The following is a 144,179-nucleotide window of genomic DNA, read 5'->3' as shown; positions in this document are numbered from 1 at the left end:
TGCGTTTACATAATCTATCCCAGGGACTGTTTATTAGTATTGTGAACTGTGTGCATATAACCTTAAAATAACCCCTTCCTCTGGTATCCCATTTGCAGAGGAAGATATTACACCCCTTAACTAGATCCATTACTCTTCCAATGCTTCCCTAAAATAACTGTTTTGATTTGGGAATTTAAATGAAAGGAAGCATACGTATGTAGGCCAGAACATATTTAAAGCATCACTTCTGTTCACTGAGCTGGTCTAATTCTGTTTCCTTCTTCGTTCCTGATCATGGTCTCTAAAGCACTTTGCATCCGATCCATGAGCTTGCGCTTTTGCCTGGATATTACCTCACATCTAAAACAATAGAAAGATGGTCATGAACAGGCAAATCCTGCACCAGTATGGCCCATGGGCTCTCAGTGCAGGAGGACGGTGCTTCAGATGATCCTGGAAAAGATGAGAGCTCTTCTCTCCGTTGCACCAAGATGAACAGAGCCTCCTTGTACATCTTAATGTGTACCTTGCTAAAGACTAATACAAACCCGAATGAATACACTTTGTGGGAGCATCTGTTCTCAACTGATCTTCAAAATGATTAATTTTCTGCTGCCAGTGTACAACCGTTCTCTGAAAGTGAGGCAGAAGGAACTATCTGCCTCATCCTCTGTGGCAAAATGAGAGATGGTGTGGTCAGCAAAACCACGAAGATGCACCTGCAGAGCAGGCTGCCCTACGTTAACTATTCTTACTATCAAGATGCAACTGGTGCTTACACACAGTGGATAAAAACAAGTCCATTTGCCAAATCAAACTGGTGAAAACATATGTGGCTTTAATTTTCACTTATAGTAAAAACAGTCTAATTACCATAGCATCTCTACAAACCCTGAAAGACAGCACAGCTAGAAAGAAAGGATGCTTCTGTTGCACTGAGCAGAACTTCTTTAGTGATACGAACTGCAGAAAAGCAGGATCCAGGAATATATGTAAAGTCATTTCTTAAGACTGATCCTGAGACTAAATTCTATTTCTTTTACATACCTATTTTAAAACATATTTTCTTCACTCAAATAAAAATGTTATTGTATTTGAAGTCTTAATCACATCATTAGTAACAACAAATTAAAATGTATTAATCCCATTCTGATTTATTTTGCTTGCGGTTTTAAATAAGAAGTACCTAAAATACAATTAAGTCATTTTAAGTCCTCTCTTTAAATCTTAATCATGAATTGCTATATCTAGATAAAACCAAACCAAAACAAAGCTTTTTATTTGGTGTGAGCTGAGAGAGGTGTAAAGCACACAGTCTCCACTGACTCCAAGGTAAATACTTTCACTGCTTCTTAGGATTTCTGGTTAGGAACTCGCTTAGCAATATCGGGACTGTGCACAGATGATTATACAGGTTCTGCTATTTGGAATAATGAGTGCAAGGAAACTATAACTACAATGTACAATATACAGAAAGATATTAGCCTAAGGGTAAGGAAGGTCTGACACTTGTTAAAAAAAAAGACAGAAATGCTTTGTTTACCTGTGCTGACATTTCCCTCTTGTTTGGTACCGACGCTTCTGCAGGGCACCTCACGCCAAGGCAGCCTGCTTTGTTCATTGTTAAGCACCCACACAGAACCCAGCCTTACTTCTCTAGCTAAGGCACTGCATGTGCCCAGGTAGCAATTAGACACTTGGCTCACAGACCCCATTCGAGGAGGATCTCAAAACCCTCACTCAGGAGACACCAGCAAAAGACAAGTATGAGTCCTGCTGTGTGCAGAGCAGTAGCAGTGCAGCAGGGCCGCGTTTGGGGTTCAGTGTTTCTGGTGTTGAGTATAGCACTGCAGTGAGGGGTGCCTACTGGGGAAGAGTTGGAGCTTGGCTCTGTAGTGGAGGGCACCGCAGCTGTGTGGGAAGGACAGGGCTGCAGTGCGAGCGGCCATGCAGGACAGGTATGCGCTTCCCCCCTGAAATGGTCACACCTGAGCTGCAGGTGATGTGACAGCACCAGACGGCTGAGCCTTGCCATGGTTCTTCCCATCACATACCATATCACGTGCATGCGACAACTAGAGGTCAGAGGGTTATTAATCCTTGTGAGGTCTTCCAAATTAGCCCACCTCTACACACACAGAGGACGCTGTAGCTACCTGCCCACTGATGTACACAAGTCCCACCTATGCCTGTTGCCATGGGGTAAGTCCTGGCCTAGAAGTCATAAACCTGCCACAAAGCAGAAAAGATATGTAGCATGAAGCAGAGGATTTGTTGGATGGTCCAGCTGCTGTCCCACCACCTTGATGCGGTTCATGGGTCTCTCCTCTCATCTCACTTTTCTCTAAGTGGTGCGCAGACTTCTCCCCCTGCATAGATAGACAAGCCTCTCACCCTGAGCAAGCACACACGAGCCCGCACTGCAGGGCTGCTCCTGGAGCTTGCAGCTGCATGCAGTGCACATGAGAAAAAGTCCAAGAAAGGAGATCTGCCACATAGCTGCTGATCTTCAGCCAGCCTGATACCTGAGCACCAGAGAGCAAATGTTGCTCCACTGCAATGCACCAGAGGTGCAGCTAACATTAACCTCAAGTTCTTCAGGTGACCAGCAACAGCATAAATGAAGAAATATTTCAGGGAGAGCTCTTAACCATACACAGGGCAGCAGGCAGTGAGGAAGGTACCTTGTCTGTCGGTTTGGCAAGCATATTGGTGAACTCTCTGTCCACTCAAGAAGTGTTGTCATAGACCAGACCAGTCGCCATCTTACTGCAGGGGTAAGTCCTAGCTAGTGCCTCTGCCTGTTCCAGAAGACTTATTTGTTATTTTTTTTTATTTATTTATTTATTTATTATCTTTTTTTTTATTTATTTATATGGTATCTTATTTATTTGTTTATTTGCTATTTTATTTCTTTGTTTATTTCCAGAAGACTTATTTTCATACAGGCACTGCACATTTGATCATTTCAAATACCTGCTGCACCAATCATTGTTCCAAACGTACTTTCATTATTCATTCATTATCAGAAGAAGTCCTTCATTACAACAACACCTTCGTTGGTCTGTAGATGTAATAGCTGTCTGGTCAGACTCCATTCTTCTTGTATATATCATCTAGTCATACGTATCATAGCTGACTAGTACATTCATAGCTTCTAGCACTGAATAGAATCCATATGTCCTCCTCTTGTCCCTCCGCAGAGATTTAGCTGTCTGAGATACTTGCTATGGGATCCTGCATATCCCGTTTAACACCAACATTCAGACATAAAGCAGTATCATATGTCCTGGCCTATGCCTCCATGAGAACTTGGGGCATGATCAACCACCAGTATGAAAATCCCCCCAGAACACTAGCATGATAGACAAGATGAAATGCAGCAAAGACAGGATGAATCTAATTTCCATTTCTGAACTCTCTATGATTTTGTCTTACAAGAAAACACAGGTTCCCAAAATAACAGTGCAAAGTAGATGTGGAAGCATAGCGAAAATCACTGCAGAGTATTAAACAGTAAAACAAGACAGAGAGTGGCCATGTCTCCCGCTCTGCTTACAGCCGTGTAGGAGGCAAAACCAAACAGACCTTGACGACAGCACAGCTACTGCTGTGGCAGGCACCAGGCAGGCAGGCTTTCAGGGAGTCATCTTTCCACTTGCCAAAATCATGAACTCCAGCCCGACGGGGCTCCACATACTGGGAGCCTTTCAGTGGTTAGAAGCAGGGCAATATGAAGTCTGCACTTCTGTGGCCCTCTGGCATGGCGTGCTAGCATGGGCCCATTGGATCCTTCATTCTGTAACCCTGCCTCTCGATGCCATCAGCGGCTGGCTGCTGACGATCTAAATATATGGGTATTTATAACACAGCAGTCAAATAGCGTCAGTATTATAGTCTGTATAAGCCTGATGGCAAGTCAGTGCTCCATTGAATTCTAAGTTTTCTTTCACCCCATTAGACCCTCTCTCCCTGAGAGTTAGATAAATAATTTTTCTCCTGCTCAAGCACCAACATTCAGATGGTACTAAGGAACAGCAAAGCATTAGACGGTGAAGTGCTGCTTTATGTAGAGCTTTTTCCAGGTAACCAGCCAGAGCTGACTCCTTGAATGTTTGTTTGCACAGATTAAAACAAAGAGTTGCCTTTAAAATCTCCAGTGATTCCCTCTGTCACTCTCTTCTCCTTCTTGTAATCCCAAGCAGAAGCAAAGAACAGAAGATTATCATTAGATCACCCGTAAAAAAATTCATCTTCTGTCAGATTGCTGTCGTGGAGTACAAAGAGTATTGAGAGTATCATAGAGAGAGTCCGGTGGCTCTTAGGCCCCGCAAAGGGGACAAGCAGTTTTGTGTAGAGCAGTGAGGTGAACAAGACTACTCCTATATGTGCAACCAGGAAATTTTAGGTCCTGTTTAATGCGCTGCTTAAGTAATCGCTTCTGTTACTTTTTTCTTTTTTTTTAACGTATGTTCAGTGAAACACTTCCTTGCTGCCCTTTAAAAGCAAAGACACAATAGCCAATGGTGCTACTGACCACAGTAGGAATAGAACTGGATCCAGATCCCCAACAGTTTTAGCCAAGATACCACAGCACAGTGCTTCTTCCTAAAGCCACAATGTGCTCACAGATCAAAGATGCATTTTAAATCCTGACCAGTGTGCTTTCATGTGTGAACAGATTAGATAATCCCAGAAAACTGCTCAGAAAAAGCAGGTGACCAAAAGGAGTTGTGTTAAACTTCTATGACGTAAACTTATGTGGCATATATCCCTACCTTGTCCCCTGCCCAGAAGTACTGGACTGCTTTCAAGCACTAAACTCAATAATAGTAGATGTCTGGGCAGAAACACACGCTGTCTAGGCCCTTCATTCTCCTATAGAGCAACATCACTCTGGCACCAAGTAAAATTTCCCCGCTTAGTTCTGTGGGTGTCAGTCAAGAGTTAATGTAGCCGTATCAGTGTAAAAATTATAAACACAAAGAGGAATAAGGTCCCTTATTTCTACTTAAAACGCTACACCTAACACCTGCAGCCTCTGCGCTTTCAAAAGAAATGTATTTTATTTCAGAGAATTACAGTAGCACTTTGTACACACCAGTCACGAAATTGTAAATCTTGATTCCCTACTTGCAGACACATGCAAACATTTTGGCAATTGTAACCTGTGGGTAGCAAACTGGGATCTTGTTTCTGGAGGTTCGCTGTGGTTTTCAGATCTGGCGTGAATGAATCACCTTTTTTCATGAGCTCCCTTCCCAACTTGTCCACTTACTAAACAAAACATCTCTACCTGGGTAGTCCCAAATGTGCTCGGTTTTTAACAGACGTTTTATTTCATGCTGAACATTGTATCAACATGCAAAGTCATAAATTAGCTGGGGAAGGCTTTACATCTTGATACAGAGTGAATCTGCCCTTTAATTCACGTCGCAAAGAACAGTCCTTCGTACCAGTACACCAAAGGAAAGTCCCACCACTGAGTGTGCAATGAGGTGCTCATTGTAACATGCTCTGAGAAGTGTCACTACCTTAATCATACAGCAACCAAAGTCATCCAAATCTCTGTGTTACAGCCAAAATTTTCAACAGTGACTGGTGGTTAGGGAGACAGAAGTATTAAAGTGTCAGAGGTAGTACAGCTCCTTGATTCCTGATTTTCACCAAGCTAAGCACTACTTGAGGAGAAGTCCCCTGACCATGTCTGCAGCTGAGCTCTGAAAACCTGAAATCCAGCCACTTAGAAATCCCTGAATAAATTTCAAGCAAAACCAAGCACATTTCAAAGGCTGTGGTGTGCTCAGTGCATGGTATCTGCGTGAGAAGACAGGACTGAGGACTGCATTAGGCACCCTCGTACCAAAGCATGGCCTTGGACATTGGAAAGAGGCAGGATTTGATCCCAAGGTAGCGAATATAATTTTTCTCTGAAAAGCATTTGCTCTGCTGTGGGGGAGGGGAATTTTCATTCGTCAAAAGAGCTAACTTCCTATGCCTGCCCCAGGCTGAGTTGTGCTTGGCATTCAGAGGCATAACTCAAATGAAGGAGAGGGTCCTGTGGAAGGCAAAGGCAGCTGCGCACTCTGCAACTCAGCTCCTGCAAGGAGAGCCGCTGGCCTGCGGTGCTGACCCCGCCTGCTCTCTGTCGTTTGCGTTTGCCCCCAGATCCTGTGCCAGCTCCAGCCCCATCTCTCCGGGGGTTATCACCCGCGAGGCGAATTCTCTGCCGTGGCCGCAGCGGCGGCTGTGGCAGCCGCCCGCCGAGCCGCCCCCGGGGCCGCGGCGGGTCCCGGCGCGGCCGGGTCGGACGGAGGCCCGGTCCCAAGGCCCGCGGCGGCCCTGACCGGCGGAGCCCCCGGGCAGCCCCGCCCCGCCCGGCACCGCTCGCCGGTTGCTCTGCCTCCGGCGGTCGTTGAGCCTCGCCTCAGCCGTCCCCTCTCCACGTGTCTTTCTCCGCCGCCTCCGTCCTTCCAGCGCCGCTTCCCCGGCGGCAGCCGCGGCCACCGCGGCCGGAGCGGGGCTGGCCTCTGCCGCTCGTCCCGCCCGAGCTCACGGGGCGGGCAGCGGCGCGGGCTCCTGGGGTGGGGGGACGAGGGACCGGGGGCGAGTGCGGGGCTGGGGACAGTACGAGACGCGGGGGGGCAGTGCGGGGCCGTACGAGAGCCGGGGGGGGGGGGGTCTGGCAGTGCGGTTCGGCTCCCGGGGCCAGGCGGACTGCAGGGCGCGGAGGATGCGCGCAGCACCGCGGGCAGGCTGACCGCGCCCCAACGGGGCGGGACTCCGGCCCCACAAGAAGCGCCACACCACGAAACGGGCTCCTCGGGGGGTGCCGAGAGGGTTTAGGGTTTCCACAACACCTGCTCGGGGCCCCGGCACAGGCCGCCCTGCCGGGCCTCGCTGCGTCCTGCGGGGCGAGCTGCGGAGAGCCGCCGGTGGCACCCCTACCCCGGCCGTCGGCGGGCCTGGCCCCGGTGGAGCGGGGATCGGAGCAGCTGGGCAGCCTGCGGGGGGGCAGAGATCGCTCCCCCGGGGGAGCCCTTCTCCTGCCGCAGCCCCTCGGATGCTTCGCAAAAGCCCGTCCAGGGCGGGGGCTCCTGCGGTACGGCCCCCCCGCAGCCCGCAGCGGTCGCGGGGAAGAACGGGTCCCTGGTCTCCGCCCCGGCGGCCGAAGGAGCTGAAAATCTTCCGAGCTACTGCGGCTCCGGCGGGCCCCCTCCTCCCCCCAGCACACGCGTTTCCATTCGACGGCCCAGGTCTCCTGCCAGAGTAGTGTTTATTCATCGCATAAACAGAAGTGAAAGGAATTAAGCGGGCAGATATGATAGCTCCGGGGAACCTTTCAGGCCCTTCAGCATGGAGTTACCATGCTCACAGAAAACAGGACATCCTTACAACTGAAAACATGCAGCGAGCTTTGTAGCTATGTATTTATAAACAACCGACGTTGGTTTCCATTTTGGTTTTGCCCTCCAGTACGTTAAGGACAAAATGCTCTTTTACATAATTTGATCGCTGCTTTAATTTCCTCTGTCCCCAGCACTTTCCCTTAGTGAATGACAGCGTGACACAATTAGCACAGATGCTTAAAAAGTCAACTTCTAGATAAAGCGTTCACCGTGATTTTGGGAACGCGTAGATGCAACAGTTAATTCGAACACGGACAGGTTTCATCTAGATAGTGCGGGGACCAAGAGGTGAAATAAGTAGATCTGAGTAAGTGAAAATAAATTATTGCAGTTACACACCAGGGTGCCAAAATGAGTCCCTGCCCTTCCTCCTGCAGCGCAAGGGCCAGTGCTCTAAAAAGATGCAGGGCTGCATTCCACTTCTTGCCCTCTGCCTCCCCACCCCTCCAGCCCCCAGTTTTTTTCCTGTAGGGGGAAAAAAGAAAAAAAAGGCAAATTGCATCACGTTCTGGGTGTTAGTGAGGGAACCACTGGCTCAGGAACCCAATTAGGAAATAGAAACTTTTCCCTTTAACTGATCTGGTCATTCACAATTAAGCAACGCAGAGCTCCACGCTGGAACAGCCATGAACAAAAGCCACATGTGTGCAGCTTTGGAAGATCCTGGACCCACAAAGCAGAGCCAGACAGCCTGGCCCAAGAAAAGTGCATTGCACTGATTCGGAAAACAAGTCACTGGTAAGAGACTGGGTTCGTTTACTTCTCGTTAAAGCAGCCCAGAACCAAGAATTCAGGGCTAGTCCAAACCCTACAGCTTTTACCAGAGTCTGGAGCCAGTGGGGATGCAAATTCACAAAGAGCAAGCCCGAGAGGGCTGGCTTGATTTCCTTGCCTGTCTCCCACAGCCCACAGAGGCCCCCGCAGCCCAGGACACTGTGGTCTACAGATGGAAAACCTCTGGATACTGGCAGGTGTGCAAATACCAAAGTACATGTAAGAAGATGGCTGAGACAAGAGAGGGGAACTTGCATGGAAGTGAACTTTGTCCTGCAATAGCTGTCAGGCTTTCCTCTCCGATCTCTCTCCTGCCAGACATCTGCTGGCGAAGGAGGTGACCACATGGCCCCGCGGTTACACAAGGAGCAAGCTGCCGAGAGCGGGAGCAGCCTGCCCGCGGGCCTCCTCCCCGCCTCGCCCAAGCCTCCCTCGGGAGCACGGAGGGACCCGGAGGCCCCTAAGCGAACGGGGAGGTGAGATTGCGGCATCAGGGCACGCATCCGCTAAGGGGGACACCGACACGCACCTCCACCCAAGCGGGGCCCGCGCCCCGCCGAGCAGAGAGCGGGAAGGGAAGGCGGGGCGGGCGGCGGGGCCCCCCGGGGTGAGCCCGGCTGCCGGCCCCACGCATCCCCGCTGCCCGCCGGCAGCCGTGCGGAGCACCGCGGCGAAGCGCTCGTCCCGCCGTGTCCCGCCGAGAGTGGGGCGTTAGCAGAGCGGCGGCCGGCGCGGAGGGGGCTCGCCGGTCGCCGTCGTCCTCGGGCTCCTGGGGAAGCCGCTGGTGCCGGGCGCAGGGATGCGGCGACCGGGCGGCGACCGCGGCCGTGCCCGACGGGACCAGCTGGGGGTGGGCGGCCCGGCTCACCGCGGCCCTCGTCTCAGTGCCCGTTTTTCGTAAGCTGACCACGATGCCATTTCCAATTTCTCAGCAGACCATGTTTTAACGGGAGAACGAGTTTCGCTAGAGCAGCCTACAGGGAGAAACGTCCAGCCGCACGCACTTGCGCTACGGTGCAGCCTTTGATTTAGAAGTCCGTATGCCGACACCCTCTTGTTAAAACAACCCTAATTCTCCGCGTTCGGTGTTTTCTTCGTGCTGTGCCTTACCGTCAAATATATGAGAGATCTCTCCTGTGTGCAACCGACTAGCCCTCCCACCCACACACATCCTTGCATTACTTGTGAGAGGGAGGAATCAGAACCAGACGCAGTCCCTCCGTCGGAGGGTCCCGCGGGAGTCTCCCGCTCCGCTCTCAGCCTCGAGAGCACCAGTCCGGGGTCACCCTGCCCGGCCCGGCCGCGGCGGACTGCGGGCCTCCGGCAGGTTCCCCTTCCCTCCGCCTCTCCCTGCTGAGAGCCCGCCGACCAAACCCCTGCCGCGGGGCCCGGCGCCCCAAGCGCGGAGCGAGGAGCGGCGGGATTCAAGTAGCCTCCGCGCCGTGCATCCCCGCGCTGTGCGCGGAGGCAGCCGCGGGGAGACGGGGGCGCGCAGGAATCGGAAATCCCCTAAAGCCTGCGTGTCTGCCTGTTTTCATCTCCTCACATAACGATGCTGGGATTATTCACTAAAATATCGAGGGCGTGTAATTGAAACGATGAAATTTAGACTGGACTTCGGAGTGAGAGGTGATAACAGCGCACAGGCGAAGCACGGGTGGAGCCCGGATAACCGAGCCCGCGCGCTTTCCACGTCCACCCTGCATATATATATCTATCTATATAAAACTATAGCGTTTCTGACCTCTTTTCGGCAATAACGCCTCCCCAATAAGCTCGGCAAGAACTCTCACCTCTTGCGAAGCAGCCCCGGCCATAGCCATAACCAGGCTCTGCTACCTGACTGTCTCCGCGCCGCTTCTCGGGGCGCCCTGTCCTCCCGCCCCGCCGCCCCTCCCGCGCCCCCGGGGCCGCCGGCCCAGCCCACGGCTCCGCGCAGCCCTCGGGGAGGCCCCGGACAAGCCCCGCCAAGCTCCGTACCCCCGCTTCCCCGGAGCCGGCGGCTGCGCCGCGGCCGCAGAGCCTCCGCCGCGGGGGGCGGGGGGGCGGCGAGAGACCCCGAGGCGACCCCGGTGCCGCGGTCCGAGCTGCGGCAGGGCGCGGAGGGGACGGCGGGCGGGGAGGGCGGTCGCGGGGCGCCAGCGACGTGGGGCGCTGGGCGGCCGGGGGGGGCCGCCTCTCCCCGTCCGCCAGTGCACCCGCGGCTGTCCGCTGCGCCCGCTCGTCGCCGGGCGGAGCCGGGCTCCGAAAATAATAAGAAACACGGAGCAATCTCGCGTACGCTGTTTTTCCCTCCAACGCCCGCGTTATGAATTACTGCTGCACGTTCACAATCGCCGTGGGGAGCAACGCGCGGATTGACTTTGTTGGCTCCTACTGCTATATTTTTCAGAGAGAAAAGGCGTATGTATACAAAAAGGGAGTTATTTTATAGAAGTCAAACGCGCAGCCCTCCGTGAAGCGCGCACGAACACCCTGAACAAACTCGTTGACAGCGCAGGAAAAGGACCGACGAGCCACGAACTCGACGCTGCTCCCGGCCGTTGCAACGGTCTCGTCGCACCCCGGGCTTACCACGGGCTCTCCTCCCGGCGGCTCTGGCCCCCGTTTCCTCCACGGCACATCTCTTCGGAGGCCGCCCTTCAGGTGCTCGGTTTCTGTCGTGCCGCCTGGGACAGACGATAGCTCTAATGTCGTACCTCTGACGGTCACGGGCGGGGAGATCCGCGCAGAGCGCAGGAGAGGGGGTCTCGGCGGGCTCCGCGCTGGATGCGGCTCCGGGCCGAGCTTTCCGCGGGACGCGGGTGCGCGCTCCTCCCCGCCGGAGCCCACGGGGCCGCGCCGACACATGGCCCCGGGCACTCGCCGCTGGAGCGCTCGGCCGGTGGCGGCCCGGTCCACCCCGCTGCGGGCGGGGAGCAGAGACCGAGGGGAAGCCCCGGTGCGTGGTGCCCGGGCCGGGAGCGGGGGTCCCGGTGCGCGGCGGCGAGGGGCGGTTACCCCGGGGTGCCGGGAGCGCAGCACCGCGCCCTGCGGGGCAGCAGCCCGTTGCCCCCCGGGCCGGGCGGCCCCGCAGCCAGCGCGCAGACGGGCCCGGGCGCTGCGGGACCTCGCCCCGCGGGCCCGCCTCGGCCGCGCTGCGACGGCCGGGCCGTCGAGGGAGAGGGGCCGGGCCGGGGGCGGCGCGGGCAGCCCCAGGCCCGCCGGGGAGACGCCCGAAAGCTGCCTGCAGGCCAGCGGGGGGGCGGGCCGGGGCGTCCAGGGGCCGGGGGCTCCCGGGCTCCGGCCCGCCGCCCCCGCTCTGCCCGCCGCGGCTGGGCTGGGCTGGCTGTCGGTCGCGCTGCCCTGAGCCTCGTCGCGGCCAGAAAAAATACCCAAACCGCTGCTTGCCTCGCTGTGGCAGCGGCTGTTAGGGACATTAGGGTTAAATCTAAGCGAGGGTCTGTCAAGGGTTAGATCGGGTTTAGCGCTGGACAAACGAATGACCGACTGGGGACGTCCCGGATTTACCGGGGGTCGGCACCGCCACTCGTTCAGTTACAGTCTTGCAGAATCGGGTGCTGGCATTGGAAACAACGATCATAGTTTTTAGGGGGAAAAGAACACGGGGCTTCTCCTTTCATACAGTTTCTCAAAAGCAGAATTCCCTTTTATCAAACTTCTCATATTTCTAAGCGTACGGGCAATTCTCTCAGTTTGCTTTACTGAGGCTCTGCAACATGTCTTGCATCCATCGTCAGGCGGAGCTGAAACAAAGAGAAGGGGGAAAAGATGGAAACATAACGACGAGTTTAATTAAAAACACCTGGCTAGTTAAATACGTGCAGAGAAGCAGACACCCCGGTTATTTACCTCACCTGCGATGGACAAGCTGTCGCCTTATTCTCCTGAAATGTCCCGAGAACACGAGCAGTATTTGGTTTGAGGGAACTCTGCGGGCAAGGTTTGTAATCGTGGAAAAAGCGTGCCAGTAACCTACGGCCCCCCTCCGCTGAAAGAAATGTGCTGGTTTTCCGGGGAGCTGTGGACAGCCAGCTCCTAGCACCCTCTGTCCACGGCGCGACCGAAGACGCTGCTGTTAATTAGCAACACCCGGGAGTCTTTCAGGCTTGGGTTCAGAACCGGAGGGACGCTACGGCCTTTGGGCAGCTCAGATGCTCCTTTTTTAGCTTAATGAGAAAGGTTTTATCACGGGATCTTGGAGACGCGAGCAAGAGTAGCAGCAGTAAGGCAGATTTAGGAGTTGTGAGTCTGGGCTACAGGAATACGCTCGGGCTTTGGGTTTCAGCAGTATGGAAAAACCTTTCCCGTTCACACGTACTCTGGCTTTCCGTCGTGTTTGCCTTCTTTGCTAATACAGAGATGTAACTGGAATCTTTGTTTAGACTGGGGTGGCGGGGGGAAGCTGTGGCAAACGACGAAGACAAACGGGGGGGAGATCCTCTGCTTTTTTTCGTTGCTGATTTTTTCTGTTGTTGTTGCTGTTGTTGGGTTCCCCCCTTACCTCCCCCCCCGCCCCCCGCACAAAACCCGGCGCGGGCTCGCTGGCGGAGATAAGGATCCCGCCATGCTCGGAAGGCGGGTTTTGCGCAGGAGGTGAGGCCAGCGAGGCAGGTCCCCGCGCGGCGGGGTCCACCCACTTGAAAACAAAACTTTTTTACTGCAGGCGCTGAGAGCAGAGACCTGGCGCGGGGTCCCCGGAGCCGCCTCGCCGCGCCCCCGGCCGCGGAGCTGGTATGCGGTAGGGCAGTGCCATGTATTGGAAGAGCGACCCGATGTTCGTCTGCAGGCTGGAGGACAAGGACCTTCCCGCCCTCGGCGGCCCCTCGGAGAAGGTGTGCGGGGCGGCGAGCGAGCGCACCGGGAGCGGGCGGGGGACGGCGCGGGGCGAGCGCGGTGCCCGGTGCGGGGCGGCGGCCGCTCCTGTCGCTCGGCCGTTCCGCCGCTCCCCGCTCGAGTCCGGCGGCCTCTCCGCTTGGCCCCGTGGAGCACCGCCGGCTCCCGCCGCGACCCTCCCCGGCGGGGCCCCGCAGGTGCCGGCAGACCGCCGGGCCGGGCCGGCGCGGAGCTCCCCGCCTCCCCCGGGCGAGGCCGGCGGGGCCGGGCGCTGACCGCGGTCTCCCGTGCGCTCCCCCGCAGGCCAGCCCCGCAGCGGCCGACGAGGACTCCTGCTCTTCCTCCGCCGCCCTGTCGCCCTCCTCCTCGCCGCGGTCCATGGCCTCGGGCTCCGGCTGCGCCCCCGGCAAGTGCGTGTGCAGCAGCTGCGGCCTGGAGATCGTGGACAAGTACCTGCTGAAGGTAAGCGCGCCCAGCCCGGCGGGCCGCCCGGCCTCGGACGGTCTCCCCACCGACGTGGCACGGCGGCCCGGGCTGCTGCGGGGCGGTGTCGGCCGCGGGACCGGCTCCTGCCGCGTCGAGGCCGCGGGGCCCGGCCCGCTCGCACGGCGCTGTCCGCCCCAGCGCCGCCCGGCCCGGTGCCGCGGCTGGCGCCCGGGGGGGGCCCGCTGGGACGGCTGGGGCCGTCGGGGGCGCCTGGCGAGCCGCACGGAGCCGGGCTCAGCGGGCCCGAGGAAGCTTGCCCCTTCTCCCGGCGCGCCGCTCCGAACCGCCTTCCCGCCCCGCCGTTGCGGGAGCTGTCGGCATCTGTGCCATCGTCGCGGCTTGCTCCCCTCTCCGCCCGCAACGGCGTGCCCTTGGGCTTGCGAGCGGAGCTACTGCAGAAACCGGGAGTGTGCGAGAGCATGACGCTAGTTGCGTGCTTGTCTGCAAGGTTCGGGCCTTACAGAAAAAACGAATTGCTGCTTATGTTTTGGGTAACGCTTTTCTGTGCTGGGATCGTACTTTCTCGATGTGCTGTAGGAGAGAGCGGGGAAGAAAACTAATGGTTCAGAACATAGGTAACTTCCTTGCTGCGCTTAATGTTTCTGGCTAAGCGGTGGTGCCGTGACCCATTTGTTATTAGCTAACATAAGTCTTCTGGTGTGATGTCGTGAATCTCAAAGCAAAAAAGTGCCTCTTGAGAAATGTGGAAATAAGTTATTCTTGTAAAAGATGGTCTAGCAATATCTGTGAAGGAAACAAGCTGTGTGCTTGCAGAGTAGTTTTGCTAGCCTTAGCATTCAGGACTGTGTAAAATCATTTAAAAACAAACAAAACCATGTGACTTTAAACATAAAGTGTCAATGTGGTTGGGGGGGGCTATTTTCCTTCTGTATTATAGCCATTAAAATTATCCTGGATCAGACTTTTGCCCCCTCTCCTTTCAAAAGTGAGATTAGACAATTGTGCTAGAAGTCATTTGATTCCATTAGATGCAGCCTTAAATAAAGCCATTGTATATCCTGCAAAGTGAAAGTCAGTAACACCACTGAAAACATCCCAATGTTGTTATTAGATCATTTGCTTAGATCTCAGTTGGGGTGAGAAGGTCAAAGGAAGGTGTATGCTGGGTTGGTGTTCATTTAAAATAGGGTAGGTGCAGGTGTGGGGGAGCTGCTATGTACCTTTTGTTCTACTAAACCCCAGCCACCTTTGCAACGGGCTGGGCTTGCGCATGAACAGTGCGGTAGGACTGGGAGCAGAGCTAACTTGAACTTGGTTCCAGTGACATTTTGGTAGCTCATTTACTGGTCATTGCTGTCTCCTGTCTGAAGAACTGGGGTAATGTGGCTTGGAGCAAAAGACCCCTAATTGATTTAGATTTAAGTTTAAATTAGCTATTACTGCTTCCTGCACAGGCAGAGAGAGAAAGGAATCTGTGCTGGTAAACTGGTATCTTGCTGATCATCAGCAGTGTGTCTTCTAACTTCAGCCCTGTAAGTTAATAAGAAGGTAGACAGGTAACATCAAATGGGACAACTATCAAAGTTATCGATGTCCTATTTTGTGGAGGAGCATTACCCTCCGAAGAACAGGCAGCGAGATGAGCTTTGCGTGGCTGGGATGTCAGCTCACGCTTTGCAGGGCCGCGCGCCAGCAGCTTGGCTGCGTGCGGGCTCCTCTCGCCTGCGGTGGGGCTCCTGGCAGGGGTCCCCGCGGGGGTCGCCTGGGCAGCCTTCGCGCGGGGGGACCACGGAGCAGGCTTGGTCTGGCCCAAGCGCTGCTGCCCTGTGTCTGCCTGCAGTGCAGCCGTTTTAAGAAATACTTGGGAGGATCAATTTGGTGACAGCTGTTATCAACAGCTTCACATTATATTGCAGTGTAAATTTGTCAGTGTATGGGAAGATGGCTGCCAACAAGGATAATAGTCGGGAGAGCGTTGGACAACTGCAAACTCTAATGTTACAACCTGAAGAATGACTGAAACGGGTGATTCCAGCATGAGTGTTGGAGTCAATACCTCACTTTCTCTGTGGTTTGTCTGGCAGGGTTCTGATGAAACGCACATCCTGCGTTATCTCAAATCTGCTGCTTTGCCATAGGCAATATATGGGCTGTTTGGTATAAGATGAGAAATTGGCTCAGAAAATTAAAAAAAAAAAAAAATCTAAACTTAGTCATTGTTTGTTTTACAGAATTCCTCCTATGCAGCATGGGATTATCCAGAGGGTTATTACTTAATTTTTATGGTCACTGGGAGTCTTGGGTTTTCAAATTATTTAAGTTATTTAGCTGATGTGTGACGCACAATGTCTGCACTACAAAGAGTTCTCTTTATAGGAAAGAAGAAATGAAAATAATTGCACTCAATTTATTTGCCCAAAAATCATATGCGAGTTTTCAAAACTGCTTATTTCTACTGCTTCCCATGACTATGTCTAGTTTCACTATGGATATTACATGTTAAAGAATTGTTGAATTTGTTATTAAAACAACTGCTGATATTTTGAAACTCATACTCTGTTCACTAAGTTTGCTTTAACAGAAACCTGGCAAATGAAGATGTGGTTCATGGTGTGTTTCTATTTGACAGAGTTTTGGGGTTTTTTTTTCCCCTTCAGTACTTGCATTTTAAAATTTCAAATCGCTTTGCAAAGTTTGTTCTGTTAGGCAGGACTTTTTACAGACTGGGAAATAAAAGTATGTAAGCTAGCTGCCTTCCCAAGGTCATGTGAGGCCAAAACTTGCTCTGTTACTCTAATGCTATGAGAACAGAACTGGGCACAAAATATCTACATGGAACTTGAATCTTTTGCTTCCTCTTCTGGTGCTTTTAACTACAAAACCATGAAAGCTTATTCTGAAGACTATATCAAATTAATTAACTCTTAATATGGATGCAGTTCTATAGGAAAAATGTTCTGCCTTGAAGATAAAATTTCTGTCAATCACGGTACATGTAATTTTTGGCCTTGTCGGTATGGATGGAAAAAATAATTTTTGTAAATATGAAATACAATATTGGTAGCATAAACGTTGAGGAGTATTTTTCTTTTGTGTTTTTGCAGGTAAACGACCTCTGCTGGCATGTGCGCTGTCTCTCATGCAGTGTTTGCAGAACATCTCTAGGAAGGCATACCAGCTGTTACATCAAAGATAAAGATATCTTCTGCAAACTTGATTATTTCAGGTATATCATACTGGAATATCATTTCATTAGATAACATGTTATACTTGCTTGTTACTTTTAGCTTAAGCTGCAACTAAAATGTGCATTTAGGCTCTGTGGTTTTTGCTTGCTAGGTTTATTTTCAGTAATTAAACTGACATTTCTTGCAGAGGGACTTGGGAAACCCCAAGTCTGTCTAATGTAATTGCCTACTAAGTCTGCTCCTCCGTTAGCTACTGCATAGCTAATGCACAGCTACTGCATTTATACAATAATTTACGGCTGTGTGCATGGGGTGGGGGATGGGAAAAGTCAGAGTCCGCGCCGCAGTAAGGCTGTAAAGCTATTGTATGTGCAAAGAATCATCTTTAGGTGATGCCGATTGAGAATACAAGGTAGAGTTGAGATGATCTTCTGTTTGGACTAGCACTCACTGGTATGAGACTTAAGGTATCACAAGGAACTGCAAAAACAACCCAGAATAAATCCTGTGATCTTTAAAAGAAGCTTCCAGCAGTTATACCTTTCTGTGATCAATTTGATTTAGAACATGAAGCATTCTTTAAGCTTAAGGTCTAGTCCTGTAAGGAAGAATGTTATTTATTCATGCTGGCATTAAAAGTACTCATACAAAATCTTTGGTCCAGAAAGTAGCAAAAAATTTTTGCAGTTAATTCTAGTGTGATTGCTAGAACTTCCCCAGACCAAACTATTTATGGGATTCTCACTGTGTGGTGAATGGATTATGTCCAGCTAGTCAGTTTTGACACTGAAAGAGAGGAAGGGGGCAAGCTGAATACTGTGAACTTCTGGAAAATCAAAATTTTGTGGGACTTAAACAAACAAACAAAACCCAAAAAACCACCCAACCCCCAACAAACAACAAAAAAACACCACCCACAAAAAAAAACAAAACCAAAAAAAACCCCTCAAACAACCCAAAAAACCCCCACAAACCAACTTATGAGTCTGCAAAGATCTTCAGGACAAATTCTTATCTACATAATCAACATATCTTGGTGGCTAGTTTCCTCTTCAAAGAGAAATATTCTACTGTAGTAATGTAAATACTTGCAGATATTTGAATTTCATTTAAAATAATAATGTGATGGTAATTAAGGAAATAACTCTGAAGATACAGGTTTTCCCCCTTCAGCTCAAGGGGACTGAATGATTAGTGAAGGATGATGTAGCTAAATATAATAATTCAGACTACCACTAGTGTAACATGAAATATATTTGAATAATTGGGAGAATTCTGAACACAGTCAGCTGTTTCCATCTCCCACTCACAGCTTTTTAAAGAGTAATTATCTTTATAAAAGGAAAGCTGAAGAGTTGTGAATTCACATAGTTAAGATGTTTCAGTTTTATTCTTTGCCTTATGAAAATATTAAATCTGTAGTTCAGTAGTGATCTTGCCTTAAGCTATCCAATACAAACTTTGCTGAGTTTGTTGCAATAAAAACACAATTGTGCTGTCCCCTCATCCCTTGTGGTCCGCCTACTTGCTGGAGGTCTGAGCTGCGCTGCCATGTCCTGGTGGTTGCTTCTAATCCTTCCAAAAGGGAGTCACCCTTTTGCCCGAGATGGTTAGCGGCTGTGCCTTCACCCTCCTGTTGCCTTTGTTTTTGCAGGCGGTATGGCACCCGCTGTTCCCGCTGCGGGAGGCACATTCATTCTACTGACTGGGTCCGAAGGGCTAAAGGAAATGTATACCACTTGGCATGCTTTGCGTGCTTCTCCTGCAAAAGACAGCTTTCTACTGGAGAGGAGTTTGCTTTGGTTGAAGAGAAAGTCCTTTGTAGAGTACATTACGACTGCATGTTGGACAATCTGAAAAGAGAAGTTGAAAATGGTAACATGCTGCTTTTGTTAAGAACTATGTTTGTGGTTTAGTTTTAAGTAAATTGTTGGGTTTTACTTCATCTTCCTTATGAAGAGGTAATTACCTAGCTTTACTAAGGCTGGAAGCACAGGTTCTTGAATTAAAATAATGTGCAAATTATTTGATGTTTTATTTTTTTTAAGTTTGTATAACTTCTTTTCTATGCTAAGGAAAAGAAAGCAAGAGTGTATCTAGTTGATAAAATATCATGCTGGATCTATTCCTTCCCTCACTTATGAGGGAGTTAGTTGGGGTGTAACGGGTGATGGTGCCAGATCAATTTAACTTTGAACAGAATATGGTTTTTTTAAAGTTGAAATTCAGCTGGCCCAGTACTGTTGGTTATTGTCAGAGGACAGTCTGACTTGTGACTAACATAGTGTTGAACGTTTAGCAGACGGTGTTGTTTTCTTTTTAATACTTCAGGTAATGGGATTAGTGTGGAAGGAGCGTTACTAACAGAACAAGATGTTAATCATCCAAAACCAGCAAAAAGAGCTCGGACCAGCTTCACAGCAGATCAACTCCAGGTAGAGGCAGTGCTAAAAACTTGTGTAGTTCAGGTTTATGCGGGACATAGGTGCTGAACCGATAGGAAATCGGATGCGTATGGGGGGAAAGAAAAAGCTTGCATGCTTTAAACTATTTCATAAACTATCAAGACACAGCATGTTTCTGGAATTGTTTGTTAGCTTCAGCAGTTTAATATGAAATAGTTACTCTTCAAGCTTTTTATTTCCCTGGGGGCAGGCAGTAATTCTGCAGGGTGGAAACAAAAAGGTTGTTCTATTTTGATTGCTCGATGAAATCTATTTAATCAGGCATTTATATCACTACATGTAATAAAGACAAAATATTTTTAGAATTATGTAATGTGAAGAGTTGTACTAAAGATGGGTACTGTATATGACTTCAAGACATTAACAGGATGGAAGTTTCAATTTTGTTGTAATGCACAATAAGGGCTGAAAAAGATTGTGTCCTCAAAACAGGTAAGTATCGTGGGTTCCTGTTTATATTCACTCAAACACAGGTTGATTCCTGTCAGTGATAGTTTCTTGTTTTGCTTTGGTTTATAGAGAAGATGGGGAATAGTTGCGCATTTATTTCTTGATTGCCCTTTTTCTTCCTAAGACGGTTCTTCTCAATACTTGCTTTTTAGATCATATGTTATAGTCTTGGCTATACTTCTGTACACCAGGAAGAGTGTACAGTGTATCAACAGGGACTCATCTTTACTTTCCTTCCTTCTCTTCTCCTTCTCCCAGCCCTTTGAAAATGCTTCACATGCTGATTTCCTCAAAGTGGCTTTGAGCTTTGCCTGTTAAAAATATACTAAAGTCATTATAGTCTTGGTGTCATATTTCAAGACCTAGCTTCGTATTTAATGCTGCATGTTTTAGAGAAAAAAAACCCACTTTATTCATAGAGCTGAGTGGAGTGAAATACAGGGAAAGTGCATTTGAAGTACTTGGCAACAATTCTTGTACTGTCCAATTTGTTCTTGTACACGTGTTACTGAAGTATGTTTTTCCAATATCCCTTTATACTAGCTCAGCCACTAGTTCTATTCCTTTCTGTGGTCAGGACTAAGGGAAGCGGGAGCTAGGGAGTCTGGAAGTACCAAATTGAAACCCCTCCTGTAGGGTCAAGCCTGCCCTGAAGGAGGAGGGAGGGGGATTGCCTGCATCTGCTCTGCTTTCAAGGCTTCTTGTCTTGTTGCTACCTTGGCAAGAGTTAACTCTGGACTGCCTCAAATATGAGTTATTTTTGGATCACTGCTTCCCTTAAGTTAGGTTTCTAGGGAAAAACACCATGACTAGGGCCAACTCCCCATGAAAGGGGTAGTGGTGAGACCAGGTTTGGAGGTTTGAACTTGTACTGGGAAGGAAGCTGCAGCTTTCTACCTAATCCTAGCTACGCATCCCTGCTCTCAGTTTATAATGTCTTTGAATTTCTGATCACACGTGGCCTCTACACCATTTGTTTTCTACTGTCTCAGTCTGAGTTCTGTTTTGTTGGCCTGTCCTCTTCTTGTTCATCATGAAAGCAGTTGAAAAAAACGGAAGCTGAGGTGTAATAACACATGTGAGACATTTAAGCAGTGCTATATAATGTGGCATGTGGCTGTTCAAAGCTTGGTTTGTTATTTCAGCCATGACTGGAGACAGAATGTGTGGTTAATACAAAACAAGCATGTTAGCAATAATATGACAAGGGTATAGGGCAAGGGCTGCAGACATCAAGCTTGAACTTCTGCGAAAGGGAACTTTCTTTTTCCAGCAGTAGCTGAACAGGAGATAGGCCCAGCCATCAGAGTAGGAACTGTATTCAGGGCTGCTGCCTGTTTGCTGCCAATGAAACTTCCATGTCCCCCTCTTTTCCTGTTTTAAATAGATTGTAACCTACTTCAGCAGGTGTTTGAGATCTTAGGGCCTCTTGTTATTTAATGACACTTACTATCTGCTCAGTGCATCTGTCTCTATACTTGTCCTCGATGCTGGTATAAGACTTCCAGCAAGAGAAGCATCAGAGGGATAAGTGACTGTCAGAGTGGCAGCATGTAGTAACACACCTTGTGAAGCAGTTATACAAAAGGATGTCCACCCTTTTTGATATCTTTGTATGAAACAGTAGGAAAGTAAATAGTTTCAGTGTTTCTGAGTGTGGAGAGTAGTCTGAATCTTCAAAGATGAAGCCAGGCAAAATTTGCAGACCATCAAGGGACAAAATCCAGGAATGAGAAACCAGTTTACTGAAGATACCCTGCAGAAATCCATGAAGCCTTACTTCCTTAAATAGCGTAAACTCTTACAGGCTCTAAAACTGTTCAGGATGCAGGCCAAGTTGACATCTACTTCCTCAAAAAAATGCAATTCATATCCTAATGATATGTGTTCACTTCAATTTTCTGTAAAAAAAGATGAGTGTAACCAAACAATTACATAGTGCAGATCAGCCAAGGTGGAGCCTCTGTGTTCCTCGGGTCAGTTAAAGGTAAATGAGGCACAAAGTGCTTCCCAGTTGCCTGCATCCTCCATGCAGCTGAAAAGGGGCTTAAGTTACTTGGTATAATGCAAGATGCAGATAGTGACTGACAAGTTCAGAGAGGTGGATCGATGTTCATGCCTTCCTTATGCTGTGCACTGTGGTCTGCTGCTATAGAAGTTTTCTTTATCAAGCATGTTGGAATTGTTTTGCAGGGAATTTTTCTCCTTCACAGTCCTTTTAATGCAATCATAACAGAGCACCTCCTCCTTTTTTTACTACTGCCAAGCAGAATTCATTTCTTTCATTTCTGGTAAATGTCTCAGTTCAGTTAAGCATAATAAGGGGCTTGTATTTTGACTTTGGGGGATTCCTCCTCCCTGCCCCCCCCCCCCAGTGTTTTGGGGGCTGTCTGGGGACTAGTGATTTCAACAGTTTCCTAAAAACAGGCAAGGAGTAGGACCACAGTCTGAGAGGAGTCTCTAATGCTGCTCTCGGGACTGCACACAAAAAACTGCAATCTCTTATTTTGCCTTTTCAGGTTATGCAAGCGCAGTTTGCTCAGGACAACAATCCAGATGCACAAACGCTTCAGAAACTGGCAGAAAGAACAGGCTTGAGCAGGCGTGTTATACAGGTAACTGTGCTAAGTTACTTGACTAACAAAGTCTGGTACCCATCCATTGGAAATGCTTAATGACAATTTTCTCCATGTAGTTATTCTGAGATGGAAAAAGGTCTAACCTGGCAGTTTTAACATAACTTCAGACAACATCCTTAGTCAGGAATAGGTCTAGAACAAACATGTTAATTTGGAAAACGCTGTATTCCTCTTGCACTTTGTGTGGAGGATTAATAATCTTCCAGGAAGAAACTTCTCAGCCCTAAGTAGTATAGAAATTGGCACTCTTCTAAATATAAATTTCTGACTTTAATAGTCTGTTCTTAAGACCTGCACTCTTTTTGAAAATGCTTTGTGGTATGACACATCAGGAGTGAGTGAATATCTAGTGATGTGTTCCATAGAGCAAAGTTAAAATGTATACCCATGCCATCCAAAACTGAGAGAAACACAAACTTAGAATCTTTATTGAAGATGCCTCTCAGCAAACATAATATGCATGCTCTTTTTATACATAAATATGATTTTTATAGAATATAAATTATACACTTATATGTTTATATAAATAAAAATAAGCTTGCAGTTCCCTTGGCTCGTTCTAGCCTGGAGAATTGACAGTGTTTCTATAGAAACGAGGTATCTGGCAGCTGTGATGAAGCCTTAAAAAAGTGGAAGCTTGCGCACTTCTCACTGTGAAAAGGAAAATGGGTATCCTGTGAAAAACCTGCTTCGCTGTCAGTAGCATCCAGGCACGGAGATGGCTGTGTCCCATTGCGTGCCTGGGGCAGCGGTCTAAGCAGCGGTGCGGGGCTGCGGATGCTGTTGCTCAGCCTGGCGGGACGCCTGCCCCGGGAGCTGTGCAGCCCCTCACCGTGCCTGCCCTTTGTGGGCTGCTGGTCACCGCAGACGCTTTCCTGACTTGACCACGTTTGTTTGAGGCACCATGTAGGCTTAGAATGAATACTTCTTCCTTTGGACTGTCAGTCTTATGTTAAAGGCCCAACTAACTAACTGCATTCAGCTGAAGTTAGAGCTCTGAGGTTTTTATTATGCTAATGTTGAAACAGAATGCAATCTATCAACATGATGTAAATTTTCCCCCTTTTCAGGTGTGGTTTCAAAATTGCAGAGCACGCCATAAGAAACATGTTAGTCCTAATCATTCATCTACTGCTCCTGTCACAGCAGTTCAGCCCTCCAGGCTGTCTCCACCCATGTTGGAAGAAATGGCATACTCTGCGTACGTACCCCAGGATGGGACTATGTTAACTGCTCTACACAGCTATATGGATGGTAGGTATAACAATTTTGCATATCCAAGTAGAATCATTATTGACTGTAGCAAGAACAGTTTACCAAGTACCAATTAAAGAAACTTAATGGATTTTTAATTTGTAGTATTCTTTATAGAATATCTTAATACTGTACTAGCTCCCTACACCTCATTAAGAAGTGTGCCTCTTCAAGCAGTAGCCCTTCACTGTAAGAGCATAGCTGAAGATCTGGGTACGAAGACCACTTTTTGTGCCTCCTCCAGACTATGAATACTAGTAATAGGAAGTCAAACACTTTTTTAAACACTCATGCCACGTTTTTATTAATATGTAATTTTAATGAAAACTGTTTACCACCCACTCCCTGACTCTTACCCCAAGGATTGTAGGTATATTCAGTGCAGCAACTTTGCTGAAAACCTAAGCTTCCCTCACAGTAACGCATGGTGGGGGGAGCCTGGTGGTCAAAAGTATGTTTCAGTCATTGCATGTCTTATGAGACCCAGCAAGTCAACAACTTTGGCTCGTATTTGTGATTAGGAGAGATGGTGAAGGCTTTGGGAGAACTAGACTCTGAGCCGCATGTGTGGCCTGAGCTTACTTTTCTCCAAAGCAGCGGTGTAAGGTGGGCTGTGGGTGGAGGAGTGTGAATGCTGGGCTAGGGAAACCAGAGCATGCTGCGGTGGTTGGGACCAGTGAACTGTTATTATTAGCTTATAATCTTTTTCTACCTCCGATGAAGTTGACCAGCAAATATTTCTGTTTTTGTAGCTCATTCACCTACAGCTCTTGGACTCCAGCCTTTGCTACCCCATTCAATGACACAGCTGCCAATAAGTCACACCTAATTCTTTTCTGTCAGGGATATAAACTATTAAGGATGTAACCTTAAGTCATTTATTGTGTATTAAAAATATCATTGGAAAGATATTAATGTTAACTTTTTATTTAACATCTAAAGCATTTTCAAGATCATTTTTGCTGCCCAGGTATGTAAGTATATTTAGCCTGCAAGACACTTTTATGGATTCTGCATAAATAACTATTACATTGTTTACAAGCCTTATTAAACACTTTTTTGTATTGTCTGGAAGTAGTCCACTCTAGTTATGTGTGTGTTAATTTATTTGTCATCAAAAGAGCACTTTGCCTAAAAGAAAGGACTGACAATTGTGCAAAATGTTTACAATTCTTTGTGAAATTGTAGTTTATCATTAGTTTGTACCTGTAAGTTATTGCTAAAAGTATTACCTGTATTTGAGTTGTATACAGCCTATATGTTAAAGCTTATTTCTGTGAGTTTACAAAAATAAATTTTGGTTGCAAATATTTTCAAAATGAGCTGAATAAAGTTTCTGCTGTAGCATGCTAAGCAAAAATGTTGCTGTGTTTATGGCTGAACTGTGATCATTTGTGAAGTGCTTAACTTGAATCTTAAAATTAAGAGAAGGTCCCTGGTATACTTAGGTACACTACACCAAACTCAGGAGTGTTCATATCTGTCTCAATTGATCTTAAAAATCCTTTAATGGGCTTAGATGTGTCTTCAAACACCCCAAATAGGTACTTCTTTAAAGTAAGTATATGCAAAACAGTGCTGCTCCTGAGGGTGAGGGTGCACACCTGCATGGTGAAGGAAATGGTGGATGTATAGGATAGATTTTTTTTTTTTAACTGTGATTTAAGTTGGCGAGTGGAGAACCTAAATTTGCATCTGCTTTAACATTTTGAATTTTTACTGCTTCAGCTTCTCTTTTTTCCAGTGGTTTTATCTTGCAGTTTTCTTAAGCAGGATGGTAACAAATATGCAATACTTAAACAGAGTCTGCATTTTTAAAGTAAAATCTAGTTCAGTATTTTAACTGACCTGTATCAAACTGCATATGAACAGAGATTGGAATTCAGTCAAATGCACAAAAGTCTGCTGTGTTTTAAACTGTTAATGTGCTAAGACTTAGTTGCAAAGCATGTTGTGATACACTGATTTGATGGACAAAGGCTAGTGCATACTATCAATTCAACTGATTTTTGTCTTCACAGACTAGTTTCCTTCAAGGATTTAAGACTGGTAGATCCCATCTGCACACCTAAACTTTACTTGCATCAGAAGGAAATCGTACTTTTGAAGGTGTGTGTCCATGTCCTTTCTTTCTCTCCCAACTATGAGTTAGTGTCTCTACTTTGTGAAATTTCTTAACTGTCCTGGTTAAAGTGGAAAAGGTAATGTTCTCCCTGCCACCATGGAAAGATGATGGCTTTTGAGAACATAATTTTAATGGCAAGCTCTGAATTATTCAAGTTCCGTAAATGAAATACTGGCACTGTTTCAAGTGCTACTCACAGATGTCTGAGCTAATCTGAGTAGCAAAAGCAATCTATTTGCACTGGCACGGTGGTTTGTCTAGGCTAATATTGTCCTGCCACAATTTTTTCACAAAAAACTCTAAAGACACGGGTGTTGTGGAACTTGACTGACTTTACGTTTTATTCTAACATACTTAACTTCTTAGTGAAATACTCTGGGTGTAATACTGAATTCAGTGCGTTGTATTCAGTACCTAAGCTAGCTCATTGTATCAGGCAGATACAATGCCTGATACAAAACTGCCTGTATAGCCGTAGACAGACTGGTTTTTGTTCATTTGTTTGGTCTGATATGCAAGTAGGACAACCTTACTGCTGAAGTTTTACCAGTTAAACACTAAATAATGCTAATCTAGATCTTAACATAATTTGGCAATTTAAAATACTGTTCACTTGTCTTGTTTTAAAATGCAACTTGACTTACATCAAGTCACTTTAAAGAAAAGTAATTATTCACTCTAATTTGAAGGGCTAAGTAGCTTCAGGTTGCCTGAAACAAAGTAAGTCTAAGGTTATTTATGAAACACCCCCTGCTGTCTGGTTCCAAAGTCAGTGCAGGATTAAAGTAAATGGGGAGCAATTTTCCCATTTCCCTATGAAAATAGGAAGCAGGAGGATTCATCTTGTGTTACTGTGAATGCTTGAGCAGCTATTTGTAAGTGCGGCTGGAAAAATGTAGAGTTGAAAATAGGAAGTTCCAGCGGAGGATCTGGGCTTTCGAGTCTTCCCTTTGAGAATGTCAGACCTGCGCCCCTGGCTGACTTCAGCTGGCATGAGGCTGCGTGGGGCTGACAAAGCATATGGAAAACTGAGGACAGTTTTAGTCTGCTGCTCTCAACTGAAGCTGTTGCTGTAGCCTGACTTGCAAGTTTGAATGCTTCTTTCTACTGGTTGTGCGCTGGCTTGCATTTGTGACTTTGCTGCTGAGCCCTTCTGACCTTGGATCCATCCTTACTGCTTCTTGCTGTTTTTTGAGTACCTTAGATATTGCCATGCTGAGGAAATTCATGGGATCTCTTTACGGGAAGAGAATGCAGCTATAGCTACAGCAGGAACATGTAGTATGCTGAATCAGTGCCTTTGAGACTGCACAGGTTCAATTTAAATCTGAAATGTTGTATGAAATTAGCATGTGAAATAAACTGGTCTTAACATCTTGCTTAAAAGTGACCTATCTTGAACAGAGAACAACATAGAGCTCTATGTGGATGCTTTTGCGGAGAACTGTATTTGCAATATATATTGTCTCTGACCCTAAAGCATTTAGCCTACAAGGTAGGATGATCATGGGGCGCTTGCTACTAGTTTCAATGCAACATATCTTAAGAAATCCAAACTGGAACTAATGATGCAAAACATTTTTCATCAAGAGGTTCTCAAAGGGAGAAATATCACTAAAATGTTAAAGTTGTGTCTCAAAAGTACTGCAAGAAGACTGGCTATCGACTTCCACTCCTTTTCCCCTTCTTGTTTAATCTTTTTCTAAATCCTTTTCCCTGACCTGTCTAACCAATGCAAATTGGGGCTGGTCACATATTATTGTGTGCTGGAACAAGTAACTACACTGCAAAATAAAATTTGAAATTTATTATATTTGACCTGCTGTAGGAGGAGGGAGAAATATAGATGAAAAATATCCTCCTAGTGTAAACTTCACAGAATGTCTAAAGGATGTCTGTTTATTATTGGAAGTTGTTAGTATTTCAGCTTGTGGAGTAAAGAAATAGTCTACTGCTATAGCATCTTCAAGACCTTTTAGAAATATTTCAAGCTCTGCAATTAAATGAAATACTGGAACCTAGATGTTTTGAAATTCTAGCTACTCACTGGAAATACGGGTTTGTGTTCATATAAAGATAAATCTGAAAAGTACTCGGGCATTCTCTAGTCTGCTTTTCACCCCAAGGCACAATGAAATATCTTAGCTACTGCTAGCAGATATATTTGACTGATCTGTTCTTAAATGTCTCCAATAGTAGACATTTTTACAGAGTTCATAGGAAATCTGGCACTTTCTTAGGGGGGGGGGAAATTCCAACAAAAGAAAATCCCCAGTCTTCTCCTCCCTGCCAAACAAATCCAATTCATCGAGTTTTTCATACCAAGTCATGTTTTCTAAATGTCTAATTGTTTCCATGCCGTTTTCTTTGCCCATCTTCTTGAAGCATAAAACTCAGTTTTAGCAAGCCTTTACTGATGCTCAGCAGGAGGATTAGGGCACGTAAGTTGCTCATTGCTGTGTGTTCCAGGATGATGACTGCTTTTCTCCTAATATTTCTTCTCCACATTCTGTTTGTGACCAGCTGTTATCTTGTCTCCTGTTTACCATTCTCCATAGATTATTGCAACCTAGGTAAGCAGCTTCTATTTTGCCATACTGAATTTCACCCCGCTTCTTTCTTACTCCTTCTCAAAGTTTTCAAAATCATTTTGAATTCCAGTTCTGATCTCCCCAGTACTGCCTCTTCTGTGCTGTCAAAAATTCACTAAGAATCTCTTTATTCTGTCACCCAGGTAATTAAAATACTGACTAGAACCTGATCCTTTGGTGATTCCATTTTTCAAACAGGAGAAAGTATTGTGTGAAATGCTTACAACTGCTTATTTTCCAACTTTTCTATCCCAGGTTATTTCCCAAACTTGCTTATGTCAGACTGTGACATGTACAACTTCTTGACCACCCGCACAGCTGTTACCGTTGCTAAATAGAAGTTGAGCTGATTTGACAGTCTCATTGTTTGTATTCTTGTTATTGCCAGTGTGGTTAAGATTTTAAACGTTCTTGAATAAAATAATTAGACTGAAATGAAATGGCATTATTGGATTCCCTGGCTTTCCTCTGCCCGTTTCCTGGGCTCTAGGCACTGTATCAATTCTTCTTTCTCCTGTCGTCTCTCAAAAATAAGAGTTAATGATTTGAAGAGGCGGTGATCTGGCTCAACTGTCCTAGGTCAAAATGCAGCAGGCCCAAGCTACTCAAACATTTAGTTTGAAATCATCTAGAGAGCTTGCTTTTGTTGGCCTTGGTACTGACTATGCTAGTGACTTGTTTGTATGTTTCTTATGTTTGGTTGGCTGGGGTTTTTTGGTCAAAACTGATACAGATGAAGGTCTGGTATGGCCTTCTGGTATACATTGCCTATAGTTTTGACTCTGAGTAACAGATCAGCACTACTTGTACTCTTGACTAGATTTATTAATAAATGTACACAATGCTGTTTTCTTTACCCTTGGTGACATTTGCTAATGCTGCCTGATTTTATGAGTTAGCTTTTTGGCTAGAAGTTCATGTTGTTTTTCATATTTGCATTATAGTAACCATAACCATTTTCTGCGCTCCTCCTACGATTACATCTGAAGTTGAAGAGTTGCTTAAAGTTTAGGCAAGTTGATCTTATTACATTTCTGCATTTCCTTTATTCATTCATTTTTTATAAGCATAGATAACTGTTATGAATAGTTTAATTTCTGAAGAAACTGATGATTCTTGTCCCCGTGTATGTGTCCCATGACATTTTACAGCTTTAGCTCTGGATTTGTGGTATGCCTTCTTGAACCCCTATGTTTTCATCTTGTAATACACTACTACTTAGGGCGTGCAACGTTAGCGATGTTATAAGGATGAGTAGTCAAATAGATGTACAAGGAATACTGTCTTCATAAAAGACACTGTTGCCAGAAATATTTTGACACATGCATCTGCTTTTGTCTCCCTTTTTCTTGTCTTTTTTTTTTAAATTACATTGCACTTAAAATCATTGCTGATTCAAAAGTCACAATAGTCCCTGACAGATAAAACTGATTCTATACTTAATTCAGAATGACAGCTGGTTTATGATGGAAGTGTATATTATTAAAGTAAAGTTGCAAGCCCTCTGCTTTTTGTACAAACGCCTGTGTAACCTGCTGTAACAGCTGAGGCGATCATTCCCATTCTCTGCTGTGCTAGTGACATGAATACCAGGCTAGAAATTCACAGAAGGCCACCACCCTGGTCACCCTGTGCAGGGCTAGAAGGTGGCCTGCTGCCCATAGCCCTGCAAACCCTGGCTAAGGGTTTACTTGATTCCATACTGCTGATTTCACCCGTGGCTTTCATCATTACAGGAACATACATTTAAACTCCAAATATCAAGCTACTCCATATGTACTCCCTAGACAACTACTTGGGAAAAATGTATGCAGCTGCAGCAGAAAAAATTTTGCAAGTTCCAGAATTTAACTTCTGTCAATTTAACTTCTGTGTATTACTGTTGTTGCTACTTAACTTTTAACTCCTGCTTATTCTAGAATTAAAAATTAAGCAACTAGACTTGTCATACAAGTCACTAACAGCATGATAACCAAGTTTTTTTCAAAAAAAAAAAAAAGAAAACAATTTATCACTAGTTTAAATGAGCGGAAAAAAACCCTGAACTGGTTTAGTTAATTTCTGAAAATCCACAGCTTAGTTGTGTGTGGATGAGTCTCCAGAATAATGACTTATAGGGACAAAGAAAGATAGTACAAGATTAATAACAAAAGAAACACAAACTGCCTCTAAGTTGTTAATAAATGGATTTACACTGAAGTGTATGTTTGCACATTCTAACTCTCCTATTTACTTTTAAAATAAAATGAAGAGTTACTGAAAATGTACCAATCTGTTAACTCTCTCTTTCACGTGTTTCTGGGTAGAACATGAGAGAACAAGATGCTGTAGTGGGTATCTACTGCACTACTGTGTACTCTTAACTGGCTTTAATACACAGTGATGGAATGCAGATCTAACATTGATTTTGGAGAGTGACCACCTGTTGTCTTATGTAGCTATCCTGGTTTCAAGCAGAATAGTGTTTCCTTTAAGTTATAAGAGGATGCCTTTGTAGTTATACGTAAGGTTGTGACTAATGCTCACCCTGTAAAGAAATGTTGAGTCCAGAGCATGTCCTGAGCAGGGTAACATTGATGCAGCCCCTCTATTCCTGGAGGTTAAAAGAAATGGGAATACTACAGGTACTGAATGTGTGCTTCCATCAACCACTTAAATTTGAAAAAGCAGATACGTTTGGCATTGTGTGACTTAGAACAATATAATCTGAAACTCTGGAGGTCTAAATTTGTTATAAGGCCACTGCTTTAAAATTGTTTACAGATTTTTCCAATAAGTCTGGTAGTAATAACTGCAATACAAATGTAACATGGCTATTTTTCTCTCCTGTGGGGAAAAGCATTATTGTGGACTGATATGCTGTATAAACTGAAGTTAAAGGAAAAGACTTATTGAGTCATTCTCAGTTCTTCCATATATGCTAAAACAACTCCCTATCAAATGTTTTCTGTGTTCTGTTTTAAATAAATTACGTACTGTGAGTAGTCTCCAAGAGAAAAATAATTTTTATCTGTATTCATTTTCTCTCCTGGCATCTATTGTTATCCCCAGCTGGCTCACCATCAACACTTACTCATTCTCATTCTCTTTAAGGATGGTGTTTTTGTATTCCACACTTGATCCTGATTTAGGCAAGCTTAAACTCTTGGAATCAAATGGCTTTAAATCTGATCTTCTATGAAATGGATGGCAGGGAAAGGGCGGGGGGGGGAGGAAAAAAAAAGAACCTCTTAGCAGAGGAGCTTTTTCAATGTGTGAAATCTTCCTGGGGTACACCCAGCTTACCTGTTACAACTGCATCCTCTTCTGTGGTGCTCTTTCCTTCACTTTCCCCTTCTCCAGCAACCCTTGAGAGAAGCAAAATAAGTATTCACAAAGAAGCAGCTGAAATACATTTCCTCATCCCTGAAAATCAGTGGTTTCAGCCAATGTTTCTGTTAACAAAATACGTGGTTGATCATAGTAGCAATGGTCTGTAAGAGTTAGATATTTACAATTTGTTTTGACCCCTTCACCTTTTCCTGGTACCAAGGGCAGTGACTTCTGCATTGCTTGCATTTATCTCAAGTTATATAGAAATTCTGTTAAATGCAGTTCTGATATTTGACAGACTCCCCAAGATATTTGCATCTTAGGGAGCTGGATCAACAATAAAAAGACAAAATTGAAAATCACTGTGCATATGAAAAAGTACTTAAAACATTGAAGTACAAGTAGTGCTTTTTTCTGTTTTGTTTGTTTGAAAGTTATCCAAATCTTTGGTTTAGACCATCTTCTGTTTTGACATAGTATGGCTGTAGTTGATGAAACCTTGAATAGAATACAGGTTAAGCTATAAACAAAATATGTGGCACATGACAAAGTAAACTCCCGTGTCTTCTGTTTTCTGATACAGGACTAGCAGGGTTTGATCCCTGCTTATTTCTAGGTGTAGAAAGTGGTACAGTGCTTGCTCTCAGTTTCTGGAAGAGTGTTTTGACCCAAACATTTCTTTTCAATTAGTTTCAAAATCTGCACTTCAATGAGAAGAGATCCTTCTAAGGCAAGCAGAGCAACTGAACTTGTTTATCACTATGTCCTCTGACCAGCTAGCAGCAGAGAAGACTGCTTTGATATTTCTAGATGCAGGAGTCGGTTGATACAACCCACCGTGGCTGTACTGTAAGCACTGTCCAGCACTGGTGACACTTCTCTTGATGTGGATGAATGCCAGCAGTAGTGCAGAATGACAGCCTATATCTTTAGCCTCTGGACAGGTCTCTTGCAAAAAGTTTCTTCTGTAGTTGATTTGGCTTTTTCAATATCTTTATCTAAATGTAACTCTTATATTTTCACTATATTCGCTGGTTGTGACAAACATGCCCCGAATACTGTGCACGTGGACTGCGGCGGACTCTCATGTAATCAGCTGAAACACCAAGGCTGGGGTCACACAGAAGACTTCTCAAGAGCTGCTGATTCTGCCTCCTCACTGAGCTATTCTGCTGCCAGCCAGCAGCTGTGGGACATGCGCCACCCTGCTAGTACAGAACAGGCCGTCTTGGATAAAGCATGTAGCTCGACATTAGATTGACCTAAGTAACAGTAAAGCTAAAAGGCAGCTAATTTTGTGTTGCGTTGCTGTGCTGCAGCATTCAGCCCTTTTAGTGTTGGAAAACTATTATGGTAACCTAGAATATGAGGTGATTATAGAATATACAAATCCCAGCTTTTTCAGAGCTAAAAATGCAGACTTTCCTGGATGAAGAAGTTATTTAGTATTGTTCCGTAGCTAATGCCTTAGTGTATCTAAGAAGAAAAGAATTCATCTTCTCCTACACAGGCGGAATAAAGTGTAAGGCAAAAAAAGCATGATTATGTTTATACATGCAACAGGTAGTTTCATGTTGTTCTGTTGTTTCTTAGACTGGTTAGAATGCCTGTGCAGTCACCTTTCCTCTTCACCTGGACGTGGTTTTTTTTCTAAGTCTGTGTTTTGTTAGTTCAGTGGGGAGATTAAGAAGATATGTGTCATCTTTGCTGTTTGAGAAAAGTGTTGAATATACCTCCTGATACTTTGCTTAGTTCTCCCATGCTGCTTAAGAGCCTTGTTGAAAAACCACAAAAGTTCAAGATACCAGGCAGACTATTCATAAAAAGTAGATAACTTTTTCTGAACTCAGGCTTAGAAGCTCAGGGCTTAATTCTTTGTTCTAAGCTGCAGTCCATATAGTTTCTAAGTATTTTCCAAATATGGCTCTGTGTGTAAGGACATCATCCAGAAATGCAATACATACTCTTCCCCACAGATGCATAAAGGAGATCACATATTTGTTGAACTGCCTGGGAGTCCAGCTCGGCCATGCAGTTCTGTGGAGTAATAAGGGTGGTAAAGGTCAGGAGGTTTCAAATGGAAACTTGCCCTAGAACCAAAAATCCATTCTTTGTCTATTCAGAACATGTTGGATTTGGGGGATAAGTTGTCTGGCAGTTATGGGGTTTTTTTGAGTAGTTTAAGGCTGTGCAGTGTGCCCTGTATTTTCCAAATATACTCCCCTGAGATGAAAAATCTGACAGTGATTTTAGAATCAGTGCTGACTCCTAACCTGCTGACTTGTTGTCATCAAATAAGGTGACACAACGTAAGTCTTCTGAGGTCTAACATATTTCTTCTCACCAGGCTGCTGGTGCAATACAATACCTTCACACAGACCATTGATCCTTCGCTTCTTGCTAAAAACTAGGTAAATCAATTTGATGAGGACACCCACAGTCAATCTATTAATATTAAAGGTACTTCCAGCATGAGAGAATTACAGCTTATTTCAGGAGTAGGATTAGGGCTAGGGAAAAAAAAAAATCTCTAAGCAATGTCTGGCACTACTACAGACTAGTCTTAAATCAGTTCACCCGGGCTTTTTCAGTAAGTACTCTGGTCTACCATTTTGAAAAGCTTGAATTCAACAAAGAAAGCGGTGAAAAAACAAATCTGTATAGAGAAACTTTTGAGAGTAAATTTTGATAAAGTGGCTCAAAACAGAAAAAAAACAATAAGGAAACAATACCACTTTTGCAAGAAAAAGAGCTAACACCCCACCCCCCACCCCAAATCTAATTTAAACACTGAGCTATAAAGACGTACCTTTTCCTGATCCAGTTCAGTTTCTCTCTCACTTTATATTAATGGAAATGTGCAGAAGGTTTTGGTGACTTCTGTGTGTGCAAAAAAGGAACTGCTGGGAACGTGCTTTGAAGCATCCAATAGAACAAGGACAGAGATTTTGCTTCTTCATGTCATGCTACCTGGTCCAGCACAACTACACTCCCATGGTGATTGCTTTTATGTCAATATATAATGTTCTTATGTGGGAGCAATTATTTATGCAAATATTAAGATGACAAAAAGCCATCCAAACATGTCATTGTTACAAGAGGTTATAAGAGTCCTCAGAAGGGACCGTACCAGGATGTACTGGCAAACAGGGATTGAACAGGGTAAAATCTATCAGGGAAAAAACAAATAGGGCATAGCTCAGACCAGTTTATTCTTTAGACAAATGCTTTAAAAACGTGTGTGTGTGTGTTTGGTTTGTTTTGTGCTTTAAAGTGTACTCACTTCATATGTTACCTACAGCTGTGAAGCCCTTAAGTTAAAAAAAAGACTAATGAAGTAAGCATTTACTCCTTTGGTTGAAACAGTTGACTGTTAAGCGTGATGTAAGGCATGTGAGCTTTACAGTATTTAATCATTACCAGGATTAGCAGCACTGTGTTTTACAGGTGGAGTAACCAAAACCAAAGTCAAATGTTTGACTATCCATCTGTCGTTTGTCTCCCTTCCAGCGTTCATCTTTTCTCTTCTGCTCCCTCTGATTTCTTTTTTCCCCACACCAATAAGCGTACGGCAAATCAACAATAGTCCTGGGAAAAGACCCCGCAACTTCCTTTTCTGCCTGCAAATTGCACATTCCTCTCTTCACACAACTCTCCCTGGACTTCTTCCCCACCCCTCCCATAAAGAGCTTTTTCCCTGTTGGGCACGCACATGACTATGTATCAACTCTCTTTTCGACATTGCTGTCTTGTGGGTTTTTTTGTTGTTGTTTTTTTTTTTTTTCTTAAAGCCCTCCCACATCTCAACAGGAACTGATCTTCCCACCCCCCCGAATGATAGCTTATAACAGCTGCCATCACAAACCGCACCAATATTATTTCCCAAGTTGACCTCATGGGAGAAAGCTGTCTACTGCTCCAAACCTCCTACAAACAAAATTTTATTACTGAAATATGGGAAACCTACAACGAGTAACAGTACACCAGTATATAAAAAAGTTACGCGTTTTCTTATTTAAAAATTCAGCCATTGCATTTGAAAGACAGCTACTCCATTAAAAAGAGTCACACAAGGAAATGTTTGATTTTTTTTTTTTTTTAATGTGAGTTAGCAGGTCATCCAAGAAAGCTAACCATAAAAATATCATTTAAATAGGATGTAAACTGTAATTTGCTGAATGCAGGAACAACTAACAGCCACCTTTTTTACTATTTTCAGAAATAATCAGCAGAAATACTAGCATTCCTGTAACATGGATACAGGCACTTACCCAAAATACGATTTTAAGACAAGAAAAAATTGCGTGTGTATGTTATGCATAGTTAAATTCATAGAAATGTTACCTTTCAATATACATTTTGATCTTCAGTGTCTCCGCAGGAATTTGTACAGGCATCTTGGTAGTGGACTGACATGCTAAGACATGCTCCCCAGGGTGTGTTCAAACATGCAGTTACAAGTTTCTTGTCACGACATCAGTTCAGAAAGGGTTGCCACCGCTGGACACCAAGAGCCACTAATATAGAACTCGCAAAGATAACATCTACTTTTTTAAGCTCCCGTGACCCAGGACCACTACAGCTAAGTATGAGACTATGATTTGTTAAACTGTTTTGGACCATTGTTAGTGTTCTCACAAAATAACCCACTTGTGAGCTTAATCATACCAATATGATGATGCTATTTAAGTACTTAGTATTTCTGTAAGAAACTGGAACTGCATAAGTTGTTAAAAAAAAAAAAAAACTAAAATAAAAACAAACTCCAAAAAAAAGCCTTTTGACATTATCATTTGGAGCAAATTAAGCACGCAACATTCTCCTGAGACTACTTCGATTCTTTTCCAAACTTGGGCTCTTTCAGGCTGCAAAATTAAAGTAGATCGCCCGCAGAGCGCAGCCAAACCAACAGAAATGAGAACTTGGGACTTGATGAAAGTTGATTCAAGACAGGAAATTGAGTTGGTCAGATGTGTTGAAAATGATGGCAACCAGAAACTGCATTATGAAGCTCTGTAAAAAAACAATCCCTTTCTTTCCCTCTCCGAGCCATCTGCAGATGTGTGGATTTGGAAAGTAGCATGCCAGTTCTTACAAGAAAATGCACCAATGGCAACGCTCATCTGCAAAGTCAAACTGCAAAGACGTCACAGGTGGTAAACATCAAACACCGGCCAAGACAAAAGCAAAAATATTCTCATCCCATATTTATGACCAGGGTCTGTTTCATTATAACAGGGCGGTTACGTTATCATTTCCGCCTTCAGCGGAAATTTCAGTCAGACCACACCACAGCCGACTGCACCGCTGTTCTGTCCCAGCCTAACTGCAGCACAATTCTGACTGACGGTGTCAGAGCAGCGAGTAAGGCGGCCTCTGCTCCCCTTTCCCTGTGCAGCAGGTGCTGGTGCCGGGGAGGGGAGCTCCCCCAGAAAGCTGCACAGAAGCTAGGCGCTTCCCCCAACGAACCCATCGACTAAAAATGAGTAGCCATGCTGCGTCCTATCAAGCAGCGACATGGGTCATTGATCCACACCCCAGGCCTGCAGGGAATGCTTGCATGGTATGGCGTTCCCCTTGGGTAACAGGCAACTAGAAAGAACAAACCTCGCAAAAGAAGAAGGAGCCCTAGAAAAGACTGGAGATCAGACTGCTGGTACACGAGAGAAAACTCAGCCTAGGTTTTGAATTCATCTGGATGTGGATTAAAGTTTCTGTGGCATGCAGCCAGTGTTAGATTTAAATGTAATATGAATGGCAAGAAAAACATGTGAGATATAAAACACATCAGTCTGAAAACACATTTAAAAGGAGGCAAGAAAGTAATTTTGTTAGTAAGCTTGAAATTTTCTGAAGGAGGACAATATAACTAATAGCTCCAGTCAGTTCCAACAGACCATGTGTGTTAACAGGAGATACTGATGTAGTTTAAAAAAAAAAATAAATCCAGATTTAATTAAAATAACTATGTACATATGAGACACATAGTAAAGGTCCTCTATGCTCCAAAATCCCCTTACAATAACTAACTTTTATATTACAACTATATCTTCCAGCGTCTGGGTACACTATGATAGATTCGGCACAGCTATACACGATCACCTGAAGTCAAACAATGACATTGTGCTTTAACCAACACAGTGCTTTACTATTGTTGTTGTTTATTGCCAGGGTCAGAAACGAGCTTTACAGAACAAGAAGAATGCAGTCTTTGCTTGTCAAATTTGTGTCTGATCAAATGTTAAAAAAAAAAATGGGGGGAAAAAGTATGCTTTCATGAAGATTTACTGTAAAACAGGAGTGTCTTTTAGCTCTTCCAAGCAACTGTTCTCTACCAGGCTTGTACCACTTCCTGTGTTGCATGGCCTCAGTCATATATATATATATATTTACATTTATATATCTATAAAGTGCCTATCACCATATTGATAAACAGTCTTTGGAACCACTCTGATGTTTAATTTAGCTGCTAAACTGGGCTCAGGGAACACCAGTGCCCCTCTGAAGATCACTTCTACAGTTTGCCTTTCGCTGTTTAGTTTGGACCGAACTTGCCCACATCCAAACCTTCTGGGCTGAGCCATTCTCCCCTCTGTATGCTCTTGCCTTGGCACAACTTTACTTTTCCAGCCGCTGTCATCCACCCCCTGAGGCACAGACACCTCACAGCTCCTGCAGAGGACAGCTGTGCGGTACAGGTAGCGCTGCTCCTGGTGCTCCATAGCCGATGATATGGCTGACTGGACAACACAAACCCACCAACCACCCCACCAAAACTGACAGCATTTAACCCTCTCTAAGAAATAGCATCCTACAGTGTAAGCCTAATACACTGATCATTTTCCCTTAAATGATATATGCTGCAATGCTGAATTTAAAGTTTCTGTGTACCCCGTGAGCTTGAACACATCAAATAGCTCTTCAGTCACTGAATCCCAAACATATAGCCATACTTTCTCCACTGAAGCACTACTAGCTAACGTCTTTTCCTACTGCAGTTGCCACTCTGCCCAAGATGACAGCAATGCCCAGCTGGCCGTGACTGTCAGCATCATGGCTTTCTCTGCTAATTCAGAAACTCTCTCTTGAGGTTTTGTTGCAGTGATTGCTGAATGCCAGAAGCATCCTCAAACAAGGCTCCCCACATATGGAACATATAATGCATACCTTAGATATTAACCTCCAGCCCAAATTCTCCCTTTGTCCTGCCTCCAAACAATTGCTCCAGTGCTGCCTCTGCTGAAATCCATCCTCATCTCTGAAAAGCTTTTGCATTGTTTTTAGTTGTTTTTGCTTTTTTCCCCCCATCAGCCAGAAAGATGTACTGCAGGCGGAGATACCGCCCCGTTTCCCCTGCTTGTAGCAATGGGCCACTGGCCAGAGCGGGACTCTGGCCTGCGGCAGCTCCAGCCGTGATTTCAACACCTACAGCAGCATTTCCCGTGAAAGCTGAGAACACTCCGTCCCCCCATGGTGTGCAATAAAAGTTTTGTTGACCTCGCACAAAGACAGGAGAAAAATATGACTTTTAGTGAGTCTCCTAAAACTGACAAGATTTTTTTACTGAGTTACAAGGTATGAACTTCGCTGATTTAAAATACACCTTGTCTGGTATAAGAAGATCTCAAAACCGGTTCAGCCAAAAACCCCGTGTTTTGTTATTATGTGGTTCAAAAAATTTAAGTAAAAAATGTAACAAGCAATCCTCAAGCCTTTAATAAATAAAACCAAGAATGGCCTTACATTAAGGAGTGGCCTCCCCACGCCGCAGGATTTCACGGCTGTCCCGACCAGCGCAGAGCTCAGGTACAGGCACGGTGCCTCCTCTGCTCTGCCCACAGGCAGCCCCGCCCGCCCCACCCACCCCCTCGCCCCGCCCACTACTGCCCCACCCCACCCCGCCCTGCCCCTCCCCACCGATCGCCGCCGCCGTGCAGCGCTGGGCACCAACAGGCCGACTCCGTTTTGTATCTAAATCTTTATTAGAACAATCCCCAAGAGCTGTAAAACAGTGAAGTAACAACAAAATTAAATATTAAACACTTTAGTTATCAAAGATATTTAAACAATATGTTCCTATTTCTGCATAGCAGAAGCAAACAGGTTTTAGAGCTCAAACTGTCATGCTCATGTTAATTTGGTTTTGGCAAGATAATAATATAACCTTAATAATCACATTAATGGAACAGTAACCTCCCTTCCACCTCTCAAAGAGCCTTTTTTGTGATTTTACAACTCATTATTTGGGACAAATACATGTGGACTTCTTGTAGCATAGAGTAACAGACAATTTTAATATTAGTAGCACTAGTGTTACTTATACATGAAGAAACAGTTATCTTTCTAAATTGATTACAGCGCAGTACAAATTACGTATTACCTCAAAAATCATCGCCTGTATCAAAAGTTAAAAAATTTAGAATAATTTATAAAACACTTGCAGAATAGCAAATTATCAGTCTTGAAATGGAGAATGAACTTTATGCTTATGAACATGCAAACTGATGTATTACTGTAATAAACTATGTATTTGCTAGCTTTTTTTCCTTCTGTTTTAAGCAGCAAGGGCCCAGCTCTCCCCGCAGCTACGCAGGTACAATACGCATCATCATTGTCACTGAAAGCAGAACAGGCCCTACTCAGAAGTTCACTATACCATAAATTAAAGCTGTTAAAAAAAAAAAATCTACAGTCTTGCATTGTTTTTATTTAATTATTTGCAACACCACACTTGTCAGGTGTTTTCGCCTGGACCACACAATCTACTTTCATGATCTGACAACGGCTACAGGGAAATGGTGTGCACTGCATTACGCGGTTGAAATACATCTGACATCTTTTCTACAATTCATTTTATATCACTTAATTTGAAATAAAGAGAAGATTGTTTTTCCTATCTAGCCTTTTCTGTTTTGTAGCCTATATGGTAAGAATAAGCTTCAAAATATAAGCCAGGTAAAATAATGGCCAGTAAGGCACTTTGTCAGAGAGGACACAGCTGTCCAGGCTGAGCAATTGGTCAAAGGGAGACATTCTCTGTTACCCAAGTCAGTCAGTCTATTCTTCATAACCACTTCTCGGACAACCCATTTTTAGAAGAATACTTACTGACTGTCCCAGAATCAGCTTGACATTGGGTCCGCCCAAATCTTTTTCCTGTTCTAGAGCAGAACATGCAACAGTAAAATATTTCATACTTTTAAATACTAATGTTTAAAAGACTATTCAGCATCCTTGTAACACCCAAGAATGAGCTGCTGAATAATACTTGGAAAAAAAAACAAACCCTCAGCAGGAGAAATGATCCCATCTTTCTTGTTTCTTTGTTTTGTTTCTGGGGTAACTTTTTTCTTTTTTCTTTTTTTTTTTCTTCTTTTTTTTACAAAATTTGAAGGCTTGACATCAAAACTTTGGTCTAAAACATGTAAACGAAAGCCATCCATTAATATGTCATAGGGAGGAGACACAATGAATCCAACCAGAACTAAACCAAACATGATTGCGTGGATAAGATAGTGGGTGTTTTCTACTGTCTCTTGGTTTCTACATTCTGCTTGTTCGAGATCTTCAGAAAGAGTTCTTCCTATTCACGTAAAAGGGTCTTTCTGCAGAGCCACCCTGCCTTTCCCAGGAGAGGAGGCGCCCAGCCAAGGGCCAGGCAGGACCGGGACCCGCTGAGCCCTTCGCGAGCGGCAGCACGATGGGCTCCCGCCGAGATTTCAGTTCTAACGTCTCCTCCTCCACTGCACCTTACGCACAGAGCAGGCACCCGCCTTCTGTCACCTTGGTCACAGGGCTGGCCTGCGCCTTGTGGAATGGATGGGTGTTTTGTCACCGACTCCCGTGGGCTCAGGAGCAAAGCATATATGTGACATATTTTACTGTGTTACAGATAGCCACGTGTTCCACTCTCTAAAGTGAAGAATGGAATTTTAAATTTTATACTCAATCAAGCAACAAAGTAAATGTCCAAATCCATAAACGTTGCTACCAGTACCTCCTCTGTGGTGTTAAGTCTGCAGACTCTGGCCCACAGGATTAGTCAGGAACCATTATAATAAGTTAGTTTTAAAATATTTTAAGTGATTCTTTCCCAAGTAAACACTTGCATTAATTTCTACTTAATTCATTAATAGCAATTTATTTTTAAAAAGCCAATTTTAATATTAAATCATTATGATTTATTTATTCAATTTATTGATTACAAAATCTACATGGTATTGCTTTGTATTTTCACAGTTCTTATAATTATTTCATTAAGAAAATGGCTTTTAAATTTTCTTCTCAGAAATGATGATCACTTACATTCTAAATAATTTCACAAAATAGTGAGTGGAGCAAATTTATACATATATATATTTTTACCGTATATAAATAATAATACAATTTAAAACTTTCACTTTTAGAAATTCCTTTAGTAAATGCATAGGTTTGTTACAAAAGTCTTCTAATCAAATAACTGTATACTATTTCTACTATGTTTTATTCCTAGTAAACTCTATTGTTACATTCATATGATAAAAAAAGCACGCTGTATTCAGAAATATGCTTTTTCAGTTGAGCTCCCAGTAAGACACTCAAGTCCAGTAGAAATATAGATTACTTAATGCAGTTTCTTTAGCTGCAAACTAATCACACAGTAATATTAAAAAAAAAAAAAAAAGCTTTAGCAGACGGACTGTAATCAGACCAGCAGCTTTTTTAATCACAGAATGGTGACACATACCCCAAAAAGTTACTGATTTAATTATCAGAAGAGATTAGAATCACCGGGGGGGTGGGGGGGGGGAGTGGTGTATATTCAATGAGAATAATGAGAAAGGAACGATGACGATGATGAAAAACTTCATCAGTCAAGAGTCTGATTTTTTCCGAAGGTAGGTTTCTCAGCCCTTTCTGAAGGTTAGGTTTTCTCTAGGGTATCTCAAGAGGGGCCATCAAAAACTGAAGGTGCCCATAATCAGTAGTTATGTTTCAAACTGTACGCTTTTATTTTACATTACTTGAGTCCTAAACTGAACCACTCATTTCTGCTTCAGGGGAAAGAGCTACAGTGCCTGCTGGATCACAGAGAATGGACCCTGTCACTTGCACCTCAGTTCGCAGGATTTCAAGACCCTACCATGCCCATGGCTGCAAGCGCATGGGTGGTAATCACCTGTGCATCAACGTGACCCCAGACCTGTTGCATGAAGGACAGTATTTCTGCCTTTGTAGCAACTACAAACATCGCAAACTGGAGCCATTAGTTAGAGATCAAAATCACTTTGGGATGTGGATCATCAGTAAATTTTCCCCAGAAACTTGCATTCAAATCATCTGGAAAAGAATTTGCCTGTCTGTTTGTGACACCAATGGACTCCTGGGACTAGGAAAGTATTTCCAGGCGCTGAACTCCTGTAACAGATCTGGCAAAGGTATGGCACATACCACTCCTGGGAAGCAGACAGTAATGGAATACCTTATTCAGTATGGTGGAATCCATGAAAACTAGGGGCAGCCCTCAGTATGGTTGGGTCCTTGGGCATCCATGAGACTAATAAATTAAAATCTTTTCAGCTCAGCTCATGGCAGTAAGACTTGAGAAGTACTCCAGTGTAAGACTTTTTCCATGAGCAGAGCTGTTACTAACCTCAGTGACAGTTCCACTAATGGGAGGGTCATGAAACTGAACAGAATGTTAATGTGCTTTCTACCAATAGGTTTTGTACTAATGACTGGGCAAATCTAATAATCAAAAGACAAAATAAATCTTTTGGAGCATCTTTCAGTAGCTAAGTAATTAATCCTGTATCATGAGAAGACTTGAGTTCAATGTCTTAACACCTTACTGTGTGAGCCACTGAGAGCCTGGAGACCCATAGAAAGAGCACACCTGGCTCTCGGCACCATCACGGTCATTGCAATGTCTCATTAAGAAGCCCTTCTGAGCTAGGCAGAGGCAATGGAATTCCTTGTGCACATATATGGCCAAGACTTTCTTCCAAGGAAAAAAAGACTGCATTTGGTTTTCCTTTCAGTGAAGCTCAACTTCCTCATAATGTAGAACGCAATCAGAGACTCATCAGAGATAGGGGGATATTAACACAAGTGCATCTCTCTTAGACATCAACTAAAAATGATACATTCACCATCTTGTACCAGATGAAACCTCATTTGTGTGAACCACAAATCACTTCAAGTGCAGTGGGACCTTCTCTCAGTTATATCATCTTTTAAGCACAACTCACAGAAAACTTCACTTCAAGCAGTATCAACTATAGTCTTCTCTGACTACCTTCTTTGGGACCTGCAGGGTACCATCATTTCTTAAAAGACGCAGTTGTGGATGTGATTAAAATATCACTACATTTTTCAGTGTAGGGAATCATTAATGCATGTATAATCACAGTTTAAATAGCTGTGAACCAGCTTGTACAAAAAAATACAATCATAGCACCATATTTACAAATTTAGTACCATCTCCTGGTTAACTACGGAGTCTCGAACTATCTTTTTATGGCTAATTAGGTTATATGGTAGTGCTTTCAAAAAATTGCCTGAATTTCTTTTACAAATATACACTTATAAAAAGAAACATTATCAAAACTGCTGTCATCTAAGGCAGCAACTTGTATTACAAAAGTTATTAAAACATCATTATAGACTTAAAAAAGCTTCAAATTTACATTTTCCTTTTCATAGGCACTATATAAACTCAAACGTGGCCTTGTTTTCACAGCTGTTAGTTTAAGCATTTAAACTAGTCAAATGTTACCAATGTTGCTCATTTTTTTAGATATAAGCAAAAGGAAAAAATAATCACCCATTAACCAGAAGCATCATTTACAGTTTTTACTTTTGCCTGCTTTATACACGTTTTGCTTAAAAGTGACACTGTTTTGACGTTGAGGTTTAGTGGATGTTATCCCACTGCCTTCTTAGGGCTTAGTTCCTTCTTCCCTAGAATTCGGTGAAGGCTAGCTGACATGAAGTACGGTTTTGCTGTAGATCCATCATTTCTTTCCAGGTCTTCACCTGAATTTACACAGCAAAAGTGGCCAAAAGAGAAAACAGCAGGGGGTGGGGGGGAGGGGGGGGTGAGAGAGAGAATTGAAGAAAGGAGAGAGCAAAAGACCCAACATTAAAAAAAATCTCAATCAAGGCAATTTAGCTGTATTGTTAAGTTGATGAAGGACACTATAAAACTTCTGTTTTCTCAAACCAGAAGAAGTTTTACATAAAGCAGAGACCCAAACATCTACCCATTTTTAAATGACAGCAATATATCCTTTTTATTCTCCAGTTCTTTGGTTTGGCAGTATAAGTGGAAATTTTCAGAAACACTCATGCCTACACTGAAGCCTGGCATTTTGGCTACTACTTGCTATAAAATTTGTCCCAAAGAGAGCTGTGGATTTAAGCACTTTTTAAAACTGGATCCTTTTTCACTGCCTAAGATAAACGTCTTTTGAAAACCTGATGCCACAAGTGCACAATATTGTATATGATTCCCACTGACCATTACTGAATGGAAGCATGGGAAGCAAAACAGGATATGAATTTAAAATAAAGAGGCAGATGTTACTTTTTTTCCTACAGAAGGTCATGACTAAATCACTGGTCTGGGTTCAGCCCAGTGTTTATGCCATGCAGTAGTCACAGACTACTGAACAACTTCCCACTGATGGGCAATCTGGACGGAGCATGCAGTGAGGCACAAACATTGCAACTGCAACCCTGCACAGGCAGACAGCTGTATCTGCAAAGCCAAAAAGAGAGCACTAGTTGTAAGGAATGGCTAAGAGGTTAGAGGAAGCAAATCTTCATATATCTCCATGGCAGTATATACCATGTGTCTTTGGAATAAATTAAAAAGAAAATCTGTTAATTTTTTAGTATACCAACAAACTTTCTAAATTTTATTAGTTTGATCAATTTCCATTTCGTTCTAAATAATTGTAATCATTTATTTATTTATTTATGGTTTTATTTTATTTCTTGGAGTGTCATTAGTGGTATGTCTGCCTGTGATCATGTTTGTTCAGAACCAAAGTCCATAACTTGAGATAAATAGGATGTAGCTCTCAACTAGACATCAACTGTCCAGTTTTCTGACTGATTTTGTTCCTGTGGTTCTTTGGCAACCCAGTATTTCCAAAATCACTGCTAACCTTAATTCCTAGGGAAGCAGGGTTAAGAAGGTGAGTGCTTAAAGTAAAGAAAGAATTTATGGTATTTTAAGAGGAGAATCAGTATTACCATGTTTATCTTGCCTCAGTGATCCACTGTGTGTATGATAGATCAAGCCTATGACTACTTCAGTATTCCCTTAGTACTATCAAATAATTCACCAACTGCAAGATCACTGCCATGTAACTTCTACCTGGACCTACCAGAATGACTTTCATCATTGTAGAAAAATTGTATCTTTATTTCTTTAATTCAGTAAATCTAGCAAATGGAATGTATTTTGTAACAGGTACATCCTCTTCTTACAGTCATGTCCTAATTTGAGACCAACAGATTTCTTCTGTGCTTTTAGTATTCTCTGACTGGACACATTGAACAGCAGTCCCTTTGAGAGTGCCCATGATTGCTTGCCACTGGGGGGGCCAAGGGACAGATAGTTTTTTAAATGGTATGTCACACAAATTTGAAGGCAATTCAGCATAATACTTTGTTCAGGGCTATTAAGTTGAAAACAAAGGACCACCTATATACCAAAGAATAACTTTGTTATTAACAAGAGGTTTGAGTGAATCATTGCTGTACAGGGCTCTTTACAAAGCACCCAGAAGCTAACTGTTAATGAAAGTTAAGGAACATCTGAAAAACAAAAGCCAGATATCCCCACAAGCCATATAGCTACCTTCCATTACTTAAACTAATTAAATTTGAATACTAAAACACTTGTGCACTGAAGAATGCATCAAGGAGCCAGTCTCAAAAGCAGAAGCAGTTCATTTTTCACACAGTCTGCTAGCATGTCACCGGAATTCCGTAAGGAGCGGATAAGGTGGTTTTCTACTCCTCTTCCTGTGACTTTCAGGTATTAGTGAAGGAAAACATAGTACTTACAAAAGCAGAGGAAAAGAGTGTCGACACACATTGCATAGACGCTGAAGAACCCATGTGCAACTAGGTAGGAGCCAATAATGACCGTCTACAAAAAACAAACCACAATAAAACCCCAAGTTTAGTTTGGCACCAATGTGGCAGTGTTAACGTAAGTCAGGAGTCTAGTCTGCTAAGCAAATCTGAGAGGATTAATGGCAGCTCTGGAATTCTACCAAAGGTTACTACTGCTGTGGAAAGGGATCATGGGTTCAAGACACTGTATCCCAACTTGCAGTAGCCACCAGTTTTCCAGCTGCCAAATTGGAGCCATTTCAACCCCCAAAGAGAATATATGCCAAGAATATTCTGAACTCCTTTGAGATTATTCTAAAGAACCACTCATCCTGGAAATGTTCCAGAGTCTAGGGGAACTACAAAAGAGGAAAGATGCATCACAAGTCCCTTCCATTAGAAGCCACACTGTCATCAGTGCCTCACCACCAGCCTTTGCTGTCTGGGAAGTCTGAGCAAAGCAGATGTGAAACCTAATTCTTCTGAAGGTGCAGAGTCACTGCAGTGTCGCTTCTGCCTAAAGGATCCAGAGGACTAGAGTGTAGCAGATCAGTCCTCATTTCAGTGGATAGTGTGCCACTGAGAGGATGACAATAGGAGCTGTTACCAGACCATGCCCTGAGTAGTCTGAGCACCTCAAACTGCCCTCAGTGTTCAGGAGATTAGATGGTTGCCTTACCAACAATGGCACCCAGTAGTAATTTAACGTTGGTGCTTCCTGGGCAAAGACTGGTATTCTCTGTGTGAAGAAAAAGAACGCAAGAACACCTGCAAGAAGCACAGAAGATTAGTGATTCCTATGCTAACTCTAATTTCCTAACACCTAAAGAATGGATGAGACAAAACAAACAGACAATAGATCCAAGGTTGGTTTAAGTAAGAGTTTGTAAACAATAAATTTCTCAACACTAATTATCTGCTGGATCTGTATTCTGACAGGAGAGGTATGTAAATTAATCAGTTACCATAAAGATATTCATGGGCCCAGAAAGACTTTAATGAATTGTTTTGTTTCATCATTCTATTGGATTTCATAACGAAATTAATAAATAATGATAAACAAGACAATGACATGGGATAACAAAGACCATTGGGTGGATATTTTCTAAAATAAAACAACAGTGAGCAAAATTCTGCTGCTTTAAATTTTATTGCTTGAAGAAATACTTGAGTATTTCAGATTAAAAAGAGAAATGACAGTGCTAGTGATAAGCACGACAATAAGTTTAGAACAGACCAATGCAACTATAACAGAAATTGCCCAAAGAATTTATTCTTGGAGAGGATGAAGATACGAACTAATTTCAGTATTTCATGGCTTAGATTCCAGAGAATATGTTTCAAATCAAATTTGCTACCCCAGTTTGAAAGTCATTCTACAGCAATGACAAAATATTTTAGATCTGTTCTTGGTACTAGTTTTCAACTTTTGATTGAAATATAATTCATTAGTAATCTTTTAAAGTATACAGAATACAAAATACAGTTATTTGTAAAATAATGTTTTGAAACTGCTGTGACAATTTAGAAAAACCATAAGGGAATACTGCCAACTTGAATTTCTGAAAGTGCTTCATTTTTAAAAAAAAAAAATCACTTTTCTGTCACAGGAAAACATGAATAATATATTTTGTTATTTACTGATAACTAAGAAAACCCTATAAGGATGTTAGAAATACTGTATTTCTTTTGCTATAGCTTATAGTTATAATGGGCTAGAATACAGCAGAGCTTCAGGCCCATCTCCTGCAGACCTGCACCACCTCCTCTTATATGTATGCTGTCTGCTACCAGGTGAATCTCATTTGCGATTTTGTTCAGTTCTTATGAAAGGAGAACCGATTGTGGCTGACTTATTGGATGTGAATTTGGTTTGATCCAGCTGTGATGCTTTGGCTGCAGAAGTCCTTGTGCCAGCAACACATGCAAGAGCAGTAAAAGCAATTAAGGAAAAGATGCTGTCAACAAAACACTGGGGGAGAGGGGGAAGGGGAAAAAAAAGAAAAAAAATCTATTTTAGTTCCATCTTGCAAATCCTAGAAACACAGCAAGAGCTTCCCAAATAGTCAGACCAATGAGAACTTCCAGCTGTTAACTAAGAATATATGAATATGGCAGGCATACTTGTAGGTACCAGAAAATAGAACATACCATTTGAAAAAAAATCGATTAGCTTACCTACACCACCAGCAACGAGAATTTTCCCCAAGAATAAAAGAAAGTCTGTAACTTTGTCCAGAACTGCAACTCTGTTCAGCAAAGAACAAATGATACATAATCATCACAAACCAGACATTTGTATTCTTTCTCCTTAAATCTATGGATAATTGACAAAACACGACCAAGAAGCTGTCTTCTGCTGGTTTCACAGGCTGACAATACAATAACGCAGAAACACAACACAGAGATGAGCTTTGTTACAGCCTAATCTGACGAGGCAAAAAAGCACTGTCTCTTGCTGAGTTAGACCTTAATGCAGCAATACTGCTACAGCACTTGAAGACTGTTTATTGCTCTTGCTAGTTAAAAAAAAAAACAAAAACAAACCAAAACACCAAAATATTTTTATTTCAGCCTTTCTACTAGGGTCATGGATAAGCCAGCCCAGAAGAGGCAAAGTACACACCAAACCAAAAAGCAACATTTGTGTAGATTGCTGGCAGGTCTTCTCCTATCTGGCCACATTTCATGACCCCATAACATGCCAAATCTACTATTTTAAGATATCACGGTACAACACTGAAGACAGGAGGCCTCAAAGCAGGGAGACAATCACAGATGAATGAATGAAGGCAGACAGAAAAATGGACCGTAAATCTGCAGCCCTCATTGAAAGCAACAGCAGGGAGTTTCTGCTCGAAATCCTGCCAGCCTGTCTTATCAGAAACTGCAGGTAAATAATGGGATGGAAAATGAGCTTTGTATCATCAGCCTCTTGACAGCGCTGAAGGCTATGGATATGGTAATATACAGCACGGACTACCATGAAAGATAAATGTTAAGAAATATTAAAGAGAACAAATCATCATTAACCTGTCAAAATTCAGAATTAGCAAAACACACAAGATAAAACAATCTCCGTTTGAAACAATAAAATTATATGCCCGGCTTTTAGCTATTGCTCTTACTGATTAAGAGCAAAAGCACAAAGGACAGTGAGGTGATGTTCTGAAATGCAATGAAGGCAGCTTCTCTTTCCTATTGCACAAGCACTACACGGTGTGGACACTACTGTACCAATATTAACACAGGGTAACAGAGTGAATGCACTCCATTCTCCCATCTGCAATCCTTTCCTCTTCTTTCTTAAGCATTGTTTCCATTTTCCTGTCTTTCAGCCTCCCCTTCCACTCCTCTCCTCCTCCCAGTCCTTCACGTAATAATTTAAACCACCTAACCAGTTTTACTGTCTCTCTTGCTTGGTAATTAGATTGTCTGCTATTGCATCAACATGGCCTGCTCCCATTATTTTTTGATCTCGCAGTAGTACAGGAAGAGCCAGGAGCAACGAAGAAAAGTACTGATGAGAACAGGGAGTTTGGCAGGAGTCTTGGTAGTGGGGAAAAGGGCCAGGGGAGTTCCCAGCACCAGGGGAGATCTGGTTATGTTAAAGATACTGGTTTTGAAAGCAAAGTATTCTCTCTTCTTTACTTCCACCCTCTGACTCAGGCCTTTCTGCTTTCCTTTTCACAGACAGTGAGTGGACCAAAGCTCAAGAAACACACGTACAGCAGATGATGAGCATCCCATTTCTGTATCGGTAGATCTCCTTTCAGGGGCTCCACTGGCTTCGTGGAGGCACTATTACAATCTACTGGGTGCTTATGAATTTAAAAGAGCAATCACAACAAAACTGTTAGATTATACCAACTTTGCATAGATTACTGTGCTGGACAGCCTGCTGTTACACACTGAGTGTTAGAAGTGAGGGCCACGTCTGAGGACAGAAGCACCTTACAATAATATTTGGAGGTGACATGGGAGAGGAAAGAAGTGTGTCTTCAGAGTGCAACAGCAGGAAATCCTGACATTTCCAAGGACTGGGAGATGGCCCCTTACCTTACCACATTCCTCATGAGCAAAAAGAATGCTTCCCTTGCTGAGGTGCAGAAGTTTTTACCATATATGGCAATCTGCAAAATAATAGTAGCTGTTAAGTATTTTAAATAATTAGGATACCTGCTTGTATGCCAGAATCTTACTGTGTGTAATGCATAGTTCTCTCTAATATGTGGCCTTGAAACCCAGATGAACATAAAGTACTTCCCCCAGTCACTTGCTGCCTCTCAATGCTTCCCACCAGGTTGGGACAGAATATTATGCATCTTTCCCCTTCAAATCACCTGATGATGAGCATGCCACCCCTTGTGATCTTGCAGGCAGTAGACTCAGTACTTAGTTTGCCAAGTAGAACAAATAAGGTACTTGTTGAGGGATTCTTCTCACTTTTCTAGTTACCTACACTAGAGTTATAGTCACTGGAAAGGAACAGGCACTTGTAGAGCAGAAATTAGTTGACCCCAGTAGGTATCTCCTTGGACCTGATGCTGCTCTCGCTTAAGAAGAAATCAGCAATACCAGTATCAAAGTCAGTGGGTTTACATCAGCATAAAGTAAAGCAGCTAAAGTTATTCGGGAACAAAACCACTTCTTCTTCCTGGAATAGTGTCCACAAGGGTAAGGTATACTAGAACAGCTCTTAGTGCAGTCAGTTTACCAACTGTAAACAAGACAGTCAAAAAGAATACTTCCTCTTCAAGATGGCATTAATTTGAAACATTAGTTGCATGAACATGGGTTATAATGGACCCATCACAGCCACCTCCTTTGAGATAAGAAGTCCGTGACTACCATTCAACCACTGAAATTGCTTCAAGGCAGAACATCCTAGGCTGAAATCTGTGTCTGTTTAGGTGAAAAAATGGAATTTCTCTTCTGGAAGCTAAGGAGGGTTATTTTAGGGTAATATCACTGCTGCTGCTAGTAGAATTTGTGCTTTTAACTTCCAGGAGGAAATACAGATACCACACGCCTTCTGACCTCCTTATTCAAACACTACCTCCAAACAGAAGTGTCATCAACATGCAATACGAAACAAGCTAATATTCCTGTTGAAATCAGGATTTCAATTGCTGAATCAGAGGGGAAGTTAACCAGTTATGCCATCCTTTCCCACTTACTTTGGGGGGTAAGGAGGATGGACAAATACAGGCATGAAAAGAGGCTGAGTTCAGAAGAAGGAAAAAAAAAGATCTTACTTTTTCATGGTAGGACCACATGCATTTCCTGAAAACTCCCAGAAATCCCATTATTTATTCAGCAGAGTCTAGTACTGCTGGCTGTTGACCAACTAGTAGTGGCTAGGATATTTTAGTGTCCCAGAAAGGGGAGACCACATGCAGAGGCAGCACATACCATGATGTAGGCATTTCTGTTTATAAATTTTAAGAATCTTTCCAAACACCAGAAACAGCATTTGAGGCAGCAGAGTAGAAATCTAGTGAAGCAGTTCTGTGTACCTGAAAAAAAGGAGGGAGTACATCATACATAGAACTCATGAACAGTCTTCAGAACATAGAAAGCTATCCAGAAGAAAATCTTAAATTGTGACAGAAGTAGAAACATTATTTCTTTTCTTCTAGGTATGGACTCTCTTTCTCAACCAAATTTAGCTCCCTAGCTTTCAATTAGATCAGATTCACATCCCGCATGAACTTTGCATTGAGTTCCCAAGGACACAGACTCAATTTGAGTAAATCAGCACAAATTCACTGGCTTCAAATGGAACTACAATGGCTAAAAATAATGTTGAATTACTCTCTTTTCATTGCCGAAAAAACATCTTAGGAAAGTAAGGAAGTAATTTACCAAAGGACATCTTAATAACCTAGAGCAGATTCATAAATCTCACCTTTCAGTTTGTGATCCAAGTACTCCAGTATTACTCTAATAAGCTGGACAATTGCAAGAATTAAGGCTCCAAATGCCAGCGAACCTGTATGGTATCTAAAACAAAATAAATGATTGTTATGTTGTGCCTATGTGTGTATGTACAATTATATACGTATGGGCGTGTGTGTGTGTGTATAGAAATAAAATTATAACTGGAAGAAGGTTCATTACTGAGAATTACATATACTAATGGACCTTCATCCAGATCTGCCAGAGAGAGGAACAGGATGAAGCCATTGGTGCTGTTGGTGTTTGTGTGAGTGCTGTGTCTGTGTCTGTTGATCTGCGTGGCCAGCTGTGTATGTATTTGTTGTATACAGGTGCACCCACTGGGAACACCTGCTCAGCCTTGTAATTGGTTGCACCTGGGGGCATGAAGCTGCTGCAGCCTTGCCACTATTGGGCTACAGGATTCAGCCTCCCCCTAACAACTACATTTTCCTGATTGTACTGGTTTTGGATGGAATAGAGTTAGTTTTCTTCATAGTAGCTTGCACGGTGATATGTTTTGGATTTGTGATGAAAATAGTGTTGATAACACACCGATGTTTTAGCTACTGCTGAGCAGCCTCAAGGCCTTTTCTGCTTCTCACACTGCCCCACCAGCAAGCAGGCTGGGGGTGCACAAGAAGTTGGAAGCTGGGACAGCTGACCCCAACTGACCAAAGGGATATTCCACACCATATGGTGTCATGCTCAGCAATAACAGCTGGGGGGAAGGAGGAGGAAGAGGGGGACCTTTGGAGTTATGGAGTTTGTTTTCCCAAGTCATCGTTAGGCATGATGAAGCCCTGCTGTCCTGGGGATAGCTGAACACCTGCCTGCTGATGGGTAGTAGTGAAAGAACTCCTTATTTTGCTGTGCTTGCACACACTGCTTTGCTTTACCTACTAAACTGTCTCAGCCCACTCGTTTTCACGTTTTCACCCTTCCGATTCTCTCTCCCACCCACTGTGGGGGTGTGAGCGAGCAGCTGGGCAGGGCTTGGCTGCCTGCCAGGATTAAACCACAACGCTGACTAATCATTTTCATTTGATATTCTAAGTCTGGCTTCCCTGGATGTAAAAGGAGCACTTGTTGGATACACGACAAGGCTCACATCCAGCTCCACAGTCTTACCGTATTGCTCGTCCAAATGAAGAGAAGAGTGGCCACAGTGGAATATCAGCTGGTTTTCGAGAGGCCCAGTAATAAGAGGCAAAGGCACCAGCAAGGGTACACTGACCCAGTGCAATTGCAAAGTTCACCAGCCAGAGAAAGACAAAGGCATTGGCTAACTGGAAGATGAAGATGTACTTATGGTACAGGCTTTCTCCTCCGTAAAAAGCAAAAGTACACTGAGCACCTGGACACAATTTAGTCACATTGGTTGTGTTAAAAGTCTGTATAGGAAGAAAAATAAACAATACAATGACAAGCAATGAATTATGAATTATGAATTCTTCAGTCTCTGAAGTTTTGCAGCTTAATACAAATAACATAATTCTCCTTGACGTTTCATTAGCTCATTCAACACTGCACTCCAATACTATGTAACCTGTTTACATATTTAAGGATTCATATTAATGTCTTATGCAGGTGCTTAACTTTAAATCATGCAGTTAGCAAACAGGGCTGTTCACCACATGCCTGAAACCTACATAAATGGAATTTGAATTTTAGAAATATACTTAAGATACATAAACACTTCAGTTTCATTAAAGAAAACTTGCTCACATAAAAAAAAAAAATTATTTATTTGAAAACCAGAGGCCAAATCTGGACTTTGGGTGAATTACCACAGTTCAATTGAAATCCACTGAGCTATGCCATTTTATACAAATCGTGGATGTGGTCACAATTTCCCTTACCTACCTCAGAGTATTAAAACAGGAGTAGTCTTTACACTGAATTACTTTTCCCTATTTCTATTGTTCATTTCATGTACTTGCTCAGTTTAGGCATGAAATAAAACCAGTCAATTTCTAATCCCTTTCTTTTTTAGTGTTCAGACATCAGCAGGGTGGGGAATTGTTTGGGATATACATAAGAGCAGCAGTACATTGAAATTTAAACACCTGAAAATAACCTTGATATAACATTTGATAAATATTTCTAGTTTTCAAAAAATACTTAAATTCAGCTCCACAATCAAATCAAAACATTTGACTGAAGACAAAAGGCAAAAAAGACAAATATTTTTGGAGCTTCATAAAGGTCACTGCTGTGCCAAAAGAACCCCAATATTTAGCTAAGCCTCTGCTTCAAAACATGGCTGGTCCTTGGGCAAGTTTGAGGCACAGCTTTCAAAGTCTTCCATTGCCTTTTGAGGACCACAAAATAGAATCCTCATAAATTTAAGAACACCTTTCCAAATAAACCTGTATTTCTGTGTCTTCCTTCCTCACCCTGTAAATTAGAATGGTTAATATTTACCTGCCTCACAGGACAGGTTAGCAGAAAAACTAGTTTATGTCTGTAAATTGCTTTGAACAAAGAAGTGTTATCTGAACACTAAATACTATTTTCAGATTTAACATGAGGAATCATTACTTAAAATACGCACATTTTCTACTAGTGTTGCATTTAATAGTGATTAAGAAATGCAATTAGTATAGCTCTCACTATAGGTAAATATTTGTTACACTTACCTCTGGGTCACAAGTCAGGTTTGCATACTTGCACAGTGTTTGATCAGCCATTACTTTATACACAGGTTCTCCTGATGTAGCCAGAAAACTGAATGAAATATTTTAAGGGGGAATCACAGAACTGTAGGCTTTGAGCAACTTAGTTTTCTGCAGTGGGTAACCACAAGCTCTAAAGAACTTGTGCAGATAACAGAAAAACTGCTCTTGCTATGCAGAGATGTGTATGAAGGGTTGATAGACAAGACTGAATACTCTCGTTACTTAGAAAATTAGGAAAAACTCCATCCCAGAGCTCTAGTAACCTCTGACCAGAACAGGCAAGGGGAATAACCTTGAAAGTTGACTCAGTCTTTCCTGCACATCTACCTTTGACAAGACAGATTATGCAGTAGTTCTTCGACAGTTCATATTTTGGTGGAAGTAGACAGAGAGCATAAGGATAAATTAACATTGTCCTGAACAGCAATAACTGACCCTCTTTGCATGTGAAAGAACAATTTGTTTTCAAACAGAAATTTTCCCCTTTCTGCTACCTTGCCAAACCCTTGCTGTTCCAGGAACAGACAGTGGTTGATGTTATGCAACTTAGAGAAGACTCAGTGCACTGTATGTTCTCTCACTCTTTTCCTATACTTTTCTGAACAAAACACACCTGGAGCCCACTCCACCCCCAGCTAACTAAGAGACCATTAACATCAGGCCTATAGAGCATGCAGCACATTAAAAGCCATATTCACTCCTTGCTGAGGGACCTTTTTCACCCCTTAAAGTCAACGGTACGTAGTACACAAGGCTTTGTATGATCCCCCTGCCCTGGCATGAATTTTAATCCAGTTCTTTTTAATGAAATTAAGTTCACTGTCCGATTTGTACATCACATGCAAACGTGGAGTGAGGAAGAGTGCATCAGTGCAGCAAATGCTAAGTGACCAAATAGCCCTCTTAACACTGGCTTGGTTAAGGTGAAATAGCAGAGAATTATCTTGTCTTGCAGACCAGAAGACTGTTCCTCCAGAAAGGTACACAGACAGAAGGATACACAGCTGTCACAGCCCAGTAGGAAATACAAATTGCAATGAGTATGAAGGTGACGATTGGGTAGAACAATGTAGACATTATATAGCCAATAGCCCTATGAAAGAAACAAAACATATCATTAAGCTACAACAATTTAAGAAACAAGCTTTTTATCAGTCCTCTTCTAGCATCACCCTATTTACTTGGAGCTACTTTTTGATAGTGGTAGCATAATCTAGTGCTGGGATCTCAGAATACTGCAGGTTCTTTCTTCAAATTTCTTCACATCTGCACTTTGTCATTTCTACCACTCCGCTTTTACCAGCAGCACTACAGCCAACTTTACCAATTTGCCATGTTCAAGTCTTCTACTTTGTCCTTCTCCATTACTGCTTCACAGATCCAGCTCTTTCCAGGTCAGAAACCCATTTGAATCACATCTCCTTGCTCACTGCTGCAGACATTACCCTTTATTTCCTTGTCCCACTCTGCTCAGCTCCTATGCTCTTCCTTCAGCTCCTACACACCTGAAATTACCTCTTGCTACTTTGTATCTGAGGACTCTCTTCCCAGCCCCTTTCCTGCCCTAAGTACTAACTATTTTGGGGCAGGGGCATTCAACTTGTCTTTGTAATGCCAGGACATGCTACCACCTTCCTGTGACTATGTAACTTTCCTTGCATGTGCCATAAAGGAGTGGTGCTTGCCTTTGGCTGTTGGCAGGCAGAAAGAATAATGGCCTTTCACTGTTGACAGCTTAGAGAGCTCCTTTTAACATCAAGGCTGATGTTTTAGAGGCTGACATACTAGAAATACTTCTTGTGGCTAGAATGTGACTAGTGAGCAGGAACTTGAGCATGCCAGCTCCTACTCTGCGGGGACTCCTCTGGAAGAAAGTGAGTTGACACAGCCCCTCTGGGTAAACTGGCTGCAGCTATCACAGAGGTGAACACCACCAGATGGGTATCTCACTGGATGTGATTTCAAAGAGCACATGTTTTGCTCATTGAAGCTTACAGGTTGGATATCTTTACGCTCCTGTCATCTACCACTTCCCATTACCCTAAATTTTCTTTCCAGTGACCATGTAAGCTTATTACAAGCTTTTGTCTCTTATTATTTTCTATAGTATTTCTCCTATGACTTGTGGCACTTCTGATTCTATTTGTTTCATAGGAGGCAGTTTCCAGAATGTAAAAGGAGACAAATTTACTCAGTTCCTGCTGTGAAACTAGTAAATGCTGGGGGGAATGCAAGGGAACTGTCATGTGCAACCAAGAGTTTAAGAGCAACACATCAATTTCTGTCTGAGTTTAGAGATGTAAAAGCCCTTTAAGAGTCACACAGAAGGACACGGCCTTATGCTGTCTGAGAAATAATCGCTACATATTAGCAGTGTTCAGCAGTTAATGGTAGGCCTTAGTTACCAGTAAGACCATGGACAGTTACTCCAACAAACTGAGTAACAACTGTTACTTGTTTCTAAGTATGGATTTCAAGTCAATTATTAGCATTATAATTGTAATATTTTTTAAAGAGTAGTTAAAAGATATTGAAAAATGTAATTTGATTTCCAGTCATTAGCAGCTTAATTTTCATATTCCTGCATACAGGGCATGGTCTGTTAGGTTTACAGTAATTACATACAGTGTTTCACCTCATGCCTTATGCATGAGAGTAAAAAAATTACCCTCAAGTGACCTTTCCATGCTGCTGAAAAACTACAGAATGTTATTACTTCTCAGCAGGAAGTTTATGAACTTTCTGAAATCCTTCTACCTGTCAAGGTTGGGAACAAAAGTGTTGCAGAGTGTTAAAGGTGTTCCTGGTTTTTAATGAACAGGAATTAAAGAGTATAATTCAGTGCTGCCAAAATTAATTGCTATGCTCTAATTGCACAGTAGCGTAAGACAGGAAACAGGTACCTGTCTGAATGCAGAACTTCAGTATTTCTTAATCCCATTGCAAAAATCTCAAATCCTAATTCCTGAGAACCACAATGTCAATGGAGATGGAAGAAAACTATAAGCAAGTGCACACAGATAAACTCAGAACTAACTCTATGTGCTCTAACAACAGAGCTCTACTTCCAAGGCTTATGAGACCTTAGCCTATTTGCAATGAAATTCAAGGGCCTGATGTTTTAAGACCATTTCTCCTTTGTTATATTCCCTTATTTTTTTTTAAAAAAAAAAAAAAAGAACTAAGCGTTGGCACTGTGTAAAACAGGAACCGCTGTGAACAAAGTCTATGCAGATTTCAGGAAACACAAAATGAAGAGGTCTCCTAGGCCTTCAACTCTCATATCCTGCTCTGCTTTCTTCTTTACTCAGAGCTGAAAAGAAGTATCTTGGACTGCACCATATTACAGTGTCTGGTCATGGAAGTCTCCTTTTCTCTCTGCAGATTTATGCACGTCCACACAAAAGTTTGATTGGAGCCAGAAGAATCCAGTCTTACCTAAATAAAAGCCACAGCCAAAACACCACCAATCCTCTACCACTAGTATTTCACTCTGGAGACAATCCAGTGACAGAGCAAAGTTGGCAGCTATAGGTCTCAGGCTTCTATTAACAGCGTACCACACTTAGCATTTCGGCTGGTACACCTTCTTGCACTGAGGATGCAAGTGGTACCACTAACAGTGTATGTGCTCTTAAGGCTGAGAGATAAGAAATGTCTTACAGCAAAAGAGAAAGCTCTTATAAGCACAACTTCATTAACAGAGAATTGGCATTCCTTATACTACCTGTTCGGCTCAACAAATCCAGTGTTGTACTTTAACTCCCAACTTCTGCCCCTGGTAGTGCAAGATGAAGCTCAGGAAGAGTGTACCCTAGAGATCATTTAATAAAATTCAAAATATTTTAAAATCAGACAAACATACCTACTACCTTCCTTCAACAGTGCAATAGCAATCCGGATCCGATTCCTTAGGAAGATCAGCATCAATATGATTATGACCTCAACAACACAAAGTATAACCACTGTAAACAAACAAACAAAAAAAGGTCAGATTTACCAAGAATCAAACCAATATGCTGCCTCTGTAAATTGTTTTTTTTTTCCTTGTATTTTACACTACTGTTCATGAACTCCATAAAATTATCTGCTAGAGCAGTTCTCTCTTTCTCTCACTGCACTTGCCAATCTTCAATCCCATTTCATAGTTTTGTAAGTTCCAGTGTAGGGAAATTCTACATGCAGAGAGTCAGTCAGAATGTGTAGGATCCTGACATCAGCATTTATAACTTTAGAAGAAAAATGGAACATATCGTTCTCAGGCAAAGATAATAATTTACTTAAATGTGACTGCAGTATTTGGCCTTGGATACAGTTCACCCTTAACAAATTCTACTTTTCATAAAAAAGCATTTTGCATGTTTATACTCTAATGCTGCTAATTTGTAGTATTTAGATACAATAAAATAAATAAAAAGGAGATGAAGAGTCAATGTTTTCATGAAGAGTGCATTTTTCTGATATATATTATTCTAACAGTTAGATTTACTTAAATCAGTAGGTTGGTTTGAGTATTAACCTGGCATGAGCTCCTTTCACCTCATTTGAGTAAAAAAAAAAAAAAAAGAAGAGGCTAAGGATAGGACAGTTTTGGACAAATTATTTTCACCTTCCAGTTGTGCTGCTGGAATCATACAAACTTGCTTCTGAGGTCAGAGAGCTGAGAGCACCATGTCGCAGAAAACTGCGTCTCTTAGTTATGAGAAGTGTTTGAATCATAACCCAGATCTGGTTTAAAGAGTTTGCTTCAGTCTGATTTCTATTTGTGTCAGTTCAAAACCTACTTCTGCAGTAGAAAGTAAGAAAATTCTCTGGACTTCATCTAGAGAAGACAGAGTCTTTAATGCCTGAAGCACATCTCCTCTGACTCTGAGACATATCCATTAATTCTGGGTGCTTCAGAGGAGCACATCCGTCACGTGGTTAGACAACATTTAAACCAGCCCAGCAGCTATGGATGGTTGCACACAGCAGGACCTGTCTTCTCCAGCTGAAACCAAGAAGTTTTGTGGAGGGAGAGAAAGACAGAAGGGATAGTGTCCCTAAGCCTTGGTGTCTGGAGGTTTGCAAAGGGACATGGGAATTGGCTTCAGGTCCCACCGCTTAGACATAGTCTCAGAATACAGACCCAGATAGTCACAGATGATATTAAGTTGTGATCCCAAGTATTATCGGTACCCCTAGCCATCAGAACTGCAGGTGACAAGTGACCACTGTGGTGCTCAGAGCCTCAGACTTTGTTCAGAACAAAGTTTTTCTTACATGCATTTCAGCACCTATTTTTGATATGGATCCCCATGAAGGAATCCATAATCAGGTTTCTTTAACGTTGGTCTCATTCCAGTTCGGCTCTGTTAACTTAATGTAGCTTGTCCCAAACATTGTGAAAAAACAATGCAATGTCAGTACATGATGAGTTCTAGACTAGGACTAAGAGGACCTATGTTTTCTTCAAGGATATTTAACTGCTTTGCTGGGTGACTTTGGAAAAGTAATTTAACTCCTGAGTACCTCAGTTTACTCATCCGAAAGTGACACTGACCTCGAGATAAACTGTACATTGGCTGCTAAGAATCAGGCTGGGGAAGAGCTTGGAGAGTTACAAGGAAAAACAGAATAAAGTCCTAATATTCTCTAGGGATAGCATACTAAAAAGCTCTGCCTCAACAATATATAGAAGATGCCTCATGAGCTCAATGATCCAACACAGAGTTAAATGAAGACACAAAGCAGAGAAAGGAGATTTAGGCTGTAAACTACTGCTCTATTAATTCAGCTACCAATAGGGAGAGGCAGTGTTTTAGGTTATGTCCCATTCATCATCAGTTAGTGTCTGTGTGCCTTCTAATAGAGCAGTAACAGCAGTGCAAGTAACATTTAACAGGTATATGTTCTCTCTTCCGTCCCTCCTTCCCTGGGGAGGGATGTGTATGCTGCAGGCTGTCTTGTTCCAGTAGGATTTTGTTTTAAATACACTGCCTGGGTAAGAAAAGGCAATGAAGCATTTTTGAAAATAAAGGTGATGAAATTTGCAATGGTTCATTCCACAGTCTTAGATCAGCCTCCCAGAAAATTCAATGACCTGAATGTAAACAGTTCTACAAAGATGTGTAGAGTTATTAATCTCATTTCTGGTGCCCTCGAAGAGGGAGAATGAACAGATTGGGAGAGAAAAATGCCCCTCCTTATGCAACTTCATCAGGACTAACTTAGTTATTGCCTTCTACTGCCCCATTATGAAGACTGAACACACAGGAAGTGGAATGCTAATAACACAAGCATTTTTCACTCACATCACTACTGCGATTGCATTCTCTCCCCATACTAGTCACCTTGCAAAAAAGTAGATTTTTGCACAATACAAAGAAAGAGAATTCTGCTTACTTCTCTGAGTGACATATGTAGAGGAGGAGACTTAACAAGGCAGAAACTGTAGCAAGACAGTGACTGATTCCCCTGAATATCCATTAACAGATACCGAGTTTAAAGGACACTTACTAAATGCTAACCATGTTTGCCTCAGTTGCAGGTAAACTCTGAAGTCTGTCTGGAATCCAATATCATAAACAGTGAGGTCAGATCCAGGTATTCCTTTAAGATGATCATACTCCCAGTAACAATGCCAGATGCCTTTTAAAAAACAATCAATATAAAATGAGTGTTTCTGAAGAGTGCAAAGACAAGTCTTTTAAAAAAATCTTTTACAAGCCAAGTGTTTTGTCCTCAGCATGTCAGGTAAGCAAAAACCAAAAACGCATTACTGTGAGACTAGTCAATTATAACATCACATATATAGACAGGAAATATCAGTACAAGTGAATACAGACTAAGCATACTATGGGTAGATAATTCAGGTTACCACATCTGGCGCTAAGTATCAGCACAGCTCAATTCTTACTAAATTTCACTGCCATTTAAGCCCTTCTTACTTAACTGTGTCTAACGCTAGGCATTAATTCTCCCAATTGTACACCTTAATTGATGTAATTACTGATTTTTCTTGCCCAGACTTAAGCAATAAGGAAAAATAGCCTCAGAGGCTAGAAGATTACACCTACCATAACCTATAATTCCGATCACACCAAAGATGAAAATCCAGAAGAGAACCCCAGCCGTGAACCTCAATAACACAAGGAAGAGCAGACTCACAACCATTGCAATGAACAGCCCACTAGAAAGACAAGAAACAGAAACACAGGGAAAACAAGTGTGAGAATCTTCACTTTCTTGTATGCCTGTTACTCCAAATGAGGGTCACTTCATCTCACATAAGAGAATGATTTGTAAAAATGTATTTCAAAATCTCCCTTATGAAATACATCCTATGGCTATTATCTGCTATTAGAAACAAACAGCTTATATATGATGATCTCACAGGGCAAAGCCAGAAATATTTGTACAGACTAGGTTCTCAGGTTGTCTGAATGGGACTAGTACAATGCCTTTTTGGTCACTTACACCAGCTGAACAACTCACTGCCTTTTTCAGTCCATGGTCTAGTCTACAGTACAGAAAGTTAAATTGGAGGAATACCTATGCATGGGGAGGTTGCTGTTTTATGTCCTCCATTAAAAATCCCTACTTGCAAAGAAACAATGTTAGTAAAGTAACATTCTAGGAGCTTTCCTAGAAGAAAAGAATTAAATTTAGAAGGAAAACCAGTGACTCTTTCTACCCATCAGAAGAAGAAATGATCAGGGCATCGTGATGCATAAAAAGAAACTGTTAAGAGCTACCAGCGGGACCCCTAGGAAAGACACCCACAGAGTGTCTTCTCTTTATCAAGTCTGTGGTAAGGAAATACTTGTTTTCCTTTCACTCCCAGAAAGCAAGTCAGAAAGGAAAAAAAGACTGCAAAAGGCTTTTTCACTCAGCGAGGCCTTCTAAAGCAATGTGAATAAAGCAATGTGAATAACGATCCCATCCAACAAACATCCAGTTCAGATGCTTCACAGAACATTTCATTTCTCAGAATTTTCTCTGAATGTTCCCAGCTTATTTAGCCAGTTACCAAAGATAAAAAATGGGTCAGCCTGATCATAAACAATCAAAACCAGATGTTTTGGGCAAGCTAAGCCAGATGGGCAGAGGGACAAGAAAAAGAACACCAGCTTATTTAGGTAAACCTTTGTAAACTGGTCTTAAACCCTAGCCCTTTAAAGGCTTCCTAGCATGACATATTTTCCCCTTCTGAATGGCTTGTTTGAAATTCGGAATGTATTCCTCAGAAAAAGTTGTAGTTTTGTAGCTTATGACTCTATTCTTGAAAGCAGTAAGTTATCTTTCTCTAAAGTTATCTTTAGATATACAAGTGTCCTAATAACACCAAAACTGAGTACATGGTAACAACTGTCCTCAATAGACTGGTTCCCTTAAACTGAGGCTTGAAAGCAGCATTTCTTTTTGGGTATGCTAAAAAGACTAGAGTAAATCCATATTTAATTTTTAATCCGGCCTCCTTTCACTATCAGGCCTTCATTGTCATCACCCAAACTCTGTAACTTGGATATATTTGTTCAGAAATCGTTAGATGTATGCTGTCATTTGGTGAAAAGTGTGAAGAAAATTCTATCCAACTACCTTAAAAGTAGCAACAATTCCTTATAAAAATAATATATTTGAAATGTGGAAACTGGCCTCAGTATTTAGAATTTCTTTTCAAAAAATGGTCAATTCTCTCTCCAGCCTATCTGCTCAGTGATATCTCCTTTGAAAGAATCTGCAGCATAAGCCTGATTTCAATAAGAGATCTAGAGAGAACCGAGCTTGCTGAATACCAGTTTCTTGCCACTGACTACCGTGAGCACAGTATCAGACTATGAGAATGCTGTCCTCCCACCAGTGACTGAACACCTTTAAAAGCTGACAACTTATGTTTCTGAACTGACTAATTCTCCATATTAAGTTTATCAGCTAAAGTTTATGTATTTATTGTTGTGGATTTGCATTCAGGCTTGAATAATGTATGCTTAATATATGCATATTATAGGCTCTCACCTGGCAAAGACTTCTGGTCCTGTTTAAATTGATCAACAACCTGGCCCATCAAAAACAGTATTAATGGGCTAAGAATGCACATATACTTACCTATTTGCTTCAGCAAAATAGCTACTTCTTTGGTTTCAGTGCTGCATTTTTACTAATTGGTGGTTAGTGAGTATTAACTGCAAGATAAAGTTAATACTGTTCAATACTTTTTGTTCTTGATGTTGCTTTGCCTGCTACATTGGATTTATGGATTTATATTGGATTTATGGATTATAATGGATTTAACTATATATTGCTAGTATGAGTTTAGAAATTATGTGGGTTTTATATATATATATATATATTAATGACACTTAGCCACTGCGACTGGTTTGAAAGTCTCTCAATTAAGATTTTTCAGTTTTGGAATGACCACGCAGATGGGTCCTGCAACAGAAGACAAGACCTCCTGTTTTTCTGCCTGGTAAGATATTATAAAGCTACTCCAGATCAACTGACACTCTGTGTATGTATGCTGTGCTATCCTTACCTCATATACAGAACCATAACAACATTATTATCATGTGATGAAAGGAAATTACAGTTGCTCCTTGAGTTTAAAAGTAGGATTGGTAACAAACACATACATGATCTGTTTTTCAATTCCCAGCATGCTCCAAAGTGAGTTTGGAAAGAATAAAAATACCCATGAAAATCTTACATTAAAATCCAATACCAAGAAATGGCATAGTCTTCAAAAATTTTCATTCCAACTGATCTTGCATCCAGGACATTATTGATGCCGCTGAGAAAAGACAAACCAAAGAAAAGGTTGCTTTAGGTAGAAAAGCAGAATTTATTTAAACAACAAATAGGCTCATTGAAAGAATTTGAAATATCTTTGCTAGTGATAAGAGTATATTACTATCCCCCAGCTCCAGTTCTGTAAACAAGCCAACATCAATCACAGTTACGCCAAAGAAAAAACCCACGTAAAAATGTCTATACAGCTCCTGAAAAATCTTTATTAAAAAAGCTTTATGAGTACTATCACCAGATATAATTGCTTATTATGTCACAAGAAAAGTGTATACTGTTAAGATCTGCAATGTACCAAGAGCCAAACAGTTGTGACTCCAGAACTGCTAACAGCAGAGAAGCGGAAAACAGCTCAGTGAAGCAAAAGGTTGATTTTATGGAACTGTTTTCCTGTCCTGCAAAGTGCTTGCCCATATTAATGTTCTCCTAAGAAGAAATGAAGGATCTTCTTATCAAAGAACAGACACTAGTCATAGATGCCAGAAGAAGGGAATTTAATAAGGTGCAGGTGTTATCAGTGTTGGTAAGGTGCTAGAATGTGGTAGCCTTGGATTGAGAGGTAAGAAAAGGTACCCCTGTGCTCCAGACAGGCTGAGGACTAACAGCAGCTGGAAAAGTGAGGCTACTGCAGCAGTTTTCTCTCATCCTGGCTGACGCCCAGGATTAGAGATGCTTGCTGTCCATCTGCAAGGGAGGTGTTGTCATGCATCAGAGCCCAGTACATCACTTTTTGACCTTTAGACGTGTACTAGAAACAGGAGCACTCTGATGAGGTGAGATGCCCAAAGTACTAGGACAGTTCATGTTAGTAGAAAGGCCATCATAGGAAGGAATAGCCAAGGCCATTACTGGCTGGCCTGCGTCCTGCAGCATGAGGATTTCATTTTGAACCTCCTTTAGCTTTGTTTATTACTAATTTTTGCTAGGAAAAACAAGAAGAATAATTTAAAAACTGACAGTCAGTCTGAGACAATCAGACTAAACTTTTGGCTCTTTGCTCATTTCTGTATATCACAGCGCTGGTTTTCCTTACTGGAATTTTGCAAGTGCCCAGGCACAGAGAGACCATTTACTAGCAAGTCTTCCCTGGGCACCCTCAGCCACTTGCTACAACAGATTCTGATTATTTTTTCAATTCCTAAATTATTTCACAATCACAGAATCGAACAAATGAGCACTTAAGAAGGGTAAAACCTACTTTGCAGCTTCCCTGAGATCAGTTACATTTCGTGTTTTCCCTCTTCCATCTTTGAACGTGGTCTGATTTGCTACGGTGAGCACACCATTCTTTGTGGAGAAGTCTGGGAAGCATCTCTTAAGAACTATTCAAAAGATCAAAACACAGCATGCATATTACATTTCATGTCAAGTTCCACTTCTATCGCTTGTCTTTTGTAACATTTTTAAATCATTTCAGATTTGCAGTCAATTGTTTTTCAACTGATTACCTAATGATATGTTGACTTCGACAAATCTTGGAAGAACCATTATATTCAAGATTATGATTTTTATGCTCTGGGGCTTTTTGTCCAAGCTTAGGCATGGTGGGATCATAGCTTTCAACTGGAGATTCTAGGTGCTACCAAATAACAACAGTAGTAGCAGTTTAAGAATTTGTAATAAAGGCGGAACTTACTCTCTGGCAGTATCTGTGCAGCTTACAAAAACTACAGCTTCCCAAATATGTCGTTTCATGGTAATAATCAAACCAGCCCCCAGGGACAGACTCAACATGACTGGTCACAAATGGTATTAGCACACAAAACAATACATAACAGCAAATATCAGTTCCTCATACGCCAGATGAGCTGCAGTACCAGCCACTATCACTAGATATTCTTGGAGAGGAAGCAATGGAGAAAAGACAGAAACTATCGGTTAGTCAGAGGGAGGAGGAGATTATAAAAGAGAGAGAAAAGGAGAGATGTTTACGTACTTATTTATGCTGCCCTGCTCTTTGCTGCAAAACGTTCTGGTTTTCATTCCAAAGGGAAGAGCAGGTCAGTCCTCCTACACAGCCATACTTTAACTTTATATAACAATTCTGTGCTTATCAGGTTCCAACAAATACTGATGCCATGGTTCAATATTCAGTCTAGAATATCTACCTCACCAGTTATTCTGAGGAAATAATTAAGTAACATGTCTCTTTTCCTCCTTCTGTAATCTTTGCCCCTTGTTGTAGTCTAAAAGAAGATAAACTGCTTCTTCGCAAATTATTTTCTGTCTTTTGGGTCAGTACATCAGTTTTCATACAAATTCTTAATATTTTTTTTAAATTGAATCCATATGTTCTCTTTTTGATAACCTCTCTCTGGTTTACATTATGTCTATTTTAAAGCATGGAAAAATAAACAGCAATTTCTTATTTGCATGAGCTTCCGCGTCAGTGACAGATACTCTTGGCATTACACTTCTGCAGCTGAGATGAGCTCTGAGACCTGTATTTATCTACTCAGAAATACCTGCTGACCATAGTGACAAAAACATTTTTTGGCCCCTTAATTCTTCTGTATGCCCTGCATAGCCAGCACTGCAACTGAAAAGCAAGCTGCATTGTAACTGGGCTCAAGTATCGTCTGAACTTCAACAGCTGGCCATATGATCTTTCCTACATTCATGGCATTTTCTTGATGCCAATAGGGTTGCTTCCCACATGTTTTGGAAGGCACAATTTAATCTGTTAAGCTTTTGTTATCAGTGATGATTCAAGGGCAAGAGCGAGCTCAGCTTGACCTGATCACATGCTGAATGTTCACAAATGGCAGTTAGAAAAAATAATAATAAATCTTTATACTTTCAAACTTTAAAATTGAATGGACGTCACTGTGAGATAACAGACAGCTCCTAGTGACCTTGCCACAAAACACTTTTCAGACTGGAGCTGTGCTTTAATGTGAACGCTTATAATCTGCTAAGATGTGTGTAAGAAGTAGAACCACTCACAAGGCCTGCTTGGAATGATCATCGAAGGACAATCTTCATCACGTAGGACTTGAGCAACAGACTAAAAAGGGGAAAAATAGGAATGCTGAATACATAGCAGAATAACTACGTGTTTTTCGTTTCTCACCCAGTCTGAGAAAATGCCCCAAACTGGGCTTTGTAGCCTCCTCCCCGAACTTGACTGGTGGAGCTGCAAGATACATTCATGACATAAGTGAGAATCCAAACTGGCATTGTGATTTGGGAAAAGACTATTCTTCTTTCCTTTTCTAGTGACAAAAAAGAAAAGATCTGTTCACTTTGGATCAGCATCTAAGCCAGAAGTGACTGGGCAATTGTTCCTTGCCTCCCCTTCGCCTTTTCTCTTCAAGTAGAGTAAGAATTTAACACAATTAATATAGCTGAATTGCAAGGTCATTTAAAGATGGGAGCAATAACGCAGCACATTTGAGTGCAAAATCAGTTACATGAAGGATAGAATAATTTTCCTAGCTAAATTACTAAGTAGCTATAGATGACTCGGGAGCCTTAAAAACTGGTTTGAGATACTCTGCTCTACTGCTGTGGAGTACCTAAGTACTAAAGGATACTGCTTGCCACAGTACTGCAACTACATGGGTAGCTGCAGATATTCTTTTAAGCAAACAGTAATCGTTTAAAGAGTGGGGAATTTGGTGTGCATACAAGACCTTCAGCCCTGATTAAATCACTGTCAAACCATACATGTGGGACAACTCCTTACATGGTGAAATCAGAATAATTCAAAGCTTTGATGTAGCTCAGTAAAATCATGCATATTACATATTGCTTGAAGAAAAAATGTATTCCATCACCTACTGATACATACACACCTTGCGAGGATTGTTAAAACCAGGTTTGCAGAACTGCTTGAAGTAATTCCACTGATCTGGTTTATATCTGTAGGAAGCCTGAACATCAATGTAGGTTGCAAACCTGTCTGGGCACTTTGAGACACAAAGCTGCAAGAAAAGAAAAAAAAAAAGAGTAGAAATACACTGCGGGTAGAGAAGGGTAAGGGAAGTCAGTGCAATAAAAAGCAAGAAAAAGGCCACCTATAAAAGTGCACTGTTTTATGGAATTGCCTTCAGTAATGTTTACTGCAGTATTTAGAAAGTGTTTTCTTTTTGATTCCCTAGATGAATGCTTCTAAAATTCTTTGATAGAATACACTTTCAAAGTCTCTCCTCATATCTGGCATATCAAGCCACTCTCTGTATCTTCTTAGGTTCTACACATTCTGGTAGATATGCAGAGCTTTTAGTTTGTTGAAAAAAAAAAATTTGGTTTTTTTGAACACCAGGAAGAAATCTGTTGGATCCTCCTCTACTTCCATCAGCAACAGTGTATATGAGCAAGGTCGTGCAGTAGCAACTTTCACAGGATACATGTAATTTCTATTACATTTATAAGGAGAACTTTATTAAAAAGAAGTTTCACGCAGCTAAAATTGTTCCACTCTTCTACACAGTCTCTTCAGTCAAATACATATCCACAGATATCATTCAAGTCAAGTTAGGTGTAAATCACTCAAAGGTGACTTTTTACTACTGACTAATGATGAATCTCTCCTAGTTACAAAGCATGTGCATCCCTCTTGCCAAGAATGAAATTCACACCACTCAAGGTACAGCCATTATAAACTGGATTTATGTGAGAAATCAAGTGAGGACTGGGGTTTGATGAATGCATCCAGTCAGAAGTTATGATTCAGATTTACGTAAGGGAGAAGCAGCCACCCCAATACACAGACTCTGAAGGCTCTGTTGGTCACTGGAATCATGCAAGTGTACAGCTGTTCTGACTCCTCAGTGTTCCTAAATACTGTGAGGTAGTTTGAAGTTCATCTTCTTAGCAAGTTTCAGCCTTTTCTAGAAGGCTGTTCTCTGTTTCCAAAGCTGTGCTATCCAAACACCCTTTGCAAAGCTCTGCTATCCAAGTACCAGAGAGACATCATGCATGAAACTGTATTTCGCCTCAAGGGCATTCCGTCATATATGATTCACCTAAAGGAATTTTGGGAAAAGATCTTATACTAGTCCTTAGAACAGGGCAGATACTGCAAGAGGGTCTTTCTAGACAAGTACTACAGCCCTATGCAGTACCCACAGGCCAAGGAACAAAGAAAGAAGAGTTTTGACCTTGCTGGGACAACAGGTGACTAACAAGTATGCACTTTACTATAACCTCAGTTTCCCATCTATGAAGCAGGCAATGAAATGTGCTGTCTATGGATCCAGTGAACTGTAATAACAGTTTGCAAATCCACATTCTTACTCAAGAACTGAAGCTCTTCCCATGCCAGTTCTTGGGTTTTTCTTCTCCTGCCATTTGATATGAATGGGACAGCAATGAAAGACCCTGTCTGCAGTTCAAAAGAGGAATTATCAAACAAACATTTCTTCAGCATTTTCACAAGAGACCAGAGAATTAACCATCTGCAGTAGCAAACAGCATTCAAAAACATTCTCAGTTTTGGAGATGTGTGTTTGAAAATAAACAAAATAGCTACTCTGCTCCCCCAAACTCTCCTTCAACAAGTATTTCACCTTACTTGATTCATGACCACTGCCAACTTGACCACAGCACCAGTCAAATCCCACACAATGACCTCAGTATTTCTGAACAGGCTGAATTGTTCCAGTAACAGAGTCTAAAGACTGCAGGGTAACAGTGTCGGTGTCTGCATGTGGACAGATGGGGATTCCTGAAGCAAATCTGCTGCTCATAAAGTTTCCACTCTGACAGCAACTGGTCAGTGTTAAGAGAGTTCTTGCTCTTCCTTGCTGGAGATTTCCATCTCTTCAGCTGTGTCAAATAGTCCATACGGTCACACTAACTGATAGGCCAGAAACATCTATCAAGGATAGGGATCAGGAGTAAGGGCAAGCTGGAATGGGAAACATTTTAAAATGATAGTCAAATAAATAGACAATTAACATTTGTCATCAGTAAATTGGTTACCATATAACAACCCTCATCCAAATTAATACTGGACTTCACTGAATGTTGTCAAGACGGCTGAGACCATACTCTGTCACCTGCAGTTTAATTACACAGTACAATTACTTTGGCAGCAAAGTTGGATCAGAGTAGTCCTGCACCTAATGCTGCACTGACCTACCCCATGCTATAAGCTGTTGCCTCCTAAGGTGAACTGACATAACTGGTTGTGCAATTGTTCAAGAAACCAGGTCAGTGAAATGGTCTCATGTAAAAAAGATCAGGAGGATAATTTTAACCCACACAACTTCAGTGACTGGGTTTATTTCACAGCTTCATGAGAAGTTGCAGCACAGCTAAGGGAGTACAAATTGTGGCATAAGGCAACAACAGGCTTTCAAGATCTTCACTTTTGAAAGTGCCATAGGCTCTAACCACACCCAGATACTCCTGTCACTGGGGATATGCACATTTTCTTGAACATGTCTAGTTTGGAAAACTCTAGATGTCAACCAAAATTATTTTCTGCATGCACTGATTACTACTGGATAGCTGCCTGTGATGAATTCATAAGTAACAAATCACTGTATTCACCTAAACAGACTTTTTTTTTTGTCAACTCTTATCGAAAATACACAACCTTGTGTATTTTCTATTTATTTTTTCTGACCATCACAGGCTACAGAGACTGTGTGCTACATGTCATCTATGAAACAATCATATTGTATTTTGAAGGATATGAACAGCAATTTTTAAATCCAAATAAATGGATGTCTAGTTCTTAAGCACAATGACTAAGAGCCAGGGAAAATATTTTATCTCTGTATTTCACTCACCTGTGTTGTAGGGCACTGTAGGTTAATTAACACTACGGGGCTGGCACATTTCAGAATGTTAAAGTAAAACAAAATGGTCTTGTTCCTATGGAAGTGGATATAAGATAATTAATGTTACAAATATGGGTGCTTATACATCCTACCATCCAAAAATTCATAGCATATATTAATATCTAAATTCTACTATTGTGAATGGTCATATTACAAACACAAGACAAAAAAACCAAATCCCAAGCAGACCTTGAACGTTCTGTGCCAAGACATCTCTGAAACCAGAAATATTTGTTCTAAAGAATGCTAATTTTGAAGTTTTTTCCACAGTAAGGTTTTAAGCTGAAACAACCCTAGGCACTGTTACAGGTATCTGTAGTCCTGCCTCTAAGAAGTGAGGTCTTGTAAAATACCCCTGCAAAAACACTGTGGTCCCTTTGCCTACACTGAACACATTGCGTATGTACTGCATGCAAAACTACTATCAGCAAATGCTACACTGTAAAAGCTGCCGATTTTTTGTTGATCAGAAGGTGGCACCAAAATCAATCAAAAGCTTTGTATGGTTGGAAACCGAAAGTGGCTGGCCAGGAAACAGAATAATAATAGCATCTGCTAATAATGCTGATAAACCTCCTTTGATATAAATAAGGGACAGTTTGAGGGGTTTGCACCCCAGAATCCACGCACTTGACAGCTTCTGGAACTTGGCACCTTGAGGTAGCTGTCACCTCAGTTTGGATTTGTTGAAAACTGATTACTCCAAGATCTCTGGATTTAAACATCTGGGTTTTGAAGACAGCAAAATATGCTGTTAATCTTTGCTATGTCAGAAAATTATCATATAGCTCTAGTGAAGATTGTATGGCAGTAGTCCTGCCCTTTTTACGTGAGACTTCCAAGTCAGCTAGCCATGCCAGGACTATACAGTGTCCCTATAAGAAATAATGGTGCATATGCCCTGCTATGGCCTATGATGTGCAAGAGAACACAGTAAGTGGTGTTTAAGCCACCACTGACCCTCACTGTGGCAATGCAGCACAGAGAGAGCTCTGCCTTGGGAGCAGGATGGCAGTATTAACAATGAATTGTGCTTGGGCTAACAAAGCTGCCGCTCTTCTGTCTGCAGACTTGGCACAAGTCCTGCTCCCACATCTTTCCATTGTATCCCCCAGTCCAGGACATACCATCTGAACTTCCACCAGCACGTGGCTCCCACCAATTGCTGAACATGGCTATGCCTTCAAAGCCATTGTATAGCATCACTGCACATTCAAGCTCCCTTAAAACTGGGACTAGCTCAACTGCCTGACATTTTACAAGGTTAAATTGTTTTCACTGAGGTATGTTCTACTACGCACTGTTGAACAAAACATGCACCCTGGCAAAAACAATTCACTATCATTAGCTGCTATTTCCTCAAATCAATAGAATAAAATTTTGGACTGAAATGTCATCATTCTTCAATAGTTTCTTGAGAGTATTTATAACCCATGAGCTGCTCAAAGCCATTGATGAAATCTTTTTTTTTTCTTACGTCTTAGCCCACTTGCTGATAGTGACAGCAGAAAAGAAAGTTTAAACATATACATAACACAAGAAAACAGTCACTGCGAAATAGGTCTGTGTTCTTTATAATGAATTTGTGTTGTATTCCGTGATTACACTGTGCTCTGTGGAAGGCAAAACAAGCTTAGAGATTACATGGAGATTAATGGATGGATTACAGGGAGACACAAAGAGGCCTAAGAGAGACACGCATGACAACACAAGGTAGAATTAATTTGACTGCATGGAATTCATTGGAGTTCAAATGGGTTTTTGCATGAGCTATGAGCGTTGGCTTGGTTTTTAGCTTCTTTTTTCTACTCTTCAGTGAGATTGCTGGGAATGCTTGTTCCAAGCACAAGATTCAAACCCCAGAGACTGTGGTCACTTTCCAAGGAAAAAAGTCTCAGACTAAGCCCTTGGGGGCTTTGGAAAACCATAGTCCTGGGTTCACCTTTCACACTGCTTACTTTCAGGGCATCTGAAAAATCTGACAACGGTGTCAATGAAGGCCTGACAAGCACATCCCACACCTCCACTTTTAGGGACTAGAAGGACTTGGTCAGAGGGGCCTTCTGGTCTACTGCCATAAACACTTTTGCTTTTCCAGTAGGTTGTGTTCTGTGTCCTTTGGCTTATATTTTTATAAGAAACTCCCCAATGTAGCAGATAAGTGCTAAAACACAGTCTCAGTAGCTGTATTATTCCACAGCAATCACATATATGGAGGGACATTTGTGAATACAAACTGGAAATCACATTGTAAGAAATAACTAAAGGGAAGACTTCAGTAACAAAGAGAAAGAGGGAATGGGAGTGGATGATAAGAATCGGAGAGAAGCATCTGGCTACACGCTACACAGTGCATGGGACTCCCAAACCCATTTGCCCACTGCTTCCTACAGACCAGAGAGGGGACAAGGACAAATTGGGGGCGAGGGGGGGGAGCAGAGAAGGGGTGCAGCGAGGAGAACACAAACAACACTACAACTTTTTCTCCTAGTTTTTCATCTTCAGGAAGCTGCACTCTCTAACAGCTGCTGTGAAGAATCTTAGTCAGCGGGTGGAAAGGGTCTTCTTGCACTATATCTAGTCTGTTTCCTCTGTAAAAAAAAACTTGAGAGGATATAAAGTCCTAGTTCGGCCTCTGTTCCACTCCCTATCTCCTGCTCCTCCCTTTCTGAACCGCCCTTTGGACAGTGGCTTCCTCATTTTTTTCGCAGAAAACCAAACGGGAAAAGAAAGAGGCAGCAAAGAGCTGTTGTCAAACACTAGCTTCTGTTTTGCTTCCTGCATAGCATCCAGCTTCTTGACAATGACAAGGGCAAAAAGGGTGCCTAATACTTACTTTTTAAAAGGGAGAAGGTGAGGGAAAAAGCAAACTATTTTTTAAATTCTGTTCCATAAACACTTAGATTTTCAGAGAAAACATTGATGCGACACCTTTCTTTCTGCAGCAGCTATTTTCATGTAGAAGTGCTCTGTTGATATCAACTAATTAATTTAACTCTCATAATTCAAAATTTAAAAAGACTGGAAAACTGAGACAAGTAAATAGAGCCGTTTGGCTGATATCCCCAAGGAAGGTATGGTTACAGCTGCCTGTCTCCCAGACCACTGTTTCTTCTCTACTAGCACTGGATAAGCACCAGAAAAAAACAAGAGCTTTTCCTTATGGTCTTTTCTGTTATTTGATGCATGTTGAGAAAAACTGAGAACCAGGCTACAATGCTTTAGGACTACTCTTGTCCCAAAGTGGACAGAAGAATTACTCAACGGGTTATTAACTGTCCAAACTTTGGCATTTAGAAGCTGTGCCAGCTACTCACTTTCTATGCAATTAGTGATGCAATCTTTAAGTTATATTCATACTTCACTAAAAATATTCTCTGAATGATGAAAACAACTGCATTATAGTAATAATTTGGGTCTAGATTTACACTGAGCAACTAATCTATTTTGGAACTTTATTTGGAATACATGCAGTAAGAGCGTCACTGTCTCTTCAACTTCCCACATGAACCCCAAGCAGACAGAGAGATTTGAAACCTCACATCTTATTCATAGTGCATGAGTAATAAAGGTGTGTGAATGGATTTAGTACTCACTCATTGAGGGTATCTTTCTGACCACAGAACTGCCCATAGCTGTCAGTTGGATGAATCACTTTCCTGGGGTCACCGTGCACCCAAGCTGCAAATATACACATATCTTTTAACATTTTAGTCAAGTGTACACAGTTAATAGTTGAAACTGACTAGCATGAAAACGTATCACCTCTAATGTACCATTTTAGTCTTTGCTGATCACCACTGAAGACTATTGATTTGTAGATTTCCTAATGAAAACCTAAAATATAAAACAAACTAAACCGAACTCAGATATAGATGAATCAGTAAGAAAGCAAACCAGTTCACTTTTTACCTTCAGGACACATATATCTGGGTTTTATCCAAATGGACTTAAAAAATAATGGTTATTAAAAGAGAAAAGAAGAGGAGCTAACTATGTAGAAAAATTTGAGCGTTCACAGACAACCACAATGGCATTGAAATTAATGGGATTACCTGGGTGTGTAACAGAAATACACAGGGTGTGACTGAATCTAATGGACTCCATTTGCACTAAGAATGGAAACAAACTCTCACTTTGTAAATGAAAACATTTCCTGACGTCTCACTTGGCTATTGTCCCATTTTTCAGTTATTAGGTCTGCACCTGGCAACTTATGTATTATATGCTAGCATGAACCATAGTACTGCATGGGAAGACAGGCTTATATTGAACTTTTAAACTTCTCCACTTTGAAGCACGATTTCTTCTCCAAGCAATTTTCACCTGCACCATTATTTCCCTTTGAGGATCAAGTATACACCAGCTATCACTATTAGTATCGTTATTTCTAAGCTGCAGTGTACTGTCCTGACTAAGCTTCCTTCATGACTAGCCAATGACTCGCCTTTGAACTGTTTTGAGTACTAACTGCTGATTTGACCCTAAATAATGGAAATTTCATTTATTTTTAAGTATCATCTGAAAGTAAGATATAATGCCAGAATATAATTTCATATAACTACCCTGAGCTGACACCCTAAAATCAAATTGCTAGAGAACTGGTAGAAAACATCACTGATCTCCCAAACATTTCCTTGTGCTTTTATTATGTGGAAAAGATTACAGGTATTACAAAAATTTTAGTCCCAACCTTCCCACTCTTGCACTATATACTGAATGTCAGGAGCCCACTTAGCCTACATTTTAGGCTTTGATCTAAGCAAACCACCTTGAACTTGCTTCTTTGTAATTACCCCATTTTCTCTCAACTTTGTGACATTGTGTTTAGTCATTTGTGAAACTGCCATTTTCCTCAAGGTCACTTCGGTAAGAATTACAGTGCTTAACAATAATGATATGTACAGTAGAGACAGAACCTATATAAGATCTCAGACTGCAAATTCATTGAAATGTTTGGGACAGGCAGAACATCTTCAATGACTTGCAAATAGCTACAGAGAATCTGTAAAGCTACCTTTCACCTGGAATGGTTTTACGTTACGAAAATGAATCTGCTAGTTCTTTTTAACCTATGACAGTTTTCCTGTGTTTTGGAGTTTGTAAATTAACCTGCTGCTTGGTATCAAACATTTTCTGAACATGCAGATTAAGTGCATTTCAGATTAACTGTGCTGTTCTGATACTCAGGGAAACCTAAAGTGCTGCCTAGTGTTAAACCCCGTTTACTTTTTCATTTGTTAGCCCCCACTTACTTATTTCAGTAGCATTATGTAATAGGAACATTTAGGAGGCATCAACTCTCTCTTAGGAATTCCTATAGTCAGTTGATAACTCATATGCATACATGACCTTAGAAAGCAGACAGCTCTCTGGTGATTGCAATGAGTCTGCAGGTTATGCCACATACACCTTCTTTCATCATGACTCTGACAAGAGGGAGTTTTTCTTTCTACTTTAATATGACCTTGCTTTTCATACACATAAAAGCCTGGTCCCAAGTGGATCAAGCTCCTACACAGACCTGAAAGGCCTTTCAGGCCTTACTTCTATGATATTAGATGACTCTAATACATGGGTGTTTTCCCAGCCCCAAAATTATATTTTTAAATTAGTTTGGCACATTATTAAAGGGACTCATTTTTCGCATTTGACTGTATTTTTTAACACCAGCAAAACAGGTAGCAGTAGAGAGAAGCCCCACCATGCCAGATTCAAAGTAGTGACAAAAATTTTGTAGTGAGACTTATATCTGCTTCATATAGATAATTCGGAATTAGTTGCTACTGCCAACAATATCCCTTTCCTAAGTAGCATATTAAACCTGGAATTATTTTTCACTCCTCAGACAAACTTGGGAGAAAGGAGATAAACACTGCAACATAATGTTGGTTGGGTCTTTTTTTGCTACCTCAGTCTTATTAAGGATCTTTCCGTAAGAAGGGCCCATCTGACCCAGGCTTGCTTCCTTCAGCCTTTTTGGGTGGACTAACACAGCCAACAAGAATAAAACTCAGCTCATCAAATGGGAAGAGCAGTGTATTCTCCTCACGTTCTTCTTAGTTCTAATACAAAGTCTGCTGAAATATTTCAAGAGGCTCCCTTGGTTTCACTGAGTTTGTATCAAACCTTGGTCTCAAATATAATCACTTACCTTTTGCAGGGTATTTCTCAATTATTAGTAGAAATTAGCAGAGTATAAACCATGGAACACACTGCTCACTTCTGAACAGAATTTCTGTTAAGACTATACCTGCTTTGCCATTATCGAACTGGCTAAAACTACTCCTCCTTGGTAGTAGTTGTCCTGTGTGCCTAAGGCTTCAGTCATGTTTTTAATAAAACAGTATTAAAAAGAATCTGCTTTTTAAAAATATATTTAGCACACTTTGTGAAATTCCATCACTGGGATCAGCTGCTGGGTGGATGGAGAAAGACGCCTCTCAGCTAAATTCCAAAGTGAAACAAAAAATAATTGGGTCTGATTTATGACATACATTTAGCATTTAATTAACTCTGCAGCAGAAAGAGAAGGGAAATGACCAACAGAAGAGAAAATACACAGCTTCTTTCACTGCCTGTGCCAGGGCTAACCATCAAGATTAATAAACTTAATCCTCTGTCACCTTCTTTGCAAACTTAGCGCAATGACAGTGAAAGAATCCATGTGATAAATACACAATTTTTCTGGCCTAGTCAGTGAAGAATAAGTACCTAACTCAACAGTTCTCACTGAGTGAACAAGGTTATTGTAAGAACTAGCTTGACAGAGTAGCACCGTGTTTTGCATGTTGTGCTGCACTATTGGTGACTCACTATCAAGCACTAAATGAAAAAGAATCCAGTCACATAAAATTTTTATTCCAGCATGCTCTGATGCTCATAAGGCTGCAGTATGAGCGCTGGCACAAACATCTGGGCTAAAAAAGAAAATTAAAGAACAGCTGAACCATATTACACAGTTCACTTAGCCCTCAGAGCAGCAATGTGACATCCTATGACACCAGTATAGCATTTTCGGGAGGCCTGCAGTTATGTCAGTCCTTTTATTGATGTGGAGCCAACACACATGGACAGTATCAAAAATAGCTCATGTCTGTCACTAAATGTCTATCAGATGCACTCCTTTTTTTTCTGTGCTCTATGGGCTATGTCAGTGGTTGTTAAGGCTGGAAAGCTCCCTGCCAAGGAGAAAATGTGATTAGAACAATGGCATCCTGTGATACTTAAAAATGAACTGCAAATCTATTTATACTATCTGTCTCATTCCCTCTACTGTGTATTTTTGAAAAGGCAGTCTTTCATATCATTATTTCGCTTCCCTTAAAGGTGTATTTTTAATGTTTTAATGTATGGAGAAACTGACCTGCCAAATTGTTCTTATGGCTTTTTAACACAAGCAATTTACTAATGTATTGAAACAGGTAATAAAACACATAATACAGAATTTGTAAATCCACGTTGATAACACTTGTATAAGCATCCCTTGGAGCAATACAACAAGAGTTATTACTTTGAATTAACCTGTCCTTCGGAATGTGAGGCTCTTTTCCAAGGTAAGTTATTTGCTGCCTTTTGTGTGCACTTTTCTGAATTAAAATAATCTTAACTTAAGAGGCTAAACATTTGGAAAGTATCGCCTGGCTAAGCCCAGTGTCTCTGAAATAAACATGAAGAGTTAAGTCGGTTTGATAGGAAGGAAAACTACATGCAATGTTAAATTAGCACTATTAGTTCATCTGTAAAGTTCAAAGAATTATAAGAAAATAAATCATAGAATAACTATTTCTATTCAGTACGGTCACTCAACAGCAGCCATCACTGAAGCAGAACTAAGAAAAGCTAGTATCAAAAATCATTTGGTTTCATCTTTCAAGGAGAATGGATTACCTTTTACTCAGACTACATTTTGGCCCCCCTGAAACATAAAAAAATTCTACCCCACTGTTACACAGACACACATATAGCTGAAGCCTATACACGCAATACTGAGGGCAAAATTTGACTCAGGTTTTTAATCATAGCAGTTATGTGATGAACCTCCATTTACTGCTTACTTCTCAAGCCAAATTACACAAGGATCCAGAGTGGTATTCGCGCATATTCAAGAAACTCTGGAAATCTACTTTTTCTTTTCTATAATAAGGCATAATTCATGACTAAGGATTGATTTATAATCTATTTTCTCTTAATGTGAACTTCTTTGACTCTCATGTATTTTGTACAGGTCTGGCCCCTGGAACTGTACCAAAGCTGATCTCATCTTTTACTTAGAAATAAATTAGAGTAAAAAGAATAGCTGAAGCACAGTACAAAGAAAGATGAAAAGCAGGGACCAAGTGGATCTGGATTTGGAGCTGAACTAAATGTTTCTAGATTGAAAATTCATATCTTCTCTGTAAGAAAGGTAGAAAAAGTCACCAGCTACAAATCCGGTATCTTGTTCCAGGAATAGGTTCTAGTTCTAACCCATATTTCATAAGGTTTGCAAGAGAAGGCTGTTCAGACACCTTGCGTCCAGTAGGAAACTACTACATGTGCAGAGCAGGAATATGACCAATTCACTGTCTCACATCACAGTAACTACATTGTCTGAGATCACAGGCATGAAGAAGTGAGGAACTGGCCAGTCCTCCTCTGCTGCCATCTACTTCTGCAATATCTAGCACATGGGGTTCTTTGGAAACTGCACATACAAAGCTGACAAAGTTCTAGCCAAAAAATTAAGGAGATTTCTACAGTGCTGAAAAGAGAGTCAAGATCTGGCAGCACAAGAATGCTGTACAGCTAGAAACTGCCAATGCTCTCCTTTCCCTTTGTCCAGGTTGCAGCACTTCAGACTACTGCCTGTCTGCACAGGGGCAGGTCACCAGAGCATTTGTATGCTCAAGAAAACAACAAACATTCCTCTGATCCGAGTCCCGCTTCTTCAGTTCTGGCTTTGCATTTGAGCAGTGACAGAAGGAGAGAGTAGAATATCAATGAAGAATCAGTCAATCAGGTAGGAAGAGGAGGACAACAGCACAGACGTTAGAGGGATGTCCTTCAGACACGGCATACTCCCAGCGTCAAGCGGGAGGCATGGCAGTTCTGCAACAGCTGTGCACAGTCCAGCAACTACTGTTCCTTCTTAGGACTAATAATTTACCTCCTTTTCTTCAGTCTATTCCAGAGCAGGTTTAGTAAGCAGAGATATATACTGCATGTATATTCTGGGAAGTCCCTCTCCAATCTCCTATAACTGGGAGTCGTGTGACTATTTCTGCTCCAAATACTTTCACAAGTCAAATGAAGATTACTGTCAATCTGGATTTAAGCAAAGTGGGAACAATGCAATGAGGCCATGAGGGCAAGAAGATGCTTCATTCCATAGCAAAGGAAAGGGCCCACCGAATCCGAACAGTAGCCAGAACTGTGATGAGAGAGTATATGCATGATTTTGCATACACAGAATCCAGTAGTGGCTACAAAACAAAGAGATCCTGGACTTGTCTCCACACAGATGTCACTGATGTTAACTTAAGCATCACAATTACAGACACTGACCTTGTGAAAAAAATTGTCAAAGGACTGCATTTCAAGTCAGTCTGAAGCTGACCGTACAATAATGCCATGCAGTACAGTTAGGGACTCTCTTCCCAGATCCAATCCCAAAGAGAATTTTATAGCTGCTGTAAACTCTAGAAGTAGGGCATAAAATCAAGTACAGCTTGAATAGCTTCCGAATTCACTTTTTATTCTGCCCACTTTTCTTACATTCATAGGTCTCAAGTTATCATTCATTTTTGGAAACAGAGGCTCAAAGAGATTAGATAAGAAAAAAACAAAGAGTTTTGAAAAGAAATAATTTCTTCCACCTGCAAGCATCATCAGCCATCTGTTACCCTGGTGTTCGCTTCCTAGTGCGGGCTTTGCATTTCCTTGCAAAGGTCCTCCATGCCTCTCACTTGCTGGTATATACCATTTGCTTCCTCACTTCTCCATCTTCCTGAAGACATAAAGGTTCATGACGGGGCAGTAAGTGCAAGAAAAGATACATACAAGAATTCCCAGTGCTTGAGAGAGAGAACAGACTTTTTAGAACATGTTCAGTGCTCAGCTACTACAGGCAAGGTGAGAGGAGACAGCTCAGCATTGTGGCTTGGAGGACGTTACGCTACCGTACAACCGAGTAGGAGGACAGAGTACTCTCTCAGACAGTTATTGGAATCCCCTAGGTTAAAGCAGTCTTGCTTACAGTCATCTTTTCATGCTACAGACAGCAGCTTTTCACAGAATGGGTGGGGTTGGAAGGGACCTCTGGAGGTCACCTTGTTCAAAACCCCTGCTCAGGCAGGGTCCCCTACAACAGGTTGCCCAGGACCACATCCAGACAGCTTTTGAATATCCCCAGGGCTGGAGATTGCACAACCTTTTCTCTCTACAGAACAGAGAATGGTATTACAGAATTATGAAGAAAACAAATGGCTTTTCTTCTATGTAAGGCAGGGCCAAAACAATCTTTTATAAGCAAATTGAAAGAGCTCAGACAGACACGCAGATACAAAGTACACTTTTACAGCATCATTTGTCCTTTCACACACAGGCATACATACCATTGTCTCACACGAAAACAAAATAAAATGGCTATTATTAATGAATATCCTGATGTGCAAGCAACTCTGGATCCCACAATAAATGAAGTAATTTCTCTTACTTCTCCTTTTACTGCTCACATAGGTTCTTTCAGCAATATGTTAAAGAACAAAAAGCCTCTTAAAACCAAAGTGTTTATCTCTAACTTTTGCTGTCAGATAAATGACAAATGAAAGTGAATTTTTCCATCACAGTTACTTTATGACAGCAAAATTATCAAACCATGTCATTTTTACTTGAACACATTTGATTTTGAGTTTTTCATCAGTAAACATATGGTTTTAAACTTCTCCCTAATTACAATAGACACTGAATGTTAATTCATTATTTGCTTCTAAGCAAGGCATTGCTTATTGATTGGAAAGCTTTACATAGATATAAGCAAAAGGGACATCTCAGTTAAAAATTCTAACATTCACAAAGTTGCTTCCCCTGTGTATGAGAAAGCACTACTACACCTGCATTTACTTACCCACAATTCCTAATGCAATGTAACCCAGAATGACAACTATGAAGATCACACAGCAAATAACGTCTGTACAGTGCCTAGGGACAGAAAGAAACACTTTTTAAAAATAAGGCGTCTAATATGACCCTTTGAAAACACTGAGTGTCATAGAGTATTTTAACATCTGAATAAGATGTCTGCATCTGCACTTAGTAGAAGTCCTACTCACAAAGTCACGTTTGAGGTGTAAGGCGCTGCTTTCACAGCAAGACCCAGCAAATAAACGTGTATGCCTTTTGCGTTGTAGACAGCAATACAAACATATTGAGGAATAGGTTTAAATATTCTTAAAACAAATAATAACCTTACAACATTGAATCCATGAGATCACATATGGTATAAGCTACAAGACACCTGCCTCAGCACGTCCCTAAAGCTGGTATCAAATATTGCAAACAATGTGATGAAAGAAAGATTCAGCACATCTTACCTGTATTATAAATAGCTTATGAATGGAAAAATAACAGCATGAAATGAAAAAAAGCCTATATGCAACTACCCCTGATCTCTGCACAAAATTCTGACTCAGCTGCTTGACCTCATTTAATGCAACTAAAATACACTCTATGGAGAGAACAAAAAAACCCCAACATATTGTGGAGAGCCATACCTTCTTTTACAGATAAGCAATCAAAGAACAGCACTCTCCAGTCTGAAAACTGAGCCAGTGAGTAAACTGTGAGTATTCAATTAAATTACTGTCTTCTACTTATTGGTCTGCATATTAAGTTCATGCAGGCAGAGGAGTGGAGATGTGGACCACTAGACTAATTTTTCTCCAGTGTCTGACCTTGATGAGAGCAGTTCCAGGAGTGTAATTAATATGAAGTATGACACTCCCAAGCGAGCAGGAGAAGGTCAGTATGCACTTGCAGAGACCATTGACTCCAAGGGCTCCTGCTAGGGTCAGCAGTTCTCTCCTTCACAAGCCAACTTCACAAGCCCTTGTTTCTAAAGTTGCGTGGAAGCAAAACAGTTACCCTCTCACAGGTCTTTGCAGGCCTCACTGGTTAAGAAACATTTGCAGCTAATGGTCTTGCCAGGAGTTAATTAACAAAGGAGTGAATTACTCATAAAAGGGCGTGCTGCCTAGAGCCGCCTTATCTGAAGGATTTCAATCGCTGTTGTTATTTACCATGTCCTGCTTATCTGACAGTTTTGCTGAAGAACAGGTTGCATAACCTAAAGGCGCATGAACTGTAACCACCCCACTTGGGCAGGGTTCATGTGCGCAGAGCCTGTCGGTGGTGCTCCGGGCTGTCCCCACAGCTGTAGTAACAAACTGCTGCTGTTCTGACCTGATCCAAATCCTGGTCTGCTTTTCCGTGACAGATGAGTGAGCAATAATCACCCTGGGAAAGCTAACCATGCTTCAAGTTAAAGGACTACCTTCACAAAATCAGTGATGTTCATCTCTGCTTGTGAGGCCACACAAGCAGCCAAGTGGATGCAAGCTGAATCTCGCCAGTAAAAGCACTCTTAGAATCCAAACTCCAACTGACACACAGTCATTTTAGGCATCTACCATTCTTTCCATTTTCCAATCTATGTTTCCTCTTACAGAGAACCGTTATTCTTTAGCATAGAGGAGATAGAGATGGCAGATCTTTTAGGCAGTTGGAGAACTTGAAAAGAGTGTCCAGGTGTGGAACAGGAATGAAAAATTCTTTTCTAGAGGGACACAGTTTTAACATCTCACTGAAATAAATTTTTAGTGAGGCCACGGTGGTACAGGTTCAAGGTTAATATGACAGTAATCTAAGAAAGGACAACTGCTTAAAGTAGAAGCAGTGATGCTAAAACAATGCTGGTCATTTTCCCAGCCTCCGCTGAGAAGCAGTACTGACAGTGCTCAAGCTTGGCTCTTGCTCCATCACAGCTGTTTTTAAGAGGTACAATATTTAATTCAAGATGTCTCAGGAGAAATATGGCACCATAAATACTTTAATTGCAACTCCTATAGTCTCAAAAACCTCTTCCAGTCCAATTCTCACAGGTCTCATTTTATGATACCTAAATGCAATTAAAGGTTACACCCATTTGTGCTAAAGCTTCCTTGTAAAGTTTTGCAGAGCCACCACGAACAAGTACCCACAAACACTTTACCAGAATGCAGGATTTTCTGTTCTTTGCAATACACAAACTTACAGTACCTAGTAAAACTCACTGTTGCCAAGTATTTCTGTTATATAAATATTTAAATATATATAAGTAGTACATAGATCCTCTTTTGGGTAGCTTCAGAAAATTTTTAAACAGTTCATACAGACTAATTGTTGTTCATACAAAATAATTACTTATTTTACCAGATACCATGGGTGAAACCCTGGCTCCATTTAACATCATTGTTAGCTCAAGTAGCTCACTTTCAGTGAGATCATAACATTACCTCATAAATACAAGGCTCCACAGGAAAGGAAAAAAAAATGTAAAACATCTAAAATGAATAAATTAAAATAACTCTGTAAAGATACAAGGCTATACTGTGAAGATTCTGCGAGTTTCCAAAGTTGCAGGAACTGGAACGATGGGAATTGCCTCTTCCTAAACAGGAGATACTGGAAGACCATGCATATTGCTGAAACCTAACCAGAAATTATCCAGCCATGCTTTGACTGAAAACAGATTTTGATATGAATTTTTTCAAACTAAGAAGGCAATCTGTTATGGCAAATCTGCTTTTTCGGTTTGTTTCAGGCTAATGAGGCAGAGCAAAATCACTCAGGAGACTGAACTGTTAAACTGAACCCTAAGGAAGATGGATTAATGGAAATATGATTATGAGAATAGGAACTGAGAACACTACTTATGGGCTCTATAATCGTTCTTACAGATAGCACTATCATACTTTTATATAATAATTATGTGTAAACATTCAAAGATTAATGAGCAAAAGCACTTTACATTTCTTATAGTATAGATGATTAAAACATTGAAAATGCTTTTGCTAATAGCCAGTATTGGAAATTTTGATGGGTTTTGGTACTTTTTAGATAACCAAGTTCCGTAATCTGAACCAAAACACAGAGAGTCTATGTATTTGAACACAGGAGTTTCCATAAATTGCTGATAAAACCATCAGATTCATCATTTTAGGTGACGTAATAAAAGACCTTCATTTGGTTAAGTGCACAGTTCAGGCTCCCACATCACGTTTTACTGCTTACTGCTGTCATTTAGCTTAATTTATGGAGCCTGATTTGCTTTTCACCGTCTCTCAGAAACATACTGGCTTCTTGGCTTCTTTTGCTGTATTACATGTGGCAGTGCATGCAAACAATACTTTGTGCATGTGTAATGGCATCCTAGCAAATAAATGAATGCAAAGATAAAATCATTTGCACAGAGTATTAGTGCATAAAAGCCATTTATTCATGGACAGTTCATTCACTTAATTGTTAATGACTGACTAGAACCTTTCTCTGTTTGGCAGTTTCATGCCCAACCTGTCACAAGTGCAATTTTGCTCAAGATGCTGCACTAGCAAGAAACTACGACATTCATTAGCTAAACTGCACTAGCGGTATATTAGCACCTGCAACTAGTCTTGAGCCCAGCACTGTGCAAACACAGAGCAAAATGAGGCTCAAGATGTTCACAGTGTGAGTTTCAGGTTACCACTTTCAACTCTGCTGACACATTAAGGTGACCACTGATGTCCTCACTTCTGAGGTCCTCTCCCCTGCTTGACTAACAGCTTGTGTTTTGAGACTTCACTAAATCATGTTGTGTCAAGGTGACGTTATACTATGCCATACAATGTCATGAATAGCTCTGAAGACCCCTTTCTTCACTGGGGCTGAACTGAGAAGCAAGATCTGCTGTACAAATGGGTATTTCTATCAGCAGAGTGACATTGAGGGCATCATCCTGCACAGCTGAATAAATGTGCAAGGCGCCCTATAAACTAAATGTTTGCAGAGAAAAGTTCCTGCAAAAAGTTCCTTTCAAAATCCCCCATGAATTGCCACTTCTACTGTAGAGGCCAAAACTGCACAGAAAAATATATTTATACAAGTTTTCACCACAAGCTGTTTTCCATCAGCTTGAATTCTGCATTTTCTTAATGAGTACGACTGATCTGCGCTGACCTGCATGGATTTACTAAGTTGATATGTCTTAGTTACAGACACCATGCTTAAGGAACTATTGTTTAGTTCTGGAAAACCCAAATTTCGACATCTGCAAATGAGCAACATCTGTAGACACTGTATGCCCCAAACCAGAAACACGAAAAAAGAACTCCAAGAAAAATGTAGGCTTCCCCAATCATATTAGCGAGTGCACTGCACTTTATGTTGATATAGACAACAACATGTAATAAAACATATATGGACCAATAAAATACCAGTAGTGAGAAAAACAATTTTATATTCTACCAACATTTATCTATGGTAGACTCTTTGTGTAGTCTAAGTAACATCTTTACCAGACTATTTAGCTTAAAAAGCACAAAGGATAATTTAAATGTCAAAATTGTTTATTATTTCAATATTGACCACAGTATCAAGTGATGTGCCATGTAGATATCTGAGTGACACATTTGTATTTGTGAGAAGGTGAAGTTTGTGTTGCTAGCTAAGGTCAGGGATTTTTATTAGGTTTTTTTCAAACTCTTAAAGAAGATAGTAAATAGTTATGGAAATTTACTGATACTCAATTTGTGTGAGAACCCATTAACTAAATTTTCTAATCACAGAGGAAAAGTTGATCTTTGTCTTAACAAGAACACTGAATTTCTAGAAAGATGTTGAGCAATTAAAGATAGTCCAGGAGGTGTCAGGAGTTTTTAAAACATAACAAGAAAAAAATCTACAATGTGCCTAACCACCAAGAGGAATATGAGAAAAACCCAGGAAACTTATGAAGAGGAGGGAGAAAAATAACAAGGGGCAAGGAAAAGAGTTAAGACAAACTCCATGAAATTGGAGATAAGTCAGAAGTGTGATTTATTAACCTGATTTTGCCAAAGCAGTTTAGAAAAATATGCTATGATTGTATTGACTGTATAAATTCCCTTACTGGAATTTAGAGAAAATCTAAATGGAGGAAGACAGTTCATTTTATACGCAAAGTACTATAATTGCATTAAGAAAAAGGAGAAGCTTGTTTTCCCACCTGTATGATAGTATCTGACTGACTTACCCACAAACATATTTAAGATACCTTATGATGATGTTGGTGGAAGAAATGCTTTTTTTATTCTTGAAGAAGCATAACACATTCTATCTAAATTCCTTATGAATCCTTCACTTCACAAGCCTTCCCCACAACATTCCCCCCTTCACCTAGCATTGCCATGAAATACTGAGACCATTCAACAGAGCCCCTCTCTCACATGACAAATCTGCCTGAAGTCCAGTATGAGAGACCATTTCAATGCCAATGGGAGAAAAAGAGAGACAGACAGACAGCTTTAGGGTTGTGACACTACACAAGTGTTCGTACATTCGGAAACTGAGAGGTGCCCAATTTGCTCAGTTCCTAGGGGTGAACTTCTGGGGGCAGGGAAAGGTGGCTTGGAGGAAATTTCTGCCTTTGAGGAATCAGAGATAGCTTAGACTTAAAATACGATGTGCTAGAATTTGTCTTATATGAATTCAGTTAAACTGATCATCAGATCTGGTGCGAGGAAGGTGTACATCTCCAGCACAGACTGACAGGGAACACCAGGAGTTTCTACTTTCCTCTAGAAAGTTGTCTACCAAAACTCCTGCTACATCATTTTGAGCCGAGAAATTGCAGAGCTACTGCTTCAACCTGTAAGCTTACTCACTTGGTGGATGCAATATGTAAAACCTTACAAGTACTTTATGGTAGTAATGAACGTAGATGAACACTTAGTAACATCCCTAAACTATCACTTAAATTCATTCCTATACACAGTGCATACAAAGTCTAACTGCCAGTATCATAAAGATACTTCTCAAATTGGGATCAACTCCCTAAACAAACATTTCCATTTATTTCTAAAATTATTAGCTTTCAGACAGGAAAAAAAGAAATAGATCTTGCGTAGACGAGAACAGCGTGTGTGTTCAGGTGAGAGTATCACAAGGCTGCAGTGTTCTCTGTCATAAATTTTCTGCTGAGAAAGATAAAACTGATAAATAACTTCTGGTTCTCTAATTTATTCTTCTCACTAAGGCTAGCAAATGCTAGTTTAGAACTTATTCTCTATGTTACACTTACATCTGGAAAAACACTAATGAATTACCCATGATTTCTTAGATGCTTTCTGAGCAATTTCACTTTACTTGTAAACTACGGACCCTTCTAACAGGTAACAGACATACTTTCATCTGCAGCACTGACTATCGAGTGACGTCAAGCCAGATTGTTCTGGCAGGAGGCTTTGTAACAAAGTAGTATGTTTCAGAACTACTTTTAGGTTAGATACAACCCACTTTTCAACGCATGTTTCCACTGTACACTAACGTTTCTATGGAGAACAGAGGCAGACAGTCTTGAACAGCACAGAATGAGAATGGAAAAAAATCAAAGGACTGCAGTATGTAGTCATACCAATAAAAGACATCATCTTGACATCTTGATAACATCATTTTGGATTTTCATGAGTTGGCTGGCTCAGAGTCAATCAACGCAGCCATTGCATTTTAATCCTTTTTAATAAAAAGATATTTGCATGAATATACCAAACTCCACACACGACCCCCTTGAGAATGATGGTACTAGCAAAGCACTATACACATTGCCTTGTTGAACACTCCTTTTATCCACCACTGTTCAACACTTTAACCACTGGCAACAGCTCTGTTCTATTTAAAAAAAAAAAAAAAGTTCAGGTAATAATCTTCTTGCAAAGGATCCATCTGACAAAAATTGTGGGAGTAATCCATTCTTTAATAGACATTAATACACCATTATTAAGACTGGGTTTTCTGTTTCTCAGTTTTTCAGGCCTTTAGTGGTTTGGGGGGGATAGCTGGGTGCTCAACAACTCCAAAACATCATTTCTACTCTACACCACCTCCAAAAATGCATCAGCTTCAGCAGTCACGATGATGGGATGTGCCCTTTTCCAGTGGTCTCTGCACCTTTCAATGCAGATATGTACAATTTGCAGCCTATCTCCCTAGAAACCCATCCTCTCAATTTTTCAAAAATGAAGACAAATTTTTTCCCTGACCAATGAAAACTGACAATGAAATCAAAAGCAGGACAAATTATTTTATCAGCAGAAAGCAAAGAAAGATAGGCGTTTCCCCACCCACGCTGTGTTTCCCCACCCACACTGTACAGAGAGTTACGCCAGTTATGGCGAGGCATACAAACAGCTCTGTCCTCACCCACATATTCATTACTACCACTCATTTGTCTGGACAAAACTGTATGCTTTCAGCTTTCTAGTATCTTTTCTCCTACAGAAAAGTGGGAAGCCCCAAAGTCAGAAACAAATTCAGGGAAGATGCCCATTTTCCTCCTGTTGAACTCTTTGGAATATCTTCTGAGAAGGCATTTTGTTCATAGGAACTAGATAGTATTTATTTGCTTGAAAGACTGTGGTTTCTTAATCATTTAATCTTAGTAATTGGAAAAATGAATTTAAAAACCCCAGTGCATTCATTGTCTTGAAAAAAATTAATAATAATCTTAAACTACTTCAAGGGCATGTCTATAGTGTACTGCACAGTGCTGGACTGTTAACCCCAAAAGGTCAGGCAAGTCATTTGGGTATCTTGCAGAAACGGTAGGCTGAATCTAAATCCAAGTGCACTTCCTTGCACAGTATGCTCAATAAGCATCAATGCAGCTATCACTGCCTTACAGTCTACTGTACAACGCAGCCATACCCTTAATGTTTAGGGAACTGATCTTTTTTATATTGTTTCCAACAATATTATCTCATGAAAGCATTATAAAATGCACTGAATATACGTGGTATAGTAGTGTTGCATTGTATTTATTTGGCTGTGTTTTTAAGAAGGTGCTGTGGAATGTACAACTAGAATAGCACACACACATATATATATATAACTGGAATTGCAGAAGCTGTCACAGCAACTACACAGATGTAACAGCAAGCCACAGTGCAAAACGAGTTTTTACTAACTGTATCATGCAGTAACCATAAAAACAAGAGAAGCCCTCCTGGCATACCATCACCAGAGTTTCACCACTCCTCATGCACATGAGAGAAAGGCACAGTAATAGGCTGTTCAAAAATACCGTTAAATTGCAATATTTTAGGATCCAACTCTGCAGTCCACAGCACCACAGGTAGTCTCACTCACTTCAGAGACACTCTTCCCGCATGTAAAAACTGTTCACTCAAGTAAGGGTTTCAGGGCTGAGTCACTCCAGCAGCCAGCCACATCACTGACACTACTTTACTGCTGTCACTTTTCAAGCACTACCTATTTTCTTCCAGGGATTTACCCTGCTGGCCAGTCACAGTACAAATGTAACGGTGTACACCCAGGCTATACTCTGGAGAGAACTAAATAAATCCCTTGATGAGGTGACTACGGGAGCAGGAAAACCAGCTGCAAACTGAAGAACAGAGTGTACCAGGGTTCCAGTCCTGTGCTGTATGGAAACAGGACAGACTGTGTCACGTGGCTGTGGCACCCCAGAGCATAACATGGTCCTACTTATATCAGCACAAGGTAAGACAGCCGGTACTAGACAATATGAGGCATACAGAATTGACATGCAAATTGAAAGAACTTAAAAGCACACAGTTAAATATTCCCAGTAATCATACATCCTCAAGGGTGGTAAGGACTGTCTTCTGGATTTAAAAGAACTGCAGAATCAAATTCACAAGTTTTGTGAACAAATTTTTTTATCCCCTGTTCACTGCAAAACCAAAAGAATTAAATAGAATGAGTTAAGATATTTACCTGTTATGAATAGGTCCTCTGAACTTTGGGTCAAATTTCCTTGGTTCACCTGCATTTAAAATAAAACAGTATAAAAATATGTCCTTATTTAAAATAAAATCTATAGAGAGGGGGGTGTTAACAGCAGTCTTCGAAGAACATCTTCCATATATTCTTATTTAATCAGTTCTGTTAAAATAATTTCATGCAGGCAATATCAGTAATTCACCAATACAATTACCTAGTTTTTGTAGATGAGATCAAAGCTTTTTTCTTCTAGCTTAAAAACTTTGAGGGCCTCACATTTACCACATGATAAATTACCTTTAATGTACATCCTATCACTACACCTATGCACAGTGTTCACAGGAGAAAGTTGCTGATATTTGAGAAACAAGGATTACATCTCACAGTCACATGCTAAGTGTGTTTGGCAACAAGTGAGTGAACCTACCTCTCTGGAGCTACAGCCTAAGCCCTTCTGATCTTTCTCTAAAGCAACAGTTTGGAGTCATGTTTGTACTTAATGTTATACTTATAGTCTCGCAGAGTTATTTGTACTTCCCACTGCCTTGGTTACAGGACTTTATAGACAGAGTTGCAGGTTTGCCCTTTTTGCATTGGGCTTATCAGATGACAAAGCACAGCTGGAGACTGCAGAAATTCAGTGTTGACCTTGCTCTACACTACCCTGCACATAAAGTGTAACTGCATGGGCTTCTCCAAAGCCAGAGATGAGGTACAGCGCTGCAAAGCAGGCAGAAGAGCATGCGTTTCAAACATCTTCGCTAACTCTCAAGTGGATGCACCCACCACATATCCCAGTGTAGGAAGCAGAGCAGGTTTTAAAGTTACAGTTGATTACGCACACACCCTGAACATGGTTGTTGCTTTATATGAGTCTCAGAACAACTAGAAGGTGAAGTCGGGTCCCTCCTAGAAACAGGCCAGAGTTTACAGATGGAAGGAGTCAAACGTGATACATTTTTTTTTTTTACATGGCTATCCTGGTTAGCATAGTTCCAACTGATTCACTCTACACATACGCAAACTGTATTAAGAAACTGTCAAATACTAACCCACCAATCTGTGCTTCAAATGTGAACTTGAATAAGATGAATTACAGTATGATTTCACTTGGGAAAGAGTAACAAAAATTTATGGCAGAATTTAAATTTTCAACTTTCAAGCTACTGTATGAAGAGAAAGAAGCACTCCTTCATTCAACAGCCCAAGATTTGGATTCTTCCTTTTGAAGCTAGCTATTCAGCTTTATGCAATTTTTTAAAGTTCACTAATTACGGAGATTTACTGAACCAAACTTCGTGCAATGAAAATTACTTCTTCATTCAACTGTCAACACTACAATACAAATTACTGTTTCAGAGTGCTTTCTCACTGCCTTCTTAAGGATCTCCTCTTCTGAATATACCTGGTATTAAAGGATGTTACCAGCCTAAGCTTTCCCCTGCCCACAGAAAAAAATACTTATTTTCTTCAATTAGAGAACTCAGGAAGTTCTCAAAAGCCGAATTTACTTATTAACTAAATGCCAGACTGTTCTTGGTTTGTATCAGAAAAACCTTATCAAAATACACACAGACCAGTACAATAAACACAGCAGATAATAAAGTTCTATTTGCCCTTCATCTGAGGTGTTCAGGCCCACCTTACCAAGCTCCTAAAACAAATAGATTTTAACACAGAAGAGACTGGGAAAGCTAAAACTTTGGGGGAGTGATGTGTGACAGCAATGCTGGGGAGTGGAAGATGTAAGTTATGCTGTTACACAGGTACTACGGGAACCCACCATGGTCCAGAAAGCAAGTGTAATATACACAATACCTAATGCTGGGCTAAAACCTCTATTTTGAAGAATGTTTTTGTACAGCAATTTCTACAGAATAAGTATTTCTACAAAATAATTGATTTCCAGAACAATTCAGAGTCTGTAACATTACTCCCTATTGACAGGTTCTGGCCATAAGGCATACTGAAGTGACCCTTTGTTCATTGCTCATACAGGACCCAAGGTTAGCATGTGAGAAGAGCCACACCACATCACAATAAAGATGCACTGAACCCATACCCTGTATCTAACAAGGGGCCATAGTGAATACCTGAGGCGAAATGCAAAATCAAGTCAAACATAGCGGTATTTCCCTAAAATTGAGATTGCAGAGATTTGTAACTGCACTTTTCTGAACCAAAGGTAGTGACTTTGTATTAATAGTTGTGCGTGAATTTCTTCCTCATTCATTTCATAAATCTCTCTTTAACTTGCATACACTTTAACAATGTGCAATGCCTCACATCACTGAGTACTACAGGTTAATGAAACATTGAAGTACTACCTCCTTTTGTCTGTTTTAAGCTTGCCATCGGTCAGCTCATACCTGTATAGCAGCATGGCATGCTAATAATAATTTTACAGGTTATTATATTTCTCTTTACTTGTCTATCTTCAAAAGTCCTAGTCTGTTCAATTGTTTCTCGTACATAAGCCATTCCATACTTTTGGTCATGCTTATATTCCTTTTCTGTACCTTTTTCAGTGCTACTATATATCACTGGAAAAGGAAGGGCCAGAACTGCACAGGATATTCACCACAAATATTGGCTGTGATTTATACAATCATATAATTACTTTCTCTATTTGATCTCAGTCCATTCCTAATAATTCTTTCTTACAGTCTACTTGGATTTGGGGGCAAACACTTTCACTGAATCATCCATTAAGACCCCAAGTTCTCACTCTTGAATGTCAGTAGTTAGCTCAATCCCACTACTGGAGGAACCTGTTCTCCAAAGCTATTCAATATTTTCCTTAACAATTTGAACAAAGAAGTAGAATGAACACTTTGAAACTGTGCAGGTGACAAGTGTTAAAATACTTCTGGAGACAGAATCAAAGGGATTTTGATAAACAATTTAACAATTCAAAGTTATTTTCATAAACTGACAAAAGTTATGAAGACAAACTCCATTCACAAATCCATACAGAATAATTGCTTTCAACAGCACTGACGAGAAGAACCCTAAAGGATTACAGCAGACTACAAACAGAGAATGAGTCAGTAAAGCGATGTCTTTGCAAAAAAAAAAAAAAAAAAAGCACAATTCATTCAAGAAGTGTGAGCATGACTGGTGAAGTCACTGTTCCTTGTGCTTGGGACATGTAAGGCCTCAGCTGAAAAACTATTTCTAGATCATGGCACTAAAATTTCAGAAGATACAGACAAATTGGAAAGAGTAGGACTGATTAGAAAGAAGACAGTAAGAGGTTTACAAAAAGCAGTAAATGAATGGAAACTTCAATGACTGTGATTAAGGGAAGGAGCACAAAACAACAGGTACATATAACAAAACAACAGGTATATACATCTGCAAATACCATCCAAAAATGACAGTGATCCGTTGTTCTGAGCTTCCTCTATCAGAAAGAGAAGCTAACTTAATTTACAGCAAAGATGGTTTAGATTAGGCATTAGGAAACCTTTCTGAACCCATGGGCAGCTATACACTGGAACAGGTTTTCCAAGCATACTTCTGAATTTTCCTCACCCTAAGCTTTTAAGAATGGATTAGACAAATACCTGTTGGGAATAGAATAGGAAAATGTATCACCTCTCAGCACAGAGAGAGCCAAATGGACCTCTTGAAGTTCATCTAGCCCCACATTGCTGTAACTGTCTGGTTACAGCCAGCTAAGACCTAGCACGCCCCAAATGTATTTTAACGTGCTTGTTTGTTTTCATCTGTTCTCACACGTTATGCATTGTTTACTTTTCAGATAGAAAGGAGTGATTTCTGATCTCCTTGGTACGGTAGCAAGCTAGATTTTAAAAAACGCAATAGACTTTCAGCAGGGAAACCACACACTTATATTTTGCTTATAGATGTTTCTCCAGTCAGTCTGTGTTGTACTGAGAAAGCTTGTTGACAGAGGCAATCTCCTGAGCTTCCAGAATGTCTCCATTAAGTAGAATGGTTTTATAATGTAACCAGTTGGGGAAGATGTAATGTGTTTCCACAAGTGCCCTCCTTTCCATAATAAGGTCATTATTAACAATGTCCATCCTTGTAAATAGCTCAAGTTTTGTTATTTATGTCGTATCTGTGTGGTTCTGAAATGGAACAAAGAAAATGCATGATAAAAGATACATGTATTTATGGAGCATATTCAAGTGTAGTAGGTGAACTCCACAATACTGCTACAATGAAAACTAATATCCACTAATTACCAGGCAAGAAGATAAAACCAGACAAAGCACTCCAGAAACGAGCTCTGATTCAAATGGAGACTTTCATCTCCATCAGGCAAGCAGAGGGATGCTGTGAGATAGTAACAGTCATTAACAGCAGTAAAATTATTGCAGTACTGCAAACTTCTTCCAAGAACTGGTCCTCACTGCCAGCAGTCAGCATGCTTATCATGGCACGGTGCAGTGCAACACTGCTCAAACTGTCTTCCTCTGTCACTTAGCTCTTGATATAAATCCATCACAGAATATGGCAGTTTACACAGGAAAAGGCAACTATATTCTAAGTTAAAAAATACACTAAAATTCACTGACAGAAGTAGTCTGTAGCATCACTGGAACACTCCTTACCAAAACATATGACACAGCAACTGTGATCATAGTTTCACAGACCAACAGAAAAAAGAAAAATGCTGTTGTTTGTTTCATTCTCATTTTTCCAACTTAGATATCAAATTCCCTACTTAATTACTACCATTCTTTAAAAATTGAGAAGATTCTTTGGGAGTGAAGTGGGAATTATTTATGTTATTGGTATTTACGTAGTTCCTGGTAAAAGCAAACTAATTCCTTAGCTATAAAAGCCCAAACATATTTAGAAAGCAAAAAAAAAAAAGCTTTAGGAGTTTGGTAGGCATAAGGAAGAAAGCAGTGGTGTGGGATAATCACTGTCATTTTTTTGCTAGAATTAAAAACTGATATGATATTCAGTCTTTGCAGATGAGACAGATTATTTCACAGGCTGCTTTATAATAGGAAACTTTTGTATATTGAATTAGAATATCATTACAAGAAATATTTCACATGATATTTCATTTACCAATTCTGACTCCAAACAGAATATGAATTTAATTGTTGCACTTTATTACTGTAATAATTAGAAAAAAACCAAATCTAAATTACTTATCTAAAATAAAAATTGACAATATATAGATAAAGTTTACCTTTGATCTGCAATTTAAATACACCAGCAAATGTCATGCTGGAAAAAAATTAGTATATTGCTAGTAATTGAAGAAGTTATAGAAAACCATTTGGGGCTGGATCCAAGCCCATTGAAGTCCATTGAAATAGCCCAGTTGAAATAAATGAGATTTAGATCAGGTGCTTATGAATCGCTGTAAGAAAGCAGGGAAATTACCGTGTTTTCCATAGTAGTTTTCTTCATCTCTATCCATGTTACAATACCTGGATCACTTTAGCAAGCTGCGTGAGATATTAACAGTGGACTCCTGTGTTGCTAGCACACCTTCCCCAGCAAGCACAGATACACAAAAATACTACTGAAATAGATTTTAAAATAAAGCTCAGTGTCACGGACTTCTCCAATCAGAACGGAAATTCACAAAGTAGGCAGGCCTTTCTGCAAATAGCAAGATATCACTGAGTGCCTTGCCCACCTACTCCAAGGCAGTCTGATAGTACGAATGAAGAGGAATGACTCTTACCAGCTCGTGTTAACCTACAATGTATAAGCAGAAAGGGAAATGTCTGCACCTCAATCCCATTTGTAAAATAATCTTACGGAAGTCAATACAACCGAAAAAATTACTGATGATTTGCTAACTGAGGGTAGGCATCACACTGTCAGTAATTATTGCGCTTTTGTAGCCTGTGCTACTGTGGGAGAAAATAGTCTTTACATGTCACAGCTGGCCAAATCTTTCTTCCTCCATACACGTGACCAGCTCCCCCAAAGTACAAGTCAGGCAAGTAGGAAAAACAAGATTTACTCTGACACGTTTAAGTCTAAAATGGAAACTCTCTGCTGTGTATCACATTTTCATTCAAGTGGAACATTTATCTGTAGAAGTAGTCATAATTTCCTAAATTATTTTCTTAATAAAATGTATATTTCATATTTCTGCATAGCACAAAAGTGCAGAACAGAAGAGTTAGCACTAGAAAGCCTTGGCATTGTTAGTTTAGATACTGTAATGCCTATATACTGAAAGGAAGTACAAGGCATTGTAGTTAGTGTGCGAATCCAAAAGCCTGAAGCCATTAAAAAAAAAAAGCTAGTAACCTCTCCTTTTAGCCACAAAGGAACAGAATCCCCATGCGGTGATCCTGACCAGTATGAAATTTCCATTCGCTGCAGAATATGATTAAAACACCAATTGTAGAATTCTGTAATGAGAAACATACACGCTTGTATATACACTCCTACAATAGCTTTACAGACAGGGCTGAACTACATGCAGGAACTACAAAAATAATGTTTTTAAGTCAACCCTGTCACTGTGTAGCACACAGTGACAAAGAAGAATGATCTCATATTATAGTTCACAAATGATGCCTGTAATATGAAGTCACAGCCCATTTTGTTATTACAGAACTTAACAGCAATGTTCTAATGTTTACCGAATTAGATACTTAGTATAACCAGTATCAGTAAACAAAGGTAAAAATAATATGATGAGAATGTAGATTGATCTTTTGTAAAATACTAACCATTGACTGAATTCTCATACTTAATTACCTCCCAAGACTTCCTGCTATCCTTAGGCAAATAAAGAAAAAAAGGCAAAGCCGAGAAGCCAAGTGATTATGATTCTACTGTGCTCCTACTCAAGTTTGCACCTCTGTCAAAGGCTGCTTCAATAAATCTCATTATAGTACAGTAACAGAAGGCCTTGAACAGATAGTGCTAAACACAGATGTACAAGAACTAACATGGCATTTGGCCAGCAATATATTACCCAACTCTAATAAAATGCTATTTCTGCTTCAATAACTATTAGTTTCTTCAGGTTTCTTCCTTGGTGTTTGGTCAACAATTACATGTGCCTGTGCCTAGAATAGGTGTGGCTTTTTAAGAGAACAGTATTTTTATTAGAAAGGCATTGGAGCGGAATGTGTATGTGCTGCTTCCCTCTACTGGAGTAAATAGGTATCTTCAAGTAATTAAAAGTATTCCTAGAATATGCCTCAGCAATAGTAATGCCTCCTTTAGGGTAAGTGTACACCATCTGCTAATTCAATGCTCAAAGATACAAGTGCACAAGCCAACAAATTAGGCTGCTCATAAATGCTCGGGATGTATTAGGACTGAATGAGATTCATCCCAGTTGATGTTCTCTAAAAAATCATATGAAGATTTTGATGCTTTTGCCCTTCTGTCCTGGGTAGGAGTAGGAAAAAAGAAAATAATACAAGTTCTTGGAGAATTCATCTGTGCCTTTCAGAAGCAGAAACTTCTTGAACATATGTGAAAGCCTAATCTTTGCAAGGTTTACAGTCTAATTTTGCGAAGAATCCAAATAAATGTTTGAGACGTACTACTGTTTAGTAGCAGTCAATTTAATTTCACTCAAAGATTTTTTTTTAGGCAATCTTAAGCTACATTGTAAGTCACATGTAATGTTCCTTATAAAGAAACAGCCTAACGATCCTAGTAATATAAAATAATACGTTATTGCTGTAGGACACAAATGTGTAGAAGCAGTCTATTAAGTCAAAAGGTTGATATTAATATAAAACCAGCTCTTCCAATGAGTCTTGTACCAGGTTTACAGGGTTTTTTTTCTCTCTTTGAAAGACTCGTGTGTAACTTGTTTGTTATGAGATCATACACTGGTACACACATACATTTCAATTATAATAAAAGCACACTTACGATTCCTCTCTTGTGTGACAAATTATACTAAATGGTAGCTGCCTTTGAAATATCTTTTATTGTGACAGTATGAGTTTCTGCTTGTTGCTCCTTCAGCCAGAAAACCTAACAAGGAGATGAATACAACTCACTTTGAATTCCATTTTTAAATCCCAAAGAAGACAAACTTTTCTGACTTTGGGTTGTGGAAGGGTTGTTGTTCTTTTTTATTTCCTATTAGCCATTCAGGCAGACAGATTTTTTTTCCCCCAGAAGAACAATTAAATGTGTTAATTTTTTAAAAGTTGAGAATTCAGCATAGAAGTCTCAGAGAATGGATGCCACACATTGAAATGTGAGTTATCAATATCACTGCATTAAATAATTATACTAGAATTGTAATGTCTTGATCCTATATTAAATCACAGGCTAGATTATGTATGTCATGTTTGTTGGAAACCTTGCATTGCAGAAGACATCCCCTTGGTTGTTTCTTCATGTGCCCACACATGCATATTGAGCTCTGGTACCTTGAGCATTACAAATTAATAGAATAAAGATAAAAAAACTAAGTAAAATATTTGCCTTTGCATTTCAAACATTAATTTAGGTTGAACAAAATGGTACAAGTAAAAGCTATTAGGGACGACAAAATAACTTTAAAAATGTCAACATTAGGTGATTAAAGTCAGGGCTAAAGAGGGATTCTAGGTTCTTACAGTGGAATCCAGAGCTCTATGTCACTCAGGCCATCTAACAACAGCAAAATTGAAATCTATCAAAACAGGATAGTGGTATCCAGCACACTGAGGCAGGGGATGATTAGCTTGCCAGTAAAAAAACACTGAATAAATAAATGCATCTTCAGCTCAGTTCTCTACAGGTACTTGGGTACCTAATTCTGGGCAAAATTCACAGCCCTGCATCCTTCCCTGGAGTTTCTATCAAAAAAACAAACAAGGCATTCTTTCCTTAAAAACACAGATGCCAGAAGAGATAATGGTGCCTGTCTCCCACTAAACAAATAGACTGTTCCAACTTAAGATGCAAGAGATCTAAATTCAGACCCATACTGCACAACAGTAGGCTGGAAGACATTCCCTTACACGTGAACAGAAAGGTCCTCCATGCAGCTGCAAGGGTTACTGTCAGAAAGAACACAATTATGTACATGATAGGGTAGCTCATAGTGGATCAACCAAGAATCCTCTCCCTACTCCAATATTTAATACATAACATACAGTCAGACCAGTAAGTTCTTTCTTTCCAATACAAAAAAAAAATCATTTTTTCTTCCTTTCAATGTTTTAACTAAAAATTTCTTATTATGCTATTACACAGAATTTAGCTTTTTTCTGCCGGATGCCAAAAGTACTCTTATCATTCATCTCATTAGAAATTCCCAGAATGCAAAACTTCAAAAAGATCTAACTGGTGGCTTGGATTGCATTGGTAATAGTAATGCAAGAGGAAAGTTATTAACAGTAATGAGAAACCATTTGCTCTATCATATGACAATCATGCAGATTTCAAAGAAAAACATCTTGCAACAGGTTTTTGATCAACTCACAAAACAGGAACTGCAGTAACAAATAGCAGCGAGAACACGCAAATTTTTATTAATGTACATTGCAGTAAGTTCTCCAATAAGCTACACACCCAAGGGAACAACTCTTTGTGGTGCTATACACTTACTACTGCATTAGACTAGTGTGAATTCATTCCCCCTCTGGAATTTTCAGAAAGATTAACACATGGGGAAAAAAGGTTGTGGTTCAACAGCAGAACAAAGGACACTAGTTGAAATGCTCCATCTTCTACATTCTCTAACCACTCCCACATAATTCTTCCAATTCATTTCCAGGTCCACACATTCCTTTCTTCCTGTAGTTCTCCATCAGCTTTCCACTACATTCCCTGTTTTTCTGGAAAGGCAAAAGCATATGCAATGGGTGTTTTGGAATTACATTGTGATCACTGGCTGACCACTATGCTCAGGTTATTAGTCCATGGACAGCCACCACTCAGAATGTTCAAGGGGCTAACTAGGGAGGCAAGGGTCACGCAGGGCGCACTCATGAACTAGGCAAAGTGTTGAAACCCAAATGATACTTGAATCCAGTACTGCCTTTATGCTACTGATACTGGCTCATGACTTGCAAAAAACAGAGCGGTGAAGAGGAAAGAGGAGGTGGCAGATGAAACAAACAGGTCACCTCATCACATAAGTGTCCTTTTCTTTACACAGTTGCAGGGCCACAAATCTTCACATGCAAGTCACAATTTTCCGTCCACGTTCAGTCTGAGTTTCAAAAATGACTGCCACTGACTACAGTGGAGCTGAGGGCATGCAGCACTGCTCACAATCCAAGTGTCACCTCCACAAGTCTTACTGAAGAACATGATAAAAGAAGAGGGGGAAAACACAACACAGTGAAAGACAAGGGTTTAAGGAGGTTTCAAGAAGACCAAAGTACTGTGTACTTCTGTGCCAGTTTTACCCATCATACAGACTCCTTTGCTTCCCAGGCAGTCCAGGCTATAAGCACTACATACATACATACCATAAAGAGAATTGCATGGAAATCCTAAGGTCAGTGACAGTCCAATGGAGAAGGCTGACCTTTTTTTCCACTGTGGTAAGAAAACTAAGCACTAAATTAGGTTCCAAGAATCCAAAACTTTAAAATTAATGTTATTGCATTGTCCTAATTAGTCATGTATCTGAAGAAACATGATGTTCTCCATGTCATAGCCACAAGACAAAGGGAATGACAGCACATCATACACCCAGCTGACTATCAGTTTGTCCAAGAATTGTGCAATGTTTTTTTCTGAGGTGGTGCCTGAATATGTTGTCCACACTCACTTAAGATCAGACAAAACATCAAAATCTGTTTGACCAGCATGATATGATCAAATTTCAAAGATCCGCACCTAACATTCTTCTGTTACTAGTGATAACATAGGCTATTAGGCAGATTTTCAAATACACCAGTTGTCAAAAAACTACCCACAGAAAGGGCATTTAAAATGTATACAGTTAATATACTACAACTTAATTAATCAATCACTGAACTGCAATGCTGCTATGTGATCAAGAATACTGATAGCTAGTGGAGGTTTTACATTTCTTTAAACTTCAAACAATAAATTTGCTGGCAGTTTGGATCACCTACACAGCTTCATTAAGGCTTCCATTTCAATGGGCTTATTAGCTCTTCCCCCAAATTCTTCTTTAGAGATAAAATAACATCTATTCTTTTGTCTCCCAGCTTCCATTTCTTATTCTTGTTCTGCGACTATTGCAGCCACGAGTTCCGTGAATTTCCAAGGAAAGACACAGATACCAAGGTGCTTCTGAAATGGAACAAATTGTGTGGGAACTACTTCTCTGCAACTTCAACTATTCTGCAGTTCTATGAGACATTTTGTCAAAGTGAGATTGGGCCCAGAAGACTGGATGAACTCTAGAGAAAAGCAAGGTGTTATCATACAGTTATGTTTGATGTAACTGTTTTGTTAAATACTTCCTTTTCCCAACACTTTTACTTATTAATCCAGCTAGGAAGGTTGCATGGTCTTGAAACATACTCTGATGCTTCAGAAAAAAAAGCATCTAAAATAAAGTCTTTGATGATGCTTTAACTGGAAAAAGTGATGTTTTGAAATAAGAATCAGATGCTTCCTACCCAGGATCAGAAAACGCCAGAGGTTTCCATTTCTAGGCTGCTTTACTCCAATTGATGTAGAACGACAGACGCTAGCCAAGGACTTTTTCTCCTAGCTGAGTCTCTAGCCCCAAATGCTTTATACTATTACACTTCATTGCAACCTTTTCGAGTTTATCTTATGCTGTAAAATGCTGCATGCAGATACCATACCATCTGAGACCTTTTCTATAAACCATTAAAATAACATTAAAATAACACTTTCATAACCTTAGAAGGAGGGTATTATCTATCAGCATTTACCATTAATAATTAAACCACTGCACTATTTCTACTGGGAAAGGAAGTACAATGATACACATTTTTCACATACAAAAATGTCAGGTGGAGGAAACAAAAGCTGGATTATTCTGGACTTTGTGTACATCATCTGTTTGCCACTATTTTATTTGTACAAATGCATTCAATAACTTTGCAAGCAAGGGGACAGTCAGACCCACAACCTTCTGAATAAACCAGTGTCAAATTCACAAAAGCCATCCTGAAACTGCACTAATCGGAGCCTTAACAGCAATGCATAGTTTTGAAGATCTGTCCTCCTCTGTATACCAGGCCTTTTCTAATTGCTGCTCATTTAAACTAAGAATGGCCAATGGTTGCCTGGTTTTGGTTAGCTGAATTTGTCTAGTGAGCTAACGTTCTCTGTGAAAATTAAGCATCAAAAATCCTAATGTAACATGTTGTTAAAATGTCCAATGTAAAAGGTACATAGCTATCATGTGTCTCACATTTGGAATTATGGAACAGCATAACTAATGTGTAATTTTTCAGTCATGATTTCTTCTCCAGTTCTCAGAAGGCGAAAGAGTAAGATAAGGTTCTACTACCCTTTCTTCTTTTTTTTTCCTTTTTTTTTAAAAACATTTTAAAATGCAGCTTGTGTCTTGAAAACAGCATTTCATATGTCCAAAGTTTATAGACAGTTACTTCAGTTTTACCTCCCTTTTTCAGCCCTTCGTGTCTTGGAGACTCTGTCCCTGGTGTGTACTGCCCTGTTCCTGGCATAGCACATAGGTACTACTCTTCCATTTCAGCAGCCCTCTGGCAACGTGCCTGTTGAGCACATTCAGCAACTGGTGAGTTCACTTTTACAACTAGGACCCCGTTTTTAGGAGGAACTGTGTTCCTGCAGGTGAACATAGGAATTTGAAAATCATCTTCTGTTTTTTCCCACAACAACAACAAAACCCCCATCACTATTACTACAAACTAAATGAGCCTGATACTGAAATCAAAGGGAAGGCATAAAATAAGCAAGATAACCTTCAGCTCTAGAACAAGTTGTAATTTATTGTTAAGGGGAAATTAGACTATTAATACTCCTCTACAATACATTTTCAGGACTGACAAAATTTATTCCACTAAATATTTAGCACTCTAGTGGACTCTGACCTTTGATAATGACTATAATTTTCTGTGAGACGGAAGCTTGGCCCTATGTGATTAATTACTTCAAAATGGAGACAATTCATAGATTTTTGCAGATGTTCCCTTAGGAATTAAGATCAAATAGTGATTTAAAATTTGCTTTTATTGCCTATTATTTTTTTATACTAACAATTATCCACTAGAAAACACCTATTATAGCCTATACAGTACCTTCAAGTTGCAACTTATTTAGCAAAGTCAAAACTTCTTTTAGATGTAAACAGAGTACTGGAAGTAGCATTACAAACTGTGGTTTCCTCTCTATTTGAGTAGAAGTATTTGAATAAGAAATTTATAGTGTGGGTCAGTTCAAAACCAGAGAAATGACATGAGTGTATTCCTTGGTGTAATCTACTAACGTAAGTATACACGTGAAGTTCTGCTTCTTTGAATAACGTTAAGAAATTACAATAATTTCTAAAAATTGCAAGCCAGACATCCTGATTCACTCAACAAACTACTGTCTCTCAACCTTCGTTCTTCAATGGAATATACAAATATTCACCCCCCACAGTCCTTTATTCTGGGGGAAAAGGGCACACAAATCTATAAAGTACACTCTTACAAAGTAGGAAAAATTGTCTCTAGTAATTTAATGCATGGTTTTTGGAAACTCCAGCTTCAGCCCTCCAGTCCATGAGAATCTGGCCTGGAAACTGCACCCAGCTATGATTAGCTGCTTACAAGAGAAAACCAAAAAGCATCCAGAATATCTCCCTGCATAGCTTGGGGAATTAGTAAAATTTTACTCAGTCTCCTTAACAAGTCTTTGGATGTCATTATTGTATTCATTATCTTTATTGGCAAGCTGTTGCAACACGTTTTCTGTGGTTCCCTCCACACCACCCCTGCATTTTTTATCTGAAATAAAACCATTCTTTTTCTCAAAAAGAGACTGAAAAACTGGAAACAGAGCAAGACATTTTCTGCCCTCATTCAGGTCTATGCCTTAGGCATAGCTTTTTGGACCACATGTGACTAAGAGCAGTGCAAGCGCCATGGCCCTGCAAGCACTCTCTGCCTCGCCCCCGGGCTTACCGTCCTGGCCTCAGCATGGCACAGCTGAGGGCTGCCCTCCATTCCCTGACTCTGGAGAGAGGCTCCGGGGCAGCGCTGCAGAGGGGCCTCAGCCAGGGCCGATCCCCCTTCCCATGGGAGCCCAGCCTGAGCCACAGCTCCTGCTGCCTCGCAGCCATGCCTGTGCCGGGCACCCAGCCCAGACCATGAGCCGCCCGGACAGTGAGCCACACGCTGGCCACCTGGCCGGCCTTGTGCTCTCTGGTCACCACCGGCCCGGCCCGAGATCATGGAGCTGTTTTACCCTGCTCACCCCACCAGACCTGGCCCTCACCCTGACCCGACAAGCCGTGTTACCAGCCTGACGCCAGCCCTGCCTCCTTGCAGCAGACTTGCCGGCAGCCTGGGCTCACTCCTGGTCCCCAGGCCATCCCGGCTGGCCTTGCCTGGGCACCATGGGACAGGCCCTGGCCCACAAGGCCCCTGCCCTGCCAGCCGAGTCATGGGGCTCACTGCCCAGCTCCCCAAGGCAAACCGTGCCCTGACAGCAGGATGATTACATAAAGAGTGACTAATTAATTTTCCTCAAAGAACAACATGTCAGAAATTCAAGTGTATTTAAGATTAGTAAAACATTTTATCATAAAAGAATATCCTCCACAATGATTTGAAGGGTTGTTTTACCCAAACATTGCTGAAATACCAATAGATCATGTATGCAGAGCAGTATCTGGTAAACTACACTACATTAATCTGGACAATTTAACATATCACAAGTATGTTGATAGTTTAAAACATTTCCAAAAGCTAGAAAACGTTTTATTTTCCCTTTACAAAGGGTGTTTTTTGAACCATGCACACACAGTTTCGTGTGAAAGTAACTGCCCAATTACATGACCAATTTTTGCACTTGGTTACTAATATCTGGTATGATATTTGAATACAAAAATAATTGGTTGTGCTTTAGACTGATTACAATGTTAGGCAAACAACAGTTTTGTCCAGAAAATGAGTGACTCACACATAAGACTAAAAAGCCTTATCATTAGACACGTGCTAATTCACAGGCTATTCTCTGTATAGATACACACACCTTGTAGAGATATTCTTTAAAAAAAAAAGATATAAAGAAAACTATTCAGATGGAGATTTGGTGACTCATGATTATTGCTGCTTTAACAGAGGTTAAAATTTATGTCTATATAACACTGTACATAAGATGCATTATTAGGAATGCCTGCCTTTCTGAAAGCAGTCTATATACAGCACACTATCTAGTATAATGAACAAAGCACCAGTTCTCCATGGTTGTTTTTGAACCATTAGATATGCAGTTACAAGTGGAGTTTGTAAGAGTATGTTAATTAGATCCAATATTTTAAAGGGAAGCCACATTTTCATTTATTTTGCTTTTGTTTCTGAGTCTACTGCCATTTACCGTAGGATGTGCTCTGCAGTCTTACTGGTGTTAACAATGGCTCTGTGTATCTAGAACAGTGAATATATTCACAAAACGATAACACAGGCAGATTTAATTTAAGAATTTATTTGAGCAAATAAATCCCTTACAGTTGCATAGAAATGGTCAGAAGTGACCCTTTGTTCCAAGTTTTTTCCGCTTATTAATAAAAAACAGACTTCTACTATATTCTCTATTTTGTCTTCATAAAAAATCTTCTGGAATCAAAAGCTTGAGTTTAAACAAAGCCAAATGTGTTCTTAGACAAAAGAAGGGGACTGTGACTACTGATGTTTTCTGTCTCTATAGACCCCTAAAGGCACAACATGTTATGCCAAGTTGGTCTGGATCCATTGAGCCAGGTTCTATTCCTAGGTAATAAGACTGTTAATAATTAAGTAATCCAACATTAGTTAAAGGTTTTCCTTCCTAAATGGAACTTGTCAGCATTTCCAACATACACAGTTAATGAGATAGTTACACTGACACAGAAAATAATGTCTCCATACATCTAATTATTAGGTGCTACAATAAAAAAAATACGATTTGAATGGTGATCTGGAAATTGTTTGAATGATTTTGAATGTAAGAGGATCAAGTCTGAAAAGCTTCACATTAGCTAGATATCTGGAAAAACTGGTATATGATGACTCTTTAACCTGTACACAGGCTAACTTGCAATGATATTCTGCAGACATGCATCCCCAATCCTCTACAGAGAGCACTGTGCATTATGAGAAAAGTCTACGAAACAACCTGTTCCTGCAGAAGCTTTCTAAAGTGCACAGAGCTGGCTCAGATTCCCCCCTCCATTTCAATAGCAAAATACATGATGTGCTCAATGTGACTCAGTTTATTATAACTGATTTGTAAGATTTCCCAGTTTGTGACACAATTAGGAACACATTTTCTCTTGCTGTTGGTATATCAATTTAGAACCAAAACAGATGAAGAATATAATCCTGGATGCAAATTCACAGACACAATGGCATAACTAACAGTCCTGAATGCTCAGTCTAGACTGAAATGATTACAGGAGTAAAACCCACATATAAGAACCATTAGATATGGATCAGCCATAAGGTATGTGGAATTAGTGAAGAGGTAATTACAAAAGATAAAACCTGTAGGAACATTTCTACAATGCTTTCTACAGTCTAAACAACATGCTGTTCAAAAGAAAGGCCACTCAATGCTAACCCAGCCCAGCATCTGCTTCCATTATAGGAGTGCTAGCATGGGCCTTAGCAGCATCTTAAGAAGAGAATGTTCAGGATCCAAAAGCTGGGCAGTTTGTCAAATGTAAATTCTGGTGCAGATCCTCACTGTTATCTAAGAGGGAAAAGGTACTCTTACAGGCTTTGTAGCAACTCCAGACTACTACTCACACTTCATACACAAATGACATAACAAGGGTATTACAGCTCCTGGGGGAAAAAAAAATACAAAAAAAAAAAATATCACAGCCCACTGTGGACGTGAATATTTAACGTGAATGTTTAACACATGAATGTTTAACAGACTGACAAGTAACTTGTGTAGAAGCGATATCTCAAAAGACTAATCAAAACCAGAGCAAAGCAGGAGGTAAAATATGATTTGGGGAGATTCTCAGAATACCTATTAACCTTAGCAACACTGAGAAAGTTTTTTAAGAGAGCTGCAAAAACATAAGAGAAGATGGAAGCCATAAAAATAAGGATTTGGTTTACTCTGCTGGAAGATCAGAAAATTCCTTCCCAGACTCAGAATTGAAACATGTGTCACCTCCTTATAAAAAGTCACAGAGAAAAGAGCATTTTACAGTCCCAGGCTCAGCTTTATGCACTGCAGATGTCCTTTAACATTTTAAGAACAACAGTTAGCAATAAAATCATAATGGATATAAGAACTTGCTGACTGGAACTTCTGGTACTATTTTCTCAGCTTAAAATGCTTCATATTAGGCCCAGATGCCTAAAAGCTAGTCTCTAGTTTAATCTCCAATATATTCCTATAAATTGATATCTTCTATTTGGTAAACATTAATAGATATAACTGGAATTATTATAGATTATAACTGGAAACTAGAGTTCCTGCTCTTATAAAAGACTATCAGGACAAAGTTGTAATATCCTGTGAAACTGTGAAATCCTAGGAAGTAGAAGCAAAATAAATCCTGAAAATTGAGCCTTTAGCATTGCATTTTTGTTGCTGAATCCACTGCAATGCTTGTTTCTACTAGGGGTATCTGTTGCTGAAAAGTATAGTCAAGAAATATTGTAATAATAGTAAACAATAACTAATAAATTATTCTTCTTCTTGTTGTTGTTATATGTCCCAATAAAAACTGTAATTAAAGTGGCACACATTAACACCCAGGTTACTTAGACTTTTCTCTGCCATGTATGAAGTCAGTTGCTAGTACACAGGTACCAAAAAGACGTACTGAAGTACAGTCTGTCTTTGATTCTTGCCAAATGCTGCAAAGCACATAAGCCTAACATTCAGCCATGAAGGTGCTGCTAACATGCTTTGCTACGTTGAAGTTTATAGCAGTAAGACAGGTTTCTGTGGCTAGTAACTCTGTTACTGGTGCCGTGAGGAATTCTACTCTGTCTTGCCCAATGGTACGCTAACAGAATGCGCTCAGGACACATTTACTTGCAGACAGGGCAAGTCCCAGCACTCATTTCATGGCCTTTAGATACCATGCTTAAATTAGAATTGAGCTTACAGAATGCATTACCCTAGTACATTAATTGAGACCCCTTGAGACCTTGAGGGAATTGCACACCAACATAAATTTCATGGTCTGCAGTCTGAATTTGCCTTCTACAGTGAACCACCACACCGTAGTATTCATTCTGATGAGCCTCTGGTTGGTACGAACAAAAGGTATTGCAAAACTGAACTGTCAGTGTGTGAAGGGAAGATTTCACAGTGCATGCTTATACCCTGCTTTTTCCTTAGCTTTATGTTAATCCAGCAATCTCTTTAAAAAAGGAAAGTGAGGAGAAAGACACTGTAGATGTACTATACTACATATAACTTCAAAATACATGAACTTATTATCAGCACTCACTAAATATTCCAAATCTCTGGAGAAGCTAAAAAAAAAAAAATACTATTACCTAGCAATTTTGCAACAATTGTATTTTACCTACGATTTGTTTCCACATATGTCTGTGAGCATACACATATATAGATTTAAAATTGTAATTGGAAGGATTTCCTTCACTGTGACTCTGAAATGCAAGATTTTCACACTCCAGGGTGACATGTGTCCATGTGTTATTGCATGATAACACTTGCATCACCTACACTTAGCTAGCAGACTATATACTTACTTTCTAGAAATTACTGTTCTGTTAAGACAGCAATCCCTTAGTAATAGGCAGATCTCCATGGAATTCCTCTGGCTAAAGTATAAGCAGAACTTGTGCAAGGATTCGTAATTTATATTCTAGTAATCTGTGACCTCCAATGTTCTAGGCCCTGTAATCCTTTTCCTTCTGTACCATATGTCATTCAATCCTCATCTTCCTAGTTCACATGCCCTTAAATAATCCTCCATCCTGAATCCCAAATTCTTCTCCCTTCTCTTCCTAACCACATTTTTATTGTCATTCTACTGTGCCATATATGCAACAGGGCTGCTCCTGGATGACAGGTTTTCATTCTGCTCAACCTTAGACATAAAAATGTTTTATACATCTAGTATTCACAGACCTCATATTAAGCAGGCTGTAATTTAGTCTCAGTTATGGTGGTGTTCTCAAACCAATCAAATCACAATCTTTTGCTTTAGGATGCCACTTGACTGAATTACTGTTTGAATTTGTTTTGTTGTCATTTTACTACCAATTAACATCATCCATTTTTCCACATATTCAAGATGACATGGATCAAGCCAGCAAAAAAAAAAAAAATGCTGTCTTGAAGAAAACATTCAGAATCAAAGCATTAGAAAAATTCATTATTTGCCAGAATACTGAAACTTAAAATCTTAAAAAACAATGTATCATTTTCCAAGGGATGCAGCTCCATCATCTCAACTCTAACTAGCCAGCTGTCCTGCTTTGGCTAATTACCAGAAATCAGTAAAGTAAAGATAGCTTATTCAAACTGTTCTGCTAGTCCAGTTCCAGATTATATTCCCCAACCAATATTCCAGTCTTTATGCGTCTGACCCACGTCTGCTTTTAAAACCCCTGAGCTTCATTTTCATTCAATCTTCTCTCTTCATAGTAGTTGTGGTATTATAGCCCAGAGATCTAAAGATTTAAAAGATGTATAACTTTCAGGATGAGGTATTCCTTTAATTAAACTGGTTGAGAGCAATGGAAAAACATAAGAGGGACTCAGGCATTTCATCAGGCCGCTAGTGAAAGTAACTACAAGTCTACGACATTAACTGGTTTAATCTCCTCAAAAACATCACGTGGAGATCTTGTTCTTTCAACAGTTAACACAGATTCCACTCACAGATTTTTTTGAACCTTTAGATTTTACTCCTGAAAATTTCACTACTTAAGGTTAAAAATTTAATTGCTAGTTGTAGTGATCTGTACAAACTACCTGAGTATGAATTTCAAAGATGGCTATCAGTAATATATAGGGAAGGATATGGGAGCAGGAACAAGAGATTATATAGATTGTTAAAGAATTCCTTCAGATATTCTGTTTCAATTTACATCAAATCTGCAAAATGTCAGTTGGAAAATGTTATACAAAAGTATTTTAAAAAATTATCCTGTAACCGTCCATTGCATCATGAAAAGAAGAAAAACACTGCAGTATAATAAACAATATTATTAAGGATAGCATTTTAAAAGGTCCAACTGGTTAAGTAAAAAACCCCCCTAACCAAAAAAACAACTCATACAAAGTTTTATATGGCTTAAAGAAAAAATGTAGACTAAAATATCTGGACATGCTCCTCTTCCCAACAAAAGTAACAGGAGTTTGTAACTGATTTCAGCTGGATTAGGACATTTTGTAATTAAGCATGTATGTAGAACTTGGGCAAATCCTAATAGAATTGCTGTAAGTTCTATTACTGCTTTAAAATACAAACATGTGAAAGAACTGAAAATTACAGTGTGTTTGTGCATTTTAATAACAGCTTGTTTAATGAAGAGAGCTGGTCTGAAATAAAAAGGCTACCTAAGAAGGTACATGTAGACCAATCAAATAAAGGGATCACTGAATACTACATTTGCTTGCTATACCTTAGAACGCAAAGCACAAATTAAATATCTCAGTGAGCAGTAGCATTAGTCTAATCTCCTCTTGAATTGGTGTCCTTTACACTGTACCATCCTCCATTAAAACAAAAGCAGCTCTTCATGTCCCCTAAAATATTTTGCCAGTCAAGAGACATTCTGTTTGGCAGCCTATCACAGAAAATAACTGGAAAGAGTGAAATCAACATTCAAACAAAATTGTCAATTAGGTAAGGCAATCAGAAACTAGTTTGAAAACTAGTTTGAAAAGCTATTCTGTAGAAATAACCCTATGTTGGCAGAGAGATTAATAAATGGACATGTCAGAAAAGGACTGTTTATGTTAGAAGAAGAAAATTACTCATTTTGATATACATTCCTTTCCTGCATATAATTTAGCATTATGAATTTGAAAGTTGAGATTCTGAAGCCAATGGTTTATTCTCTAGTTTCATTTTCAAAAGCTTTTGGGATCACTCCAATTCTAGCAGCAAAATTCTTGTTGAGTTCCATGGACGATAGGCCAAAGGCGAGTAGCAAACAAACAGTTGCAAATCCTTTATAACTTGCTCCATTAGGAGGTGAGATTTCTCTATCGGTTCCACAGGAAAGGGCCCCTGTTAGTCTTTCCTAAGTTAGATGAGACTTGAACTAGTCTGAAATAATGCTTCAGAAACCTCATCTCTCTCTACTGCTTCTAAATTCTATCTTCTGTTTTTTTTAAAAAAGACAGATGGAGTTCTTAAAGAGCAACCTAAATTTGTGTTGCAATCACTACACACAGCAGCAATTCCAAGAAAAGCTACAAACATTTGCACTGAAAATAGCAAGTCTTGAGTTTATCTAATGTTTTAAGCAGCAGACCTTATGCTGGAGAAAAAGATGCCAAAGATAAGAATTAGAAGCTTCCTGACTGGCCTTTTACTATTTTCTGAAAGGTTTTCTCCACTGTAGTAATCCAGTACAGGCTGGCCTAAGGTGAAGGGACAGGTCTATAAACTGAATTAGGGGCCTAAAAAAAAGAAACTAGGTAGACTCGAGGGATCCTGTTACAAGCAGACCACTACACAGACAGGAATGTAAAAGTTGTGAGATCATAATCAGCAAGCCAAGGAGAAAACAGGACTGGTAGACAGGTACACTCGCTTGCTGGAGGAGGCTTGGTTTCCAATCTGTGAGAGTACTGGCTTTGTATTGAAAAGCTCTCAGCCAGAGAAGAAAAAAAAAAAAAAAAAAAAAAAATTCTACTGCAGAGACTTGAACCCAGGCTTCTCCTCACTTTAATAACTTTCCTACTTGGGTCTTTTTGATGCTCCTGTGAGTTTTTATGGCCATTGAATCCTGCTTTGCATTCTGCTCCATGCCCTGCCCTCAGAATGGAGGAACAATTACTATCCAGCCTAGTCTACAATCTAATAATTCGGGCTCTTGTCTAGACTATGCAGATTGCACCCTGACCCAAGATGAGGGCACTTTATTCAGGACTTCCTTGGTCTTCTAGCCAGAACATCCTCACATGGGAACCACCCTATTGACATTTTACAGCAGTAAGCTCTTCTGACATCTTTGCAGAACAGCTCCAAGTAGTGTAAGCTCACAATTAAGTCTCATAAATTCTGAATCGTGACAGCACTGCAGACATATCCTAGCCCTACTATTTCCTATCAGCCAGCTATAACGTATCCCATGCTCAGCCAAGTTGTTTTCTTTTGTTTTGCCTTCTCAAGGAAGTTTCTTGCTTCCCATTGTTTTACACTCCTCTGATTACATTTCCCTACAGGAGTATTTACTTATGCATTAGTGATAACAGCAAGACATTCAGTCTCTAAATAAGATTTAATATTCAATTTACCTAATTTTATTAGCAAGTGAGATGTGGGCAAATAGTTTTGACCATCATAAAACAGTCATTAATTGGGCAAGTATATACTCCTAGTTCAGGACCGTTAAAAGTTATGCTAACATCAGTCTTCCATCACTAGAGGTGTTCATAGAAAGCAATTCCCATAAACTGTCAGACACTAAACAGCAACAGACAGAAGGAACACAAGAGGAATCTGAAGGTTGGACCAATCCTACCTTCTCTTGGGTACCAAGTTAACAATTTGCAATTGTTACAAACATTTGCAGCTTGTCTGTCTGGGTTTAGATAACTTGTTTGATGCCTCACCAAACTCCCAAGACAACGAACATGTTTATTACTCTGACCTCATAGTTCAGAGAAATTGCCTCAGTTTAAACGTGTTAGAAGTGACAGTACAACACATCTACCCAACAATGTTCCTACTTCTTTCAGAGGACAGACTACTTGTGGCTGCAGCACGCTAATTATACCTGCATTCAGAGCATGTGTCCATGGAAATGAGGGGTGACAGGACAGTCACTGAGGCGTTGCATTTTATATCTGAAATGAGGGGCTGAGAGTCAATGTGAGCTGCAAGTCTTACCAGAAATCTTAGTTTAAAAAAATATATTTGCTCCTGAAGTATTAAAATAACAAATCACAACACACATGCAAGGCAAATTCTAACTTGAATGAAGATCACCTTTACATTTGAAGACTGTATTAGTTTATTGATAAGCTAAATTGTACAGTCAAAAAAATAACCTTTTAACCTTTAGAAAACAAACAAAATCAAAAGCTGTAGCTCAATTTTTCCTCACAAGAGGAAGAGTTGAGCAGGTTAAAATTTTGTGGATTTATATCCAATTGATAGTTTTCAATTTGTTGTACTCCTCAGTATATCTTTTCTCTTTCAAGATTAGTTAAAGCACCTGTCTGGTCAGCTTAAGAACAGGTTGAAACTCAAGAGGTTGGTCCTGTCCCCTAGCCATCCACTCCTGTCCTCTCCCTTGTGCCAACAGCAGCATTCTTGCAGGTTCCCGGTAAGTAACAGCCAGGTTCTGATGAGACTGAAAACTACCTCCAAGCAAAAACATTTGGCTCACTTTCACTGCAAGACCTCACAAAGCTGTGCCAGGGCATAAGAGAAGACAGGAGCATGCAAGCGTGAATAATAGCAGCACAGCTGAAGTATAGCAGCCATGTAAGCAAGTCGGGAGATCAATGGACGAATTTTATGGGCTGATTATGATACAAATATAAAGACATATTGCTACATCCACTGTGTTGCACTGAACTGATGTGCTTTAGAAACCAGTACCATTCAAACTTCTCATTGACATTGTCTGAAGGGAAAGAGGCAAGTATCTTGGGCCCAATTCTGCAACCATTTGGTCATGAAAGTTACTCTCTGAAGATAACGGTAACACTGTATTCTTTCATGCTTCCCTAGGCTCATCAGTTGTCATTGAGCACATTTGTTGCCAGACTTTTAGTAGGACAGTGAATGGTGACTTATACTTTCATCCAGTTTCCAGATGAATTACTGCCCCAAAAATATATTTTTGGGATTTGTTTGGTTTGTTTTAAAGACAATCAATACATACTCCCCTAAAACATTTTTCTTTTTTACTGAGACTCTGATATGCCAGAATTTGATTTCTAATACCAAAATGCGCATGTGTTCAAACTCTAGTCAAATACTATTTCAGTTAGAATTACAAACACAGAGAAACAAAGAGGAAACATCTGCTGTATCTGTTACTCTTATTAATATTGTGAAGTAGCTAAAAGAGAGCACTTTTTCTATGGTAACTACAACTCGTTGCTCTTATTTGTACTATTTTCTTCTTCTCTGTTAATTTTTTTTTCTTTATACATTTTTACATTCATTCACATTCAACTAATAATCACACATAATATAACACTGAGATTACAGTCAATATTGAGATCATACGTTTATTTGAATATATATTAGTTCTTTTTTACAGATATTAAATCTAAGCATCAGCAAAATCCCCTGTACGTGAGTTTACACTGCCAGTGATCTCTACACGTCATGAAGTCCCTGGGCACATTCCTGACAGTAACTTTATTATAAAACACAACTCTCCTAGCAGAAGACCAGTCACTGGAGAATTTACCAAGTTAAAAGTCCTGTTAAGTAGTAGCCGTTTCCCTAGTCACTTGTTGCTTCAGTCGGATGCCTCAGGTTATAAGAAATGGCAGATCCCAATAAATCCATCTGGTTGTATCTGGAGTGACACTTAATAAAATACGAATTACTAACCAAAACACCCACAATTTTTTTATTATTTATATGTTACATGGGTATACGTGCATCTGGGGCGCAAATCAAGTAAGACAAAGGCTGCAACAGCCCCTGCAAATATACACAGTCAATACTAAAACAACAGGATCTCAAAAGTTAATAAATGTTAGCATTAATGTTACATATTCAAACTTGATCCAATCTGTTCTCTGTGTAAATTAAAGTGGGGCTCTTAGTAGCTACACCATGATATTCATATTCCATCTATTGTAATATTTCTTCTATCCTCTTAAGTATGGCCCAATTCAGGAAAGCATTTAAGAGTGGGCTTAATTTTCAGTATATACTTTCCTTTTAGCATACAATTAATTGTGATGCCAAATTCAGGGCTTTGTACACAAACCTCATTTTCCACATGGTGTCTTAAATCCATACTAATTTTTTAATTTCCAAATTTCCACACTGCAGAGAGTCCAGCGTAGGGCCACCAAGATGATGAAGGGTCTGGAGCATCTTGGCTATGAGGAGAGGCTGAGAGAGCTGCGACTGCTCAGCCTGGAGCAGAGCAGGCTCAGGGGGATCTCACCCGTGTGTATAAACACCTGCAGGGAGGGTGCCAAGAGAATAGAGCCAGGCTCTTCCCAGTGGTGCCCAGTGCTAGGACCAGAGGCCATGGGCACAAACTGACACACAGGAGGGTCCCTCTGGACATCAGCAAACACTCACTGTGAGGGTGACCAAGTACTACCAGGGAGGTGGTGGAGTCTCCATCCTTGGCGATATTCAAAAGCCATCTGGACATGGCTCTGGGTGGCCCTGCTTGAGCAGGAGGGTTGGACCAGATGATATCCAGAGGTCCTTTCCAACCTCAACCAGTCTATGATTCTGTGAATATTTAATTTCTCTTTTGCTTTGCTCTTTCCCTCAGCTTTTCTTGCCTCCTCTTCTTTTTTTCTCCTTACCTGAAGTCCCTTAAACTCTTCCATACCTTTTATTGTACTTTAAGGTCTTGATTACTGCCATTGTCTTTGGCAACAATACATTATCTTTAAACAATTTCTTTTTACTTTTCAATGTTCTTTCTCTGTTCCATATCATTTGAATTTTCTCTTGCCTTTCCACACAGTCCTCAGCTGTTCACAATATTTTGATGATATAAGACTCCTGGTAAAACTGTGCCTGTTATCAAGGTGGTCTCTTCATTTGTGGAAACAGGACAAGCTGTCCTGAAAGGAGGGTGAGGGGAGAGACTGAGGTTATGCTTACCCTATGCTTAATCCATGTCTGTGTTACCAGCCTTTGAGGACACATTTACCAATTCACTTAAATGTTTCTTTTAAGCTTTACTTTCTTTGACCTCCCTTTTCACATTTACAGCGCCTTATTAAAGCACTTGGATCACTAAAACATAACCCCAAAATATTTTGCCAGAAATTTCTTCCCCACACTTCTAGGGACCAGATGAGACAAAACATTTCTGCAGTGGCAGCAAAATTTATCAGAAATATCCATTTGCTGAGGTGCAATATAGAAAAAAATGCAAAGAAAAAGATAAAAACAGCTTGTCCAGAGGACCTGTGCTCTTTCCAAGAAAGACGAATCACACACACACTCTTCAGAAGTAGTCCTGAAGATGCAGCAAATTGGCTGCATCAGCTAGTTTCTCTGATCCTCCAGCCAAAAGCACGTTTTTCTGTCTCGCCTATCATTTACCTATCATTCTGACCTTATATTCATAGCAGAAGGAAAAATTTTGAAGTATCAGCAATTTGTAGTGTTTGTCTAGAAATGCAATTCGCCTAAATCATTCTGAGGAAGGAAGGAAGTTTATACAAATCTCAGTTTTCTATTTTAATCTCATGCAATGATTATTCTTACAGTGCATAAATATTAAATTGCAGTTAACATTATCAAAAAGCTAATAAAATTCTGCTGAATTAACATCAAGACCAGGATGAGACTTTAGAGGAAGGCACAGTATAGTTCTTTGCTAAATAGCCCATAAAGCAAGTAATGCTATTGGAAGTAGGAAATGCAATTTAATCTGAGGAAACTACATTTCTTTTAATTGCAGAAAAGTTGCAGTATTTGAGCAAGTTTCTTGCAAAGTCATTATGACGTAGAAGACGCTACCTTAGATAAGGAAGTAATCGGGGTATTACTGGGTTGTGTCATTATGCTTTCTGACTATCTGCAATTTCCCTTTTTTTCCCCCCTGGGAAAAGCAACACTGATCTTTTTGACTTTGTAGAACAACTAACAATATTTGCAGAACATTACCAGCTATTGCAATGAGGGTGTCTTCACCACTTGAAGAAAAAAAGGCATAATTCAGAAAACAATGGAAATCCAAATAAATGCAGAGAGTTTTTGCTTTGAGTTAGTTTTTTACCTCCCTCTATATCCGGGTTAGCTCTTGCTGGATATTTGTTCTTTATCTTCATGCTGGTTGAGAGGATCACTGACTGTTTCCAGAATGGCTTTCCACTCTTGTATAAAAAGCCCATGTTCCAAATGTCCAGAAGACAAAGGGAGATGCATTAAAAGAATCCCTGCGTGGATTACAGATATTAGAGAGGGAACTTTGCATCCCTTGTTCCCTCTAGGTAAAAGGCATTCCAAAGCACACAAACACCAGATCCAGTATGAGGGTTTATCTGTTCAAAGGCCCATCCGCTGACAACTAATACATTCAGCCAAGTTTCCGACAAGACACCACAAAATGGCTCAGAAACACTACTGCCTGTCATGACCTATGTAGCATCTGAGTAGAACTCCTTTATCCAGAGGATCACCTTTACAGCATAAAATAGTTGACAGAAACTGATGAAGAGCAAGAGAGGAGGTTTTGAGCTATCTACCTCACCAGATACGTTGAGTACAAAGAAAATTTATTTTTAAGGAATTTGGCGAGTGCAGACAACAGGAAGGTGAGGTGGAGAAATTACCAGGGTCTAAAACATAATGATTTCTTGTGTAGCCTCAGAGACAGATATACCCTTTGGAAAGTTAACCAGGCTCAATAATAACTTTAGATAAAATTATCTGATCATTCCTAGACTTACTTGAGTCTGGTTCACTAGAATTCTGGTTTTATTGAAAGTGTAAGTTAAATGAAACAGTTAGATAGTGATGCCATTAAATTTAGCCCTCTCACTCTAACAAATACTCTCTCAAACAAGTGAAGAGCTGAAGGAAGCAATTCTCTGACTATATAGCTGTTCACATTTTGAGACTTAACTAAAGGAACTTCTCCGAGTAATTTATTAATGAACTGGTTAGGAAAGAAAAATTAAAGAATGCTTCATATCTTAGTGTCATATTAAAAAAAATATTTAGGATATAAAAAAAATTCTTCAGCTATCAATCCTGAAGTATCCAATGAAGTAAAATTTCTACATACTGGCCACAGAAATCCACAGACTTTTTTCTTTAAATACTTTAAAGATCACACTTCTTAAAAATCATTGTGTTATCTGCTGCTACTTCAACACAAGCAAGATCTTTAACAGAGAAAGGAAGATCTTTAACTGAGAAAGAAGCCCAAGAGTAATACCTAGCTCTCATACAGTGCTTTCATCTACAAAATGTTCTAATCTTCTGTGATTTATAGTTGGTGAAACTAATGGACTCAAAAAGAGCAACTTGCCCAAGGTCATCCAAAAGACCAGTGGCAATAGCAAGATTAGAACAAACATTCTCCAAGTCACAGTCAAGCTTTATATCAGGCTACATAGCTGAGAAGATACCAGAGGTCCGAGCAGAAACCAGAGCGCATCCAGTCTGGTTCAATATGTATTGTTTCCTAATACTACTTCACCCTGTATGAGATGACTGGATTTGTCACAGCATTGTTACTCAGTCATTAGTAGAAGACGATCAAATGTCAGATTAAACACAATGTAGTTCATTAGGTAACGAGGTAGTTGGTAAGACAAGTCCACCAGTACTCCAGTATTTCCACATGCTTTCTACACTGGCTTTTAGAAAATCAAATTAAGCCTACTAGCAGCCATCACAAGTTTAACAGGTCTGACAGTCTGTGACATGGGGTCAAACACACACCCACCCTCCTATGCTCTGTACTAGTACAGTTGTATTTATACAGACCATGTCTACACAGCAGCTTCCATCACAGGTTATTGAAATGCTCTCAAACTTTCACAACAGGAACAAGAGCTACAGCTTTTTGTTTAAAAACACTGAGTTGTAAACACCTGTAAACAAGAAATTTGAAGCTCTTTACCCCAATTCTGCAGCAGTCCAAGGCAATTCATGTCAGAGTTGCCAGCGTCCTTCCATATTTGCAGCAACGTGATCTTCCCTTGTGCTGGACAGCAAGCCAGCTCAGGGAGCCAAGCTGACCAAAAACTAAACTCTTTTTATTTTGTACTCAGGAGAGTTAGTTTTCAGCAGTCTGAGCACAAGTTCCCATAGAAAAGAGAGGAAAGGAGTACACACAATGGGTCTGAATGGGACTTCAGAAGGCCTAGCCTTGACTTAGGATACTGTGATACTGCATCCAAAGGGAAGTGTTACCCCACCAGATACGTTAGAATCATAGAATCATTTAGGTTGGAAGAGACCTGTAAGATCATCAAGTCCAATCATACTAGCTACTTCACTCAGGCTTACTGCCAAGTCACTGTATGAAAGCATAATGATCAAGAGAAACACGATTCCTACTGCTACTTTAAAAGAAAGTTAAGTTGCATAAATAAAACATCATATCACAGCTATTTCAGAGAAGGTTATAGTTTTAATATCCAGTTCAGGTCAATGCTGAACAGTACATATACTGTTTTACAACAATACAGAACAAACCCAGTAAGAACCTTTAAAAATCTATAGAATTAAGACGCAAGAAAATTATTGTTATTTTTGAATGTGGCTATGAAGGTTAACTAGGTTTTAAAGCTTCGGGATTTTTTTTTTTTTTAATAGTAGACAAACTGAGGAAGATGCTTATCATTTATAGTCACCATACACTCACTTCAGGTTAATGATAGCCTTTAATAATGTACATTTTGAATTCACTTGCAAGAAAACCTGATGTCTGTAATTCAAGTAAGACCGCAAATTTTCACAAGCATATGTAACTCACAGCAAATAAAATTGGTTTAAACTCAGACATTGATAATAGGGGATTTTCTTCCTTTGTGGGATGTCACGAGTCCATTAGTGTCAGAGTTCAATACTCTCTGACCAGGTTACTTTAGGTATTCCACACTAGGAAGGTTTAATGTTTAATATCAGGTTTACTTATTTGAAGATATTTGGCATTCCATGGGTTTAGCAGAGTGATACAGCCTTGTATGGAAATCACAACACAAGTACAATATAGCAAGTGCAATATACCTGGATCGCAGTACAAACATGATTCCCATTACCTGTCTCTATATGCTCCATCATCACAATGCTGGGAAGAAACGTGTGAGTCAAAGCTAGCTCAAGCCCATAGCCCTCTTCAAAGGTCCTTTTGTTGGTTGTTCTGGTTTTATACTTTACGATGGGCTGAGCCACGTACATACTTGCCCTGCCCCATGCCAGTCTGGTTAGCTCAGGAAGACGTTACTATCTACTATTTATCTCAGGAAAGTCAGTTTACACAACTATATTACCCACTGTATATCTAAAACAAAGGTTACCCTGTAGTCCTTTTTGTGTTGAGGTTAAGTTCAGCTTTCTTTACAATAACTACTGGTCATTCCCTTCATTCTTCCCAGAGGTCATAATTCTTGCCCATCTCCTCTGAGCCTTCTCCCATTGTGGGGGTGTGTTGATTGATCATATAGGATTCTACATAGTCGGAATCAGAATAGCATCATCCACACAGAAGATTACAATTTTGATCAGAAACATTCTAGACACTGGAAGGTTGGTAGATTCACCACCCTCTTCAACGCCCATTAATAGATGGCAACACTCACAAATTTTCACCTCTGAAATATTTGATTTCACAAGCATTAATGGTAGACTTTCACTTTAGTCTTTTTGTGAATGTGTTTCTCTTGAACAATGAACATTTCAGGTCCCATTTATAGATGGTCAGACTCAACAATCAGTTGATATATAATCTGTATCTTAATAGTTAGAACATGACACCCCCACACTGCTTCCTGGGAACTGATCCCTGGATGATGCACAGCAATAATTTGGCTCAAACACACCATAGCTTTCCAAGTTAGACACACAGGCTTTTCCATGGAAGATGGGGAACTGTGAGAAAGGTGAAATGATGTCCTGCACTACATGGATTAAGTCCAGTACCTCCAGGTTGTGTAACAACTCCTAAGTGAACACACAGTAGATCTGACATCTCCTGGAAACACAGATTTACAACACATGCACCAAACGGAATGGGTAGAACATGAAAAGTAAGCCTGTGCCTCCAAGAGCATCAGCCCTTCTACACCCACATACACCCAACATAGCAGTTATGTGATTGTTCTAGCAGCTGCCAATGCTGGGCTTGCTTACATTCAGGATTTCTGAAGTGGAGTGTGGAGGGCAGAAGTATCCAACTATAAGGGATCCAGAAATTTTGGACAATATCTGTAGCCCTCAAAATCCACCTGAGCAGAACTTCTAAGTGCAAAAAGAGGCTAAGCCTGAGGAAACTAGATTTGCAGCAGCCTTCAGGAAAGGCATAATTCATACTACCAGTAGTAAAATTTTATGTTGTGAAACAATTACAAGTGTTCGTCCATTCAGATTCCTCAATCACTTAAACAAGATCAATGTTATTGCTAAAAAAATCTGTGGTCTGTGCAACAGCAATGTTTCTCTTTTTGTGAGTGCTGCTCCTGGGATGGCAGGGGTTTTGTTGGTTGGTTGGTGGTTTTTTGTTTGTTTTTAAAATCTTATTGCACTTAAAATAGGACTGATCAAATGTTTTAGAATTCTAATGTTTCCAGTTTTCCAGACTTCCTCTCCTGCCAATGCAGCAATGGGAATATTTGCCCTCTGGCTTAAAAGATACAATACCAGATCTCCATCTAAATTGCAATTAATGGAGCTTGATTAATTGGAACAAAAATTATTCTGTAGGGGAAAAAAAAAAAAGAAAAAAAAAAAAGATGGGTGAACTTCAAAGCAAGTGGAAATGGAAACACCTAATCAGGTAGGCAAGGGAGACAGGAATGAGATGATGCAGTAAGATACGTGGAAGAACAAACTGTAACGTTAAGTGTAGGAGAGTTTACAAGACTGATCAGGTGTCCAAGAACAATAGCAGACTTACCCATATGTCCTTCACTAAAGACAAGTCTACTACAAGTTATATTTAGTAGGCAACCTAAAGGCATTAAGTTAAAATTGGACTTCAGTTCTCTTGACAGCTGAGAAATGGAATAAACTATTCCAAAAAATCAATTTCTGAATTAAAATTTTGAATCTAAAGCATAGCAATTTTGTAATTAAGAATGGTATGAATTAAAAGGAAAGAAGATCAAATCCAAGCATGTTTTCAAGATACAAATCTTTGCAAGCCATATGACTTGATCTTAACCATCAGCAGTAATTTCTTCTAATGCACCTAAGCATTTTCTAACTGAACAATACATCCCCATCAACTGACTCCAAATAAGTCAAACGATAACTCTAGTACACTGTATAAATGAGAAGTTGATGGTTATAATATGTTACTACTTGGTTTTGACTTCTGGATAATACACTAATGAAATGATTCCTGAATGCTTACAAAGAAACACAGTAAGCCCCATATGATTTCTTGACAGAACCATATAGATAATGAGCATGTACTGGCAAAATGCAGTTTAAAGATGACAATAATGTATATCCTGAATGCTTTAGGAAATGCAATAATGAACTTGCCTGAAGGAAATAAAAATATTACCTGAACCACAACCATGTATTTTCCTATTATTAACAGACAAAATGAAGGATAACAAATGGTTTTCCTCTTAGAGCACCTTCTATGTGAAATCTCAATCACTAAACCTAATCAAAGCTTCTATTAAAATTGAGAAGATTGATATAGATTAAACGTGACAAGCTGGGAATACTAGGCCACATAAGACTGACTTTCTAAGATCACATCCCAGAAGGCTGTTACAAGTTACTGTTCTATTCTAAGGATGGAAGCCAATGCTTTTCAATCCCAGGCTTTTTTAGATATACCAATAATTATCCCCAGTCTCTCTTCCTGCTTCACTATAGACTAAAAAAAAAAAAAGTAAAAAACTGTTAGAGTTGTGGATTACTGCACTCAGAAATCTGGAAATATTAAAGTGAAGTCAGTTTGCCAGTGACCTCTATAGTCTTGTGACACATTTTTAGCTATGTGTTTGCCAATTATTTTATGTCAAGACATGGTCCCCATCTCCCTCACTACGATTTTGATACCTACCCTGCTAAGCCCTACTTTAGTTGTTATCCAACTTGTGCTAGTACACTGAAGCAATTATGTGTTTTCACAATACACATAAATGCCATCATTCAGACTTAAAGAAAAAAAAAAAAGATGGCATTTTCTTTACCTCCATGCCTGGATTTCCCCCCTGCCTCTTTAAATACTTCCCACTCACTAGAGAATTCAAGCAAAAATCTGTCTCACAGTTCACATTCCATCCTACTCGTATTCCCAGCGTTAGAAGTGTTTCAGTCGTTTCGCACAGTGCATCACCAGAAACAAGTACATCGAGCCAAACAGAGTTTTGATCATTAGGTATTAAGACCTCTTATTTCTGGGATACTCTGATTTGTCAGAGTTGTATCCATACAGTTACATTTACAGTTGCTTTGAGTGTATTAATTGTTCAAGAAATGTGACTGGAAAAACGGTCCTGAAGTGTGAGCTTCTTTCCACATATTCTACAAGTTTCCTGTCTTGAGCAACATACAGGTCATTAAAAGCTAACCGATAAAAACAAGATGTTTCCTTTACCCATTAAATATTTCCTGATCTTTTTCTAATGTGATAGTCCATGACAACATTCATCATACTCAGTGCTTTCAGAGGAAGATTTTGTCATAGCCAAAATGCTTATTTTATTACAGATTCAGCATTTTAACTCACCAGAAGATTTGGAAAAGATTTGCAAATAACTTTCAGCTGTATAAAAAATCTGCTGCAATGTGCTTTCTACCTAATTCTATGAAAGCCACAAAACAAATGAACAAAATCACCTCCAACAACTTGCTGATCAACGTTTATCACTACTGAGGTTTTGCCAAAAGAAAATGGCAGTTTTCCCTACAGGGAAAAATCATGCGTTACAAAGAATCCACAGCTGGAAGTCAAGTACAAATTCATCCTGATAGAAATCTTGCGTTCTAAATATGATTATATTTTGGCCACCTGGAATTACCTTTAAAAAAAAAAAATAGTTCTGATGGTGACATATAATGCAAATGTAACACAGAAGAAAACATAAGATTTCTTGCCTTTCACTCACTTCTACTTTGCTGTAGGTCAAATCTGTAGTGTTGAAACCAGTACAGTGAGGGTGGGGAGGAAAACTCACAAAATTCCTCTAAAACAGAGGAAAACAATGAAGGAGCAAGTGATAAACCAAAATTGTACTTTCAAGCAAAACTATTATTTTGTAACAAAAAGACAGATAGATAGAACATAGAGAGACAAGCAGACAATAATGAAAGACAAAGCAGGCACTCCAGATGCAAGGTGCGCAGCAGTCACAGATGATGTCAAAATAGATGCCCTGTAATGACAATAGCTATAGTACAAGAACTTGTCATCTATGCTAATAATTAGCATAAGCTTTCTTTAGCCTTGCAATGCAACCTCATAATTACTTAGAAGCATCTACACTAGTAACATTAGCAGCACTTGGTTGAGAGATTGTCTCTCAAATGGTCAGGAGGAAGCTGCAAGTAACAACAGTGCAACTTGCCACTGCTTTTGTAATGCAACTAGAGCTGCAGAGAAAGACAACGTAACATGTAGTTGTCATTAAATGTAAATGCAGCACACAAAAGTGTAAATACATAATTTAATCTTCTAATCAAATATTTAGCTTTCATCCATCTTTGAAAAAGGAAAGGTGAGGACAGAGGTGAAAAGCAAACCAATCCTGATTGTAAGAGGAAATCATGTACAACCCAGTATCCTGCGGTGACAGAACGAGGGAAAGCAGAGAGATACGTGGCTTTGCCCTTTATTACACTGATCATGACTGATATGTAAGCTAAACTGCACTAACATCAGGAAGACGTGTTTTAGGATATTGCCCAGCTATCCTGAGGGTCTGTGAGTGCTCATCGGGTTTGTATGAGAGGATGAGCAGACAGGGCAGGACAGTGCAAACATGCTTGAAATGACCAAAAAAGTACAGCTACACAGACTACAGTCCTACCCTTTCCTCCAGTGCTCCAGAAAGGCTCAAGGGCTTGCACAGTAAGAGCAGAAAACACTTCCCCTTTCAGTTTCACTTATTATGCAGGCTAGAAGCAGAATTTTAGCCATAAACAAGAGAAAAACTGAATCTTTTAAAATATATAGCAGCCTATATTAAGGACCACCGCCATTAAGTTGCCCTTATTTAGTTGGACAACTATGACTCGGTCATTATTTTACAGGCAAATTCAATACTTAATAGCAAATTTACTGCAGGATGCCTTCTAAAGATGGTAATTACAAAGCTTTGGTACTGACATATAACTATGACACTTTGCCCTTAAATATGAGAGAAAATGGTTAAAGACAAAATAGTTTAGTGCAAGTTACAGACTGTTAGGACTAGTCAAATCTAACGGGTTTTCATTCTGACACTGAGTGTAATATTATCATTAGCTGATCCCACTAATTGAACTGACCCAACAGCTTAAAACAAGCCAAAAAACATGTGACAAAAAATACATTAGTTGACCTTCCACATTCCCATCTTCCACACCGCTATAAACTAGGGCAGCATGATGAAGTCTGACAGTTACACACTTTTGAGATATTTTCGTTTGATTTGAAAATTCTGTCCACAAAGTCAAACTCATCACTAGCTTCACTTTCTGTTAAGAGAACATCACTGCCAGGTTCTTGGGGATTTTGGAGGATTCCTCCCCATTCCTCCCTTCTTTACATACTATGGGCCTTGGCCCAGACCCTGCAAATACTCAAGCATGTGACTACTGTCAGCAGTCTTAATGACCACAGAATCACAGAAGATCTCAAGTTGGAAGGAACCCATAAGGATTACATGTGTTGCGAGATAGACAAGAAAGGCAGGAGAGACTACGAACTAGCTCCAGCGTGTCTGTAAGCCCTTATCCTAGGTCAGTTCCAGCATCACCTCAGATTGCTCAGTGAGTCCGCTGAGGCTTCCTAACACTCATGTTTATACCTTGGTATTATACCAAGTGCTAGGATGTTCTAACACTGTTGGAGAGAAGGTATTAACTCCACTTTGATACTTGCATGGATATAAGTTCCCATCTTAACTTGCAAATAGAGCTATGTTATGAGCAGTTGCTAGCATCAACAAATGGAAGTCATTCTGCAGGGAGAAAAGAAGCAATTCCCCAGACTGCTCCTTTACTGTGTCGTCCTTTCTTATTATATTTTCCTTATACCTTTGAGTGAGATAGAGCATAAATAAACAACATTCATAGGTTTTCTCATATATCTTTTCCTGGCAGTGGTTACAGTGCACATAACAGGGAGAGGTCTTGGAAAAGAGCTCTTGGCAGCTGGTGGGTTTATTTCCTTCTGCTTGCAAAGCCGCATTTCCAGGTGTACTATACAACTTCATTGATAGTTTATTGCTCAGAATTCTAGGGGATTTGTTTGTTTACCATCCCCAGTTAGAGATTCACTTGTTTTGGGGTTGGTTTGGTTTGGTTTTGTTAAGAAACTTTCGTTGATTTCTCTTCCTGTTCTGTTTTTCAGTATCCCAAGCCACTCATTCTCTACCTACAGATTTTTTTATTCCCTTAGTTGAAAGAGAAACCTTTCATGAGTTTCCAGTAGCTGAACTCTTTTTATTAATTTCTCTATAATTGCAAAATAAGCTTCAAGACAGCTGCTGAGATGGACATTCTTCCTCAGACTTGGAGGGCTGGAGTCCCAAAATGGTGGCTAGCCTCAAGCTTGCGGCAAGATGCTGGACTAGTGTTACATTCTTCTTGCCACGACACTCAGTCATTTGTGAAGAGCCCATCAGCACAAATTAGCAAGGGTCTACTCAGCATGAACTACATAAATAGAAATGCAATGTATGGACATATGTTACTTGCTTTCCAAATGAAATTATGTATTCATAGGTACAATAATTATGTTATTGATGTTTTGTCTAGGTGTAGTAGGGACCTGGACAGATGCCAGAAAAACACTAACAAGGAAATAGATATGTATGTTCATATTATATACATATTTTCCTAGATACATATATACATATATGTATCCAAGCACTTTATAATCTCACAAACCCCACTCAAACCTTTAAATTACTTATGGGGGTAAATATTACAGGAGTTGAAGAGTATTGGTCACAGGCACAGAGTACTTATTATGATTTTCCTGTTTATAGCAGTTGTCTAAATGCTAGCACAGATATTGCATTGTACTGAAGCCAACAAAAAGGGGTATTCACAGATACAGCTCATTGCCTTTTGTCAGACAGAGCAAAGCAACAGCATAGGAACTATTTATCATTCTGCTGGGGGGGAAAAAAAAATCTAAAAATAAATACTGTATTTAGTAACACTGTTAGTCAGCTGGTTTTTAGCAACCTAATCACGTCCAAGAAATTGTAGCTCTTTTAGAAAAATATAAGTGATGCAAAAAACAATTAGTTTTACTGTAACATCCAGTACAAATAATCTTAAATAATAAGTACCAGAGCTATTATTCACCGTATTCATTTATTTCAAAGTACACTGATTATGAAGGACACTAATTCAGCTACCAGATTTCATGGCACATCAGCCTGTACAAGTCTAGATGCTGTGCGTGCAATCGGCCCAGCAGGAATCTGCTAACCTGAAAAAGATACTTACTTTCTTCTATATATTATCAACTGTGCAGAAGAGACAATTAAGCAGAATCCTGACCACTCACGTGTCAGAGCTCCTCTTTCTGGTGACACATGCTCCTAAGGCAGAAACAGGTTCCCACGCTTACCCACATCAGAAGCACACACTAAATCATATATTTTAACAGATTATCTCCTGGTTTAAGAAGCAGGTACAAGCATGGGACTTCCTTCTGGAGAAGTAACCCACCAAACATCTTCTGAGAACCTTAGTCATTGGCTCTTTTTAGGGAGAGGATCTCTTTAGGCTAAACTGCCTTGTCTCAGCAGCTGTCAGAGGTCAATCAAAGGCACAGTTTCAGGTTTTAGTATAATAAAAGAGCTTTGACTTCAAAGCGACTGCTCAACAGAGTACACTCAAGGAGTACGGTCACTTGCTGCAGCTCTCTTCAGCACAATCTAGGAGGGAAAGGCTGATTTCACTTATGCAGATCGAGGCTGGAAATGTGCAAATATTGCTGTGTGACCTTTCTTTAGTTAGAAGGAACAGTCAAGAGCATCCCATCCCTGCCTGTAAAAATTCCCCATAATTTGTATGGGCATGTGGACAGCACTGAATTTCTACATCAGCAGTAAGCTGTATGGGATTATCCCATGAGCTAGAGAAATTTCCTCCTGGCTACTTTTATTTATGGGTGCTTACAGCAGCCCAGCTGCTGTGGAGTACCACAGAAAATGAATGTGATATGAAAAAAAAAAAAAAAACAACAAAAAAAACCCAAAAAAACACCCCTGATGTTTCATATGGATTGCAGCTCTATTATTCAGAATGACAGGTATAGAGGTATTTATATCTATACCTGAATAGCAATAAGTTCCAGAGACTGGAATTCCAGGATCATAAAAGCTTGGTACCACCAAATTCAGACTGAACAATATGGAGGGGAAAAAAGCAAAAACATTAAGACAACATTTAAGTTGCACAGGTCTTTTGTCCAAAATGATACTCAGTTTCTGTTGGGATCTGTTGTCTAAGAAAACTTAGATATCTAAAACATCCATCTAACTCTAATGGCAGCCAGGCATTTATTTCCTGTCACCCTAGCAAAAGTAAAACACAGGTTTACAATAAACCTACTTTTTCCCAGTAATTACTTGTTAGGCTTGTCACTGCTTTCCCACCACCCCCAAGGAGTTTATGTCCTCTGTATCACACCACCTGAATGACAGCCCATTAGTTCATCTAAGTCAGCATAGTCCAATGAGTACTATGAACTAGATCTCCTGTCTTGGCTACTATTTTTCTCTATCCAAGAGGCAGTATCAATTTTCCCTGAGCCTGGTACTAGCAACAGGAAAAACAAATAGTAAACACAGTTAAGCAACTGTGAATGTTATGTGTTTTTGCACTTGAGAAGCGAATGCAGAACAAAGAAGGTTTTTTTTCACATCTGAGTGAAGATCAATTACTGAATTTCCTAAATCACCTCCAGGTTTGTTTTAATTTTGTTTAACTGTCACAGCAATTTTTCTTCTGACCAGGTGATTATGTCTAATGTGTTTTATTTTGCTTATCATGGATAATAGTAACAACTAGTCTGTGCAGAATGAGATGTTTATGACTCTTAACATAAGGATGCAGTGTAGAGAAATACAGGCCTGGTATGACAGGAGAGACCTTGAGAAGCGGAGACACAAGACTGGATGGTAATACAGTGTACAGGCATGGGATGACAAAAGATGGGGCACTGGCTTAGCACTAGAGGCCTCATGACTACAAACAGCTCACAATGGACAGTTAAGAAATACAGTGCTGGAGCTGGAAAATGCTGGTTTTCAAGGATAACAAAAGAGAACAAAGAGCAAGTATTTAACATAAGTAAAACGCACCATATATAGTAAGTTTGGATATAATTTGAAGTTGCAGGCCAATGAAGAGCAAGCTATAAAAATATGTTAGCAAACACATAAAAAGGTCTCCAAGTGGATCGTAGGGTGAGGAAGAAAAACCCATCAATATCAACATCATAGTCCTCCTGGCAAGGCGCTCCAGATGCTGGCAACTCACAGTAACACATACACACACCACCCTCCCAGCACCAGGATGAAGCCACCAACCTTAGGACCCTTAGGACCTTAGGATGAACCCTCCCATCACTACTCCATGTCTTAAGGTTGGTGGCTTCAGTCTGGTGCTGAGGGGTGGGTGTGTTACTTTGAGTAACACATGGAAGGATGAACCTTCCATCACTAGGAAAAAGGAAAAGGGGATAGAAACTAAGAAGCATTAATATAACAATTTTAACTCTATTTAACTGTAAGTATTATTGAGACTTTTTTCTGTAGAGAAGTACTTTTTCTGCTGTAATAACTAGATTTGAACTAATAAAGATCATTGGATTAGACTGTTAAGATTTTAATTATTCTAACAATAGAATTCTTGACTTTATATGAGGTGTGTTTCCTCTTTGCCCACAAACAAGGTTTTCAGCTCAGCACAGGTACTAAATTCTCTTATTACAGACCAACTGTAGTATAAAACACCAAACTTTTCTTGATTTCCTGTCCCTTCCATCGCCTCTAATGCATCAAATAATTATGAAAACTGTCTCAGCTTCACTGGTGTACATTCTGAGAAATTCTGACAAATTTGCTACAACAGAGTTGAGATGACACTCTAGCCCAGGAATTTTAAGCATTAAAATAGTTATGTTGATACTGTATTTTATTATTTCAATGAGAGATTATGAAAAACAATATGCCAAAGAGAAGCTATACAGGAAAACCAAACAGCACTATAAATGCATCTACCACTTTGGAGGAGCATCTTTAAGAATTTCTCCTAAATGCCAAAGGTCTGCATAGGTTGGTGAAAAAAAACTTATTTTTAATCCAAACTGATGGTGGTAAGAAATAACTCCATGTGTCTGTAAATACCTATCTTCTTTCCCAAGTACAGGAGCGCACTCTTCCAGTCCAAACCTATGAGAATTCCTTGACGGTAGACAGCAGGCAACAGTCCAATCATAGCAAGGGACCTGAGCAAGTCCTGGAATATGCTTCAAAGCCTTGGTTTCCAAGAAAGTTCTGATTAACTAGGCCTACTAGGACCAGAGATACGTTTTGCAGCATAATGACTACATTCAGCATGCAAAAATGTTTAGGCCCTTATTTCTTTCATCTCTTGCAATACTGGTTTTAAAGTAGCAAGATAGCCTAATGATATAGGTATTTAAAAAAGCAAAAGAACAAAAAAACCAAACCCCAAAACACAGCAACCTAAGCACCTGTCTAAAGCCTAAAACTTGTTCTTTTACCATGAAAGGCTGGGAGCACAGCTGAGCTACGGCTTGGGGAGACAGGAGTGGGGAAGGGTTTGCAAATACTTGCTACACAAAACCTTGAGTGTTTTGGGTCTGAATTCAGTAAGCCATCTTGGACTAAAAGAGGAAGAAATTAAAAAGCTGGAACTTTTTTTCATTTGTCAGGACTGCCCACTGAAAGACAAACATATCAGTTATTTAAGCAGCTGTAGCCGGAGAAGTTCAAGGTACTGTCTGTTTGCCTGCTTCCTGACTGAACAAGCCTCCTCTCTTGTCTTTGAGATTTCCACTAGGCTTCTAAAAATATGTAAACAAGTATACTACATGTATGTGCATGAGAGAAATATAGGCAGGGCTAGATTTCATTTTGGTTTTGTTTTACATTTAAGACTGTACCTGATTTTGAAAGCGAGCGAAGCTTGGAAAGAGATGGAACACCTGAGGATATTTAACTGCCAGTACACCAGAGCATAAACATGTCAAACAAGTATGAGAAACATGCCAAGTCTCACTTTCACACAACCATTAGTGTCTCTGCATTTGATATAAAGAGGTTTCTTTAATTTCTTTTTATCAAGTTGAGTTGTGAAACAACTGCTTTGTGGTAAATGCACAAAATGCCGATTGATTGAAACAGGATTGCCTTTTAGTGTTTGACAGTCATATTGAGAAGACAAAATGCTGTGGAGACAGACTACAGAGTGTTAAGGAACAGCAAGAGCAGGACTGCTCCCTAAGGAAAGGCAAGTCTGGACCCCAGGATGCCCAAAACACAGGCTGTGCAATGACCTCACACGTACAGCACCAGAGGCAGGCATGCAAAGCAGTGACAGCAACAGGTCTTACTGACCATTCAGTGATCATCAGGCCAGACATGGTAACAGGCCAGGGTCCACCCAGGAATTCCACGCAGCACTTCAGAAACAGGACTAGGGACAGACACCCCTAGGACACAGCTCAGGCGGGAACCAAAGGCACCAGCCTGAGCTTAAATGGAACCCCTGGTCAGAGGACATGGGTGGAAGCCGCAGGCAAGACTGGTCAGGGCAATGATGACCTATTCATGCTCTCAGCGTCCTGATGCAGAGAAATATCAATGGATTCCTAAACAGAAGGATTCACTAACTCTGACAAAACTGCCAAGTTACGGTAACTGTACTAATTCTAACTCTGCAACAGTGACGCTTCATGTTTCTGTGGCACGTCTCCTTTTTCAGAGCACATAGCCCAGGGAAATAAGAACACTAAAGGCTTTAAAAATTCCATACACACATGTAAAGCCTTGTTTTGATAATACAGGGAGTTCCACTACAAGCAGTGGGTTTGAGCTTTATCTCCTCCTGCATGACAGTTCCATTACAAACCCACACTTTCCTGGAGTTTGTATCAGGTAGAAACTGCTCAAATCCATCTGACAGAGAACTGTGCAAAGGTTAGAGTTAATTGTTAACATCACTGTTAAATTGTATGGTAGCAGAAAGAATTTCCCCTCAACTACGTATTAATATCCTGCTTGTTAAAAGACATAACAAAGTTTACATAGTCATAAAGAAGCCTAGCTTGTTAAACTATTTCTTTCTGGGTAATGTTCAGTGACATTCATACCACTCAGCAATAAATAATGAACTGAATAGTGTATAACTATGCATAACAGTTAAGTCAATCTCCTTACTTAAAGATGTTCTGATTGCATCATCCTTGTTCAAGGCTGAGCAATACCTTACTCCCAAGAATGGCTCAGCTTAAGTCAATAAGCTGAAAGAAGTACAATACTCAAGCTCGAAAGGATGATAAATCAAAGCCCGGATGCTTTCACACACTCTAGAATCTTAATTGGACTGGAAACTGTAGTAATTAATTTGGCTCAAGAAATACAAAGTACTAGACCACTAGATGAGCAATTTGTATTGACTAAATCCTACTGGTTTTATTGCCTATTCACTTACTGACCTAACCATTTCTGGTATGCAGTACTTGTCATATTTTAAGAAGATACACTGAATTCAACTCAGCTACTTACATTAATAAAGTAAGCACTTACTGTTGTATCAAAGGAGATGTTTGTAAATTTAACTGAGCTATTGTTTGCATCTTGTCAACGATCTGTTGAAGACCTCTTGCAAAAACTTAGAATATGCCTAGCTTTATAAATCCCAGTCATCCCATGAAAGTCTCCATGATAATCCAAATGAGGAAAAGATGTTTGAACTGTTCCTGAGATTAGCACAATGTAAGAATCCCATGAAGGTATCGCTGTCACCGACGTTCCAAAGTACAGATGCTTCTGAAATACCACAACTGCACAAAACCCTCAGAATATCCAGTTATCTTTATAATCAGGGTTTTACCATAATACACAATAAACCACACTGCTGTTCAGAAAGTCTCTATTCTATGGGGTAAATACTCTACATTTTTTTTAAAATACCCATTAATAGTCACTATAGTCCAATAAAAATATTGTATGTCTTTAACATTGTCTAGATACATATTTGTATCATATCCTCTTGCAGTCAATAATGTGCATTTAAAGTCTTCAAAGTACGGATTATGAAAATGCATATTTAAACAGTTCTCAAATGCATATTTACATAATTAACTGTAATTTATCTTGAAGGCTATTGCAAACCTTTGTGTTCACTCTCACACAATTCTATAGGGATCTTTATTTTTTTTCTCTAATATTTTAATTTAATATGCATAATAAAACGTTAGGATTATCAGTCCTGTGTTTCCTAAAGTTTTGGGGCAGAACTTTCTATTGACTTCTTTAGAGATAAATTTGAGTTAAAATCTTGTAATGACAAAAAGGTAAAATGAAACAAATTTGTACTGCATTTCTAATTCTTTCTTGATTCACTGATTGTTCAGTGAATTATGATACATACTTTATGTCTTATCTATTCCAAGACAACAAACTCATTATAAGAACATTCAAGATGATCATGAACCTCCTGACTACAAGTAATAAATATGTCATACAGCTCAGAGTAAGCAGATGCATCTCCACATTAGACACCTGATTTAGAGCCCAATTCTGCTCTGGGAAGAAATGTTCCTCATACTTTGAGATATTAGAAAGCTAGCTCACACACACAAAGCGTGATGGTCTTATATGCGTCCCCTACTGCATTCATTTTATGTTTATGAAGTCAAGAGAGAAACAGCAGCCAAATTAATGGCCTAAAATTGCTCAGTCACTTTCACCTCAACCAAAGTACACACTGCAGTATCTTCATTTTTTTTTTTCAACAAGTCAACCTTTTGCAAGTATTGTAAGTATTGTGTTTATTAAACCTACTTTTCAATAAATCTACAATGTGATTGCATATACCTTCTCTGTGTGTTCTGTTTATACTTTCCAATCACTTATGATTCCATCATCAACTTCCATTAAATCTGCTAGAAGAGTGGGTATGTGTTAAGATAATTTTACGTTTTGTGAAAATCAGCAGGAGGCAGAGAAAGACTACCCTGTACATGCCTTGAGGCATGAAAGGTTAAAAAAACACCATATTAGACTGCAGAGAATCAAAGATGGGGGGAGGAGAAATTACTGTCTACATGTCCCCCAAAACTTGATTGACTTCAACAATACAGTCAATCAGTCACAAGACATGAACACAGGAAACCTGGCTTCCTGAGTTCTGGTACTCATGGACTTTACTTTTTTTAAGGGAAAAATTTGGAACACATAATCAAATTCAATTTAATTACCTACTGTTCAGAATCTCATCACAATTTAAAGTCAACAGACCACCTTCTCCTTCATGTAATTACTACCCAGGCAAATTAGAGGGATGGTATAAGAATTTTAGTCATCTAAACAACTTGGGACAACAGGCGCTTGCTACAAATATGAAAGCAGTATAGAGATCATAGAATGCTTTGGGTTGGAAGGGATCTTTAAAGATCATCTAGTCCAACCCCCTTGCCATAGGCAGGGACATCTTTTACTAGATCAGCTACTCGAAGCCACATCCAACCTGACCTTGAACACTTCCAATGATGGGGCATCCACAGCTTCTCTGGGAAACCCGTTCCAGCATCTCACCACCCTCATCATAAAAAATTTCTTCCTTTTGTCCAAACTAAATCTACCCTCTTTCAGTTTAAAACCATTGTCCCTTGTCCTGTCAATACAGGTCTTGGTAAAGAAAGTCTTTCTCCCTCCTTCTTACAAGCCCCCTTTATATATTGAAAGGCTGCAGCAAGATCTCCCCAAAGCCTTCTTTTCTGCAGGCTGAACAACCCCAACTCTCTCAGCCTTTCTGCATAGGAGAGGTGTTCCAGCCCTCCAACCAGTTTTGTGGCCCTCCTCTGGACCTGCTCTAACAGGTCCATATCTTTCTTGTGCTGGAGACCCCACAGCTGGATGCAGTACCGCAGGTGGGGTCTCACCAGAGCAGAATACAGGGGAAGAATCACTTCCCTCGACTTGCTGGCCACACTTCTTTTTACGTAGGCCAGGATACGATTGGCTTTCTGGGCTGCGAGCGCACATTGCCAGCTCATGTCCAATTTTTCGCCCACCAGTATCCCCAAGTCCAGTATCCCCAAGACCTTCTCTGCAATCCATTCATCCCTCAGCCTATATTGATGCTGGGGATTGCCCTGACCCACGTGCAAAGCTTTGCACTTGGCCTTGTTGGACTTCAAGAGGTTTGCACGGGTGCACTCCTCAAGTCTGTCATGGTCCCTCTGGATGGCATCCCTTCCCTCTAGCAAATCAACTGCACCATCAGCTTGGTGTTGTCTGCAAACTTGCTGAGGATGCGCTCGATCCCACTGTCTATTGTTGTAGATGAAGATATTAAATAGCATTGGTCCCAATACAGACACCACTCGTTACTGGTTTCCACCTGCATATTGAGACATTGACTGTAACTCTTGGGACAAGGATGTTGTGGACCACCGTTACCACAGGACCAGGCAAAAGATGAAGCAGCACGCTAAGAGAGAAAGTTCTCACTCAAAGAGACCTATCTGCAGTAATAAATAACAGGAAACGTACTACAAAGTGCTGCTTTTAAAATTCTCTCTCTGTTTTTCTCCCCAGCCCCCTAAATTTATTCCACAGTGAATCGTTTTATCTAGAACTAGGATGTTAGCAAAATCAGACATTGCTGAAGCTCTGTACCTAGGTTCAGCAGATGTGCTCCAAGAGTAAATGATTCATCCCACCTAAAACATGCACTGCAAAGCCTAGATAAAGTGGACCAAATTTATGTCAGAGGAAGAAAGATTTAAACCACCTGACCCTGAGTTTCACCTACTTCTAACACTTCTGAGAATAAAGTGTTAAATCAAGTTTCAGCTTCAATATGAATGTCACTGTTGTGGTTTAACCCCAGTTGGCAACCAAGCACCACACAGCTGCTCACCCATCCTCACCCCCCAGTGGGATGGGGCAGAGAATCTGAAGAGCAAAAGTAAGAAAACTTGTGGGTTGAGATAAGAACAGTTTAATAATCGAAATAAAATTAAAATGATAAAATTACAAAAAAATGTAATGAAAAGGAAAACAACAAGAGACAGACAGACAGGAACAAAACTCAGGAAAAACAAGTGATGCAATTGCTCACCACCCTGCCAACTGACGCTCAGCCAGTCCCCGAGCAGTGATCGCAGCCCCCCAGCCAACTCCTGCCAGTTTATATACTGAGCATGACGTCATACGGTATGGAATAGCCCTTGGGCCAGTTTGCGTGAGCTGTCCTGGCTGTGCCCCTTCCCAGGTTCTTGCGCACCTCCTCACTGGCAGAGTATGGGAAGCTGAAAAGTCCTTGACTTAGTATAAGCACTGCTTAGCAACAACTAAAACATCAGTGTGTTGTCACATTATTCTCATGCTAAATCCAAAACACACCACTACACCAGCTACGAGGAAGACAATTAACTCTATCCCAGCCGAAACCAGGACAGTCACACACTGGTAAGAAATTTGAACCTCAGAAGGTGAAATGAATTACAGAACATGATATACAAGGATTTACCAGCAGGAGCTAAGAAGGCTTCATCTGCAGCAGTGCCAATAGCTTCCACATCTTATGACGCTGCTATAGCTAAATAGTCCATTTTCCTTAGATTGAGGATGTCCTTCCTGCATGGTACATATGTGTAACTGGATGAAATCAAGAAAGGGAAATGCAGGCCAAGCTACTATATACCAATAACCTATCTTGATACAAAGTTTCAGAGTTCATCAAAAGCTCTTCCAAGGGAAACAGAAGAACCTCCCTCACTTGGGAAAATAAACAAATGGAATTCTTTTTAGTGAAAAAACTGACGTGATCACTTAACAGCAGTAACTAGGAATCCCACCTATAGACTCAAGTTTTGGTTGCACCACTACTAGCAAAAGAAATCATAAGAAAGTAGTTCTTCCTAGAGAGGGTCTAAATATGCAGATATAAAAAAGTAAGCTAGCTAAATTTTAGCTGAAAGTAATAAAATTTGGCACTTTATATACTTTCTCTTCTTAAAATAGTGACAAAAGCTTTCTTAAAAGACAACGTCATCATCCATTTGGACTTCAGTGATTTGTCAGCTAACAACTGAACTACAGTTCACTACCATAGGAAATCACTTATGGTACAATCACTGCTAAGAGCCTGATTCTGCAATGAAGTCAAAAAGAACTTTACCATTGATTTCAACAGTCACATGACAGCCCTTAACATTGCAGTTACATGAAAGAAAATACTACTTTGGTTAAAAGAATAAAGATCCCACAACCTCAAAAATCAGCTACAATGAGAAAAGGAAATAATGAGTAATTTGCCTCCTTAGCTTCAGTAGCAATCTTCCTGTTGGGAAATAACTTTGTTTTTTCTCATTTGTAAGTCCCCTGCTAGAGAGAGAGGCCTCAATAAAGTCAATGTCATTATTCTTCACAAATCCTTCATATTTAACCTGTTTTAAGGAAACACTTGATGCAATTCCTGGAGCCAGCTTACAGGCTGGCTCAAGGAAGATTAAACTTAAGGAACCACTACGAAGCTTGTTTTCAAAGATGAACTTACAGTCCTTCTCACACATGCATGCAGACAGACAACACAGCTAGAAGTGAGAGAGCTTAAGAGGAACAGGCCTCAAAATGGCTATGGGCTTATCAAAACCTTTTACAGAGCCATATTCACACTACCAGTCAACCATTCTGTCCGGTACCTTGGGCTTGCAGCAGTCAGTCTAACACTAATAACCAGCCATCTGACAGGATACTTGTTACCTCAAAGAGAAATCTGAGGTAGCTACAAAACTGTTCACGGAGCCTAATGTCAGCTGTCAACTGTGGGCTTGACTCATCTCTTATAAAGAATCGGATTGATGCCACAAGTTAAAAGACCACAGCTTTTGAGAAGAATTTGCCTTTGTCATTTATAAATGCTGAAACCCTGAGAAATCCTTGAGATTCCCAGGAGAGATGTTTAGGACACCTATACCTCTGAAAAATATACCTGTGGGCTAATAAATAACCAGTTACTGGCAGAGACAACAAAGTCAAGAGAATAACTATTACAGCAACCTAATTTAAAAGGAAAACCATATCATATATGCTGAATTCAGAAATGCTGCACTTTCCTTTTGTAAGTCTTTAACATTATGTGATCTAACAGGGAAAACAAATCAAAATTCAAACCTTGCTTCCCAATATAAGACTAGAGGAAATACTCAAGATTTCTGCAAATGTGGTAACACAATGCACACTATCACTAACAAAATCCACATATGCAAATAAGATAAAAGGAAGTAAACACACTGATGGCAAGAAACAGCTAAAATAGCAAAAATTCTAGTCAGAATAATCCTTCAGAACTACAAGGTGATTACAGACACATTGCTCTCCTCCCTCGAGTTGAATAAGTAAAGGAGCGCCCTTTCTTACCTGAGTAACGTGCTTTGAAAAATGAAGTTACAAAATGATTGTATTATCATATCACAATACAACACTCGGTACTTCCCGTCACGACTTTCTTATCAGAGTGTTCTTGCTTACAAATGGCAAGCAAGGAAGCATACACAGCACTTATTGAACTCTACTCAAAAGGTATTTTCCCTTCCTGAATACCGTGTTCCTGCTCTTCTTTCAGAAGAATATTTCCATGCCTACCTTTCTACCGTCAGTGCTGAATATCTATGGTCCTAGGCCTACTCCCTCTACAGGAACCTGCAAAACCATTTGAATTCCATAGGAGTAGGAACAGGTTCTCTCAGAAGTCAAATAACTACAGACTCACCTATTTAGATTTCACATTTGAAACACTCCAATTTCCTTCTGGCTTGTTTTCCCTCCCTAAAGGCTTATTTTCCTTTTCTTTTTTGTGAGGAAGCTAAGCTGTGAATTTTCCTTTAGCCACATCAAGGTTCAGACCATAGAGGTGAATTATAAAATAGAGTTTTCCGAGTTGTAAACATGCCACACAGCATGCCTGTGATACCAAGGCAAAGGCTGCTTTACCAAGCCCTTTCTGCCCATTTGTATAACTCAGCCAATTACAGGCAGCCTTTGGGACTCACAGAAAAGAAGCCTTGTTTCTAAGGGGGTTTGCTCATTCTGCAGATTTGTTTTGCCACGGAAATCTCGCGCACATTGGCAGAGGAAATCGGTTTTGTAGCGACACCTTCAAACAGGCTAAGAAGCTTTGCAAACCCCGCGTCCTCTGTTGCAAATACATTAGCTTCCAAGGAGCAATTAAGCAGAGCTCGAGCATCGGGATGAAGTTCTGCCCCCGGTGACCTTCCCCGACGCGCTGGCTGGCAGGATCCAGTCAGGGAGCGGAGTGGGCTCAGTCCGGGCACCCCGGCCACGGCTGTGGAGCTCCCAGTCCCTACGCCCAAAGCACCAGCACCCCACAAGCACCACCAGCACAGCGGGCTCCCGGCCCCGGTACCCCGGCCCGCCGGTAAGCAGCCCCCAGCCCCGCACACCGCTCCCGCGCGCCCAACGGCCGGCGCGGCCTGGCCCGGCCCGGCCCGGCCCGGCTCGCCCGAGGGCCGGCCCTCGCCGCCGCCGCGCACCTGCCGCCCGGCGGCCTTCCCGCCCACCGGCCACCGGGCCCCGGGCGGGCACGCACCGCGGCCCGCTCCTCCCCAGAGCGCGGACAAAGCGGCCACAACGCACCTGCTGCCGGGGAAGAGGCTCTCGCCCTGCCCGCCCCCATCTCTGCGCCCACCGGCTCCCCTCCCCGAACCCGACCGCCCCGCCTTCTTCGGGCCGGGCGAGCCGCAGCACAAGCGGAGAGGTGCCTCGGCGCCTTCGGGGTGCCCGGGGGGGCCCTACGCCCACCGCGCCCCCAGTATCCGCCGAGGGAAACAAACTCCGGCTGCCGCTGCACGCCGGCTGGATCCGCAATGTAAACAGGCCGGAGGGAGGCAGAGGCGCCGGCTGCCTCCGCCCGCTAGCACCGGCGCCCGCCCCGCCTTGCCCCCGCGCCCGGGCGCTCACCGTAGAGAGGCGTGGAGGCTTCTCCCTTCCTCGCCATCGTCTCCCGGTGCCCTCCGCGCCGGCACAGCCAGGGGCCCGGCGCCTCCGCCCGCCGCTCAGCGCGCTCTTTGTTGCCGTGAAGGCATGAGAGGCGGCAGCGGCCGGGCAGCCTCCCTCTCCGCTCCTCTCCCCTCCGCCGCGGCCGCTCGGAACACCGCCCGCGCCCCGCGCTGACCCTCCCGTCCCGTCGGCTCCGCGGCCGACGCCTGCGCCGAGCCCGCGGGGGCGGTGCCCGAGCCGGGCGGGGGGGGCCGCGGGCGGAGGGGGCGCGCCGAGGGCAGGCGGAGGGGCGGCGGGACGGCCCGCAGCCGGCCCGCACGCCCCCTCCTCGGGACGCGCCTCGCTAACTTCGCCCGGGCCCGGCTCCCGGCGACAACTTCGGCAGCTGGTGGCAGCGGGCGCCCTACCTGGCGGGGTCCGCGGCGGGGAGGTCTCCATCCTCTGCCCCCGCCGCCAGCCGCTGCCTGGGCGGAGCGCCCTGCCGCCGAGCGCCCGTCGTTCTCCGGCGAAACGCGACTGCCAGCAGCCGGCTCGGCTCCGGCTCCGGCGGGCGCCCGCGCCGCTGTCAGGGTGGGAAGGCTCCCCCTTTCCGTGCCCGGAGCCTGGAGGTTTTGCCGCAGGTAGGAAGGAGACAGCGGGTCCTGGAGCCGCTTACGGCCCGCCCGGGCCCCGCCGGCACCGGGAGCGACCTTGGAAAGCGCCTGCCGCCGCGGCCCCGCGGAGCTGTCCGGGCCGCCCGTGCTGAGCTCCCCGGGCCGGGCCGGGCCGGGCCGGGCCGCCCCGCGGGGAGCAGCCTCCAGCCCACGCGAGGAAAGGGCTGCTGAGAAGTCGAAGCACTCCGGTATGCTCACAGAGAGCTGGGGTTTCCCTCTCCTCCTGACCGGGAGGAATTTTAACACTTCAGTTTTGGTTCTGGGTGCGGGCATTTTCATGATTCAATCAAAAAATAATGTTCAGTCCTGGCAAATACAAATTGCTGGTCATAAACTTTCCTTTAGTTTTCATCATCCACCTCCCTTTGTTTTATCCGAATGGGGCAATGGCCTCTTAAAGTGCAATTAGTCTGATTGCTGAGATTCCTTTTCAGTTCTGACAGCCCAAATCATCCCTACAGCGAAAGGACTCTATATTCAGATGTCGCATTGCTATTTATCTATTAATCTGTTGTTAGGGAAACATCACTAAGTCCAACACAGACAACATTTTGTATTGCAAAAATTTTGAAACAACCCTGTGTAATTCTTGACAGAAGTGCACCTGTAGGCCATCATTTACATTTTTACACATCAGCGATTTGAGGAAAAGGTACTTTCAAAGGCTTGCAAATAAAGGTACCCTTTCAAATATTGGCTTAAGACCCTCAGAAGCACGCGTTTATTTTATTTATGAGTAAATTAATATGCATAGATCATGGAAGTTGTTACTATGCTTGTATTGAAACACAAACCAATCATACATGCGTTAGAGGCAGTGAGGGTATGTGCCTCCTCCACAGTCAGTGCAACATCAGCTCTTGCAGAGCTAGCTGCCTTGGCTGGTTTTAAGAAAACTAAATCAGGCATATGTAGCACCTTATCCATCCTTCCAGAGGTCTCAGGTCAGGCCAATCGCTCTAATAATTGCTGAATTTCACATATGCAGTTTTGTCTGCTAGTAGCAGAAGTACTGGGGAAGATATTTCCCCTTCTGTGTTAAATTGTAAGAATTTATTTGTCCTTCTAACTTTTAAAACGAGTAGTTGCTTCCTCTGGTTACCCCATTTCATCAGAATACTACCTACGCAGAGGTTTATGCATCCTATGCACCACTGGTGGTCTGCAAAGTTAATG

At 40.9% G+C, this 144,179-nt stretch overlaps 2 protein-coding genes across 8 annotated transcripts; one reads left to right on the top strand and one right to left on the bottom strand.

The window, feature by feature from the left end:
• The first annotated feature begins 10,422 nt into the window (after positions 1 to 10,422).
• LHX8 (LIM homeobox 8) lies at positions 10,423 to 24,740 on the top strand. Of its 5 annotated transcripts, none has more exons than XM_087732632.1 (9): positions 10,423 to 10,811; positions 12,832 to 13,000; positions 13,305 to 13,463; positions 16,553 to 16,674; positions 18,291 to 18,511; positions 18,968 to 19,071; positions 22,071 to 22,166; positions 23,261 to 23,444; positions 24,197 to 24,739. In XM_087732632.1, the coding sequence occupies exons 2-9, from the start codon at positions 12,920 to 12,922 to the stop codon at positions 24,271 to 24,273; spliced, it is 1,044 nt and encodes a 347-aa protein (XP_087588758.1). In that variant the 5' UTR covers positions 10,423 to 10,811; positions 12,832 to 12,919; the 3' UTR covers positions 24,274 to 24,739. The 5 variants fall into 5 exon arrangements, with proteins under 5 accessions (XP_087588758.1, XP_087588760.1, XP_087588756.1 ...); XM_087732634.1 differs by lacking the exon at positions 10,423 to 10,811 and adding an exon at positions 12,039 to 12,108; XM_087732630.1 differs by lacking the exon at positions 10,423 to 10,811 and adding an exon at positions 12,348 to 12,410.
• A 14,715-nt stretch (positions 24,741 to 39,455) lies between these two features.
• Positions 39,456 to 142,542, bottom strand: SLC44A5 (solute carrier family 44 member 5). Of its 3 annotated transcripts, none has more exons than XM_087733423.1 (22): positions 142,312 to 142,542; positions 91,795 to 91,843; positions 82,892 to 82,965; positions 75,381 to 75,465; positions 71,734 to 71,818; positions 68,788 to 68,916; positions 67,937 to 67,997; positions 66,189 to 66,312; positions 64,893 to 64,976; positions 62,263 to 62,375; positions 61,703 to 61,834; positions 59,070 to 59,169; positions 56,205 to 56,297; positions 55,166 to 55,253; positions 53,655 to 53,917; positions 52,495 to 52,589; positions 51,999 to 52,102; positions 50,643 to 50,716; positions 48,762 to 48,832; positions 47,263 to 47,351; positions 46,533 to 46,617; positions 39,456 to 44,489 (listed from the first exon to the last, which is right to left on the bottom strand). In XM_087733423.1, the coding sequence occupies exons 1-22, from the start codon at positions 142,346 to 142,348 to the stop codon at positions 44,377 to 44,379; spliced, it is 2,148 nt and encodes a 715-aa protein (XP_087589549.1). In that variant the 5' UTR covers positions 142,349 to 142,542; the 3' UTR covers positions 39,456 to 44,376. The 3 variants fall into 3 exon arrangements, with proteins under 3 accessions (XP_087589549.1, XP_087589548.1, XP_087589550.1); XM_087733422.1 differs by lacking the exon at positions 142,312 to 142,542 and adding an exon at positions 141,988 to 142,102; XM_087733424.1 differs by lacking the exons at positions 71,734 to 71,818; positions 75,381 to 75,465; positions 82,892 to 82,965; positions 91,795 to 91,843; positions 142,312 to 142,542 and adding an exon at positions 70,509 to 70,801.
• Positions 142,543 to 144,179: the final 1,637 nt, after the last annotated feature.

Source organism: Nipponia nippon, unplaced genomic scaffold, assembly GCF_047370975.1.
Source record: "Nipponia nippon isolate SJK-2023a ecotype South Korea unplaced genomic scaffold, ASM4737097v1 scaffold_5, whole genome shotgun sequence".
Classification (NCBI taxonomy): domain Eukaryota; kingdom Metazoa; phylum Chordata; class Aves; order Pelecaniformes; family Threskiornithidae; genus Nipponia; species Nipponia nippon.
Note: the sequence above shows the minus strand (reverse complement) of the source record. Positions and strands in the feature narration are given on the sequence as shown.

Bases quoted from the DNA above. Each gene is read 5' to 3' on its own strand.
- LHX8 (XM_087732635.1), top strand. From the start codon at position 12,920: ATGTATTGGAAGAGCGACCCGATGTTCGTCTGCAGGCTGGAGGACAAG. The intron at 13,464-16,552 runs GTAAGCGCGCCC...GTGTTTTTGCAG, and splicing joins TGGACAAGTACCTGCTGAAG to GTAAACGACCTCTGCTGGCA. The intron at 22,167-23,260 runs GTAACTGTGCTA...CCCCCTTTTCAG, and splicing joins TGAGCAGGCGTGTTATACAG to GTGTGGTTTCAAAATTGCAG.
- SLC44A5 (XM_087733422.1), bottom strand. From the start codon at position 142,027: ATGGGGGCGGGCAGGGCGAGAGCCTCTTCCCCGGCAGCAG. The intron at 66,313-67,936 runs GTGAGTGGTTCT...TCTTTTGAATAG, and splicing joins GATCATTCCAAGCAGGCCTT to TTCTTAAGAGATGCTTCCCA. The intron at 52,103-52,494 runs GTGAGATTTATG...CCTTTTTTTCAG, and splicing joins CTTGGATCACAAACTGAAAG to GTACACAGAACTGCTTCACT.